This window comes from Corvus hawaiiensis, chromosome 3 (genome assembly GCF_020740725.1).
Source record: "Corvus hawaiiensis isolate bCorHaw1 chromosome 3, bCorHaw1.pri.cur, whole genome shotgun sequence".
Lineage (NCBI taxonomy): Eukaryota > Metazoa > Chordata > Aves > Passeriformes > Corvidae > Corvus > Corvus hawaiiensis.
Window position 1 is genome coordinate 42,665,394 of NC_063215.1, and position 144,179 is coordinate 42,809,572.

General features: G+C 38.6%; 3 long non-coding RNA genes across 6 annotated transcripts; 2 read left to right on the forward strand and 1 right to left on the reverse strand.

The window, feature by feature from the left end:
* Positions 1 to 18,428: 18,428 nt before the first annotated feature.
* LOC125323920 lies at positions 18,429 to 121,394 on the reverse strand. 4 transcript variants are annotated; one of them, XR_007202702.1, is made up of 6 exons: positions 121,292 to 121,394; positions 65,323 to 65,486; positions 33,421 to 33,500; positions 27,552 to 27,627; positions 27,344 to 27,400; positions 18,429 to 20,756 (listed from the first exon to the last, which is right to left on the reverse strand). It is a non-coding gene; the product is annotated as an uncharacterized LOC125323920 (long non-coding RNA). The 4 variants fall into 4 exon arrangements; XR_007202701.1 differs by having other exon boundaries at positions 27,552 to 27,630; XR_007202703.1 differs by lacking the exon at positions 65,323 to 65,486 and having other exon boundaries at positions 27,552 to 27,630.
* On the forward strand, positions 44,349 to 47,186 carry LOC125323922. Its single transcript, XR_007202706.1, has 3 exons — positions 44,349 to 45,012; positions 45,233 to 45,324; positions 46,922 to 47,186. It is a non-coding gene; the product is annotated as an uncharacterized LOC125323922 (long non-coding RNA).
* On the forward strand, positions 85,883 to 100,869 carry LOC125323921. The gene is made up of 5 exons (XR_007202705.1): positions 85,883 to 85,983; positions 90,625 to 90,628; positions 96,032 to 96,036; positions 96,963 to 96,971; positions 100,859 to 100,869. It is a non-coding gene; the product is annotated as an uncharacterized LOC125323921 (long non-coding RNA).
* Positions 121,395 to 144,179: the final 22,785 nt, after the last annotated feature.

Sequence of the window (144,179 nt, forward strand, 5' to 3'; positions counted from 1 at the left end):
TCACATTTTTTAGATAGAGTGTTCACATAAACAATAAGAGCAGATAGAAACTGTATACACAAATCTGTGTAATACCTATGTAACACTTGTGTAAGACCTACAACTGTTAGAATTAGACCAGGATAGGTTAAGAAAAGGAAAACTGGAATCGTGTGTTAACCTTACTGGTCAGTTAACAAATATAATCCACACTTCTGCAAGAAAAAAAATGGAGCATCTAGAAGAAACTAGAATTAGAAGAAGCAGCTGTTTTTGCCTGCTGTTTGCTGTTGCTGCTTGGCTTTATCATGTAATCCCCTTCGAACTCTGCCTTCAAGAAAGCTATGAGGCTATGAAATAAAGAACTTAGCAGAACAGCAGCCTTCTCTGCTCTCTTACCCTGGTCCGAGAAGGAAGGGTATCCCATCCAAGCTCAACACTGATGCTCTTTTCAGGCAGCAAAAAGACCAAGAGCAGAGCATCTACTCCAGAAATATCAGTGCTCTGTCCTAAACTGGAAAGAAAAGGGAAACTTCTAAAATTCATCATGAAGATGCTTGATACAAGTCCTTTCAGACTGATTGGAGAATTGGATTATTTTGAAGCCTGACATGTTAAAATCTGGGATGTAAAAATGTCTGAGTTTGCACATAGGTGGCTTAAAAGTATGCACTGACATTTAGGATATCTTGGTTCTATCCCTCTACTTGTCTAAGATAAGTAATTGGCTTCTGACATAAGTTCTTTCTGCATGAGGTTGGTAGAATTGGTATGAAGTAGTGGACTAAATTCCTTACAAAGATGCATTATTACTCTATAATGAAATCCTCAAGCAGTGAATGAAAAGCAAACTTTTAAAAGCCCACGATCTTTATTTCTTACTCATGTTTTGCTTGAAGACACTGAAAATAAGTGGGATGTGGAGAATCAAGCCCATTATCGCTGAATTTAGTACAGGACTTCTAGACATAGAAAGGCAAGGTTCCCACTAAACAGAGCCATGCTGTCCTAGATTTTCTTTCTAAAAATCCATCAGTTTTCAATGATTTTTATGCTGTTAATCCACACTATTCTTGCTTTTTCAGTTGTTTTCAGTGGAACAGACTCCTTGTGGGCTAGACTGAGATGACTGGAAATTCATACTCTCCTTTCAGCCTCTGGCTGGGGGCTGACTGTCATTCCAAGCATTCCCTGTCTGTCGTCCCTGCCTGGGGGAATCAGCCCTGGGGACAAGAGGGGAAAAAGCCTCGGCAAGGCTAGCCCTGGCTTTCCTCCTGAGTCTGCTAGCTAGCTTGTCACTAATGTAAATGGCGCTGATGTTTGCTGTGAAACAGACACCTGCCTGTGAGGAACTGGGCTGAGACCACCAAATTGTTTTAGGTAGGTCAGCAAACAGCTGCCTGCTTGTGCAATTTGGTTCTCCTAATTTGGAAAGGGTTCTCATTCAGAGATGGAGCTGTTTGCCTGCTGACAAGCTCACATGTATTATGCTGTTCATAATGTGCATGATTAATGCTTGTTTATGGGAGCAATTGTGCTGTGGCAGAGCAATGGCTGCTTTTTTTGTGTGGCAGGGGGCAAGTGGCAGCAAACTCATCTCCCTTTGGGAGAGGCACGATAGCATGCAGCGAAAAACTTTGTGCATCTTGAGCAGCAGAGGTCCTCTGGCCATGTGGCAAAGTAAACACTTTGTTGAAATCAACTCTTCTGGCTGCCTACAGGTGCCTGCTTTAGGTTGGCAGGCCGGTCTGCAGGTAGGGAACAATGGTGACATTTATTGCCTTGTTTTGCAGTCTTCTTCCTCATGGATGGTACAGACTAGCTGGCCACCTGTAAAACCTTTTGGGCTAAAAGTTCTGTACTACCTTCAAAATTTGCCTTTGAACCTCAGGGAGACTCTGCAATAGTGTTTTCACTACTTTTATGAGCATTCTTCTTTGCCTTACACTGATTTTTCCTGTGGGTGGCTGTGTACTAATCATGTGAGACTCTCACAGTTCTGCCCTTATTTGACAAAACTTTTGATACAAGGAAACTCTAATAGCAGTCCTGCTACTCATTATAAGTTTCAATTAAATATATCACATTTTCATGTGTTGTATTTGCTAAAAAGCTGGAGGGTTTTGTAGGTTGATTTATTTTCTGTTAATTCAGTGCTGGTTTTACTGTAGTGCAGAACGCAGTGCTCAGAATTTGCAATGCACTTAAAAAAGAAAAACAAATATTCTGTTACAAAATTACATTAGAATTTATCCTTATTTGATAAGGATTTGATTATCTGATTGTATTTTTTCCTGTGTGAGAAATATTCAGACTCAGTAATGTAAACATCCACTTTTATATGGGTGCATGCGTTTTCCTTTTTGTGCTTTTCTTAGTTTTATAGGACTTTAAAAAACACAGAGAGACTACTGGAAGAAGTTGTAAAAAAAGAACAGAACCCCCCCCTCCCCCCACCATTTTACCTCCTATTTACACATATCAGGCATCTAGCTGCTCAAAATCAAAAAACATATGAAATAAAAATTCCCTCCTCTTTTTCTGCCAGAAAATAATGTACCATATGAACCATTACTCCGCAAAAACATTCACCCTCTATTCACTTGCTGTTGCATTGTTTTCTTTAGCACTCCACTCTTCATTTAAATTGACCTACCCACTAATAGAATTTAACTTATTTCACTCAGCCTGTAAGATACACCTGCAATTCTCCCTTGCATTTCCTGGGCAGGGTTGGAGAGCTTTCCACCTTTATTCTGCCTCCCCCAGCTGTGAGTTCTCACCCTCCTCCACAGGAGGTTGCTGCCCCTCTTCAGCCCTGCTCCTCCTATTGTTTTTCCATCCCAGCTCTCAGCTGGATCTGCCAAATGAGCCATTTAAATCTCTCCAACACTTGTGAGGAGGAAGATTTTGTTTTGTTTTGCTTGGGGCTAGAACATTTACCAGACTCAGTTTAGAAGTATAGTTGAATAGTTTAGTCTGTGTGGCAGACAAGGTGACAGCTGGAAAGGTGGTGATGTGGGGAAGTGGAGAGGAGTGGTTTGGGTAGGAGGGACCTGGAGCACCTTGGTGTGCTGGTGAAGAAGCACAGCAGGAGGGGAGCCTGAGTCACAAGATTCCCTCCCCCTGGTGCAAGCAAACTGAGAGCAAGTTACAAAAGGTGTTTTTGGAGATCTGGGAAAGGTTACTACAGAGCTGTCCTGGCTGGGTGGAAGAATGAGTAAGGGAAAAGGAAGTTTGGATCCAAGAGAAAAAATAAAAAATGAGGCCTGGTAACATGACCATTAGCAGCGACATGATGATGATAATGATGGGGGAGCAGTTTAGGAAAGCTGTTTAGAAACTTGATTCAAAGCAAAAATACTTGCTTTGAATTTTTCTGCCTGCTGATTTTGATTACATGAAATTAAAAGCAAGTGGATTTTTTAGCAGAGTGGATTTTTTAGGTAGGAAGAGGGATTCCTGGTTGATATCAGGAAAACCATCTTCCAAATCTCTCTTCAAGTCTGGAAAAATGAAACTTAAACTGTGCCTGAGAGCATCCCCAAATGTGGTTTTGACTACTCTCCCATGGGATCATCTGTGGGACAATCAAACCTTGTTTTAGACCTTGTCACAGCCTTTTTTTTTTTTGGCCATGGAGAAGGAGGTTCAGTAAACATGTACAGCTGCTGAAGAAAAATACCCTGACAGCTCTGCTACGGCACCCTCTGAACAGGGCAGCTCTCTCAGTCTTTCCCAGCAGAGATGTTTCCTTTTGTAACTGATTAGCTGTTGGATGAAAGCCAGTAAGGTAGGGTGGTCTGTTCTTAATACCAGCAGTTAGAAGGGTTCATCTGACTTCTGGGAAGTTTAAGTTAATATGCTTCCCCCACTGCTATTCAATTTGTTATGTGGGTTGAGAAAGGCTTGTTTAATCTAAGTCCTGATCCAGACTCAGGCAGGTGTTGTGATAGTGGTATTTTCTAGTCTCTTAAGGTGGTCCAGCAGGCAGGACATGCTTCTCTGACAACCTTTCTGCATCCTGCCTTTGTCTTCCTTTTTTTATAGGGGGTGTGTGATCCAGGTCGGGGTCCCACTGCAGGCCCCGATACTTGGTGATCCCCATTTTGTGGCTCATGGGTTTATGGGCCTTGGTTGGCTGCAGCTGTGGGCAGTGACAGAAGAGAAGAGTTGCAGCAAGTGCTGGAAATCACACAGGAGTTGTTGCTCCTGGAGGACAGGGACGCCACCCAGTTTGCATGAATGCTGCATATTTTGTATATATTTTCTGAAAAAGGAACAAACTGATTAAAATCAATGAATGTAAGTTCAGGACGTACTGGTGGTCTGTCACGACACTCATATCACTTCATATTCTTCCAAGTGCAGCTGAATGGTCTGGCTTTTATGAAGAGTGAGAATGAAGCTCTGTCATTTCTCAGCTGCACGTTTTCATTGACTACAGGGGTTGGGAAGGGCACACAAATCTTTCCATGGCACCACAACCCGTCCTTGCTTACTGTGAGTTCCCTGTGCCAGCCGCACTCAGCCATTGCTGCAAGGCCTTTCAGCAGTGGCCCAATCACACCTGCATCAACTGGGCCTGGTGGGAAAAGAAACGTTTTTAAAAAGATGGACGTACACATCTCGATCTCTAAAAGCAGCTTAGCCTTTCCCCAAACCGTAAGAAGCGTTCCCTGCGTGAATTGAGGACAATTTTCTCATGCTTGTATTTCAAGGTGCAGCCTGCTGTATTGTCAGGCTTCCCAATCTTGCTGTGTGCACACAGCTGCTGCTGCACCGCTTGCTGAAGGTTTAAACCTGCAACTTTGCATCTGTGCTCATGAGTTTACAGCCCAACTGCTTTCATGTCATCTGCACCTTCTATGACCCCAGGTTTTTGTTTTTCTTTGCCAGCTGCCATGGGTTCTCTCTGTATTAGGCAATACTGCCTTAACTGTGTCTATTTATCATGTTATACAGAAAACTCATTGTTGCTGTTCTTTCATCCTCCCAATCATTTTTAATTCTAATGTCCAAGCTGTTAAAATTATGGTCAGTCCCTCAATAGTCCCCCTGTTGCTGAATTTTACTGAAAGTTTTTGAAAAGAAACTCCCCAATTTTCTTTTCCTGTATGATATTTTATTGATTCCTCAGAGGAATCTTTTTATGCTGATGAACAAGATCTTTATTTACACATCCTATCCTACCTTGTACTTTTTGTAGCATTCTTTTCTTAAGATTCAGTAGTTATTTACTGTTTCATTTAATTTACCTGGTTCTCATAAAATACCCTGTTCTCATCCCAGGGTGTTCTTTTAGCCCTAAAACTTACTGTAGCTTCTTCCTAAACTCCTGTTCTAAGAAACAATCCCTAATGTAAGACAGGAGAAATGGAGACAAGGGAGAGTTCTTTTCAACATGTGTCACCAACCCGGTTTTATATTTTCGTAACTCTGATCATTAAGCAGCATTTGGTAGAGACAAGAATATGAAAATTTAAGGGTCACCATCTGGGTCTAGTCATAGGCTGGGTGAATCCCATACCACCTTCTAGGCCAGTAGTGGATATTTAAGGAAAAGTGTACCTGAAACAGTAAAGTTTTTATAGCAGACTGATCCCACCTCTTGTACATCCTCCAAACTTCCAGAAGACACTAGGTTAAGGGTTACCTCCTTCAGAATCTGGATCATTCTATCTAATATCCCCAGTGGACTTCTGTCTTCAAATTTATATGAAGAATCTTGGGAGCAGTGTGGAAACATTTCTGTGTCCAATCCTTTGTTACAGCAAACAAGGTCTTTAAAACATAGCTTCAAATTGTGTAGTCTTTTTTCTTGAGCCTTTGTGACGTAAGGCTCCATTCCCTTCATTTAGAGAGAGAACCCTGGACCTTTTTCCATTGAGTGCCAAAATTATCATTATGGTGGTAGGAGAGACAGCCTGAGGCCTCTAGCATCAACTGCTCTGATTTAAAGGTTTCCTCTGTCACTGATTACCCAATGTTTGGCTATCTTATAGTGGCTTCAAATTGCCAGTTTATTGTCAGATTAGGGGATGTGGGGTTCCATCATTAGATCTAGGAAGGATAGAAGGTGTTAGAAAATAATACTGAAATTAGTGTTTGGTGACAGGGTGATTTAGATTGTGTAAAAAAATTACTGAAGAGCTGCATACTAACCTCTGTATGTGTGGGGAGAAAATAAGTTTGCAGCCAGATCAGCTATCTGGTTCAAGATGGATAGGTTGGAATAAGTAGCCAGAATTTGGACAGGGCTGAGATAGGGAAAGAAGGGCAATGCAACATCCTGCAGTTGGATTCATTGCATGACAGGGTGGAACTGGAATGCCGTACACTGTTCCCGTCTTAATTTCATTCTCCAAATTTGGACATTTGTGTCTACATTTTGCTTAAAAATACATGTGCTTACAACAAGCAATGTCTGTTTTGTTTCACTTTTGTGCTCATGCTTCAAGGCTAGTTCAGATAAATAGGTTTGTTTTTTGAATTTCTGGCTGCAATAATATTTTTCCCCAGCATTTGGCAACTGCAGATGGCATTTTAGGTAGCTTTTCTAACACAAGGGTCTTGTGCCTTCGCTGGTTCTTTGTACAGGACACTAGACATATAATTGCATGAATTCCTTTGTGTATTCATTATTTTCAGTCACAGAAACATATAATTTCATCCATAAGCTACTATGTGACTCAAAATAAGAATCAATTAATTGTTATTTTTACCATGGCCAAAGTTCAGTCTTTATTACTGAATGATCCGTAAACAAAATAATTTTGCAGTCAAAATGATTACAGGATGTTTCAAATTGTTCTTTTATACAATATTGGTTATACAAGTTAAAAAATAGAGTAGAAAAGGAGCTTAATGTTCTTAGTTCAAATTTAATTTAAAATTAAATTTAAATTGAAAATAACCCATTAAAACCTAGCCGCTATTGTATTACTCTGTGCTTCCTGCAGTTTGGAATGTGAAGTTTCACCCAATTTTACGTCAATGCATTCTAATTAGGATAAAACTGCATTGGATAGATGCTGTCTGATACTAGGAGAGTCCAAGAGATCTGAAAACTGTCTTTCCCCTCCTATTTTTGCTTCTCAGACTCACCAAGAACATCTCAGATTTGCTCAACAGGCTGTGGATGAGATTTATGCATGTAAAATGCCAAGTAGCCTTTGTAAAGTCTTTGCAGACCATGATTAAGGCAGAAATAAGAAAGATATAGATGCTAAAATTACATCCTGAACACAAAAAAAATTTATGGTGTACCTGAGTGCTTTAATTTAAAAAAACAGTGAACACCTACATCAGCTTCTAAAAGCTCTTCAGTAGAGCTGGTGTCTTGTGCTCCTGAATATGCATGTCTAATATGTCATACATGAAATCCCCAATTAGCTTGGTCTTTGCATGTTAAGTGCTTTAATTAGTTAATTCTGAGTTAAATATTTTTTTAATTGAATGTTAAAGTTAACCCATCAGCCCAGGTACAAAAATCAAGTTCTATTATTAGTGCTTTCACTTGTTCAAAGTAGTTTATCTGCACCAGTCCCAGTTAAAATCCTCCAGTTAAAAGTTTCCCAGTTAAAAATCCCTTTTCAAACTTTAAACCACTTGTACACTATAAGAGTTGTTTCTCCCATGTTCATTGTCTACTTTTACAAATGTTTTAAGATGTATTAGATGTATTTTAATTTTTTTTTAAGGGTTTCTACTTTGCACTTTAGTCCAAGGATCAACTCCAAAACCCAGTTTCTAACAGCCAACAGCTATTTTTAGCCCCATAGCCATTATTCTGCAGGCAAGCTCCGTGGCAACCTGAATCTTAATGAGGGCATGTTACCACCCTTGCTTCAGCTGTTACTACCCCCCTGACAACGACGAGCTATTGGTAGACAGAAATGTTCTGTCAAAGGGAAAGCACCAATCACGTTGGACCAAAGGGGTGTGCTGTGGGCGGGCTGTGGGCGGACTGGGGCGGAGCAAAGGCACTATAAAATAATGAGACACGCCTCAGAGCAGTGCAGGCCTTTGCAGATTAGCTGTGGTGGGTGTCAGTGCTGGGTATTAAAGCCTTACTCTTATAAAGGAGCCTTTAGTAATAATTGTTCTTGACTTTTGGATTAGCTAAAATCAGCCCAGCACTGCAAGTTCTTCCACCAGAGGTCCAGTGCTGTCTAAGCCTGAAGATCTCAAATTCCTGCGCTCCTGGGGCATAGCAACTCACGAGCCGTAGGATCCCCAATTTTTATATTTTTCTAATTTTTGTAATTTTTCAATTTTTCTGTTTAAATAAATTATTTTAATTTTTACCAAGAGTTGTCTCATATCTAACATAATACTAGGAGTCCTTAAAGTGTTTTGGAACTTACTAAGTTGATTTTGTTTGTTTGTTGTGGTTATTCTTCCCTGTACTGAACATCAGTATGTAGAAGCTTATACTTTGGATCTCACTTTATTCCTAAGCCCTCTTGGGGTCTGCAAACCCATAGCCCAGTACACAGACCGAGTACTAGAGCTCATGGAGATTTCCCAGGGCAAGGGCACCACCACCCACATACTGAGTTCCACATTAAACCAGCAGCAGCTGGCTTTGAAGCACAGCAAAAGAAAAGTTGTGCTTCCTTCTTCAGGCAGAGGTGCTCAGTTTGCAGAATGCTCAGGCAGGCTGAAGAGCACCTAGGTTCAATGTCTTTTTTTATCTGTTGATAGAAGGACTTCTATTCCTAATCAGTCCTGTCTGCTTCTGCTCTGCCTAATCCTGCTTAGCTCACTGACTGGATAAAAAAGTTGAGGTGCTTCTCTACAAGTCTTCATTTCAATGAAGCCCCCATGCTCTGTGGAGGCTCCTGGCTGTGAAATGAATGAGAAACATCAACCTGTTTGTGAATATAATGCTTCATCTCCATAAATTAAGCAGAAGCTGATGTTTTCAGCTTGTCCTGGCAGTTCATTGCTCATAGAGCAATCTGTTTGAATGGCATGAATTGAGGCAGCAAAAACTATGTGCTGTTTATTTTCTTTTTGATCAGGAGTGTGTTCTTGAGTGGAATCTCCTCTTCATCCCATCGACAACAGGTGCTTTGCATTGCAGAATGTTCTCACAGTCCTCAGTCTGGTTTCTTTTGCAAGAAGTGAAAAGAGGAACTTAGTCCAGGAGGACACAGGGTATGCTCCTCAGACCAGGCTGGGCTGCTGTGTTGTAAACCCACAAAACGCATGTTCTGCCGTGACTGGGTTCCCAGCATCAACTCTTCGAGACTACAGACAGGCTCCTGTTGGGCTGAAATACTTCCTAATAACAGACATAGCCTAATGAGACCTTGTTTTCATGTAGAATACTATAGACCTTGCACAGAGATGGGAGAAATTCAGGTGCCTTGAAACTGCACCTTGTAGGATTTAGAGTTAAAACACCTCAATCCTTTTTAGCTGCAGACCTAAGTACATGTTCATTGGCACCTACACATATAATTCTGCTATCCAGTTTAACAAATTGAGACATTTATGATAAGCATGTGAAAGAGATTTATAGTCTACATTAAAATCTTTCATCAGGAAGAACATACTCATTAGTGCAATATTCACTTTAATCTCATCTTTTTCTTCTGCTGCTGCACACTGCTCTTGTATCAACACTGATTAGCAGCTAGAAACCTGGCCTGCTTTTTTCTTACTTGAGCATCCTGCATATGGGGGATGGACCTTAATGGTTGGTAGACAGGCAGTGAGGCTCTCTCTGTATTATGTTAATGTTGTCACTCAAAATGTTTTCATTACGAGCTTCATTGTTCAGTGTTAATTTTCTGGCTGTTAAAAATGCTATCAGGATGAATCGTAGCAGAAAGGCTTGTAGATTTGATTTGATTTCCTTTCCAGAGAGGATGCAAAATTGTTCCCAGATCTTTTTTTTTAATGTAGGTTTTCAGATACTACTTTCCAGATCATTTGTATCTAAATAGAACTCTGATCAAAACAAAAGGAAAAGAAAATACATGTCTTTCATTGTCTGTTTCTTCTTAATCTTCCAAGTGCTTTGTTCCTAGAGTTCTCAGTGAAAATACATGGGAGATCTTGGCAAGCCACTTGCCAACCCTTTCTTAACGGACCTGCTGATTTTCTCTGTGTGTGTGCTTGTGTGTATGTCAAGAAGGAGATAATTTTTTTTAAGCGGAAAACACTCAGTTCTTACGGCTAAACTTGAGGTCATCAGCTCTCAAGCATTCTGCAATCCTTAGGAGCAAAATAAATGATTTGGTGCTGTAAATCTTAAGATGCAAGTTTAAGTCTGCAGATAGTCAGTGCAGATTCTCATCTTTTAGAGCTGGTCTTCAATGGGGACTTGAGAAAACTCTCTGTTAAACCACAAGTTAGTCACAGTTTCAGAGTGCTTACTCGTCCATGAACATGAACACAGTAACAGACAATGAAATGGGATCTGAGAATGACTGCCGCACGTTTTTACAAAATGGTGGGGAATGTGAAGTCAAAAGCCCCAAGTTTCAAAGCTGTCATGGAGGGGTATGACTCTTTTATGACTAATTTCCGGTACAATCTAAGACTCACCCCCTAACTAAATTCTACTCCACTTATCTAGCCACTTAGAAACTATTTTAAAAAAGGCATTAGGTTTTTTCAATTATTTCAGTCACTAAGTTCTTTTGTCCTTCTTGGCCTCTTCATTTTTTAAGGAAATATTTCTATTCTTAATTTGAACTCCTATAGAGCAAAATGTAGATATAAATAGTTGTGATTAATTTTCCTCATTAGCTGAATACTATCTTTTGCAGCTGTTGATTTGGGACACAATAACACATTAAATGAATTCCATCTGCACTGGGACAAGCTACAGCACTCACACAGAGATATCTCAGGTTTTAATGTTTCTTCTAAGTGAAAGCGCTTGGGTGCATGCCAAGCAAGATCTCCCAATGTACCACTCTGGCTGTGCCCCCCAAAGCTTTCTGTAAGTCACCAAGCTGCAGCATATTTCTTTGCATGCAAAACCTTTTTCTTACATGGCTTTCAAAAACTTAATGTAAAAATATATATAGAATCAAGTGGCAGCTGACTGGCTACTACATATGCCACAGTTGTGATTGTAATCGAATGCAGCGCTCCAGGAAAGAAAACCCACTCATAATTTTGGCTACTGCCGGGCATGGCTCAGGCCATCACTCAGACTTAGCTGTGCAGCTCTGTCAGGCACATCAGTCCTGGTTTGCAGCACTTCTGGTCTCCCATCCCTGAGGCAGCGTGGAGCCAATGCTACGGTTTGCAAATGGATTGAGATAGGTACATAGAAAGGAGGGCAATATCACCAAGTTTCTGCTACCACTTTGCTGCCTGAAACCTTGATTTTTTTCCCCCTTCCTTTCTTTTTTTTTCTCCTTTTCCCCTACAAGGCAGAGGAAAAACTCTTTATATTAACAATTATATTTTAATCAATTGCAATCTGACCTGTAGTAAATTTGCTTTGCAGAGTGTTCTGTCTTTAAGAAATTATTCCAGTCTACTAGGGCTGTTGGAATAAATGCTTCACATAAAAATGAACTCTCTACAATTACAATGTTTCTACAACTAATAACACCAAATTCACCAACAGGAAATCTCATCTGAATAAATATCGAAGTGTTTGCCATATACTACTGAAATTAAGAGCAATAAATTTTCAGAGAGATTATTGTTTAATGATTAGAGATCAAAAATCTCACAAAAGGAGAAACAGATGTTACACAGCCTTTCTGACTTCAAGTAATTAAGGGCAAGTGCAGAGCTGGGTTTTGCTTAGTCATTAAAGTTTTCAGTTTGTTGCTCATCTGGCTGTTAACAAAACTGTTTTCTATCTCTGCATATGTGTGTGGTGACTAAGTAAAGCCAGTTGAGTTAAAATGTCAATGCAACACTTCTAAAAGCTATGCACCTATATTAAGGCACGTGTGCGTGAGAGAATGATGGGGAGTAATGTGTTTTGGTGTAAGCACAGTAAATTGCCTTGGATCAGTGTCATATTGATACTTGAAAGTGAACTCCTTGGTTGGATAAGTATATAATGTAATTGTAGAAAAGTAAGGTAATTATGATTGCTGCTTTTTCCCTCTAAACCTACAGAAAATCTTACTGAAGTTTAGTGTCATATATGGCAAGAGCTGTCATCAAAACAGAGAGAATGGTCATTCTGCTCTTAAATACCAACTATTTCTTGTCAGGGTTGTAATGATTATAAGCTTATCTTTGATACAAAATTTCCTTCTTTTCCCATATATAAATATTTATTGATTCCTCTAGAAAACCTCTCTGTTTCAGTTCCATGGAGAACTTAGTGAGCAGATGAGAGTCTTTTTCTAGGATTCTTTATACACCCAATGTTTTTCATATGTGGTTTGTTATTTTCATAAGCCATCATCACCCAAGTTTGTAAGTGATCAGCCAAATCAGCATGGATAGCCTAATCTGAGTGCGTTCCCCTACTACAGCTCTAGCTGTGCTATTGGCACTTTTCCTTCGGTATTTTTCCTTGTGAATACTTTGCTCTATCTCCAGGTGCTTGGTGTGTTTAATTTCATTTATACATGGTGGAGGGAGTTACGGGAAGGCAGCAGGCAAGTGACATAAACAATGATCCAGCGAGCTTACCTGGAGGCTTTTTTCAGTTTGGATAAGCCTGTACCCAAGGTTTAAAGGTGTTGGTCATGTTATAAATGACATGTTTGAGAGTTTTGGTTGCAGAGACAAAGGACTTGGGATGAGCTGCTGCAGGAATATGATGTAAAGCTGGAGTGTAGAAAGTGTGTTAGTGAGTGATTGCAAAGTGGGGCTTTTTCTAAATCTTCTTTTTGTTTGTATATGTCTTTGTAACCCCATGTAGAGCTCAGGACACCAAAAGTCAGTGAAAAACTGCTAATACCTGTCATTGACAACATGTTCAGTCTTCATTCTTTAATACACAGGTAAGTGTTTAGACCTTACTTTGTGCCTTTCTGGTTTAAAAAGATGCGGCCTTGTGTGTTAGAAATGAATCTATCCTCAGTCTGTGTGAGCTGATAGCAGATTTATTGGGGTTATCAGATTTGGTGACTAATTTTTTTATTGGCTAGAAGTCTTGTATATAGCTTGCTGGTGCAAAACCTTGTTTTACAATTCATTATGCAAATTTCTCCTTATACATTCTAGAAAGTGAAGCTCAAATACACGTGTTCAGGCAAGAACTTTGGATTTACTGGTTCCTTCTAACATACCACACTTTGTGGAAACACTGGAGCTACAAAGGAGAAAATAGAAGTGTTGCGCACAAACTTTGCTTTCTAATGAAGAACAGGGAGAAGGATTGCATTTATGGATGCAAACTGAGAGGCATGGGAAAGTATTTCAGTTAATGTTTTCATAATGAGCCTTCCTCCCCTTCTTCAGTGACTTCTGTGAAAGTGGAAGTGCAGCATGAGATGACAGTCCAAAAGCAGTAGTGCCATACCATGCCAAAAAATTGCTTTTTTTTTTAAGAAGGTAGGACGTTGCAATTCTGTGCGTGCTGTCCATCCAAGTGCCTCCTTGCTGGCACCTGTGTCCTAGTGAAACAGTCTGCCTGACTTGTGAGCAGGCACACAGCCAGTCTAGCAGATGGAGGTCAGTGAAGTCAGCCAAGAGACCATGTACTAACTGCACATAGAGAGTGCTAGCTAACGGCAGGATTCCCAGACACAAACATCCAAATGTCTCCTGGTGATCTTATAGTTATGTACTGGGACAAGACAAAGATCAAGGAAATGGCTTTAGCAAGACAAGTAGAAACAGGAAGATATGATAAGTGGTTTCTGTGTGGATTACACAACCAGTGTAGCTGTGGTGTATGAATTTACATTTTAAAAAGTGAGTTGTCACTCCATCTTCTACACCACTGCCAGAATTGGGCAGGCAGGGGAAGGGCTAGTTCTCTTCAGAGGAGATTCATTCAAGGTCATAGGGTACATTTGTAATATACTAATGAAAAGAGCCTGATTTCCTGACTGTCTTTTGCCTAGGATAAAGACTAGCAAAAGAAGAGCAATCTCTTAGCACTTCTACTCTTAATAAGCTGATATTTATTTAATGCTGTTGGTAATGAGGACAGACTCATGTTTGCAACAATGATTTTAAACCCATGATAACCAAACAGAGCTAGAAACCAGCTGAACTATCATGCAAGGAGCTGAAAATGAGGATCGAGATAAACTGCCACCATAAAGGGAGAATAAAAATGCAATTTGTATAAAGGTCGGCTAGTTACTTGTCAGACTCACTTGGTGCATCGTGCAATAGTAGGGTCTTGTCATTTGCAGAGCAATGTAATAAAGGCATGAAGAGCAGTGTTATGTGGCATTTGGAATGCTATACAAATACAATAAAGTATAGTCAGCATTTCTTCTTTGACTGGCTTTTGAAGTGCTTAGAACTGAGCCAGTCTCCCTGATGCAAAAAGGCTTTCAGTGGAGCAGGGTCTGGCCGCTGTGTTTTTAGAAATTCTTGTATTGTTGTGAATTGCAAGAGTCAGAAGAAAAGAGCAGACTGAGTTGTGTTTGACAGACAGCACAGTCAGGACTATGAAGCTTCAGAGTCACCGTAGCTTCCCCTGCATCATGCACTGGAGAGTGGGCGGAAAACTGACTAAATAGTACCAGTGCTTCACCAGGCAGATGGTCAGGCAAAGGCCAAAGCCCTCTGTCCCTCACTCCCCTGCCTCTTCCAGTTCCCAGATACAAGTTGAACTGGCACAGGGGTTGCTATAATTTGCTGCTGGTATAGACCAGCAACAAATTACTCCCCTGAGGAGCAAGCAGGAATAGGGAAGAGCATCTCTGAGGCATAAGACCTCCAGCACGATTCCTTACGCACCACCATCTCTCAGGGCTATGCCCAGAGGCCCAAGCTACCCTGTGGAGGATACTTCTGAAGCCACCAGAGAGAACAGAACCTTTCTCCCACCTCCCGAATTTCCCTCTCCCCTTCTGAAGTGTAATCAGTGTAGATAGATGTCAACTTGATAACACTCATAAAAACAAACTATATTGGTATGTGTCTTGGACCTCAGTGTAGGAGGGACACACTCGCCTGCTGGCAGGCTCGGAACAATACCTTTAGCTAAGGAAACTTGCTTCTACTTGCTTGTCTCTTTTTGCATTTTTACATTTTCCAGAACTTTGGATGCAACGGGCCACTTTCCAACAATGCTTTCTCTGCAATAACTGGTAATGCAAGACATTACTTGGTGTGACTACCAGGGTCATGATTGAATCCCAGAGGGAATATATTCAAATAGGCAGCAAAATAAAACCGTGATGGTGAGGTCTTTACTGTGAACTTCTACTTGCATCACAAATTGTACAGCTTTAACTGTCTGGAAGAAACTTTCATTTGTATTTGAGCATAGCCGTACTTAAGGATAGACCAGTGCTTTTTTCCTCACATTGAAAGAGGTTTATATGACACATCACCAAGGTTAGGGATTCCCATATCTCAGAATCATTGATGCATTTATGATCACTGTTTTGCTATTAGGATGGGATACGCAGTAATTTCCCACTGATAAAAGGACAACTGGAGGTGGGGCTCATCTGAGCAAATGTACATGCTTGCAATGTAGGTCTCCAAATCCCAGTTAAGCATCCTCTGATGTTAAGGGTCAGTGGAGAAAGATAAGCATTTCTAGGCATGACTTATTTTGTCTTATTTGTAAAAGATCAGACTTTTGTATAAGATAAGTCTCTTTCTTAAAGTGCTATTGATTGCACAAAGAGTTAAGGGTGAGCATCTTAGATGTCTGCATTTCAATTAAATAGCCATCCTACTCAGGGAGATTAAAGATTGCAGAAGGATTTAAGTGTTTACATCTGAAATGTGGATACTCAGAATGCTTTTTTAGTTTTCACTTCATGGAGATAGCAAGAGTTCCCGAGGACAAAATCCATAGATTTGCTGAAGGCAAGCATGCCTGTCTGTGAGGCACCTTGACTCCCAGTGACATCCACTGCCCTAGGCTTCCCCTGTTCAAATGAGAAAAAAAAGCAAAAAACAACAGTCAGGACAGAGTGTAGCTCTGAAGTATTACACAGTGTAAGCAAAGAGACAGACAAAAAATTGTCTGAAAATCCAGAGATAGAGTTTTTGTTAAATTTTTAAATAATTAAATTTTTGGATTGACTGGAAATTCCTCAAAAGTAGATTTTTTGGGGTGGTATTTTGGTTATGGCTCATTCTGTTGAAGTACATGCTTTCCCCACATAAGGGAAAAAGAATAAATATTTATACAGGACACTGAATATACTATATTGTAGCTACAGCGGCATTTGATGCACACCCACACATATCTGTGTCTGTACATATATGTATAAAAACTGCATATACTTCCAAATGCTAAGCACATTATAAATGATAAGAAGATAATTCAGTCCAAAAACTCCAATTAATCCCTGGCAAATACGGAAGCCTGGGAAGGTAGGTTTAACAGGTCTTACCACTGTTGTCAGTAACTTGTGGAATGTAGCAAGCATGGAAAACAAGTGACAATATGATGACCATGTGGCTCTCCCTGTTTCCAGACTCCATGTCCATTTTTAAAGATCTATAACTTCCTAATGTGTTATTGTTAAAAATGGTATCAAGTAGAAGGTAGGACTCGGACTCTAAGAAGGAATTTGATGCCTAATTCCTGATAGAATCTATTATCTCTCTTTGACACACAGCAGAGTTGTCTGAGCTGTAAGATTTCTTATTTGTGCTGCAGCAGCAATACAGCTTCTCCCCTCCATCAGCCTGCTTGAGAGAAGTAGAGAGTTCTTACTGATGGCTGTATTTTTACGTTTTTGGTCCAGAGTGGTTTAGTGGGAAACTGACTGTAAATCTCCTTCTTTTATCCAGTGGTCCACTTTTCCTTTGGGGTGTCCAAAGTATCCTGGATTTGCGTGCAATTAGCCAGAACTTTTTGTCTTTTCCAAGAAATCAAACTCTGATCAAGACACACTGCTGCTGTGGGTGATAGCTGGTCTCCTCTGATCAGGGTAAACAAAAGAGTGAAATAACCACTTGGTACATGGAAATGTTTGCAGGGAAAAGACATTATCAAAATTTCTTTTTGTACAGTATAATATTTGAGACCCTGCTATTTTTCCATGATAAATATATGCAGAGTAGCTTAAAAGGCAAAAAAAAAGTAGTTTCCACTTCTGCAATAGTGGAACCAAAACTGTCACCAAGAACATTAGCACATATAAGGAATTCTTTGATTTCTTTTATTAGATAAAATTTTTTGGGCACTGTAAAGTATAAAAATATCCCAGAATTTGTTCTGAAAGTTAGATCTTTTTCTGGGATTTCTAGCAGTAGAAGGAGAAGTAGAAATAGCAAGGAAACAGAGGGTACTTGGAAGATAGCTAAATGCTGATCTTCTCTAAAGGAGCTTTGTGCTGGAAACAGATCTGTCATCTGCCCAGCAGAGACCTTCTAGAATAGCTCAGATGGATTATGAGTGCTCCAGCCATGTCCAGTAATCCAAAAAAATATTGTTCTGAGAAATTGGAGGTCTTTGAGAGGAAGGGGAACCCCTGCATGGTGCTGAAAATTCAAGTCAGACACTTTGACTGTTTACCCATCTTTTTCCCTGGATACCAGTGTTGCAGGTTTTGTAAGAACATGGGCCAGTGGCTCCTTGGGACCAATTTTCTACAGGAACTGGCAGGGGGAGGGTCAGTTCACCAGTCCGAAAAGAGTTTCTGCCCCCCCTTGCCATTCCCAGCATATTCCAGCACACTCTGGTTGACATGGCTGATCAGCACAGAAGAACAAAGGTCACAATGAGTTAAGAACATGTGACAGAAGATATCACTATTGATGTCCTAGAACCTGCAATATCACAATGTTTTTATAATCATATATTATCAATACAGACTAGGGGATGAAGGGATTGAGAGCAGCCCTGCTGAGAAGGTCTTGGATGTGCTGGGGGATGAGAGCCTGGATGTGAGCTGGCAGTGTGCACTGGCAGCCCAGAAAGCCAAATGTATCCTGGGCTGCATCCAAAGCAGCGTGGCCAGCAAGGAGGAGGGACAGGATTCTGCCCCTCTGTGCTGCTCTGGTGGCACCCCACATGCATCTAGCTGCATCCAGCTCTGGGGTCCTCAGCACAAGAAGGACATTGACCTGTTGGAGCAAGTCTAGAGGAGGGCCTCCAAGAGGGTTGGAGGGATGAAACGCCTCTCCTCTGTGGAAAAGCTGAGAGAACTGGGTTTGTTCAGCCGGGAAAAGAAAAGGCTTAATTGCAGCCTTCCAGTACCTGAAGGGAGCCTGCAAAAAAGGCAGAGAGGGACTTTTTATAAGGACATGAAGTGACAGAACAAGGGGGAATGGCTTCACACTGAAAGACAGTAGGTTAGATTAGATATTAGGAGGAAGTTATTTGCTGTGAGGGTGGCGAGGCACTGGAACAGGTTTTCCAGAGAAGTTGTGGATGCTCCACATATGGAGGTGTTCAAGGCCAGGCTGGATGGAGCTCTGAGCAAACTGGTTTAGTGAAATGTGTCCCTGTCCATGTCAGGGAGCTTGGAACTACATGATCTTAAAGGTTCCTTCCAACCAATTCTATGATTCTATGATTCTATGATTATTTTCCAATTGCATTGTGGCTTTGATAGAATTTTTTTTCCTAAAGCAAGTAGAAAGATGTGCTTCTGGCTTTTGATAAGAGAGTACAAAACACAGGGTCTGAATTCTGCCACTCTCAGTCATCACAAGCACCACCCACCTGCAAATAATTCTATGTATTTTTGTAAAAGTATTTTTTATTGGCATTTAAAACTACTTTTTGATTAGAGTGAAATGCAAATGGAAGAAGATAAACATCACTTTCATTAATACACTTAATTACAGGTTAAATAAATAAGATTCTCCTCCTGCCACCTTTCCTTCACTGCCAATTTTATTTTTCATTTCACGTAATTTCTGCTTTTGAAGTCATCCTCTTCTTGTGCATGAGCACTGTTCACTCGTGGGCTGTGGATAGAGGTTGTAGAAGTGGTTCCTCAGGCATATCAAGCTGGAATAGCAGTACTGGTTTCCTGAAATAGGGAACAGTCTGAAAAATAGCAAAGAGATGGCTGAGGGAGAGGTGAACAAGGAAGACATGTATGACAATGTATAGAGAGTCTTCAAGGCTGATGAGAGAGGACCGGGAGCTTTGCTGAAGAATGGAAAGAGAGGGATGTTATTGTGCTGTGTCTGAAAAGGATTTTCTCTTTGTCATAGGAAGCACTCGTCTACATGGGCTGGCACAACCACCTTTCTAAATCACATCCCTCAGGACTGCAATACAGCCCTGCGAGGCAGGCTTAGTCCTCAGATATCATCATCTTAAGGAGGTTGTGATAATTTCCTGACTGAAAGGGTCTTCTCTTACACAGAGACCATGATGAAGCTGAGCCTTTTTGCCTTTTCCTTCTCCAACTCACAGGAGAAAAGATGAAACAGAATCAAACCCACTGAGTTCCAAAACTGGTCGTTTGCCTATGTGGCAGTCCTTTTCCTTTTTTTCTTTCTCCCTGTGAATCTGCTTTTCTGGACCAAGTGCATTTTTATTGAGACAGTTCATGGACAACACTTGTGAGGGCTGGTGCTTCCTATATGTCATGGAATGAGAGCTTCTTGCCTGTTCTTGGATGGACTGTCTGGGGGAAATACTTCTGAAGCCAGAGGGGATGGTATTGTCAACCTCTTAACCACAGACAAGAAGCAGTCAGAGAAGTCAGACACATTTCGTGCCTGGCCACAGCCTGAAAGTGGGAATGGTGTCATGGGACAAGAAGGATGAGTGGGAGGAGTTCAAGTGTTTTCTGCCAACTGAGTTTCATTTCACCTACTGGCACCTGGCAGACATCATCAGACAGCCAAGGAGCTCTCAAAAAGAAGTCCTTTTAGTTTTTCTTACGAAATATTTTCACTTTAAAGGCATGATGAAGTGTGAGAGATTGTGTGTGAAACCAGCTGCAAAGTTTTTATGTTTTGTTAATTTATATGATGGGTCTTGTTTTCTCTTTAAGAGTGACATTTGTTACAGTTCTTATTGAACACACAGCTGGGATAGAAGCAAGGAGTTACTTATTCATATATGTGTTTACAATTCCAAATTAAAAATGAAATCCACATGAGAAAGCTGAAAATTTTTTCATGATTTCCATAAAAAAAATTGGTGGAAATATCATTATCTAAAGTTTTGTATATGAAATCTGTAAAGCAGCTGCAGCAAAAGACTAAATAAAAGTCACTTTAATAGTTGCAGGTCTAGGCATTTAAATTACATAGTGTTATCCCTGTGTGAAACCTGTGTTTGTACATGCTTATATTACTGAAACCTTCCTTTGTTAGGATCCAAGTGCTGCTGCTGTGCATGAAGTACTCTGTGAGGTACACCAATATGTTGCCAAAGTAGCATGAACGTGTGCACTGATGTTGATCCAGAGGAAGCCTAGGGGTTCTTCCTTTCCCTCTTGTACGCTGATTATTTCTGCCAGGCCCAGAGAAATCTGTGCAAGCACGCAGGGGCCGTGGCTTGGTGACAGGATGTACATGCAAACAGATAGCTTCCATGATGCTCAGAAGTCTTTTTTTCCTGAAGGTGCTGTGCAGCAACATCTTTGAGTTGTAGGAGAAGACAAGCATGGGGCAGATGGGAAGGACCCAGCCCCATTGCTCTAGGGCTGGGGTTAGTTGGTGCACAGCACCCCACTAAAACGAGGCCCAGAAACACTCCTTCTCAAGCCCTGTATGTAGAGATGTCAAAAATAAACTGTGTAAATATGCCAGAAAGATGATACTTTCATGTTTTTATGCTAAAAATGGGTAAGGGAATTGTCAGGACTCTTGTGAGCAAAAATGATAATGTATGACATTAAATATTGACTTAAAATATCTGTTTTGCCACCCCTTTCTATTATTTCAGTATGCAGTTGCTTGGAGGTAAAGTATGATTTTTCTGTCCCCTCTGTAATAATATATAATACATCAGAACAGAATTTTCCAAGTCTTGTAAAAATCAATCCACTTTCTCTATTCAAATGCAGATTAAATGTATCAGATCTCATAGCAATTATATTTCTGATCTTTTCCTTGTTCATTGCCTATGTCATGGATAATTCAAATATAAGTTTTTTGGGAATGTTTTTCAGGTTGAAAACCTGATTGGAAAATTTTGAGATGTGTGGTTTTTATTTTGGATGTTTAGTAGCATGCTTAAGTAATGACACTTGCGTAGTCAAGTCTTTAAATTAGTAAAAAGTGATGATGTAGTAGGGATAATATTTACTGGTAGGATCAGTAAGATGCTGTATGTGTTGATAATTGACAGGAAGAGACATCTTCTCTCTTGCACTGCAAATTGCACAGTTAAGTCAACAGTGAATGAGTTTTCATGGTAGATATCCTGTATAAGGTGTTCAGCTGGGAAATGTGTGTCACAGTCCAGCCAGATATGAGAAGAACTTAGTTAGTGTATGGTAGACACAGTTCTTTACCTGACATTTTGTTTACTGAAGTGGATGGCCGTGTAAGTGACTAGGACTCATTCAAAATAAGATATTTGGCATGCACATGCTCATTATTCTGTTTAAAAACCAACACTGAATGCATTTCTGTGCTTCTCATTCAAATGTTTTCTGCTATTCATTTGATTTTAAAGTAATAGTTACTGTTACACAGAGCTGCTTCTGTTGAGAAAAATGCTCTTTCTTGACTGTGATAATGTGTGCCAAGCAACCTTTAGATGCTACCTGAAATAAGATATAAGGACTTTGAGCTGTGTTTATGTTGTCTATGAGCACATGTGTACACATGCACACATGGGTACTGGCATTGTGACACAATGCAAACACCACAGGCTCAGGCACAGACATAGAAAGAAAATTATTTTTCTCCTGCTTATTTTCTTGGCACTTGCAGCTTGGTTAGATGTGAGATAGATGAAACATTTGCATCTTCTATCTGCATAATGAGTTCTACACAAAATGATCGCAGCTAATGCAAAAGACAGGGTGGCATGTTTTCAGTTTTAATGGGGACACTCAGAAAACTTCCAATCTTTCTTGACATTTCTTATAGCAAAATAAATGTGGTCTAGGTTGGAGTGTCTATTATGAAAATAAGAGAAGAGCAAGTCAATTATATTTCAATGACTGAATAGCCAGGGGTCCTCATTAAAATGATCAGAAAGGCTGCAGTGTTGCTTTCTTGTATGTAGCCACTGATTAAGTTGTGTAAGAATGACATGGCCTTTTTGGGAGAAAAGCAGAGTATGCCGTGGTCTCTGGCCAGCCAGCCAGAAACCGTTGACACTTACAAAAGTGAGATGCGCACTCCATCAAGAAAGGGAAGTTACTACTTATGGGGTCATGGACTCCTGATGTATTTAAAAATAGTTGTGGCTGTTTTATTGGACACAGTCAGAGAAAGCTTTGAATTTGCACTAGGCTGTATGAAAATGCCTGCGGTATGGTGGTGATATGGTATGTTTTCCTTTCCGCTGGCTTCGATGAAGTATACATAGCTTAACAGAATAGTACTATTATTGCAATCTCTGTATTTGAACCTTTAAGCAATATTTTAGTTATCAGTTCATTACTATTCATTTCTTAGAATTTAAATTCTTCTTATTTGCCAATTATTTTTTTGGTATAAAATATTAGGAGAAAAAGGCTCGGTAATTTTTTCCTGGGAGAGGCTGTATCCTGAAACGGTAAAAAGAATATTTGTTTAAACCTCCTGAGGGTTTGCAGTCTAAGGAAATACAGTATTGCCTAAGATCTGCTAATCCCAGATCAAGTGGCTGTAGAATTTAAAAAATGAATATTTTTCCTTTCATGTTACTTAACAGACCTTATGTATTTATTTTTAAATAATACTTCTGCAATTATATTTTATACAGTTTCACATCTTTTAAAAAGGTGATTGCTTTAAAGAGAAATCTAATTCTAATAAGGATTTCTATAAATAAATATACCTTAGGTTTTTTTTATTTGGAGAGTGTTGTAGAATGTTAACATTTTACATTTAAGAGAGATACAAAGAAAAACAAATCCCATGTGTTAATTAAGCTGTTGTGGTTTAAGTTTCTTCCCCCTTTAAATTGCATCACTGACAGTTTCTAAAGATGAATTGATAAATAAAAGACAGTATTTAATAGTGGTCTTATATCTATTAGTACAGTGAAGTTTGAACCAATATTCATCTTCTACTGAGGTGGAAATACATCTCAGCATTTTCCACTTTTACTATCTGATTCAAGTAAATACTATTGCAACAAATAAAACCAAATAAAATCTCTACTATTTCTAACTGCAAGTACTAGCTAATCTAAGCTTGTATTCTAAGTCAAATCACATTATAGAGTGCTCCGTCATTAACAATGATGTTTCATTATAAATGAAGACAAATAGAGTTTTATATAAATCTGCTCACATTTTGATGAAATAATTTTTAGTCTCAAGAAATCTAGTAGCAGGAGACACTGTAAGCTAAATACATTAACATATCAGGTACTTAAAACTAATTTGATTTACTAAAATCAGCTAATAATGCAGCTAAATAATGATGCTCTTCATTTACAATTCAGGAGCTCAGTAATGGACAAGGGAAACTGCAAGTGCTTGCAGTCAACAATAAAAGAATTAGTAATTTTGCCAATTATTGTGTACCACAAGATGGCTATTTAAAAAGTTTTCATTTTTTATTTACATACATGGCATCTAAACGGGAGAAAAAGTGTCCCTGCCTTACTTACTTACAAATGCATGAGCGGCTTTAATTATTTTCCATATAATTTCTGTGATATTTTGAGTCTTTAAATTGTTTGTGGAATTCACTCAGTCATTATTTCTTGTTTAGTGGATGAAGAATCTCACTGTAGTAAAAAGAATTCTGTTCATTTCTCTTTCTACCAGTTTGGCAATAGGTAAAAAGACTATATAATTTATATGTCCTAATTTTTTTGCGGCAGGAATAAAATTCATAAATAGCAACCAGTTGATAAGTCTATTTTTGTGTAAGGAGAGACACAATTATTGATGTAGTACCCTGAGTATGAACACAGTGTTATGGTGCTTAATACTTGAATTTGGTCCAAAACACGTAGATGTCTTTTCTCCCAACATTTTAGCACTTGGTTTAGTATCTTTTTTCAGCAATATGTGGTACTAAAATTCCTTAGTGACTGAAGAAGATAAGTAGACTTCTTTCTTGAATAAAACTATGAAAAGTTTTGAGCAGTGGAGAGTAAAGGTTGAGATTTCTTAAGGTGCTCTGGTTTTGTGCTTAGCATGCATGAGCACAAGAACAAATTAAAAATATTCTTCAGAGTGATTGGGAGATATTTTTAAGAACTTTGCCATCCTTCTCTAATTTACTTCCCTAAATTTATGATTTATGTGTCAAAATATTTTTTTAAATGAAAGCAAAGAAGGTACTACAGGTCTTTGAAAGTAATTAATGCTATAGTCGCTGTTCTCTGAAAGTGAATCAACAGCAGCAGACTATAGATGTCAGATATGCAGGCAGCTCATCTGACTGATTAGTCCTTCCAGACTGCTTATAGTCCTCTAAAAAATCACCTCGGAGTTGATGTTTCTGAAGGGAAACATATTCCAAGAGGTGGATATGATTGTACTCTTTATGTAGAATTTTCAAGAGCCATTTACCATGTTTTGGAAGCAGAATTTCTTACATGACCTACTCAGCTCTCTGTAGACGTGCTTGAAAGAAAAAGAGGTTTGCAGAAAACATTTTGTGTTGTTATTTATGTCTTTATTTAAACCTTAGTTTTTCTAGCAAGAAATGTAATTCAGGACTTGCATTATGTGAAGTGTGGTTTGTGTGTTTTACGGGTTTAAACAAGATTAAGAGATTAAAGTTGAGAACAAGTTACTGTATGCGAATTCAAATGCAAAATATCCTCATTATAATAATTCACAGGAAATTCACCCCCACTGCTGTAGAATCAGAACTCACCGAACATGGCCTAATGTCAGCAATGAACTCTACTTTAACCAGCCTTTCAACCTGTGTATCGTCAGAGTAATTGGTCTTTTAGTTGATTTGACTAACTGACAGCCAAGCCACTAATAATTACCTGTGGCAGCATTTATATTTTTTTCTTTTACACTATAGCACAACATCAATGAATATATTTTAAATATTAACAGTAGTTGAATGTTTAGATTATAATTTAAATAATTATTTATGGAAATAAAATTGCGCGTCTGTGCCTACAATGGAGAGGCTTTGTAATTTGATTAAAGAGAGAACAACACTGTATCTGCCCATCTAATTTTGTGGTTAAAACTATTCATGACTTATAATAATATATTAATTTTGTCAATTTGTTAGGGTATCATTTCAACTTTTTGACAAGCTTTCATCTTTATTTAGCTGAATTCAGGCTCAAGACAGTGCTCCCTTAATAACTTATGCTTTGTGAAGCTTTTCAAGAGCATGATATTCTCACAACCATCCACAATTTTCTTACATTGTGGTGCTGAGGCTCTTTAACATAGCATATTTCCACAGGAATGTTATACATAAATATAAAGCATATGTATGTAGGTATGGTCTCAGCAGAGTAGAAATGTGCTGCAGAGACTTCCAAGACTCATGTGTGCTGGAGAACTTATTTCTGAGGTAAGCTAGAGACAAGGACTCACTAAAATCTAAATTAATGCTGTTTGCTCCTTTGCAGAATATTGATTTGGGTACTGTGTTTTGTTCTTTATGAAGAAGATATATTTGCTTATAGACATTATTGTGGAGTATATTTGAGTGATGAATGAATAGAAAATAATAGACTGGGTAAAAAAAAGCAATGTTTTAAAATTTAAACTCTTTAAAATTACTTAAATTTCCAAATATCATGTTTCAGTTATGGAACTAGAGATACTTAATTTTTAGTATAATATTTTAGTTTCTAAAATATTTTTGGTATGTCTATTTATCTGTCAGGCTACCTATAATTTGCATTCTACTGAATAAAGAGCATAGATTTTTCCTGTACACCACTGTTGTACTCTTCTATTCTTATAATTGCATCATTTTTAGAACTAGTGAAATGTAGCAATATTGGATCATTACTTGTTTTCCCGATCTGGATAAAATGTCAAAGTATTTATTTCCTAAGACTGGTTAACAAGTGGTAGAAATGCTTATAATTCCATGCTGTAGCTATATAAATTCTCAATATTTTAAATATTTTTAAAGTGTTTAAAAATATTCTCTGATGTTTATTTGCATAGTATTTCATTACTCCTGAGAGTATGTTGTTGTATTTTAATTACAAATATTGATTAGTTGATGATATTAAAAAGTGAAATTTAGTTGAAAAGCAGAATCAGATATTAGCATAAATGGGGAAAATTAGTTACCATATATTTTAGAGTTACATGGAAGTATTTTTTAAAATATGTTGACTGAAAAACTGTAGGTATTTTATTTTGAAGGTATTTAAAAATCTAAGATGAAGACTATCAAAACTGTTCCAGTTACTGAAAACAGCAGCTGAAAATATCTTTCATGCACACAAGAGTGCCTACGTTGCTTTAGTGTTTACTTTGATGTATGATCATTCTTTTTCATGTACTAATATTTATTTACTCAGAGAAATGTTGCTATTGAATAAGAATATTTCAGGCATTAAAGCTTTGTTTTCCTATCAATGCATTTAAAAAAAGTTTTATTACACTGCCCTTACAATAAATATTTCCAAAACTTTCCTGAATTACAAAAATTTAAATAAAAATAATTAATTTCAACTATATGATAGCTTTAAAATAGGAGAGGTTGTGTGTTTTTTATTTGGTTAATCTATTTGGTTGGTGCAGCCTGTCATTACAAAGTTTCTGAGGGTAAGCTATAAAGTATCTTCTAGCATGTATGAGTACAGGAGGTCTGTGATTTTTCCATTAATTTAAGAGTATTCTTTAAAAATATTAATAAATTAGGCATATTTTACAGATTTCAATAAAAGAGGAAGTTATTTAATCTTTTTCAACGAACAACTCATTAGAAACTTGCATCTTGTCCCTAAAACATGCATTGCCACTTATAAAAGTATTAATTATACCTTAGATACTCAGAATAATGAAAATTAGAATTAGTCATGAAATTTGTAGGTGTTTCCAAATAATTACTGAAAATGTGATCTTTAATTAAGAAACAACAAAAAGTAGACAATGCTACTTGACTTTTTATAATCCACTCAATAAAAAAAAAGATTGCTGTGGCTAAAGACAGACAATTACAGTAAAATAAAAGTCAAGTGTATGATGTAAAAATGAGAGCGAATATTTTAAATAACATTCAGATAGCTCACCTGAGTTTGTTAAAAGTAAGCGTATGTTTGCAGGTCTGTCATTGACATTGAATAATCCTAAGAGTTTTCAATTAAAAAGAAGAAATTTAGAACTTGCGCAAGTAGTATGTTCAAAGCCACTTATAGAGGGGGGTATTTGGGGGTATTTTGTACACTGAATGGTCTAAGAAATGCTTAGTGAAATACTGAATAGGTAAATTCATCTTACCTTTTCATGTTACTGTCTGACTTTTTATGTGTAAGTAGCTACTTCAATGCAGAGCATTGTTGTTTTCCTGAGAGACCTGCTAGCAAGAGCAGAATATGGATTATGATACTTCATATGTAGATGAATTACTTCAGTTTTCAAACCAAAAAGATTTATCATTTTCTTGCTTCATTTCAGTTCCTGTAATTCTGCGTGGGTCAATCAGCCAGCCACATATACATTTCAATTTATCTGCCATCCTTCAGCTGCTTACCGAAACACCTGGTGCTCATGCAAAATCAAAACAACATTCCAGTTTCCACATTTGTCACATATCAAGATTCACAGAAAAGTACTTCACATGTAAACAATATTCTTCTCTTCTACTTTGTCAGTACAGGGGGCTTTAAAAGGTAAGGGTCTATTTATGGATACTAAAATCTCCACCGCTGCCATGGTTCTATTTTCTGTAATCCCTTGAAAAGCTTCCTCATATCACCTAAAAAACAAAATCCAGACTTTGAGTAATAGACCTTGAATATGAATAAAGTTTGAGCTGTTGGATGAATGGACAAAACAAGAGTGAAGTGTCTAAAGGGGTCCCTGACGAACAAGAACAACTGTGAAACTTATCTCAAGATGGTATGCAGCTCATAATTTTTGATGTCCTAATTTAAAAAAGTGCAGCAGCAAAATGTAATGCCCATATCGTACATCACCTACTTCAGTCTTACAAACCTCAGTAGGAAAGTGTGTGTCTAAAGAACCCTAAAGTGCTTGGCTATAATTTGGTCTAAGAAGGAGATAGGGATCGCTGCTTTAAAAAAACAAAGCAACGCCCCAACCAATCTTTTGGCACTTATTTCAATTTAAAAATGTTTTCTGATGGGAATATGAGGGTGGGAGCAAGAAAATGAACTCCAGAATGATATTTTTTGTTGGAGTTTTTCCTGTTATGTGAAATTCTGTGGCTTTAATTAGTTAACTATTGAGTTGTCTGATTTTTTTCTTTTTTCAAGAACATACGTTGTACATCTGAAAACCAGCATATATTTAAGAAAACTGTCTTGGCAGATCAGCTACTTTCATGTCATATGGCAGTTTCTAAGCAGCTTGGATTGTAAAGGCCTTTATAAGCAACTGAAGCTTTCAGAAATGAAGAATGGAAGAGGTGTAGGGTGATAGTTTCCAATTAATGTTATTTAAAAGTAAAGAAATCTATATGAAATGGTAATAAACCAGAGGAAAACATATTTTTTTTGTTTCACAGAGAAGCTGTAATGTCTCAGGCCACTGAATGAAGACTTAGCATATTATGACAGTGAATTTGGATGTGGTAGGGATGTCATTTCTGGTCCTCTGAACAATGTCCCTGGTTGCTCCTATTCAAAGTTAGCTGCAAAACTCCTTGCCCATGTCTCAGCTTCCAGAGCTCTTGGTAGCTGTGGCTGACAGGCAATTTCTACCCTGCTAAGGACTTGGTGAGACCAGGTGGTCACAGACCAGTTGTAGGCCGCTATCTCCTCTCTCTGAACATCTCTACCCACAATTTTCTGTAGGGATCTGTATTGCCCTGTCTCCACCACCTCAGGAAAAAGCAGGAACCATGATCTAATTACCAACTGCAGCAGGTAACCCATAAAATTCTTTCCTTACCAGTGCAACTGCTGTCACTGGCATGAGGACCCTGTGTCTGTAAGAAAGCAAAAGTCTTGAACAGAAAACACCTGGGTAAACTGGGGTCAAGAGCAGTGAAGATATACTTCTCTTTATGGTTGAAAAAGAGAAACATTCTGAAGAGTAAACTATGCAGCTATGCCTCAGTCATCACCTTTTTTCTTTTCCTTCCTTTTAAAATACACTGATTATCAGGCTTTTTAAAGACTGTTTGATATTTTGCTAAATACAGCCAGATAAAAATGGGCATATTCTTACAAGAACATGGGAGCAGCTGCATTTCTCTAGTTAGTGTCCTGTTTATGACAGTAACAACAGAGGGCACTGTGGGAAGAGTGTAAGTACAGGGTAATGTTTCTCCCAAAATACTCTCTCTGCTTCAGGAAGCAATTGAAAACCCTCCTCTTTTTTTTTTTTTTTTTTTTTTTTTCCCCCTGACTGCAAGCTAGGAAACATCATGTCTTCTTCTCCAATTTAGGTACGACAATGCCTGTCATCACAAGACCGGATTATTTTGATTGACTGCATCTGCACTTGAATGTGAAGACAAGCCACATGTTTCAGAGAGGTCAGAAGTGTCTGCCTGCCTTCCCCCTGGCTTAGACTAGGGGGAAACCTCTGCATGAGAGTATCCACTTGCTTCCATATCTGAGGTAGATGCTGGTTGAGTACTTTGATCCCAGATTTCCATGCAGCCAGTGAATTGAGCACTGAACACCCAATAGTGTTGGATGGATCCAGGATGGCCAAGCAGGTGCTGTGAAAACTACTGAACTCTTGCAGCTTCAAAACTTCTGTGCAAAGGATTGTGGCCCCAAAACAACTCACTGTTTGAGCTGTCAATCTGCAGTGTATATCTTAACCTGTCAGCCTCTCAGAGCATAAAAATTCTCCACTGGGTCAGAGTAAAGATCCATTTACCATTGTTCTTTTCAGTTGTAATATGTCTGGTTAAGAGGGTGAGGAAGTAGGGTACAGCGTTATTGTTCCATGGAATTCTTCATTCTTCAGTGGTTTGTAGTTCAGAGAATGCCAGAAACCCAGAAATAACATTTAAGAATAAACAATAAATAGCTCTAAATGGATTTGATCAATGGATTTATTTTTCTAAATTGCTAAATTGCATCTTGCAGCAGGGATTTCCATATCTTAAGAGTTCATCTTGTAAAGACCTTTTTGTTTTGAATTTGCTAGCTGTGATTTCATGTGATTTTTTTTTATTGGAAAAGGCAAACCCTCACTGTTCCAAATTCACTTAGATTGCTTATAATTTTTTATCCTTCAGTCATTTCTCTTTCTATTTTCTCTTTTTGAATCTGGGGAGCCTTAGTTCAGTTGTTCCTCATAGAGAAGCTGTTATATTTGCTTGCTTGCCCTTTTGTGATCCATCTGTTTGATTCTCTGTACCTTCAGCAGTCCTTCTACACTCTCTTTCTACCTCGGACACCGGCACAGAATCCATTAATGATGTGAAACATTAATTTATAGAGTGGTATAATAATCTCTCTATTTTCTAATCCTTTCTTATTATTCCAAATATTCAGATTAATTTTTGTATTTCTACTTAGAATTAAGCACTTTTTTTGACAGAACTATTTGTTATAATCAATTTTTATGAGGTACTAGCCAGCTCAAAGCTGGAAAAAGCACAAAACATTTCCTAATGTAATTGTTCAAGTTTATGGAAGCAGAGCACACAGGACATTTCACTGTATTATTGTTTAAAACAATAATACGGGATAATTCCTTGGTAAGAATTACACTGTGGTGAGTTATGACTTGATGAGCTGGTAATGATAAACACTGGTAAAGATAAAACACTTGTGAATGCTAGTTCACAGGATGAAACAACTCATGCATGGCAAGGCCAGCAGAATCTGATGTGCAGATTTGGTAATAAGTTTTGCAGCTCTTTGTCACTGTGTTTAAGAACCCTTAATACACCTGGAGAAGTTGACCATAAACTGGAAGATTAAGACAGTTTCTTCAAAAGTTTAAAAGTTTTTTTTTAACATAGAAAGTTCTTATAAGAGCAATGGAAAAAGTAATTTTCTAGGATGGGTACTTTAACTGAACTCAGTACTTATAAAAATACACTATTGTTTGAGTAATCTGAGCTCTAAATTTCTAAAACCAGCTGATTTTCTTGCTCCTATCTGGACAGTAATTTTTATTAGTTTTGATAATTAAAAATATTTTGGAAGCTATTTATTTTCAGAAATATTTCCACTTTCTCTTATTATTTTAAACTGCTTGCATACTGTCTGATTACTCCTTATGATCAGAAAGACCAAAGAGGAAAAAAAAGCCTCTCTGGACCAGTAAACTTATTTCAGGGAAATTCAGGCTACAAAACCAAGTTATTTTCAATGCTTCCCTCTTCTCTTCTTAGACATCCAGGTAATACTGACTTTGTATCAACTATTTAATTGATTTCTCTTATAGACCAATATTATTTCCTTAATCCTTAGTTTAAGTACTTGCTCTTGCTTTAAGACGACAGTGTGAAAGACATTGTTCCAGACCTTGCCTTCTCTTAAGAGATTAGGAAGCACAGTGTTTGAATGAGGAGGATATTAAGAAAAGAGAAAAGTGTACAAAATTTGAGGGCTGTTGGTAAGCTTTAGGAAAAACTGAATTTCTATGTCTACAGCAATATTTTTCTTGTCTTGGAAAATTTAATCTCTCGAGGAATAAACAAGATGTTTCTGATGACTATACAGTAATTACGGAGAAATTATCTTCTGTGTATCTTTAGTGATTAACAAATTCGTGACTTTTTTTTAACTGCAAAGTGCTCAGTCTTTTATACCAGGCTGCAGACATGTCACTTTAATGATATCTGTAGACTTTGAAAACAAATTTACACAGCAGAAGGATGACACATACGGAGATGATCACAGAACAGTGGTTCAGTAAAGTCAGGACCACATGATCTGCCAGAAGCTGACCTCATTTCTGAATGCTTTTAAATTATATGAATGGTTTTGCAATGAGTTTGGAAAAATAATTATATGCATATTCAATTTCCGTTGCCTTTTTTGTTCTCCATGCTTTATATTTTTACTGATTCTATTTTTTTTCTTAAATGAACTGCCATGCATTGCACTTTAGAGCAATCAGTTACAATTTTTTGTTTTTAGAGGATGTGAGCTACAGTTAAATCACACATTTGCTGTACCCATAATGCAAATAACTCTTAGATCTATTAATATAGTGAGCAAGACATCTCCATTTAAAAATAAAAGTAATTTACTCTGTGTATATTTCTGTTTTCTGAGGAAAGGGGAGCAATTATCTTCCCACTAGTTTATGACTTTCCTCTTTTCTACTGTGAAAACCAAACAGCCATAACACACAGCCATAATTAAAGAATATTCAGGACCCAAGTGGAAACTGTGTCCTGGAGCCCCTTCTAAATTTAGATTTCAAAAACACAGCTGTAGAAAGGGGCTTTTCTGCCTTTGGGCTATTCAACAAACCTCTGTTATTTCAGTAACACTCTAGATGCAAGTTAAAGGGAATGCAACACACGATAAAGAAAAGATTCAAAATCCTAAGTGAAGGAAATACTTGGCTAGAACAGTGCTCAGCTGACTTTGGTATGTCAGATTGTTCGGTCCTGTTTTAGTGTTGTTTTAAAGAACATTTCTGGATGAAGTGGAGCCACAAGTCACTGACATTGAATCAAAGCACAAGGGAAAGGAACTACACCCCTTCCCACTGCCCTGCCTTTCTCACTGGGCCTGCAGTCCCAGCCCAGCACCCACTGTGCTTCCAGCAAAATCCAAAATGGATTCATTTACACCAGTCTCTCCTTCACTCTTTTAGACATTTTGCTTGCCACTAGAAAAGGAAAGAAATAGAGCAGGGCACACTGCCATGTGGATGCTGCCTCTACCTGCTGACCTCAGGGAGAGTTTCCTAATGCTGCCATAAGCCACTTTCCTATTGATCCAGCTGCAGTGCCAGTTGATCATAAAAAGATGGTTAAATCTCTGTGTCATACCTAGATTAGAAAAATGGTCAAATTCCAATTCACGTATCCATGTAAGGCTGAGACCTTTGGTAGGACTCCATCCCATTCAATATTTTGGAGGGGGAAGATAGGAAATAAAATTCATGGGAGAACTTCAGGATTGTTTGAATGCATCGGAAGCAGAGGTAAAATTAAAAGTTGGTGTAATTTGTGCTTCTCATTTCACTCACCTACCTTTGAAAGTCCAGACGGTCATGTCCATGCATCCTGCTCGAGGCAGAGGCTAGTGTTCACTTGAAACACAAACAGCCCAACTTTTTTCATGGTTTTTTAACAAATAAGGAGAAAAAAACATGGGAAAAATTAAAAGCAGTCATGAAAATTCACATTTCTCTAGTCAACATAAACAGGCTTTTTTCTTTTATCTTTTATGATTGTGTCTTTGCAAGTATTTACACAGTTTTTTTGGTAGTATATGGTGGGGACAGCTGGGATTAGCAAAAGCCTAGGTTGAATGATTAAATAATTAAATCCTTTAAAAGGATAAGGAATGGACTGGGATTGATGACATGTCTGGAAAAGGAGTCTTTCCATGTTGTGCACTGCCATTCCCAGCTGCTGGTTTTCACTTCTTGCAGCTTCAGTTCAGACAAACTTACTTCTCTGCCACCAGAACTCTTTAGTGAGTTATTCCTGATCTTCCCTTGTACTGGTTTTGGCTGGGATAAAGTTAATTTCCTTTATAGAGCTTCCTACAGTGCTGTGCTTGCACAGAGTTGAGGTCTTTGTTTCTCAGGCTGTCCTGAAAATGAGTAGGCTGGGGCTGGGGAAGAGGTTGGGAGGGAACATAATCAGGACAGCTGACCCCAACTGACCAAAGGGACATTCCATACTGTATGGTGTCATGCTCAGCATATAGAGCTGGGGGAAGAGGGAGGAAGAGAGGGACCTTCATAGTGGTGGTGTTTGTCTTTCCAAGTCTGGAAGGAAGCTAGGTGATCTTGAAGATCCTTTCCAACTCGAACCATTCTATGATTCTATGATTACATGTGATGGACCCCTGACTTCCTAGGGATGGCTGAACACCTACCTGCCCCTGGGAACTGGTGAATGAATTCCTCATTTTTCTTTGCTTGCATGTGTGGCTTTTGCTTTACCTGTTATACTGTCTTTATCTCTAACCATGGGTTTTCTCACCTTTAGCCTTCTGATACTCTCCCACATCCCACTGCAGGGAGTGAGCAAGCAACTGTCTGAGGCAGATTTCCCAGGTGGGATTAGACCACAATACCTCTTTAATACATCATAAAAACCTAATGGAGGACAGGCAAAGCAAACAACAAAAAATATGCAAATATCCTTCCCAAACTGGGCCAGAAATGGTGTGCTTAAATGTGCTGAGCCAAAGGATGCTCAGGGAAAGCAGCTCTTTGCAGGCATATCTGATTGATATTGTTCTTCCAAACACATAACCATGCAAGAGACTCATTAGCTGTCACAGAGGAAACTTTTCTTCCTGCTCATACAGGGCAAATGCCTGGGGTAGAAAATACATCTTGCAAAGATGACAGGTGGAATCACTCTTGGGCTGTGTGGTTGGGGCTGTGTGTTTTTCTCTCACGGACCCCTATGAATCTGTTTATCATTGCTTAATTCTAATCTGTCAGGAGCATTAGAAAGCCATAAAAAGGAAAGTCCAACTGGTGGGGGCAGTTCAAAGTGTGTGGGTCTGCTGTGGGAATTCCTGTTCATCCCAACCAAGTGGGAATGGTAACGAATTGCCTCCTGCCCGCCATGGCTCTCAACAGCAAAAGAAAATGACTCTTCTGAGAAGAGATGGTTGCTGTGCATCAACCATGCTGTAAAAATATTGGATGTAGACCTTTCCCTGGAGGTCTCACTTATCTGTAATCTTCTTCTGTATGTTTGTGTGATTCAAGAGGCTGTATTTATATCTTATTAACACCATCTAAAAGGTACTTATTTCTATCAGAAGAAATAATATCTGTATGGAAGCCTATTCAGCCTCATGCTTTGTGCAACTTTGCAGAGGTACTGAAGGGTGTTTTGTGTATTGTGATAACTTCAGAGCTTCCTTCTCATCCCTGAGGGGATACATTGCACTTCTAATGCTAAGATCAGTGAGTTTCTTCATCTGCAGTTCCTGATTAAAAAAAACAAATAAATAAATAGCATTCAAATGATTCCTTGTAAATTTAGACATCTTTAAACTTTGATTGCAGCTTCCATTTAAGGGTTTTAAATAATCTTAAAAAACTTTAGTAAAATATATTGCACAACATTTTTTTCACTTAAGTGTTACTAGTGTTGATTTTCCCTGGATGGAGGAGCTGGAATGCTCTCCTGGAAATCTCAAAAGACCTCTATCTCTAAAATTGGTTGCAAAACTGGTTGCAAAAATGACTCATGCATGTCAGTGTTAGAGGCTGAGCATATCTGGAACAGAACAAACTTCTCCGATTCCATCCCCAAACGCAGCAGCAGTGGCAGAGAGAGCAATTTTGCTTCTCTAAAATCCAGTTTCAGAGTTTCCATCTTAACACACAGAAAACTCTCTAAAGTTGCCACGGAAGACAGATCTGGTCATGCTTACATCATTTTACTGTATCCAGGTGATCATCTAGGAGTTAATAAATAATGTGCTCCAAAGGAATCCCATGCTTCTTCCCTTAAACCATTCTGATACCCTCTCATCTTTATTAATAAGCCAGTCTTATTAAAGGTGGCATTATATATATGGTTCAAAGGTGGATATTCAAAAATTACATTTGTCAATTGTTTCTGTGGCAAAAATTTGATACAGAAAGAAAAAATATTTTGCTGACCTTCCATAGTACATTTGAACGAATGACAGCTCACAAGCTGTGAACAGTTTGGGTATTTTAAAGCAGTCACATTCTCTTTATTATTTTCCAAACAGCAAACTAGCAGCTAGGTTTTGAGTCATTAGACTTTGTACGGTTTTGCATAGACAGGTTTTCATAGTATGGGGGCTACAGGGGTGGCTTCTGTGAGAAGCTGCCAGAAAGATTGTGTATGGACATAAGTCAGTGAGGTGTTTTTGGCAACTCAGACAAGCCTCCTTCCTCCTGAGGGAGTCTGTACTCCATTGGTCCATTTTTGGGTTCCTCGCTTAATTAAAAAGTGAGATTTACACCCCACATAGATATGAGAATTTTTGTCTCACTTTTGACATGTAGTCCATTGTGGAGGGTACATTTATTGCCAGTGGTCAAATAACCCTTTGTATTAGTTATCTTCTTGCTTTATAATTATTGAGCTCACCATGCAGTTTCTTTAGTGAATAAATGGATATCATACTGTTGTCACCATTGCTTTGTCAGAAATGGTGACACAGATCACAGGCAGAAGGATTCCCTACTCTGGTTACTCTGATATAATCAGAATGGACAAGAGGAAATACCTGACCGAAGGAAACAGATTGTCAGAAGTGTTCAAGAGCCAAGATTATTCATTGCTTTGTGTTGCAAACTAAATGTGGGATTCTGCAGGTGGACCTCTTCTGAAAATTGGGCATTTGCATGCATATTTCTCTTGCTTACAATGGAATTTGAGCTGTGTTCTTTTGCTTTTTCTCCCATCTTTCTTTCCACCTGTTTATTTTCAAAGTGACTTTAAATTTGCTTTTAAATAATCATGCTTCCACTCTGGTGTAAGACTACATCAGCTAGAACACTGTTTCTTTTTGAACTTCTTAAGCACTCTAGTAATGCAAACATTACTGATAAAAACTTAAAGACCTAAATTTTTAGGCACAACAGCATTCTCTACCCAATCCGATGGTTTAGATAAAGAAAGGTGAAAATAATTCCCACAGAGCACTGAAAATGTTAACTTTTGCTCAGACATCACATTATCACATTCTGTCTTACACTCTGAAAAATGCAAGGGGAGTTATACAGGACACACAGCTCTTTTTACTCTAATTTCCAATTAAATTTGATTTGGCCTCCCTGGCAGTTGTGAAAATAGTGACTGAGGCCCCATAGTTCAATCAGGAAACAGTGCTGTAACGAATTGCTAATTCTTTTAATGAATTTAACTACTTTAGGTCGAAATGAATATGGCAATATGATGTCCACATGCAAGCACATGCGTGGAAAGCTAATGAAGTCTATTCTCTGATTTGCCAGCTTTATCCTCAATTTGCATTTGGCTACAGGAATACAGTTCCAACTATATCAATGTCTGTCAAGCCATCTTGCTTTACAGTTGATATAGCACTAGCACCATGTTAAGCACAAAGTTAATATATCCTGGATAATAAGGAATTTTTGTGTCTGATTTACTATCCTGTCCCATCAATGTTTTTCATGGCTGTTTAGCTTGACTAATGACTTCCAAATGACCACAGAAGACTGAAGTCTCCCTGGGTGTTACAAAGTGTGTGGGGGGTTAATTTCAAAAAGCCTGTCTGAATTGCATTAATGCAACTATTTGACCTGTGTGTATCCTCATGACAAAATGTATTCAAGCAAAAGGTAGTAACAATAAAGAGGATTTAAAATTGAATTTTTATTGTTTTTCAGAAGTGAAGTTCAGTAAATGGACTTTTCATTTTCTTCCAGGTCCAAAATTGGAAAACTGCTGCCAGTCTCATCCAGCTTTGGTTTGGTACAACCTGCTCTCCAGGGCTTCTTGAGAAGGAATCCTTTATAATATTTTTAGTTCTTTCATACATATATCACAAACAGAAATGACTACTCTGTGTTTTAATTTATTTTTCTATGGTCATATTTATTCTGATATTTTAATTATGATTTAATTAATTTTGCAGTGAATTTGCTCTGCATTTAATTTTGATGTTTTTTTACTATGACTATAAGGTATATGCAGCCTGAGGGGAGGATTACTATCAGTAATAGTAATTGTTTGCCCAGAAGAATCAACAAAATCTATAGTTCTGGTGCATGGACCCAGTGGTATTAGATTAATGTCGATTATTGTCAGTAAATTCCCAAGGTGTCCTGCAGTTTGCCTATAAAAATTTATAGCCAGTCTAGGAATGAGAAAAGACATGTCGCTGAGATGCTGAGATTTTTTTTTTCTTTCTTTAGATAAAGTTTTAGATGAAATAGGCATGCAGTTTAAACACTGAATCCCCAATACTGGAATTTTTTATACTTTTGTTAAAACCTAGAAAATGGTGTGGTCATTAATTAGAAGATAATTTTTTTTCCCACTGCTGCATGTGAGCTTCAGGGTCTTTTTTTATTTAGTTGTTTATTGGTAGGACATTAGATCTAAAAGATGTCAATATTTTAGCCCATATCTTTTGAGAATGAATAATTTTGATGCAGTATTGCTCATTTGTCACCTAAATCTGATTACTTGCCAAGACTGCATTCTTAATGTCAAGGTTTCAATATTAAATATAGATTAATTTTGTCAATTGTGATGTTGACAAATTTAATTGACCGTAATTGTCAAAATTGCTGGTCATTAATTTATTCTCAGATTTTCTGTGTGAAAATATAAACCTGCAAAAGTGTCATTGTCAATTATGGTCCAGTTGAAGTGACCTAATTAGCATCGTGTGATGAACCAACACATGGAAAAGCAAATGGGGGGACATGGTAAGGAGATAATTGAATGTGACGTGAATACTAATACTGACTTTATACTATTTGAATCATTAAAACACTGTCCAATGAATAGTGCTTAATTTAATTTCATGTTTTTATTTGCTAGAACAGCACAGAAAGATAATGAGGAACACCTGAATTCTTTCCACTGGAACAAACATTTGGCAGGACAAATGGAATAACTGAAATAAAAGTGGTACCCCAATTTTATTTAGTAATGGGCAAACTGGCCAATATTCTCTAGGATTCTGACTTACTTCCTTATTTTGCAGCATTTTCCAGACACAAGCTATTCCTGGAAAGGAAATAGTTGGTTGCAAACTCATTTTGCACAGGTGAGTGGGCATCAAGAGAGAAAGAAATCTAGAAGTCGCGCCATGCCACCATGTAATCTTACCACTAATGCTGTGAATTATTATACCAACAGACAACTGTAAGAGCTCAACATTTCTTTAAGCCTTATTAAGTACCAAATCAGTGCCACTGAACCCACTGAATTCACTGGGCACTCTTCTGTTTCTTCTCTTTGTGTGAGCTGCATTCAAGACTGGGTCTGTCTGGGATCAGTGTTTAAGAGCCAGTACTCCAAGCTCTCTTTCTGTCTGATGCATTGTCTTGGGGTGACTTTATGATGTGTATCCCATATTGCTGCCCCATGCCCAGAAATTAATTTTGTGCCTTTCTATGCCTTTAAACTGAGCCTGAGAGGGGAGAGAGACAAAACAGAGGGAACTTTCTAAGCAGTTTGCAGTTTGTTTTCATGTTTTCAAGCACACAGAGATGGAGACAGCACTCTGTGTTCAGCTGCAGCAGCAGAGCGAGAGTGGGGAAAGGACCCTGTTTGCTTTCGGCCAGTTTTTCAGCTCCTTTTTTTCTCTGGAGAGAGACAGAGAGTTGAACTTTTGTTTTCCTGGGACTTCGTTTTTTTTCTTTTTTTTCTCTGCTGGACTGTTTCAACATCAGAATACATCAGGAGGAATTTCCACTGAGGCCTTGGCCCTGGAGGTGGGCCCACTGCCCTGTCCCAGCTCCAAGGAGGGGGAGAGAGAGATCTACGGAAGGACTCAGAATTTTCCCAGGTTTCTCTCAGCAGAGCGAGAGGTTTTATCATTTAGCATTATTATCCTTTTCCTGTGTGTTTGTTAAATAAATAGTTTTTATCTCTTTCCTTTGAGGAAAATTTATTTTTTCCCGAACCTGGTGTGGGGAGGCATGGTTGTAACCTGCCTTCTCTCAGAGGATATATTTCTAAATTTGCCCAAACCAGCACATGCATATAATCCTCCCTGGAACTGAATTTGTAAAGAGAGGAGGGACAACAATTTTTGGAGGCTTTTATCTCTTGTTGGACTCGTGGAACTCCAGTAAATGTAATAATTGCTGCATAGGCAATGTCTCCTACTGGATGAACACTATCTGGATGCTGCCCTTGGTGTGTGGAGGCTTGTAAGAAACCTTTCAGACTCTGACTTAAAACTGCAATTTCACTCTGTGCTGCAGGAAGGGGAAGCACCCTCTGGGATGAATAGTATGCAAAGTCAGGAGCACAGGGAATGCAGAAGTTAAAAGACTGAAGAAGGCTTGGAGGAGAAGCCAGAGAAGATAAAACAAGACATGAAGGGTCTTTACTGTGTGGAACTTTTAAGCCCTTCTGCCAAAAATTCTTAAAAATGCTTATAGAGGAACAGAGGGAAATTCCTTAAACTTCTTTTGAATAGACATATTCAGACCAAACATCACCGTTTTCCTTCTACTTCAGATGGTGAACTTGCCCCAATATGTTTTATGCTGGTTTCACACATTTGATGGAAAAAAAATGTAAGAATTTCCATTTGCATGTCTTTGAAAAATTCAGTGTAATGAGCCACACGCTAACATACTAGAAATTCTATGCATCCACTTAAGGCCTCTGCTTATAAGGAGGAAAATATAAAATACACTCTTTATATGCATGGCTTTCTTACTAGTATTCAAATTAAACTTGGGTTTAACTGCAAGTTTTGATGACTAAATCGTTTCTTCTGCCTAACACACATAGTTGTCATATCTCTGATATTCCAAAGCCAGAACCATTTATTCTGCAAAAGGTTTTTCAGAGAACTAATTATAACATCAAGTGGGGTGGTGCTCAAAACAGAATGAATGAGAAATAATGAGAAAAATGAATCTAATAATTATTTAAAGTAGTGGGTGTTAGCTTCTCCTCTGATCCTGTGGTGGTGGTAGCTGGGAGTAGCTTCAAAGTAACAATACACATGCAGACATTGAGCACATTTTCATTCTCCTATTCACAATTTACTGCATTACAAAAATCTGGTAGATTTAGCCCGTTTTTCAATTAGACTAGCCACTTACACATGTAGTGCAAAGCTCTCTGTACTGTTGTACTGGTCAACAAAAGACAATGATTAAATTCTGAAAAAGCACTAGATGAAACTGCTACTACAATAGGCATCAGTAATCAGAGGCATAATCACTTTCTGCTAGAAATCTGTAGCTGTAAAATGAACAGAAATACACATTCAGCTTTGAAGTCCATTTTCATGCAAAGATCAAATAGCTCTGTCATATTTATTCCTCAGTTTTGAAGTGTAAATGTAAACCAATTCAGAGACAAGGAATTATTTACTGTACCTCTGTGGAACAGGCATTGTTCAGAAAAAGTGACAAAACTATTTCTCTGGAATTGTTAAAATTTTGGGGACAGCCACATTTGATGTGAGACAAAGACACAAAGGCGATTGATTTACAGCTGTTTTATGGGATGGCATATTCCTGGAGCACTGAGGTGATGGTTTCAGGGTTTCCAGTGCTTGAGTAACTCAGTGCTGCAGCAGCACATATTTGATTGAACAGATTTATGACTGTGACTCCTTGACCTGAAGATCAAGTATATAATTGTGAGCATGCATTTAGTAAGTCCAGATCCAAACAGCCTGCAAACTGCTGCACCAAGCACCCCTACCCCTCTCTTAGCTCCCAGCCTTCACCGGAAAGAGGGCATTTTCAGCAGCATTTCCAGCACAGTTGCGTACATCTTGCTCAGCTTCTGCAGTACACAGAAGCATTTCTCAGCTACAAATATGGCATAAGGGCAGATGGGTGGCTACACCTCATGAGTGGCAAGTGGGGCTAAGTGAGAGGGAAGGAAGTGCTAGCACATCTCTGTGCAAAGAAAAGATGCATTTTGATTTATTTTTTTTAATTTAAGGTGCTCCTACTGAAGCCTGGCCTTTCAACTCTCACAGAAAAACATACATGATAGTAACAGACCAGACTGTGTTTAACACTTTGAAAGCAACTTCTGACAAAGTGTCTACACAAAAACCTATTTATGAATGAGGTGTCTCTACATACCCAAATGATCTATTTCAGTAGTGGAACACTTTTAGGAAAGAGCATTGACTGAGAGGTTTCTCTGACTGCTTTGAGTGAGACTTATCTGAACATAGCAGGTTTTTAATCCATAAAGATAAGATTTTTCCCAAGCAAAATAGGGCATCCCTACTCAGAATTGCTATCAGAATTGTTCCCAAACCTGCACTTGATCATTAGATACCTGTGTTTTTAAGCTGTGTATCTGTTCATGCTATAACACCAGCAGGGAGAGTGCTGGTTGGCATAGACCAAAACCATACTGGGGAAGATGCTAATGATTTAAGCAGCATGCATGACTGCAAGGCAGTGCTCAGGACCGTGTCCTGTTCAGTTTCCTAGCCTAGAAAAGGCCTTGGAGGTGTTGGATCAAACCATCAGAGGAAAGCCAGCAGGACTGATGAAACAAGGGTAAGAAATTGCATCAGCCATTCTGCTAACAGGCACCTTAATTACAGAGGTGTTAGTAGATTTTACATGGGAAATATGGGACACAAAGCTGTGGAGCAGGAGAACAGTTGGAAGTTTTCCTTAGAAACGTAGTCCTTTGAAATCAACATAAAAAAAGTTCTGTTTTGACAATTTATACAGTTTTTCTGAAATTATAAATGTTCATATTTGGCATTTTCAAAGTATGTTTTCCTGTACTAATTTCTCCTTTTAAGAAGAAAAATATATTAAAAAAAAGTTAAACCATAAAATGGTTGATAAGAAATGTGGAAATAAATCTGCTTCAATTGACCTTAGCCAATATTTCACTGATAATCTCTCTGTGGAAAAAAAAATGGAGTTTTCAAAGAGAGATTGAGAGAGATTTTCAAAGAATACTCTCTTTGGTATCATAAAATCCTGCCAGAATGAGAAAGAATTTCCTACTCAGCCCTGCTGAAGAAAAATCCCAGCATCCTCCATGTGCTGATATATACATCAGACTTTCTTGCAGATGTCTTCCTCAGTAATCTGGTTGCTGTTGCATTATGTGTCCTGGACTGTTCGGACCTGGAAATGTCTCTAATTTCTTAGCAAACAAAAAACACAGTAAACAATTCGAAAGCAGGCACAGGTTCACAGATTTTTTTTTCCAGTTGTCATTTTGTACATCCTTGTCCTGAATGGCAAGATATAGAATGGTCAAACTGTAAGTATCACCTACTAAAATGATGACTAAAATTCCACAAAGCTTGTGCAACAGACTTTTAGATAGAACTGCGTTTTCAATAAATGATATCTCTACCAGTGGTAAAGCAAACTAAGGACTTGTGCCTCCTTGAATTTATGACTAAGCTGCAGTGTTGTGAGATCAAGGCAGTTTTAGGCAATTGAAGACTAGCTTCAACCAGGCAAAGATGTAGTCCTGAATTTATTCAAACCATTCTTGCCTAACAAAAATCGAAATGAAAACTTTAAAAATAATGAGACTCAAAAGAATTCCGATTACTTACATTCCACAATTTCAGATGATAAAAACAAACCGCGATAGGAATTCTAGAACTTAATATAATATAGATAGAAAGATGGACTAGATAAAACCAGCTGAACACTAGTCTGTCCTCAAGACCTAACAGGGGAGTAATAACATGCTTTTGAATATGTAGCAATGACTTTTGGCAGATATGCCGTATACAATTCCATACCATGGAAAACCATTGAACTTGATTGACTATTTAATCCATTTCTGAAAGAGCATCACTAAGGGGATGCTTATATTGTTAGTATATATAGTGTATTATATAGTTAGCCAGAATGACACAGGACTGTCAAAATGCTGGTTGCTGCAGCGCTGATATCTAGTTAGCTTCCTATGTCCAGCTGCAGTAAGTATTTTAAAAGTTATGTAAAAATTTTGCTGATACTTGCTGCAGATTTTCTTTTGCCAAGTAGATATTTTGATTATATTAATATAATAATATAATCATTATCCTAATTTGTCCTAAGCAAGAATACCTTAAAATACAATGGAACATCATACTTGCAAAAAGAGATTGGTTTTGCAACTATAACAAAAGTAAAAATGTACTTAACAAAAATAAAACACATATGGAAACATATTTTTTATTGTATATATAATCTCATTTTATATATATATATATAAGTTCTTTCAACAGCTAACAGTATTTAGTGATTTTATGTAAGTTTGTTCCAGAAACACAATATCAAAGGTGTAGCACTGGATGGTTCGATATAATTCTGACCTACAAGTTGTTTGGTAGAATCACACATACTTTATGTGACATCCAAAATAAGGTAAATCTCAGTTATGTCAATGCATTGAGCAGAAAATGGCAGATTTATGGAAGTTCTGTAGACATGGTAGAGAGTAGATAATACAAAAGCAACTGTATGAATCATTATAAAGAATGGTGCTTATATAAAGAGTAGTGGGCTTTGTGCGCCATGCATTGGAAACAAAACTTCAACTGCTTCTCTATGCCTTGTTCTATGCACTTTTTCATGAAAAGAAAGACTATAAGGTCTTATAAAAAGTATTCTCACTTTTTTTCCCCCTTCAGAGTACCCCAAAGCATATGGTACTATCAGCCTGAGGTTTCCCCTCTAGCACTTCTGAATTCCCTGCTGCCTTAGTTAGACCACATAAACTAAATAATGTAAAGATGGTTTAATACCTTCTGGGTCCTCTTCCTGACATTAATTTTACTACTTAAAAGGCAGTCTTTCATAAACACAAAGTTAAAAATGTAAGTAATACCATGCACACATGCAAATGTTTTCATGTGGTCTGTGTGTCACCAAGGTCTCTGTTTGCCTGAGAAACCGTCCTTTTGGAAATCCTGTGTAGCACAGAAGGACTTAAGAAGAGGTACAGGTAAGACATAATGGCCACTGCCATTTTAGGTGCTTAAATTTAGTGCTCATATCCCCATCCCACCAACTGAGTTTATACCTTGTCCTGGAAATGCCTAAATGCATATACAATTCTTTTCATCATTTTGTGACTTATGTATCTTCATTTTGTCACTAGACATATACAGTCATATAATGATGTCCTCTTTCTAAGACTATTTTCTGTCCCCTTTTTCTTCCAGGCCTGTGGAGAATCATAAAATATGGCTGTGTGATGCTGATCTCATTTTGGAGGCTCAATCCAATAGACTTCTCAGAGAAGGATTTTTTTAAAGTAAGTAGCAGTTAAAAACACTCAGGCAGAAATCTATAGAGACTAGGGTTGAAGATCCTTCTGTAAAGTGACCTGAATTAATGTCTCACAAAGTTGCATGAAATGTGAAAAAAGTGCTCTCATGGCTTTGAATTCCTCTACTTTGCATCTTTCCCCAGCAAATCCTCAGTCATGGTCCTGGGGGTGAAGGGCTTTCAGGCACTTTATCCAAATGCTTTTCTGTAATAAACAGCATAGTTCCCTGCTTAGGCATTGGAGTGTGGGAGATGCCTTTGAAGGACTCCAAATGGAAGTCCCACCCATCTTTCCATCTTACCAAACTGAGTGCAGACAGTTTGAGGATCTTCTAACTTCTAAGAGCTCTCTCTCTCTTAAAGTTCATTTAGGACCTTGTACACATTCTTGACATTTTTTACTGGATACCCTTATGCTGATTTTGTGGCTCCCACTTGCTGATGCCTAGCTCTAACAAAAAGTAATTTGAAGAGTACTTGGATCCAAACTAGAGGTTGTAAGTCCTACTGATTAGGTACCAAGAAGAGATCATGCAATGCTAAATTCTGGTGGAAATTGACCACTCATATAGTAAAGAGCAAGCGCTAGAGAAAATCCCAGTTGGAAACTAATAATGCCAAACCGAACAGGCTGTGAACACCATATTCAAGCTGTGTCTGGGACCTCTGCCTGAAGAACCAAGCTAAAGAATCCAATAAACTGCTTTTCTTTCAGTCACCAACCAAGTTGTGTGGAAAAGATAACTTTAAAAATTTACCTAACGATTGTTGTGTCATTCATAAACAGACAAAATTAAGGGTATATGGAAAACTTTAATTCTGGGTTGCATAATTGTGGAAGTGCTGGTTTTGTGAGCTTTTCAAGCCTTTTCAAGGTACTCTTCTATGTGTGTGTACTTCCATATATACAATATTAACAATCCTTTGTGGTCTGTCATGTAAATTTTTTTCAGAACAGGGGCTTTAGTATTATAGAAAAAATTTGTTATTAATTTTGTATGATTTAAAAGTCATCTCTGATTTATTTATTCCATTACTCTGCCTTGTTGTTAGGCCTTTTATGGGCTTCAGTGTTACGTCCAGTGACATTGTCAATTTTGTCATGACCTAAGACAAATTGTTCTTATTTCATCTGCTAGTACCCCTTCTTATGAGTTAAGCAGTGTTATGTACCAGAAGGAACAAGCACTGACCAGAAAAGTTGCAAGACGTATTTACATGGTGTCTGGGATAAGTGAAGTTCCTTCCTCCTCATACAACATCCATGTGTTCATTCAAATATGTCCTTAATTCATCATCTGAAAGGTGACAGGGCTGAGAGGAGTAACAGAGATGTGAGTCCTTCCACGAACCTGTCTGATGGGTAGCAATGGGATTCCTCCTATCAAGTGAGGCACTGAGTTGCCTCTCACCTGAAGCTTACTCTTCAGTTTCCAACAGACTTCTTTGCTGATGCTAAGCACTCTTGTAGCCTCAACAAAGCTTTGTATTAACTCAAATTATCTACCAGAGTCTATCTCTCTGGTTGGGCAATGAGAGGGCCATTTGAAAAGTAACAGTGCAATACAATTCTTCTTTCCTAGGCCTGATGCTCTGGCTGGCACAGAGCCCTGAAGCATCATTCTGGATGGCTACTACAAGGATACCATACCTCTGTGAGGTTGCACTACGTCTTTGTAGAATATCAAACCTACTTCCAAGGCTGGTCTTACATTCTAACTGGCTTTCAGTGGCCTGAAATACAGAGAGGTTTGGGATGAGGATCCAACCAAAGAGTTGTAATGCTCTCTTAGTGGATCATCTACACCGAGACAAAACCTGTCTGCACAGAGGACAGGGCTCTCAGGGCCCAGATTTAAGTGAGTCATGACATTCATCACAAACATCACCATCTTCTGCTCCTGATGAAGAAGCAATAAAGGGCTTTGGATTTGTCTTCTCGAGTATATGAATTTGTCTGTCTGTGTATACATGTATGATTGAAAATGCTAGAGAAAGCAACTGTTGCACTGCACATACTTCTGATCTCAAAAGAGGACAAGAAAGGGTTGGGAGGAGCAGTACAGTGTACAAAAATGGCAGATGGAGAAAAAAAGGAACAGGAGAAAGAAAACTGGGAATATAGAACAGAGACCGTGAGAAAAAAAATGGTACAAATCTGCAACAGTGAATCAACATACAAAAGTGGGAAAATAATCCAAGCCTGGAACAGTTATGTTAGTAGATCTGGCAGTGATACCTTTCCCTTCTAGTCCTCTGTTTGTCTTGAAAGCAATCTAATGCTTACTTTCCTTTTTACATCCACCAGGACCAGGGGAAGATACCTCCTGATGTGCAATAGTCCTGGAAGAGACCAGAAGCCTGAGACTTTGGGAGGGAAAAAACTGACCACCGATGGATCCCAGTTCCAATTTCCCTGTTCAAAAACCTTCCAAACCTTCCAAGCAGGTTTTTGTGCTTTTGCTGGGATCCAGGTCTCTGGCCATTAGGCAAGTTTTTTAGTGCATTCAGTAGAAAGACTGCCAGCCAAAATGTGTGATAAACAGAAACTCTCTGTTTAATGTTCAGAGTGTTTATTTATGTGTATAGGCTCTCACTGCAGTTGATATCAACTGTAAGCAGGAGCACCAAGCATTTTTACTTTTTTTGGTATTCTTTTCCTCATGATTCATTGCTTTGAGGGTCTCTGCTTCTCTTAGGCTCCATGATTTAGCAGACAACACAGGAATCCCATGTTTTGCCCTTCCCATGTTTATACAGTATCAGTATAGCTATCTAATCTTTCTCCAAAGTCTTCAAAATATCCTGCTTTGACTTCCCTTTAACTGCTGTACTTGGCCTTTGACTCGGAAATGCAAAGAAATGTCTCTTTGACATGCAACAGATAACATAGGTGAAGGTCAGGAGGACCAAATTAATCAGTGGAATATGGAGCAGGTATCCCTGATGGGTGGCTGTGGTAACAGCGGTCTGTTGGACAACCTTCATCCCAGAAAATGTCCCCAGTGTCCAGAGGCTACCCACTGATCCACTACTCTCCACTGGAAGATATGCATCTTTCCATGCTCCTTCCCTTTCTCCTTTTACAATATGTACACTGAAGCTCCACTCCAGAGTTGGTTTGCCTGGTTTAGAACTGGATAATGAGACAGAAAGATGTTAAATGAGACTGCATCCCTGGTTTTTGGGAATTTAAATGGAAATTATAAGGTAGGAAGAAATACAGAAATGAGAACCACTGCTTCTGCATTATCCTCAAATGCACACACCCATCCTGGTGGATGAGAGGCTGGGCATGAGCCAGCAGTGTGCTCTTCCAGCCCAGAGAGCCAATTGTGTCCTGAGCTGTACCAAAAGCAGTGTGGCCAGCAGGGTGGGGGAGGGCATTCTGTACCTCTGTGCTTTGCTGGTGAGACCCCAGCTGGAGTGCTCCATCCAGATCTGGGGAACACACTACAGGAAGGACGTGAACTTGTCCAGAGCAGGGCCACCGAGGTGATTAGAGAGATGGAGGACCTCTAATATGAGGAAAGACTGAGAGAATTGGATCTGTTTAGCCTAGAAAAGGCTTCAGGGTGATTTAACTGTGACCTTCCAGTACCTGAAGGGGGCCTGCAAGAAAGGCAGAGAGGGACTTCCCACAAGAGTGTGTAGTGACAGGACAAGGGAGAATGGCTTCACACTGAAAGACAGTAGGTTAGATTAGGTATTAGGAGGAAGTTCTTTGCTATGAGGGTGGCGAGGCACTGGAACTGGTTTTCCAGAGAAGTTGTGGATGCTCCACATATGGAGGTGTTCAAGGCCAGGCTGGATGGAGCTCTGAGCAACCTGGTTCAGTGAAATGTGTCCCTGCATGTGGCAGGGAGCTTGGAACTACATGATCTTAAAGGTTCCTTCCAGTCCAAATCATTCTATGATTCTATGATAACAAATAGATATATTTTGAAGAGGAAATGTGGCTATAATTTCTAGACCCTTAGCTGGCTGAGTAAAGCAGGGCAAAATAAGATGATGAGGATTTTGAAGGAAGATACATCTTATACAGTTACACTTGAGTGAGACTCTCAGAAAAATTCCAAGAAACTGCTTTTATATTAACAAAGTGGCTGTTGTTGATAAGTGGAGCATGTGGTGGAAGGAGATTGTTGTCAGTGTAAATGGTGGTTACTGGAGATGGGCTGTCAGTGAGATAAAAATGAGGTGAAAAGGCTTCAGTTAGTGAAAAATGACATTGGCAAAATTGGTTTGTTCCAAGTTGAGGGAGTGCAGTGGTAGTCCCTAGCTGTCAGGACATGCTGTCCAGTAGAGTGGGTTATCAGACACATTTTTCATTTGATGAATATTCTGTTAAGGACACAGATAATACCACTAAGCCTATCCATGAAAAGCCAATAGAAACATTTATAAGTCATCATTGGGAGCAGCGTTATGTACTGTCCTTGTTCCACACACACAGCTCTCAGTGATGTCAGCTCTTCACAAATCTAGTGTGGCTTGTGACCCTGAAGTTTCATCCTTTCCACATTACTAGTGCATTACTTATTGGACAGTGAAAACAGGCAAAACTGTAGCTTTTTTGGAATTAGAAATCAGAGCATTATTGGGAGACAAGTAAGTATGAGAAAGTAGGGGCAAGGCACCTTAGAAAATGCTCAGATTTAGCCTGAATCAAAAGATGGTTGTCTTTGCCATTCTGTTCCACATAAATTTGTATCTAACTATGACACTGGGCATAAGCAGAAATGCATACCTGCACCCCAGCTTCTTGGCATTCAGAGCCAACTGCAGAGGAAGAAGTTGCTTGGAGCTGAGCTGCTCCTCATTCATCCCTTTGGGGGTTGCATTACTGTTACATCATCTGCAGAAAACTTAGACTTCTGTGCTGACAAAAATTTTTCAAGCATTTTTTTTCAAAAGTTTAAGTTCATTTTGAGAAGGAATGCAAAAATTAAGAGGGAAGTGGCTAGGTGCGTGTTGTTCAGTACAGCACAGTTCTCTGCACAGCCAGAGTGGGTGCAGTGATGGAGCTTGCCAGAGGACTAGATCACCCTGCCAGGAGCCAGAAGCTGTCTGTGATGTGGATAACTAATATTGCATGAGGAAAGTCTTCAAAATCTGTATGGACATGGGTGCCAGCCATTAGCCCATCTAACACTAAACAGAGGTAGAGAACAAACCCACTTCTCTCTGAGGCTCTGTGAGATTAACCACATTTAATACCTCATCTCTTATTGATGTTTCAGTCTAGACTACTTGACAGCTTATGTTAATTTAAAGCATTGGGAGGAGAACCCTCCCCTAACTTTCTGGCAGCAGAAGAGTCTTTTTGTTGCTTGCCGTATCTGTGTCTGATGTCTCCAGTAGCATCGCACTGTAAAAGAAGTGAAGAAATCCAGGGGGTGGGAGGTGATGCCCACCCCAATTTACCATCTACCCTGCCCAGCTGATATAGGACTGCCATGCTGAGAGTTTGCTCTTGCAGTGGATCATCCCTATTCAGCCTCTCTACGCCTTTGTCCAGACTCCAGGCAGCGGCAGGTGCCTGAAAATTTATGGATATGTGAATATGATGGAGATTGAAGACAGGCTAAAACTCCTATTCCTTAAAGGCTGTATTTATTTCCTGATTTATGCTCATGGTAGCCCCTAAATAGACTAAAAACTATAATCATCAAACTAGTGGGACACTGACAGACATGGCTTCATGTATTTTCATTCAAGAATCCAAAATGTGAGGCCGTTCCTATGCTGAGATAGTCCCTGAATATTTTTCATTGTTCAGGTGCCTTTAGAGCCTTGTGTCAAGGTGCTCACTTTCAGCCTTGGGAAATGAGCTGAAGCAGGCTTTTGTCGCAGCATTCCCTGGATGCATTATGTTCTGCTGCCCTTCCACACAAATGTGACGTTTTCAGGGATAAAGGGCAAGTAGAAAATTGGTAGGAGATAATTACTATCTTGCTGGGCTCCAGTTTCAGACCTAAGGAATTTCAAGGTCTTCAATTTTCAGAAGCAGTGATTTTTATGAAGAATAGAAGGTGGGGGACAAAAATTTTCTCATAGTAGCTTGTAAATAATTTCTGATGGTGAGCTTTTTATTGCTGGTTTTGATTAGAAATACAATTGTAGGTGGTTTTCAGCAAGCTGTTAGGGTTGATGTGACCAATATATGTAAAAAATGATGATGAATGTTACACTGTTTTCATATCCAGTTGTCATTCACAAAAATTGTTAGTGGGCACCAACAGGCTGCAGAAGCTCTTACAACTGCAGTGATGATAGGAAGCTGTGGAGGGATACAGCTTCTCCTCCACTATGTTACAAGATAATGAGATGGGCTCTGAACGGGGATCTTCATCTCACAGACAAACACCATTGACATCAATAGAGCTCATCAAAGAGCAGGAGGAAGATTCTCAGGGTGCACTGTTTTTTACTGGCAGGGATTCCATGCAAGCTTATTTCCTTTGGCATAAAACAGAAGAAAAGCCAGAACAGCAGAGTTTGAAAGGAGCAGTATTCCTCAGGGCCAAGGAGAAAAGGATAGACTTAGAATCTGGTCTGTATAGTATCAACTGGTCTCTTAAAGAGAGGGGGAAAAGTTACAGTCGTGTCCAAGTCATTCCCCTACTTGCACTATTTCAGTAAAGGCAACTAGTCGCTTGGAGAAGGCATTTGTGCTCAGGTAGGAATCACACTTGATGTTTCAGGTATATTCACAGCTTGCAGGAATCCCCAGGACTTGAAAGAGGCCATACATTAGAACACAAGGTTTCTTTGTGATGTATGTTTTTGTGACTTTAGTTAATCACTTTCTAAGCCTGTGTCTTCTCACTCTGAAAAAGGCCATATTCTTCCTCCCTTCACGAGTGTTTTCTAGGCCAGTCCAAGGTTCTTATAATTATGGACTGCATGTGTTAAATGGCTTAAAGGTGAATGTCATCTCTTGGATGAAAGCATTTTAGCTCTAGACCTAAAGACTAGTGCTCATAACAGCCACTATCCTTGAGATGTAAGGAGGGGACATAGGTATAGGATGACAGAACCCTGCTCCGCGGTTGAGCACTGGGGAAACTGTCCTTGGTGATGGCAGAACGTGGGGAAACCTTGGGGATGTATTCAGAAACCATCCTTCCAAGCACAGGGATCAGTTTCTCATTGTCTTACTGCTTGGGTGAGCCCTTAGTACAGGCAGACTCACCAGAGCTTTTCCTGTAATTGAAACAAGTTGAATGAACACAGAGGTAAATGTTGACAGTGTCTTTGTACTTCCATGGGTTTGCTCTTTCCCCCTCTTCTGTTTTGTCAAAAAGAACAGTGATGCTGACTGATTATGTAATAGAGTTCCTATTACTTCTTATAAGAAGAGCTACCCACAAGCTTACTGGCCAGTTTTCTAAAGTGCTGGTAAATCATTTTGCACATGGAAGCTACCACTCTCATGCAGGTAAGGCAATAAAAATTCAGGCAACATTTTTCTGCCACAAGCAAGGCAGAGAAAAAAGCCACCATGCATCAAGCAGGAAGATGAAAGCCATGCCAGCTATGAGTGGGGACTAAAGTGTACTACAGCATACATTTCCACAAGAAGATAAAAAGGTCCAGTGTGAAGAAGCATGGAAATATTTTTTAAAAATTGTACTTCCCTGTGAATGTCTCTCTCAGTTTTCAAACACTCATACTCATGAGATGTAGTATTATTTATGGATGTTAATTTAAATGTTTTTTTTTGTTTTTACTGATGCTTTGATATTTCTGAAGACCTGCGGATGTGCTGCACATTAAAGTCACAAACTCAGGACAGCACAGAATTAATTGAGAAGGCTGTCTCAAAAGCAATTATACTGTTTAACTATATTACTCACCTTCATGTTAACATAAGGATTTTGATGATGTCAAAAGACTTCAGCTATGGTTGTGGGAAGTCAGAGGCAGCTGTACAAACTGCTGAATGTCCTAGGATTAGCTGAGAACCTGCTCGGCCCCTGGAATAAGTTAAGTCAGCCCAAATGCTCCTAAGGTGGCAATGCATAGGAGCAAGACTCCTGGGGTTAGACGTGCTGCTGCTCTGTTTTGAACAGCATCCTTTTGCTGCCCCTTACTTAAGGACTCAAGTTCTTCCTTGATATATCTAATCTGTGTCTATATCAGAGGTTTTAAAAATAGATGCATCATCCTACTGCAGGTACATAAAAAAATTGGTTGGATCACCAGGTAACAAATGTAATCTTGGTAACGCATAATCTATATATATTTACAGAAATGTTTTAGGTTTGCTTTTAAAGGATCTTCTGTGTAAATGGAGACGTGTTCATGAAACTCTATGGAATATTGTGTGAAAACTGCTGGTAGTTTTTAACCATAGGAAAAAAAATTGCAGAATATGTGAGTTCAAATAATTTTTCAGTGGTTCTTACATTGAGTCATCCCTGTCTACACCGACTTTTCCTCTGAAAACAGTTCTAATGTTGTTATACCTGTTCACTGTTGGAATGTATTTCATATATCCTGAACAATTTAGGATTGTAGGATTTAATATTGTATGTTTCTGCTCAAAGGTTTCAGATGTGAATCTTAAATCACAAATACAGCTATAACTCAAAGCTTCTCAATGCTTCTGAAACCGGAAAAAATGTAAAACTTTATGTTGAATTATTTTAATGTGATGTTCAGCTATTGGTTGTTGTGTATGCTTCTTTTCATGCAGGCAAACTGTTGTGCAGAAATAAATATTCTACAAACAGACTGAGCTGGAGAGCACAAACATGGTGGTGGTGAAGAGAAAACACAGAATCCTGTTTCATGCCCATTTGCTGCTTGAATTTCCCTGTGCTGGCTCAAAACCCCACACAGCAGGTACTTTCAAAATCGACTCTCCTTTCAGGGGTTCCAGTGTAATAGTACTTAAGTAGGCTTTTCTGAGCTGAATTATCTGTTTCAATTTTATGTTTGGCTTCAGCATTCATATAACTGTCTCTCTAGGCTGAAAAGCTCAATTTCTCTACCAGTCATGCTCTCTTTGTACCCTTTATCCACTACAGAGCTTGGCAACCTTTGGCAGCCTGCTCCTGGCAGCTGGATTTTCCTTCTCTGCCAGGTTCTACTCTTTGGAAATTCTTTAAGCCAGAAAATTGCCCGAGAGGTCAAAAGACAGAGTCTGGAGTTTCTTTACAAATTTAAATCAAAATGGTTAAGCTAAGGAACCTCTCTAGTATATTTTGTGAAATATATATGACCAGGCTGGTTATATGACTTCTGTCTGCTAGCTGATCCCAGAAGCAGTGGATACTGCTCCCAGCAGTTTTGCTCCTGAGAGATTAAAACAGATTGACCAGTTTGTTTGCTGCTGAAGGAAAAAGAAGATTCCAGAAACACTAATTTTGCTCTCCTGGCACGGAGTGACTACATTTTACACTCTGCTACCAGATCCAAGATGTAAAAATGTAAATGTTGCAAGAATGCTACATGGTATATCTATGACTTTCACTATTGTGCTTTGGAATTATTAATTTAATGAAAAGGAAGCAGTTTTGTTTTCCTCAGAGATAACAATCTGTCTTTAGGCAATAGAACATATTTAGATGATAGAGCTAGTGTGCTTTGCAAGGGTGTTTTAACATGAGGTCTGCTAAAATACTTCCAAAAATTTGGTAAAGCCACATGACTCTCAGAGAAAGAGGAATCAATACACTCTTTTTATTGCAAAAACCAGTCTGGTGATATGAGACTGTAGCTTGCAAAAAGCTCCCTGCACATGAGGAGCAAACCCCTTACTTCCTCTCGTAAATATGGAAATCTTGGGCTCTAATCCTTGTCATGCATATGGGTTATGTATTTCCAATTAAAATTAAAGAGGGAAACTAAATACCATTTTAAGCAGAAACCTGATGCCATTCCTCTCAGTCACTTCTGGAAAGCACCCTTGGTAAGGGCATCACAGTCAAGCTGCTTTCTACTTACTCCTTACCTTATCCCATAACTCTTGGGTTTCTTTTCTGCACCCCTCCTACCTGCAAACACCACCTTCCTCATTCCAAACGCCCTGTGCCAGACTATATCCCTGGAGCTGGGAAACATGGCATTTTACTAGGAATTAAATCAGTTGATGCAAACAATCAAGTGATAAGACTTTGGTGGACCTGAAGTTCAGGATTCCTGCCTGCTAAGACGGCATATAAAAGGATGCTGCCACCTGTTCTATCAGCTGTCTTGAACCAAACATGTTGTTCCGGTTTGGCCAAATTTAGAAATATATCCTCTGAGGGAAGGCACAACCACGCCCCCCCACCAGGTTCAGGAAAAAAAAAAAAATTCCTCAAAGGAAAGTGAAGGAGATAAAACTATTTATTTAACAAACACAGGGGAAAAGGAAAATAATGCTAAATAATAAAATCTCTCACTGTGGAGAAAAACCTGGGAAAGTGTTGGAGTCCTCCCTTTGGTCTCCTCGGAGCTGGGGCTTGGCCAAGGGCCAGGCCCTCTGTGCCCAGTGGAAAGTCCTCCTGATGTGTTCTAATATTGTAGCAGTCCAGTAGGAAAGGGAGAAAATCCAAAATTCCAGGCAAGGGAAAAAAAAATTCAACTCTCAGTCTCTCTCCAGAGAAGAAGAAGCTGAACCACTGGCCAAAAGCTGACTGGAAAAACCAGCAAGCCGGGTGCTTCCTCACTCCCCTGCTGCAGCTGGAAAAAAAGCGCTATCTCTGTGTGACCTTGAACAAACTGCAAACTGCTTTGAAAAAGTTTTACTCAGTTTTTTTCCTTCCCCCTGTCAGAGACAGTTTAGAGGCATAGAAAGGCACAAAAATTAATTTCTGGGCATAGGCAGCGATATGGGATACACATCATAAGGTCACCCTAAGACACGTGTCTGATTTCTTCAACTTTAAAGTAACATGGAAACTATTTTGTCCAAATAAGAATGGCAATTCAAATTCTCTGCACTAAAAAAAGCATCTAAATCAGTATTTTTAGATACATATCAACCCAGGTTAAACCTTAGATGAAATCTGCTATGAAACCAATTACATAATATAGTTGATATAATATCATACCAATAATATAGTTCCTTTTTACTAATTAATGACTAATTAACTTCTAATAAGTGAGTTTTATAAGAAGTGAATTTACTAAAGTTTTTACAGGTGTGGTCTCATTTGGGGCCTGATTCAGCTACAGAAAAAACGATTTTTACAGTTGTTGGACAAGAGCAGCAGTGGCTTTGTAAAAGACATATATGGTGTGAAAGCACAAAAAGAAATATAGTTTTTTAGTGTGAAAAAAAAATCAAATTTATTTTTCCTGTTTCATCTTGTTTCTAAATTTCAACTGCAATATATGTATTTAATTGGCAAACGGAAATGTACCAAAAAAAGTACAAAGAGATGAAACCAAGCCTGGAAAAGGCAGCTCAAACGCAAGCCGAGAGCTCCATCTGCTGCTGGGCTTCGGCGCGGCAGAGGCTCAGCCTCTGCAGACCCACAACGAGCTGGGATTGTACAAATGTCGTTGTTAATTAGGAAATGGAATACTTTTAAGGAATACTTATAGATAGAATAAATATTTTCTCACCTTCCAGTCCATTTATTTTAATTTTACTCTTTTATTTTTTTGTTTTGTTTTTGGCCCTGCACCTTGAGATCACTACCAGCACTTGCATGATATTCTTCTATCTTGAAATGTATGAGAAAAAATTTCCTACATAATCCTGTGACATAACCCCAAACCTCTCTTGGGCTTCACCCTCTCTTCAGTTTATTTCTGCATTTTCATGAGTGAAGGTCTTTTGTAAAAGCTGCAGTAGACAGATATTCAGCCTACCATTCTCATGCTCTGTGTTCACCAGCATTTCTCTCTCCTCTGCCTTTTGGTTTCCCAGTACTTTGCTTAATAAGGACATGTTGACGACAATGATGTTTTGCTGTCTGCCAGGCTCAGTGCAAAACTGAGAATCCTCTCTACCAGTGACAAGCTCCTTGCATTCTAAAAAGTGAGCAGAAGGATGACATGCTCTGACAGTCATCTTAGAAATTAATAAAATTCACATCAAAATAAATTGTAGTTCATGCTCTACTATAACCCCAGCTGAGTAAACAGAGAGGGATAATCTGAAGTTTAGAAATATGCATTAATCAGAAAGTGTTGATTTTGTCAAAAGGAGCAGAAAGGACAAGTGGAATATTTTCATGAAGTGTTCGCTCTTACAGCTCACTTGAGGTGGACCTTGTGGGTAGGTACAGATTTATTTACTAACCATGTTACTTGTTGTCATTCTTACTGCAGAGCATCTTAATGTATAGGTCTACATTGTGTCTCAGTGAGGCCCAACTCAGCAGAGAAAAAACATCTATAGCTCTACAAGTAAGGTGATGGCAATAGGAATTGGGGGTTCAGTTTATCTCACTACTGGACATCACACAAGAAAGAAAAATTATGTAGAACACAGAAAAGAGGAGAAAAAAATAATTCAAGACTTGAAGATTATTTCTTACAGCCAAGAAGGTAATCTATTTGCTTCCTCAATAAGAAGACCAAGTTTTTCCTCAGAAAGAAGGACTAATGAAGATTTTAGTAAAGATCTTTTCAATCCAGAAGAGAAAAAGGGTCATAAGAATTAATGACTGGAAGCTGAAACCAGGCAAATGTAATTGGGGAACATAGCAGAATGCAAGCAGTGAGAGTGAATAACACTGAAACAAACTACTAAGAAAGAAGTGGATTTTCCATCGTTTTAGTTTTTATGAAGTGATGCCTTATGTATTGTTCTTCAGAAATGTAATTGTTTCTATATATAGTAATTTTGCCTCAGATGGAATGCTTTGATTTAGTTTTCCGTTGGATCATATCCTTTATTATTTCTTTCTTTTTTTTTTTTTTTTTTTTGTTACTCATTTGTAATGAAAGTTGAGAAGAATTGTACTTTATAAAGGTAGAAAATGAGAACATCAGGCTAAAGTAGTTATTTTGGTTATGGAAGGAAGAAAATTTGTAAGAGATGCCGTATAAAAGGAGTTACATATGCCTTAAAGTTTTCCTCCGGGGAATGGGATGGCTGGAAGTTAAATTGGAACCAGCAGCCATTGAAATCTGCTTTGAGTCCATGTGTTGAAGTGAAATCACATCACAATTTTTCTCCCTGCTAACAATTTCCCTTAACCTCTGTGAGAGAACAGTCACCTAAATTGAGAAACCAAGAGTGAATGGAATAGAGAAAATGTTCTTGAAATTTATTCAAGAGGATTCTTCAAATGTAGGAATTGATATGACAAAGTAGTGGGCTTAGCCTATGATAGAAAACCCCACCTGAGTTTGAAAGGGTTTTTGTTAAAGAATTTTTGCTTTAAAGATGATCATCAAGTAGCAGCAAACTACAAGAGCAGAAAATTGATCAAATTGGTTCTACCTATATTTCTCTCTTTTTGAATGACACATTGTATGCATATATTGTGATACCTGAGATCTATATTTTGTGATATTTTCAGTCTTTATCACAGCAACAAGTCTATGCCAGAATATCATAGACCATCCCTAGCTGTTCTCAGCTCTGCCTTCAAACAGAAAAAGTGAGACCTTGTTAGCTGACGCCAGAAACACTCACAGATCTTCACCAAACTGTCTCTGTACCTCCTCAGAGCGGATCAGTGTGTTTTCATCAAGATATGTGCTAGTCCAAGACACTACTTACACACAGTCTTCAGTTTAAGAGAATGGAGATAATTCCCCATGTAGAAACAAGCTACAGCGTATGTATTTTTCATTCTTTTCTGCAGATATTTCTCCTGCAGGGTGTGCAGAACAGCAAAGCAGGAACAAACAGAGCCATTATGCCTATTCACTGAAATCTTTGCTCTTTGGTGTACTATGTGGTTTTGGATTTTAATGTGCTGTGGCTGTGAAAACTGATACAGCTTTCTCAGATGTGAGAGAGCTCTTCACTCCATTTAGGGAACATTGGCCCCTGTAGCATCCTAGGTCATGTCTGCCATAGTAAGGAAACTCCTCTTAAAGTGCAGCTCTCAAGAGCTGAATTTTTGGAAATCCTGTACCACCCACTATAAAGTCTGAGGGCCCTCTCCAGTTGTTTAGCAGGACTAGGTGCCTCCTCAGAATGAGCTGGGTCTTTCACATGACCCAGGAATACAAGCCACCTGCCACTTTTGCTGAGTCCATCAGCACTTCCATAGAATTCCTTTGGAGACAGAGAAGTTGACTTGTGTGGAATAAGCTGAATATTTCACTCACACCATTGATCTGAATTCACTGGGCAACTGATGGGGCAGGTCTGCAGTTCTGGCTGGCTTAGGGACATCATGGTTGCTCAGTCTCAATCTGCTGGTATAACATCCCTCTGGTTTAAGTTGTATAAAGTATAAGAAAGGTATCCTGCTCAGGCATTTCTTGTCTGGATTTGGGAAACTCTTTGCTGATTTGACACTGACCTTGTTCAACAGTCATGCATAGTGTTCTCTCCTATATTTTTGAAATGTGTTTAAAATACTGTGTTTTTAGAAAGCAACAGATTTCAAATGCTTAGTGACGAAACAAGACCTGTACTGATAAAATACTGATGCAAGAACAGCTGTACTGAACTCAGAGTGATGGCCAGAAGTGGGAAGGACACATTGCATCTAGCAAGTACTGAGGCCTAGTATCCTGTCTCTAGCCAAGAGCAGGACCTTAGGGAAAAACCTGCAAGAACATTGTAAACAGAAAGAAACACTTCCCTTTATGCTCACTCCAAGATGCCAGGTTTTTGGATGAAATGCTGCAACCCAGGTAGGCTCTACTTCCATGGTTTAGTCTCTTTGCTCTTAACATCCATTTATACTTTTAGCATAAAAATAACATTTATTTGGTAATGAGCATCTGCCAAACTGCAGATTAAAATTGCTTATTTTAAAAAATGTGTTACTTGCTAATTCAATTTCGTAGTTCCTAGTTCCAAAAAGAATCAATGAATAAGTACTCAGCAAATTTTTGATATTATAAACAGTGAATAAACATTCATTAGCCATTTTCTTTGCTGCCTTTCTACCTTTCTACACTGTATAGTGTCTTTTATACCTATATTTATATCTCTATAATCTATTTCTAGATCTATATCTGTATTTATATCTATCCCTTTGTCCAGTCCAAAAGGTTTATCTGGCTTTCCCTTGTCTCCTGTCTTGGAATTGGGACAAAGTTATTGAACGCTGGCATTCTCATATTACCCCTAGAGCCGTTCTTTTTCTAACCCCTTGTTTAAAATCATCACGGAGGTAAGATGGCTGCACCATCATGAAAAAAAATAAACATGCAGTAAGCTCAGTAGAATGCTTGGTTTGCACAATGATGCAATTTAAATTATTTGACATTTTAAGACAGTGAAACATGCACATGAAATTCCTAGCCTCTCTTTACAAATATTTCATTCTATTTAATTTTTTTTTTTGGTTTAAAAAAAAAAAAAAAGATCCAAGGGAGGCATGTTCCATTGGAATTACAGCAAAATATGTGGGGTTTTTTCGGCATATTTTAGGAATTTTCGAGTTGCATGTTAAAGCACAATTGTGCATCAGCAGAATTAACGCTGGAAATGTTACAGGTCTTTGTGACAGCCACTATGTTATCATGTCATGATAAAAATAAGTTGGAAAGATGGGTTTGGTAATTGGTCACAAGGACCAACATCCAAAGATAAAAAGGTCTCTTTATGTACAGGGTACATTGCCCCAAGCTGGTATTACTGTGTAAATTTTTCAGATTTAAATTCTTGCGTTGACAGGTTTTTCTGAAGAACTGCATTTTTGATGCTAAGTGCTACAGAAGCTCCTGTAGAAGGCAGCTAAGGAAAGATAGGGGCAGGCATGATAGAGAAAACTGAGGACAGCAAAGCCTAATGGAGCACAAAATGAATTTTGTCTGCCAGGGGCAGCATTTGTTGACAAGGAAAATTTGCAAGTATTTTGAGGCTACAGAATTTGGGACCTTTAGGGCTCTGTCTTATTATCAATCTGGTTGCTTAGTCCAATTACACAAAACATTTCAGCTAACTAATTAATGCCAAATGACAATAGAAATGAAGACAAAGGGCAGAAAATTAATGAAGAAAAATAAAAATGAACCTGGTTGGAACAGCCATATTTTCAAGCACACTCACATATGAGGACTTAAAAAATTTCTGGTAACTGTAGATGTTTCCATCTTTTTTATGCTCTTCTTTCAGACCTGACTGAATAGGCACTCAGTCTGTGTGCAAGAACCTTTCCTTCTTCAGCTGCTGGGAAAGAAGTAAAGACAAAAATGTTATACTAAGGGCATTTAAAAAACTACTAATTAAAGTTTAGAAACTCTCAGGCTATAATGGACATTCAAAATAACTGAATAGCTAGTAGCCTGATAGGATTTAGAAAAAAAAATGAAAGAAGGATGAAGCATTAATTAGTGCTGGGAAGAGAGGTGTAACAAGATATACAAGGGGGAAGGACTGAAGAGAGGATAGAAGAAGGAGAGACAGAAACTGAGGTAAGACAGATTTACAGTATAGAGACTAAAGGGACAAACAGATTTGGAATCTGGTAGCAAAAAAAAAGGGGAGAAAAAAAGAAGGAAAGGATACTGAAGAGTAGCAAAGAACAGAAAAAAGGGTAAACCAAGAATGAATAAGACATATTTATTCTAGTTTTCTCTGAAAGCAGTGCATTTCCATGCAGAAGTGTTATTATCATAAAATCAAGACCACAGTGGTTTTGCACAGCCAAACTAATATACATCAGCATTCCTTTTCTTCTGGTTGCAGATATAACGATCCTCTTATTGACTTGGTGTTTTACTTTGGAGGGAAATTTGGACCTCAGAGCACCAGTTCAATCAGCTCCTGCATTTTATTTGAAAGTCATTTTAGAAGCTACCTCGTTTGCCCTGGTGATGTCATGCAGCAAATTATTTCCTCAAGAACTAAGTTCAAGTGTGGACTGACAGTCAGTTTTGAGTATCTGGATTTGTAATTGCTTTAACATGATTTTAATGTATGCAGGTCAGAAAGACTTAAAGAAAATATTTTTGAACAGTACTAATGTCAAATGGCTCTCCTCCTTTCCTAAAGTTTAAAGAAAACACTCTTAATATTGATTTTGCCTTGCATGAAAGTTGTCTAAATCAGTAAAAGCCATTCAGACACTATAAGCAAGCATATCTTTGTTACAATAACATGGCATTGTCTGGCTGTAGATACAAAAATGCTGCTAGCAAGGATTTTCTTGCTATTTTCTAAGCCCGTGAGAGACTTTTCTCTCTCACAGAAGAAGTAGCAGAGCTATGTAAACAACCAAACACCTGCAGCCTTGAAAAGTCTTGTTTATAGTACAGTAGAAAAATATTTTGACAATGGATGTTTTAGGATTTTAGGCAATCACCCCAAGGGGTGACTGATCCTTTGTCCTATTAGACTATGAAGAAAAAAGTCTATAAAAGAGTTTGTAAAATAATTAAATAAATCAATCTTGCTGCAATTCCTGCCTGGTGGATCTTCTCTCATCCTCCCTACGGCTGTGGGACACGGTAATATACCCTAGTGCATTTTTTTAAATACCTGGCATCATTATGAACGATTTATGGCTAGCTGAGTGTCTTACGATGCATTTATCATAATAGCATATTTGAGTTTCTTTTGAATATAACAGTATGTTTCAGAATCCTGACTACAAGGAAAATCAGAAATTTCCTGTTAGATACACACACACACACACACACACACACACACACACACACACACATACATATTTCAGCTAGCCTCTCATCTTTAATTCGATTTCACAGCTTTGATTGAGATAATCAGAAAAGAATCAATAAGAGAAAATGGTAGATCTTTCACAATAGCAAAGAAGTTTTATAACCAGACTTGGTCTTGCCATTCATTTAGGGATGTAAAAGAAGGAAAGGGCAGAGTTTATAGTGTAAAGCAGAGTTAACAGAATGTTAGCTCTCCTCATTGATGAAACCAAAAAACAGGATCTTCCCAATGTTATTTTTTTTCACATGGAATAAAAACAGGGCTTTGTAGAAGAATGAATGAGTGAGGGAAGAGTCTATTTTTCAGTGAACAATCCACTGGCTGTGTGAGCAGACCTCATGCAAAACCTCACCAGTCCTGCTCCCACCTCTCACTAGTCCCCTTTGGCTGTACTTGAAAGGCACTTTTGTCATCAACGACCCAACTCCTAATCTGGAGCACCCTTCATAAAGGAGTGATGGATGTATTGGATGAAAGAATCTTACCTACTCCAAGCTGCTTAGAAAAAATTGCCTCGCAAAGGTCATGGAAGGTCTCTGTCTCATTCTCAGTTTTTTTTTCTAGACAAGATGGTAAACTGGGCCCTAAGTTGAATTTGTAGAACTGATGTTTGCTAGTGCCATGTGTCAGGGCACTGATGGGCAGAGAAGAGCCCTAGGGAGCTGGAGACTGGCACTGCTGAGGTATTGCTGCGGCTGCTGCAAGACATTTGGTCCGATAATTCATGTGTGAAACACGCCTTCCACCTCGGTAATAAGATCAGAAACTTAATTAAAAGTCTGGAACTTCTTATTATAATTTCACAGGTTAAGTCTTATACTTTTATAGGAAGATATCAATTTTACATGTGGTGTGAAAAAGCAGGGCTTGGGAATTTCAGGGCATGAAAAGCAGCTTGCTGTTCCAGATGGTTTATAAAGTCTGACAACACAGTTTCACCCTGTAGTGCAGTTTTTGGAAACTGTCCCCAGCTTACCAGCTGTACAAGAATGCAGTGACAGAAGGGAATACTTGACATATTTATAAGCAAAATTTAAAATATTTCTTATCCTTAGGGGAACAGATAAGCCTCTCTAGCCTAATATGATGCTATTAAACACCAGAAGAAAAAAGATGGAAGATAGATTTTTCAGTGTATTCACGCTTTATATATCCGACCATGTGCTTGTTTCATTTGCTACTCAGTCCCCGTCATTGCTAATTAGGCGGCTGGCTGCCGGAAACCCTCCTGCTTTCTGCCCCGTCTCTCAAGGGCAGAAGCAGGCACTGGGGCTGGGGCTGTAAGGCGCAATGCCTTGGTCTGACTGACCACCGGGTGTCAGTGTTTGACAGAAATAAACTTAGGCTCAAAACCTCCGGGTGCCTTCTCGGCTCGTATGCTGGAAGATGCAGGTTTCATTTTAAAATTCTCCATCTGGCCTCTCAGTAGATGGAGTTTTAAAGGATATGTTGGAGTGGGATGCTTTTGTTTTAAATGGACTTAAATGCTTTCATTTTTAATATAAATACCAAAGGCAGTTGGAAAATGAGAAAAATAATGTAACTTCTCAGCATTTGAGGCATGCTGTGCTGCTAAAATTCTTCATTTACATTTATTTACTGGCATCATAATCCAAGATGCAGATAAAAATAGTGCTGAATTAATATAGAAAACCTTTTCCTCCAGATTTTCCACCTAAAATATTAGATTTCTAGTGTTTCTCAGGCCAACACTAAGCCTAGTGATGCTTGTAGCTAGATGTAAGAGAAAATGTCCGATGTGAAATTGGCCAAAAGTGTAAAAAAGCTCTTCAAGAGAAAAATTCTTTCAAAAAGCTGAAGGGCACCGCTTATCTAAAAGAGAAAATACTTTGTTACTCTTAAGAGAGGGAATACACAGGTACAACTTCAGAGTCTCTTGCCCAGATGATGAAAGGAAAGTAAAAAAAAAGTATTTTCTCTCTTAACAGATAATGTAACTGAATGCCATGCCCTTAGAGTGAACAGTTGAGAAGTACAACCAATTAATTAAAAATAGGCGTAGTAACCTAGAAGAAGAGGATAAATTAATACCAGGAAAATGGGAAAATGAAGACAGTACCTCAATGAAATGTACATTCTGAGTGGAGTAAAATCATTGAGTGTGGTAGAGATCAAAGGATTTATTGCCTCCTGTCTAATAGCAATGGAAGGATTTATTGCCCCCCAAACCTGCGGCTTCCAGAAGAATGTACTTACCCCAGTGTCTGCTAAATGTGGATAAATTCCTTCCCTCACAAGCCTTCTAAAATGTGGAAAGATTTACTTCCTTCTGAACAGTCTGCCTCAAATAAGCAGCTACAAATTATGCCACAGATGGTGCATTTTCCTTCCCTTTAAGGAGAAAACTTCACGGAGGAGACCTAAAAGCAAGTAAACATTTTTTATGGGTTTAAAAAAAGAAATACAACTTAGAAAATAACATCAATTGTTATGTATCTACAAAGGCTGGTTAGAAAGACTTTTGAGGTAAGGTACTACTCAAAAACAACACAACATAATATGACAATTCAAGGGCAAGATCATCAAGTATATGACTCTTTCCATCTACAATGAATCTGATAATATTCTAAAATAGTTGTGTAATGTATCCATGATGATCTAAGGGTATAACCAAATTAAGGTTTGCAGGGACTTAATGCTTTGTCTACTTGCACTGCTGGGAAACCAGTCAAGACTTCAGACACCCATGATCTGCTTCAGAACAAAAAGAAATGGCAACCATCAAGCCACAATTTTGTAGCTTCTGTTTCAAATTCAGAAAAAGGTTTGGGTGCCCAAAAGTAAGTCTGCATTTTTCCAGCTACATCATCGGGCCAATAAAAGATATTTACTCTGCCCATAAATCTTTCCTTGCTATCATTAAAATGTTAGAATATGTTTAAAGCTTTCAGATGTTACTGGTTGTCATATAATAAAGAAGTTGATTATACATAAAACACTACTTATGTGGAATAGCAGTCAGGTTCAAAGAATCAGTAACTTCAGAGACTATGAGGATAAATGAGAACTTGATCAAAAAATGGAAGCCAAAATTGACCATTCATCCAACTAAGCAATTTTATCTGCTGTTGGGTTTTCCAAATCAATTTCCAGCTACCAAGAGTTATTAAAGGCCAGAAAGGTGGAAGTGCACAGGAGAAACACTTGATCAGGATTTTATTCTTTTAAAAACTCAAATTGTACAGGAATCCTGCAGTTGTGGTGATATGCACTGTGAAGTGCTAGGATAGACATCTAATAGAACAGCACCAGGATGCCTGGGCTGTCTGACTCCCACATGACTCAGACTTGAGCCTGGTACACCTAAATGGAAGCCCTGAAGTTGTACCTACCTAATTCCTCCTCTGGGAGTTGTAACAAAAATAGCTTGTACCAAAATGTTAAATTTTCACTGGGCAGGTGAGAAACCAAGAAAAATCAATTGTTTGAATATCATGAGCAGGGACTGCTTGCAGGCAGTAAAATGTTTCAGTGAAGACAGGAAAGGACCGAGCATGTTTGAACCTCAGTGTAAACCAAGGGAAAGTGCTGACACAGCTGAGGAGCTGAAGATGGCAACAGAGGACAACTGTGTAATTGGGCTTTCCATGTCTCAGATGAGTATTCCTGAGGTGGCTGTCATTTCTTTCTATGCCTACTTCTTTCTCATTTAGAAAGGTGTTGTGGCTTGAGAATGGTGCTTCCCAATTCATTTCCCCCACTGAAACTCTCCAAACCACACGCTGCTCTCTTGCTCCTCCTGCCTTCCTCTCCCCCTCCCCTGCAGCGGGATGGAAAGCAGAATTGGAGACAAATAAGGCACCGATCATGAGTTGAGATAAGAACAGTTTGCTGGAAACAGCAATGAGATAAGAAAAGGAATAGTAACAGCAACAATACTGATGATAGAGTGCACAAGGAAAGGAACATTATTATTCACTGTGCGAACCCCTGGTAATAGGCAATACCCCACCTCTCCCTCTGCCATGCTACACCCACCCCTCTGGCTTGGAACCGGGGCCGTGCTACCCTGACTGGAAGGAACCCCTTTTTGGAAAAACTCCCTGCCCCTGTCCCTGGCAATGACATGATTCCTCGGATAAAGGGAGATTATGATCTATGGACTACTGTGCGTACCAGCATATGACAGCAGCAAAGATGTCAAAGCTGTCAAAGTATGAAAAATGCTGTGGAATGGTTAGTAGAGTCAATGGGGACTAGAAGAGACAAACAGGTCTCTTCTGCCATGGAGTTTTGAAATGGAAATATGTTTCCTCAGAAAAGTATTTCTGATATCACTTACTAGAAAGTGTCCTGGGGCCTAGATCTTCTTGTCTTTTCCTTCTCACTTGTGCTTTTGTGGGGCCTGACTTTCCTGTGAAAAGCACTGATAGCATGAAGCCTTTAAAAAATTATGCAATAAGGGCAGGGGCAAAGATGTTGTAATTTGCAAGTAAGCCTAGGCACACCAAAGAGCTCCATGGGGCTAATCTATCCTGCTAGCCTTGTAGTCACAGCTCAAGAACTCTGAACTAGTACCTGAACTAGTTTGTGAAGAGATAGCACAGACATGACAGAGCTACCTGGCAGTGTAAACATACCCCTGGAGCAATGGGAGGATGCTGTCCTATTCCACTGCTCTCACTGGTAGGGGCATCTATTATCTGAAGAAAAACGAATAGGCAAATTCCTGCCCCCTTTTCATTTGCTGCCAGTCTGAGCTCATACTCCTTATTCTGCACAGGTATTGTGGTAAGCAGCTGAAGAGCAGGGCTTGGGCAGATGTTGGTTCTCAGCCCTTCTCCACATCATGCTGTGTTTGCCTTGACACTTCATTATGGGTCTCCGCAGATGAATAGGAGAGAAGTGACACTGTGCTGAAGAGGCACTTAGAAAAGCAAAAGCTAATATTTGCTGGCTGACTTGCTTGTTTATACTTGGAGCAGGAGTGGTGACACCTGAAATCCTGTTGTTGTCTAGGGAGCAGTCAATCAAACTTCTGGACCCTCCACTCTGGTGTGTGGTGGATTGGCTCTGCATGGCAGCCAAACTCCCACACAGCGTCTCACACCCTGCCTTTCCCCAGGGGGGTCAGACATAGGGGATAGGAAGAAGGAGACTGAGAAAGCTCATGGGCTTTTTGGATCACTTGTAGCACAAATACTCAGGAAGAACTCATGTTGAGGTGAGAGGAATCATAAGAAAGCTGGACAGCAGTGTACTTGCCCAGCTATACAGAGGCAAAACAATGGCCTCACTCCCACATTCCACATGGACCACAGCTCCCAAGTTTGTTTCAGTATGATCACAGCCAATGGGGACAGCACAATGGGTGGCTTTGGCCTGTGGTCTGTTAGACAATAATGTCACAACCATCCCTGTTTGGCTTTAATTCTCTCCTTTGATCTAATGACAACCTTGGTTATTAATTTTCCACAAGGACAGCCCTCCTGAAATCCATTAGATACTCAGTAGTGATGAACCACCTCCATTTCATACAGCTTCTCTGTCCCTCCTGCAACTCCTCATCTGAAGCAGACCTCAGCTGCAGCTCCTGGAAGTGGAGCTCTTCCTGACGTGCCGGCCTTGGTGGGCCACCATTCTCAACAGTCTGGGCAGATTGATATAAACATGCCCTGGTGTAGGGCTGGGAAAGGCACAGGGGTGTTCAGAGGGGAGGTGGGACCTTTCAGTGTTGAAATGCAAGTCTTTCTCCAGAACCTTGCACCTGAATTGCCACCTTTTGTTGCACTGAGCATACAGCTTGATAAAAGCAAGCCTTGATTTCAAAATATAAATAAGAATCAGATTTGAGAAAATAATGCGTCAAAACAAACACTTGGGGTTGTCTTCAAGCTGCTATGCAATATTAAAATTGAGGAGAAATTGCGTTTTGGAAAACTACATTACACGGGTTTATTTACTATCTGTACATATCCCTGCTACTGTGTGGCTGTGCTTATGTTTATATATATATACTCAGACACATAGACATTTCCAATCAGAGCAAGGCAGAAACTGAATTTCAATACAGACTATTTTTCAACTCAGTAAGAAATACTGATTTTTTAAACTAATTTTTGAGTGATAGAATATTTTTAAAAATATATTTCTCTCAGCCTGTGTGAGCACGCTAGAATATTTTGATGACAACTGTAGTCCAAATGGCAAGGTCCTGTTACAAGGAATTCACAACAGATGTAGTCCTTAGGCCAAATTGTGACCAAAAGAAGACTGAAAATAAAATTTTAAGAAACAGCTGATACATTCTGATTTATGAAATGCAAACTGGGCACGATCAGTAGGTTCTGATATTTACAAACATATATTTACTTGCTAGTAGCACTGTGGGGCAATGCCAGAGTCATTGGTGAAAACTTTCAGCTCCAATCCCCCTCCCCTCTGGCAGCTGTTGAACATCATTTCTCAATCAGGTCCACTTCTCCAGCATGTCAGTGAGCTTCAAAACTTTTCTCCAGATGGCTATTGAAGCTGGGAGAAATGACTGCAAGCTGCATATTAAATATCTAAGTTCCTCACACAAAACTTGAGCCTGCAAATTCATGCAACCTTGTTTTTCCTGGGAGGCATCAGTGGGTGGATGCAGCTGAGGCAGGGAGAAGGCAGGATGAAGTGTGTAGGAACAGGGCAGTGACAGCAATGGCGTATCAAACCCATGAAATTGAAAGGATTATCATTGATTTCTGTGGGATGTGTAGCAGGCTCAATGCCTTATGTTACTTCAGATAGGGGCTGGCCTTCAAGGCTATGCAGAGCCTCTTGCCTCAAGAGCATCCCTTGGGACCCTCTGCTCCGTGGCACAAATGGTCATGCAATGCTGTCTCTGCCCAGAGTACCCCTGTTTTCTGGGAATATTGCCAACTTTTCAGATGCCTGTAGCAAAGATTGTGTATCTTTTCTGTTCCTGTCACGGCACTTTTATGAGGAAGGAAGACACAAAGAGCACACTTTGTATTTTCTCGGGAGTATTGATAGCTATTGGATTTGTACTGCTGTGAGGTCCTGGTTCCTGGAGGTATTACGTAAGCAGGGAGCAGTTTTTTATCACTATCAGCAAACCCCATATTTTCCTGAACTCATTGTGTAGGATCTCATCTCAAGATAAGATTCTTAGTAGCTGGTCAACTAAATTTCTCCCCAATAACTGTTAAATACTGTTGATCTTTTTTATCTGCAGATCATTATATGAATTTAGGCACTTGAATAGCACATGGATCTCTAAATGTGGAAACATAACCTTAGGTGTTTTAACCTTAAATTGAATTAGGGTCACTGTTCTTCAGAAGCTTTCTTCTGACAGTTAAGCAGTTTTTTCATATCATACTTGTACTCTCTCTACATTTCACCCCTTCCAAAGTAGACAAATAGCACCAACAATACAAACTTCCATCGAGTTGTGTGCTGTCTCAGTTACAGTATACACATTCCCAGTCACTCTGATTATGCAAGACTTCTGAATTTCTTCAGCATAAAGTGAATCAATATTAAAAATGCAGTTTGTCAGATGTGTGGTGGAACACCTTCCCTCCAGTGTGGATCCATGGCTTTCAGTGTCCAGAATTCCCTCTCTCTGAAGCATGTGGCGTTGTGTGAGCCTTAGCCAGCTGAAAATTTCATCTGAAGCTTTAAGATCCAGAAAGGACTGAAATCTCTACTGTAAAGTGAAGGATACAGCTGTACCACCATCTTACAAGGTGAGAATGAGTTCCATTCATGCATTATGTGGTGGTTTGACTTTAATAGTGTTATGATCAAACCCAATTAACTTCAGGCAATGCAGTGTGGGGATTGTCTAGATTTTTGCCCCAGGCTCTCCCTAGGGATGCTTACTGGATATGACAAAATTCTACTGAAACAGAGAAAAGATGTTCGAATCTGAAAGAAAGCTTGCATATCCAAGCACTTCTTTGCCTTATTTTGTTCCACACCCCTGCCCCTCCTTCCCCCCAGCTGAATTAGTGGACAATTATTTTTCCTACAAATCTTTGTTTCATGAAAAATTTATGTCTTCATAACAATCAGCTCACAACTGTGCTCCCTGCAAGACAGGCATAACAGTATACAGTATACAGACACTTTGGTGCCTGATGGCTTGCATTTTATTTATTTAATTCCTCTTAATTACCACTATCTTATTTGTAGTGTTTGTTTTTTAAAAAATATTTTCCTCCAAGTAGGAATTTGATTCAAGCCAAAAATTTATGGGGAGACAAGAAGAATGCCTGCTGGGTCATGCTAACTTAGGAGAAGTACCTTCAAGAAAACCATGTAGTTTATAAAAATATGAGATTAATAACACCTGTGGTCTGAGATCTAGACTTCAATTCTTGCTCTCTAAATAATTTAGGAGTTCAAAAAACAGCAAACTCATCATGTCTGGTAGTCCTGGGCTGTTACAGATTTACTGAGTAGATCACAGTGATCCAGGAGTCTTTTAGTCAAATTATTAAAATCTGTGTTTCTGGGCTAAGATGTAGCCCTTGTTTCCTTCAGGTTTGAACTACTGCTTTCCAAGAAAAGCTCTGAGTAATTTCCAACAAGTTGTTTCACTGTGACATCACACTATATTGTGATATCTACTGGGTCTTATTTAGCCCCAGAACAATTTATTTGCCAGTATCAAGAATCAATAGAGCCATTTTGATCTTGCTACCGAATCAAAAAGGACGTATCACTTTTAGAATGGACAAATAATGTACAAATATTTCCTGTGTTGCTAAGCATTTCTGAAATTCCCACCCTTTTCTGAAGCCTAACTAGGAAGACAGACCAGCTGGCTACCCACACGAACTCTCTGGTGGTGATGAAGAAGCCTGCTGGTTATCCTGCTAAACCATTTGGAAGTGACAGCTTGCAGGCTCTTGGGATGTACAGATGTACAAGAGAGGAGTTCAAGCCTGTTGGAAGCTGGTAACGTCTGGATGAGGGGGAGAAGGGATGAAGTGCAATCTGTGGTGTGGGAGAAGAGTGAGAGTCCTAGATTTCCAGCCAGGCCATTCTGTATTTCCTTCTCCCTATATCTGATTTACTGTGTATCAAACATGAGTAGAACACTTGATACCACGGACACCTAAGGGGTCTCTAAGGGGAGTACCCATCATTGCTCTTTGCAACCATGTTCCTTGTCAAAGACACGTCCAAAACTTGGCTAGCTCCTCTATCCTCAGCCCTCAGATTGCATTGTTTATGTTACACAGGTAGCCTTGAACCTCTCATGTCAATACTGTGACAGCCCAGCAAGAACCCTTGGGGCACTAGGTCAGTTCTACTTAATCCACTTTTTTCAAGTCACTGGAGAGCTGTACCAAACTCTGACTTGTAAGCAGGCCTTCTTTCTTGGATATTATCTGACATCCAGTGCATTTCTGATCCCTCTAAGTTCCCAAAAGACAGATGACTTATTAGAGATTTTTTTTGTGTGGAAAGGAAAATCAAAGGGAAAACAAAAAACCCAAAGGGAAATCCCAGAACCGTGGAATCCTGGAATGGCTTGAGTTAGAAGGGACCTTAAAGTTCATCTATTCCAACCATTCCTCCCTGTTACAACCCCGTGCCCCTCACCCTACTTCGACCCCCTGCCCTTTCCCCGCACCCATCGAGGACAGGGATGCCACCCCCACTAGACTGAGTTACGCACAGTTCCATCCAACCTGTCCTTGAATATTTCCAAGGATGGGGCATCCACAGCCTCTTTGGGCAACTTATTCCAGTTCCAGCTTCACCACCCTCTGAGTAAATAATTTCTTGCTAACATCTAATCTAAGTCTCTCCCTCTTTAGTTTAAAACTAGGCAAGAAACGTAGGCATAACCACAGCAAGGACTTTCCAAACATAAACTCTATTTTATCTAGGCTCATGAAAAAAATACAATTATTTTCAAAGACACAATTCTTTCTCATAAGCTAGAAAAGTGAGCTTTCAGCAGTGTCAACTACTTGCTCAGCACGTTTTAGGAACCACCTAGTATTTAACAAAAAACCCCCTTAGAAATCTGGAATAACCAGCTGGTGTTTGCCTGTTCTAGCCTTACTAAGTAGGTCATATTTCCCAAGCCTCAATATGACCACAAAACACAAAATGCATCTTTTATTTCCAGTATGAAATACTGTCATTTTAACAGTTTTAACTTCAATGGAAGCAACAATTTGCTTAAGTGTTTGGTACTGCAGTTATATATTTATTTGGAAGGATAGTAGTTTGGGGTTTCTTCAAATGGGAAAAACAGTTTGTACTGCAAAGATGAAAGCATCTCTTTCTATCTAGACCAAATTAGTGTGTTTGCATGTTTACCAAGGCTAGCCCAAAGGGGAATATATAGCAGAACCTGCTGTGACAAAGGAAGTTTTAGTTCAGAAATTGCTAATGTAGAAAAGATTCTCAGGATAAACCAAGACAAGTAATTTACCTTGAAATATATGTTAGATCTAAATGAAAATAACTATAAAAGTAAATAAATAAAGAAATTTTGGGGATACAGCCTCCTGATTTTCTGTGGAGCTCAAGTACTAATTGAAGTTTGGGTTGTTGCACACCTAGTGTACTGGATGATGCAATGGAATCTAGTGGGAAAATAATTAAGCACATTCAAATCACAGCACATTGACATCATGTTTCAATTGTTAATGCTCAAATATCTCTGTCACACAGGTAGGTGATGCTCTCAAGTGTCCTGTTTGCTAACTGCAAAGCATTGTAGGAACTGCCTACACAAGACAAGTAACCTATCATCTGTGCCTCCTTTTTTTGTTGTTGTTTTTGTTTTGTTTTGGTTTTTGGTTTTTGTTTTGGCTGAACACCAGGTGACTCTGAGCTCTCACAGGTTTTGTGCTTGCAAATGCAGCTAATAAAGAGTGCTGGAGCCCTGAGTGGCATGTGAACACGTCCCAAAGTGCCTGCCTTGCCTACCTGGGCACACAGCAGATGGAGCACTTCACTCACATAACACATGCCAATGGGCCAGTATGAATGCTGGGTCACAGGCTAACATTGATGATGTAATTTATACTCAGTGCTAGACTTTTGGTGCAGTAAGACTCCTGATGGGCTTTGTTTTCATTTTTGTCACTAGACGCTGTATGCTCACAGTCTAATTGGATGATACTATTTTAATAATGTTGGCAAGACCAAATGTGCTTGTAAAAGCTTGTGGTGCTTTTGCACTTTACAGCAATATATTACTGTAATTCGTTCAAGGAACAGTCTAAATCTGTTCATTTTCCTCCTAAAAGAATGAAATGTTGAACACAGAGCTTTAAAAGTCTGCAAATTTTGTGGACCTAAACCATAACCCAGTCTTTGGAAGTGGATCTCTTGTCAGTGTTCCAGAGCTGCTAAGACATTTTGCTGGTGAGTCATAGTTAGTGCTGTTAGAAATATTGCAGGCTTTAAAAATGGAAATTTAGAGGCCTGTTATACAGCTTTCTAAGAAAGAAAAAACCCCATATGCCACTAGTTATTATATTGCTAGACAAATTAATGCAAACTAGAAAAAAGAAAAAAGGAGCATGAAAGATTGAATATGACTGATAAAATCTGAAATAAAAACATACAAGAAAAAATGAGTCAGAAAAACCATAAGAGAAACATTCATACTAATTTAGTGAAGGGAAAGAACAAAATTCAAAGTGACAGGACTGTGATTCCAAAATGCCTTTCCTCTCACATCTTTCAGCCTGTCTTGTGGCCCACTGCTGTGAGTCACACTTGCTGCCTTCTTGCAATTCTCTGAAGTGCTATCAGCTATGATTACTGCATGCAGTCAAGTATTCTCTAATCTTGAGCCTTGTCCTATTAACATTCACTGGTATATGAGACATGAAACTTGCTGAGCTGTTCTCCTGGATTTAGGCACATAAATTCAACCTATTCCCCCAAAAAAGCAGTTCAAATCCTGTGCCCTATTTCTTGAAGTGAGAATTTGGTCAACCAGAATCCAAAAATGAGGAAATGAAAAAAAAAATGCACATAGCCTTTTCAGCTGCTGATTATCCTTAGAGCACTGAAACACACAAATCCTTCACTTTGTTGCTGAAATTGCAGTTGCACCTCTGTTTGCCCCAGTCCAAATATCCCAGTGACTTGTTCAAATCCATGGCTAATCATAATTCAGAAATTATTAATCAAGTTATGAATTAAATCCAGACTCCCCTTCACTTTGATCCTCCGTTGGTCTTGTTTGCAGAACAAACTGCACACTTGCCAGCCACTAGGACAAGATGCCCCTGCACAGTGTGATTGCAGCCCATTTCTTCTAAAAGGCATTTGGAAAAAGAAATAGTGCCTCATATTCATACAGGAGCCAGACCACTCTGGACCCATGAATCATGATTTTTTTTGTGTAGTGACACTGCTTCAATAAGGATGGAGAACCTTCAATGCAAAGAGCACAGCCTGGCTGTTAGGGCACCGTCTTAGCAGATGTCTTCTGTCTCCACAGGTTATAGGAAGAATTGATTTCAGGTCTAGGTTCCTTGACAAGTGTTTGAGTTCCAGACTGGGAAACTGAAACAATTGTGGAAAAACTTTTAGAATGGAGAAGTACTGCTGATCCTTCCTTTACCTTTCATACCCGTGATGGCTGTAAAAGGCATCTCTAGCAAAGCTGATATACTTAGACCCTAAATGTTGGTTCACCCAGAAACTGAAGGGAAAAGAGGTGAAATAATAGCAATCAGCCAACCAACCTATATGTGCATCCAAACCAGCCTGCTGTTTTTACTTAATAGTGTTTAAATATCCCACGTGAAACCCAAAATAAAATGGGACAGACATAGAAATGGGAACATCCAAAATACCTATCTCGTTCTGACTGAGACTTGTCTTGTTTAAGTTGCAAATTCAGGCCCTTCATAAAGCATCACAAGGCTGACCACTGTCAGGTCTGCTTTTAACAATGGAATTTGCAGAAAAAGGTTCTGCAGGTGTGTTGAAAATGGTATGTTTGCAAGCTCTTGTGTCAGAAGTAAATAAGTCTATTGAGAGTCATTGTGAGAGCTCTTAAAATGTTTTGCTGAGGAGAAATTAGAACACAAAACAATTCCCTTTCAAGAGGGTGGATCTTAGATGAGGAAAGGATTATGTGTTTGGTATAAATGTAACACTCCAGGAAGGCATGAACTTCCCCACCCCTAAGTGAAGTGTAGGATGTCTAAAAAGCTCTGAGAAGATTCAGATTTACATAGTCCCTCCCATTCACAGTTCATTTAACTGATTAATGTTTGCATAGGAAAATTTGCAGATTGATACCACTGAAAACTTTGAACCACGTGAAATGGGAAACATTTGTAGAAAGCAACAAACTTACTGCATTGTCTTGTAGCTCCTGTAGGAAAGAGGACACCTATGACAATAATACTGTTAATAAAATGAGTTGGACAGAAATTTGAGTATAAATCCACATACCACAACCAGAAGTAGGGGAAATCAAAAGAAGACATTGTAATTTAGTAGGTTTGTTATGCACAAAATTGTTAAGAATTCAACAGGCAATAAAAATGGTTGTTTTGATTCAGATGAGGACTCACATAATCCAGTGCTCTTCCACTGATTAACAGAGGTGGTTAAAGACATATTGTAAAAATAGAACAACTATACAAATTTTTTTCACAGCATACAGTTATGGCTTTGACTACAGGAATCAGGATTTCAGAAAAAAAAAAAAACAAAACCAAAAAACCTACCAATGGCTTATAGGACCAAAAAGAAGGAAGAGAAGAATCTGAAGGATGAAAAAAACCCCTAAAATAATAAAGGGAATTATAGGGAATGGTGAGACTCAAAGGGCAGAAGTGGCAACTGTCATTCTTTTTTAGAGAGAAGAGTTTAATAAACTCATAAAAAAGAAGATGATAAAGATCTTTCTAGCACTGTCCTCCTTAAGAACTCTCAAGAACATCATAGCAAAGTTGATGACTGAACAATCTACCAAGAGAAGCAATGTGGAGACCTTAGAATTATAGGGTTACTTAGGTTGGAAAAGACATCTAAGATCATCAATGTTCATAAGTTCAATGTTACCTTGCAATGCCAAGTCCACCACTAAAAGTGTCCATTTCTAAATGTTCAAATAATTTTTTTTGTGTACATGTAATTTTTGGGCTCATACTTTTGAGCAGAACACTCTGTTGTTTTCCTTCCAGTATTTATTAGAATAAGCACAGTCTGATATCCCTGGTATTAGAATAAGCACAGTCTGGTATAATGACTGTCATTTCCAGCTGCTCTGTCCCAAAGCCATTGCTTCCTGGAAGTAGATATTGCACTTTATCACACAGTATTTAGATCCTTATCTTTCTGTGTCCTGGGTTGCAGTGTATTCTATTACCATCCTCAGGAGCTGTTGAAACCAGGTGGGGCAATGTTTCCTTGCCTCCTCCCCCCAGACCATCTTGCTGTTAATGGCCCATCATTCTCCTGCCGCATGACTCAGAGATAACTCCCTCCGGACTATCTTCTGTTAATGAGCCTAATCAACACTTGGCCTCATGACTCATTACCCCATTGTGAGATGCTCCACCCAGAGTGAGGAACCAAGCAGCCCATCGTGGATATAATCTGAGACTCTGAACACCAGAGACAACCCTTTCCACTGGAGTTCCAGAGGACAGGAGCTACACAGCGACCACTGGACCTGAGGAAGAGCAGACCCTTTTTCTACAGGATCACCGCTTCAGGAGGACTGCAGCCACCATTCCACCAGACTGCTACCACCACCCTGACTAACAGGGTGCCAGGTTGTATCCTGACTCTGTCAGTTTAACCCAGTGCTATCCGCCTTTACTTTTTTTTTTCCCCCCTCCTTTTATTTCCCTATTTAATTTTTATTCTGACTTGGTGTCTCCTACTAGTTTGTTTTCAAACTAGTACATTCTGCCAAGCTGAGATGTTCCCACTGTGTTGAAGTAGGGAACAGGAAGCGTGTAAAGGCTTTTGGTGATCCAGTCAAAAGGTTGGCAATAGTAGCAGAAATAAGTTACTGCCATGATAAGCCATCCATAGGCAACTTTCCTGGCAGATAGTTCTGGGGGTGTGCTAAACAGTTTACAGAGTCTGGCTGTAACACAGAGGATGCTGGTGATGAGCATGCCCTGCTAGCCAGAGGTCTCTAAGTTGGTTACCAGCAAGGTACTGAGCATTGAGATTGCATTAAAAAAAAAGGGTTTTCTAATGGGAGCTTTTTACAGAGGGTTTCAGGGAGTATTGTGTGTCAAAATATGACTGCAATGACTGTGCCTCCAGCCACGGTGAACTCATAACAAAATTCCATCAGATATTTGTAACACTTCAAGGGATATTTTCCCCTGAACTCACCTGACACGTCGATCTATTAAATGACATATAAGTAAAAAATGGGTCGTACTCTTATAGTTAGCTGATATCATGTATCTAAAACCTATAAAAAAATCAGCTTACAAATAATACAGGAGTTTGAAAAACTCATATCTGTAAAAGAAAAGTATATCTGAGGTAATGTGCAATCCATATGCATGTCAAATCAGTAAGATATTTGAGCCTCTGTGAATGTAAACACATATGCCATTCCTTTTCCTCTTGACCCTGGGACCCTGTACTGAAGAGGGAAGTAGTCTCTAGTTGAGCATGTTGGGTAAAGAAACCTGAACGTCCAGGTTCATTTCAGATGACAATGCCTCAGAAATGCATAGAGAGAAAGTCCCTTGGTTTGGAGACATTGTGTTAGAAGGAGGAGGACAGTGGTTTTTTGTTTGAATATAGTGATGTGGAGAGAGGTCTCTCTTGCCTTCAGCTTTTCCAGGCTGATTTTCTATTGTCACATCACGTATGTGAATTTTGTGGACTGTCCCATGTTATTTATGTTTGGTTTCAGAAACCATGGCAAAAAAGAGGAGTTCCCCAAAATAAAGATGATCGCATCTTCCCATCCCTACCAACGTAACTCTAAGGAAAGAGGGTTTTGGTTTGTTTAAGAGTAGAAATTACAATGTCATAAATCTGCCCTGCTCTTTACTGACTGTACCAAGCTGCTTGTTCTTGGCCACTTTAAGCAATAACTAAAGGCTGCCTACAAAAAACAGACCACATGAAGACTATAAGCACACTTTATTCAGCCAGAAAAATTCACTTCTTGGATATAATTTTGGGGACTTGGTAACAAGTTAGGTTGTTTGTTCCTGTAGTGTCACTTACTCAATTATATTTAGCTTCCTTGCTACCCATTATACCTCTCCCACCATATTACTGATGTACATATGTAGAAGACATTTTACAAAGGCAGAGTACATTTTCAAGCACCAGATTGACCATATGCACACAGACTGCCTGTGATGCACAAACATTAATACTGCTTTTCTGTGAGAGTATAATTAATCCATTATGAGCGGGAAATGCAACATGTGCTGTATATGTACAGAATTGTTGTGTCATACTTCTGCACTGATCTATTGTTTTTGGAAACCACTGGGTCCACTGAGTAGTCATAATGCATTTTTTCTTCAGAATGCATAATAAATATGGTAGCCCCAGGAAAATGTGGCCCTACCACTAACAATCTCCTTTCTGAAAGACAGTCACTGTTTGAGGTATATTTTTTCTCAAAACCTGTAAGGAAACAATTTTCATAATGGCACCAACAGCCTGCATCTTGCCAGCTGACTGGTCAACTCTATGCAATTGTTAGAGACAGAAACACACAGTTCACCAGGTAGGTCTTGCCAGAGAACAAGAGCAAACATCTCTATTTTTGGTCTTGGACCTTAGTTCTGTTGTGGGACCATGGACTTAGGATAGACACTCTATATAGCTCTGTAAATCTCCAGTCCTTCATATGGTAGTTCTGACATCACTGGAAGCCATCCCTTCTCCTCAAGATGGTATGGTTGCATCATTCTGCAGAAGGCCTCCTAGAGCCTCCAAAAATCTTGTGTACCCACAAGAGTAGGGAAGCATTTGATATCTGCCACATGTCCTTGGTGTCCCTGTTGAGTGTTCTCAGTAACATTTGTAAGACATTTAGATCACTTTCTGACCAAGCCACTGCATGTGTTTGACTTGCATAAGGGGACAAGAAAAGGAGAGGGGAGAAAGAAAACCTGTGTGCAGTATAGAATATTAATTTAGGATGAGTTGCCACATAGCACACTGCAGCAGAAGTCCTCTGATGCAAGATATTCAGACAATATATTCTCTGCATAGGTTAGAAAGGTTGAGCAGTTCACTACAAATCTTTGCATCTCATAGCAATACCAACAAAGCCAGTGTTTGACATATTTTGGCAAATTATCACTGACAGAGGATGCTGGTTTACTTGGTGAATTACATGTCTGAAAGTTTGAACAGCTCATGTGGACAGAGAGAATCAGTCAATCCAAGCTGTGGGTTTCTATTCCATGGCATCTGGCTAAATTTTTATAGTTTGCGATATAAAAGAATTTAGACTAGAGCACCCAATTGCTAGTTCTGGACTTGAATTTAGCTGTATGCCAATAACCTGTGGGAATGGCCTGAAGCTGTGTCAGGGGAGGTTTAGGTTGAATATTAAAAGAAGGTTCTTCACCCAGAGGTTTGGGGACTGGAACAGGCTCCCCAGGGCAGTGGTCACAGCACCAAGCCTGGCAGAGTCCAAGAAGCATCTGGACAATGCTCTCGGGCACATGGTACGATTCTTGGGGATGGTGCTGTGCAGGGCCAGGAATTGGACTGGATGATCCTTGTGGGTCCCTTCCAACTCAGCATATTCTGTGATTGTGTAAATTGATGTACATAAAGCACAATCCTGAGGGATTTCTCTGGTGGCTATGTATTTGGACTTTTTCTCTAGTTGAGCATTGGCCTCATTGCTGGTAGGATCAGCTAAGGAATTGCTCTGGGACAAATGATAAAATTACTGTGAGCACCTGAGCAATAAGAGAAGTCGGACAAAAATTGTTGAATATTTTAAACTTTTCAATAGACTTCAATTTAGCTTTTCTCTGTTGTCATCTAGTCTCTTCTTTCACAGCAAAACCACACAATTTTTTTTCTTCTATGACAAACATTTTAAACCCCCTGAAGTTCTCAGCAACACAGAGATTAACTTGACTCCTGGATTCAGTTTTATCTAGGAACTACAATATTTTGGTCTCACATGCTGTGCAATCTTTTCTCCATTCCTGGAAGAATCCACTGCATAAAGATTCAACACAGTATCTTTTTCTTACAAAATCATAAGTAAATGTCCTTTGTAATGGCAGAGCATATATGCATGACTACCAGTCCAATGGTAGTTATGATTGTTTTGATTCCCCATGTAGCTGCCTGCAGAAGAAAATAGATATCTTCGCTGCTGTTCACATAATGATAAAATGATTATATGAAGCTGTGGTCGAGATGATTCCCATGGAGCTGCTGGGCAAAATTGCCACCTTCAGCTGAACTCTAACACCTCTGCATGGACATCTTCTAGTAAAACTGCCTCTGATTTATTTGGTTTGTCATTTCAGGCAGTAAACTCCAGAAGTTCAGAATTTGCTTCAAAAGAGGATCAGTATTTTAGGCAGTGGAGAGAGATGCACAACAGAACGGGTTAAGCTTTCCAGTCACCCCTCACTTAGAATTGCATGGAAGACAAAAACAATTTGTTCCCTTCCACAGTGTCTGAATTTTACAGAAGTTTCAGATACTTCCTTTGTGCAATTAGGCTTTAAATGGTGATAATTTAGTTAAAATGAAAAATTTATGTTGAAGCATAGTAACCTGTCTTTCACGGAGTAAGACATTTGGTAAGGTTTCAGCAATCAATAGGCACATGATGAGACTGAGACTCTTCTTAAACAATAGAGTTAAGGGCATAGTGAGAGTGGTCTAGCCGAAATTAGTGGAATTAATTGTGTTTTTTAAGTGAAGAACTGGTGAGGAGTCTGACAGACAGCTTGTTAAAATTCAGGGAAAGCATTTAATTTGTCTTTGAGTAAGTCTGTAAATGCTTTGCTAAACAGGAGGACTCAGTACCTTAAACCTGGTTCACAACTCAGGAATAACTACTTGCTACTATTAAATTCTTATCTTTCATAAAGCTCCATCATTCATAACACATTGGGAGAGCATTATTGACATTCCATAGCAATTTTTGCTGCATCTTGTTCATGCTATGCAAAATGTTCAGCTAACTTCGGGTTTTCATGTTGCATCTGCAGTCCAACTCACTTTATTGAGAAGCAAGCCTTGCCAAAAGCTTGTCTGTACATGAAAAATTGCTTCCATAAAGTCTGAAATAATTACCAGCTGTGTCTTCTGAAATTCGTACTGGCATCATTATTGAAGGTGGACTTTGGATTTTTGTACCTAGAGGGGTTTTTTTTACTAAACTTATCTATTTTTCCAAGTCTTTAAAACTTTTGCAAGTCATTGGATTCTGTGAATATGATGAAAATCAAATGGCCTTTTTGAATTGAATTTAATTTATTTGAGTTTCCTGATCAAAAACTACTGGTCTGGATACATACTTGTGGCATACAAATTAGTTTACACTTTTCATATCCTCAAGTTACAGAACACAGTAGGGAACATTCTCTGATTTTCAACAGAAAACTTCTAATATAACATTCTTATTTTTGCATAGGTATTTAAAGCTATGCAGATTGTCTGTGACACAAAGCAACTAGCTTGCCTCATTTATGCATCTCAATGTGCATTCAATGTTAATACATACAATTTTTGTAAACCATATTAGATTACGAGGTAATCTTAAATGAATTGGACAAAGATTTCTCAGCCATTCACGTTACAGTAGATCCTTGCAGTGTTTGAATCATCAGGTACTCCCTTCCCGGATAACAAGCACTTCCAGTCTTTTAAGAGCACATTTGCTCTGAGTCATTGCACAGTGATTTATAGCCTTAAATACATACATACATATGTATATATATAGATATATTTATTTATTTTTAAAACCTCCCCCAGATAATAAGAAGAAAAGAAATGTGGAAGTAATCAAGAGCTTTAAGTTAGGAAATATGGAAAATTGATAAGGGAAGCCATAGAGCTCAGGTTGGCAGGGTTTCCAGGAGTGAGAGGCTAGGGATGAGAGTTGAAAGGCTCATAAAAGTTGGAACAATGTGAAGAAGTTTATTAGATAAGGGACATTGACTACAGGAAGAAAAAGCACTCTGCTGCTGATACCACTTAAGAGCAGAGATTTCACTTGCTGCAGATTCATCCTTAATTTTTTAGAAAACAGAAGGCTGTCTAGATTTACCATTGTCATTACAATACAGTTTCTCATATTTGATACAAATTTTAAGCATAAGTCGTTAATTTGATCTAGCCCTCTGTCCATTGCTCCATAGGGGACTCACGGGACTCTGACACAACTCAGATGTGCAGGTATGAAAGGCAGCATTGATCCAAAAGTTTTATACAGGCTTGAAAGATGTTCCCAGGGGAACAGATAATATTTGAGAGCATACTACATGAAGAAAACATCTCATGTCAAAAAGCTTAAACTATCCTGGGAAGTGTAATTTTATGCCTTCCATGAATTTACAGGCACAATAATAGATGGATCAAAATCATCATAATGTAATAAAAATGACAAGTATAGTAAAAGAGACTCATAGGTAACTCATTGTTTTAAGGGGATGACACAAATTACATTGAATTTACTTTACTCATCTTCAGATATTTTTGTAGAGACAATAGGAAAGGAACTGCATGTATTGGCCTCCAATGTTTTTTTGGAGCCAAGCAATTATGAGTATATAAAGAGCATGTCAGCTACTAACAGTAACAGTTTAAAAACCAGAGAGATTATCTTACCTCATAACTAACTTTGGAGAATTGTAAGACAAGAGTATTTTCATTTTTGCATCCTTTCACTTATGCCATACTCCTTTACCTTATTTATCTTAACATCTGCCTTTTTCTTCAAAATCTTGACTAGAAACCAGTTGCTGAATGACATGGGCAAATTTTCCTACCCCAAAGCATCATTGTAACTGTAGGTACATTAAAAGTGGGGAAGACATTGAAGTGTGCTTGAAGTATGAATATGAGCAAAGATCTAAGATGAAAAGTTTTTAGCATGGATCTGAATGTCTGAGATAAGTTTGTCTAGTTAAAAATAACCAAAGACATAATTAAAGAGGGATGTTTGCAACATATGTTTGCATTTTGAATACCATTGGGGATGATAAGAAAATAGATGGTCCAAACTTTTTTTGGTTTCAAGTGAAACACTTCTACCTTTTCAGTCAACCTTTTCCATTTTTCCCCTGGCCCTTTTTTTTGTGTTTTTCTGTATATGAAATCAGCAGAATATTTCCCCTATTCTTTTGAAAATTCTTCATCCGAAAGTGATAGTAATAGAGGTTTGCTTTGCCTAAAAATTTACAAAGATCTCCCACAGACATTTAGAATAAAATAATTTTACAATGGAAGCTGCCATAACAGAAATGTTTCAACCACTTCTGTGTTATAAGAATAAAAATAGAAATAATTTTCAGGTATAAGACTAAACCAAGGCAAAACCTAAAAGCATAGGTGTGTAAGGGACACAGATGGCTCTAAAATCTTATACTTGTTTCCTGCTGGAAGAGAAATTCCTTACGTCTTTGATTTTAGTCAGCAGCAGAACTGTAGGAAGGAACCACTACCATAAAATTGGCAAGCTTTTTCTCAGCTGTATAACAAAGAGTACAAGGGATGTTCCACACCTGTAATTTTCAGTCATAGAGATTTTACTCATATAGTATTTAATTGTTTTGTCTTCCAGAAAAAAAGAGTTTTCAAATGTACTTAGTTAAGGCTGCTATCCAGGCTTGTATAATAAATCCTTCAAATTTTCTGCACTGACCCAGGTCAGTGGTTTGCTCTTTGAAGCTGAAGTTGTCTTCAGTGCAAGCGTTCAAAAGAATTGTTCATATAGAAATGTCTGTTTTAGAGAAGGCAGGATGCACTGTTACTAGATTTATGCTTTATTGCAATACAGATCTATCCAAAGGTATGCCACTAATTTTTAAGCACAATGGAGGAGAAGGTCTAGCAGATCCTGAAATTTCATCAAGGGAACTTTTTTCCCTTAACACTAACTTCGATTTGGCATTGATTTAATCTAGACCACAGTTTAAATGCATTTGAATAATAAAAGAATGCTGCTGTATCTCTGTATGATGCACTTTTTTAACTGGGTGAATAAGAAACCATTCAGAAAAAAAGCCACAATTTGTGGCAGGATACTTTAAGGAATTATGATCCTCAGTTTTCCTCCCTTTTCTCTGGCAAGTAGAAGCAGGCATGTGCACGTCTGATGCTCCATGGGTCTCAGCCTGACAATGAGGTGAAGTTAATGAACACTGGGAAGTGTGGCAACAGACAAGTGAACACAGGTCAGTTTTTGCTGATTCTGAGGGGGCTGAGTGAAAAAAGCCTCTGGCAGAGGAGTAGTAGATACCACCCTGGAGTATCTTATTTAATTACCCTGTCTCATCACGTGGCACTTGACAGGTTTGAGCAACTTTAGCTGCAAAAGAAAATATCTAAAAATCACAATAAATAAACTGTCAGTTATGAGGAGCAGCTGAGGTCACTTGGTCTGTTCAGCTGAAAGAAGAGGAGACTGATGGGAGACATCACAGCAGCCTCAGCTTGCTCAGGAGGGGAAGCGGAGGGGCAGGCTCTCATCTCTCCTCAGATGACAGTGATAGAACCTGTGGGAATGGTCTGAAGCTGTGTCAGGGGAGGTTTAGGTTGGACATTAGGAAAAGGCTCTCCATCCAGAGGGTGGTTGGGCACTGGAACAGGCTCCCCAGGGCAGTGATCACAGCACCAAGCCTGGCAGAGTTCAAGAAGCATTTGGACAATGCTCTCAGGCGCATGCTGTGACCCTTGGGGATGGTTCTCTGCAGGGTCAGGAACTGACTCTGTTGGCCCTGGGGGCAGGACTCAGGCTCTGAAAATACTCCTCTGTAACTTTGCAAATATAAGCTGGAAGAAAACAATTTAAACATATGCCACATCATAAGTAAAGATTTGCTTCCTTTTTTAAAAATTTTTTTTGTTTGTTTTTTATTAAAGTTACAATTACAAGGATTTGAAAAAAAATTGGCAGATGCTATTCAGTCAGGTCCTCAGTGCAAAACTCAACACTAGTTGAGGTCTTGACATCAAACCTCTTCCTTTTAATATATTTACAATAATTCAAACTTTATTTTCTTTCATTTTTCCTTTAGAAATGCTGGTGTGTTCTGCAGAATAATTTTTCAAAAAATTAGTTATTCCAGGAGAACTGATCATGATTAAGTAGTGTTGAGATCTACCACTTGTCACTAATTACTTGCAGCACTACTTCGTTGAAGCTAAGGGGCATTATGAATGTCATAAAACTGAGCCAGGCAACACAGCGTCAAGATTTCTGCATCTTAATTAAAATTTATTTGATCACCATGGAAACTCCCCATCACACAGCAATACCAGACAAGGTGAGATTTCATTATGAGCATTCTTAAAAAAAGTGAAAGTGCCAACTAATGCCATTTCTACTCTAGAAGACATTCTTAGAGAAACTATTTCTTTGCCAAAAATATTTACTCCTGTGCCTCCCTACTCACACTGAACAGGGAAGACAGGAATTGGAATTTATTTATTTGAGATTAATCAAAACTCCCTCAAAGGGAATGTCCTATCATCAAGTTACAGACTTTGGGTGCGACTGGGCGTGAGGAGCTAAAATGAAGCTTCAGAAATATGTAAAGTCAAAGGCAAAGAGAAAAGGACCACAAACACCAAATCTGATGGATTCAGAACAGCTTAGGCCTGATGTATTTCTGAATCCGTTTAATACAAAATACACCAACAGTCCCAGAAACAGATGCTAGGATCTAAAGATAAAGACCAATTGCCAAAATCTGGAATCGGATACATCCAAATGATTGACTTGGTATACATTTTTTGTACTGAAGGTGACTATTGATTGGATAGTCTAGAGAGGCAGTATATTTTCTGTCTCTTGATATCTGCATATTAATGCCTTTTACCTTTCGGAAAAATGCTTTAGCTGAGTATAGCTTACATTTTGTAAATCAGAAGCTACAGGTGTAAAGAGAAGTAATTTAACCTCACTTCCCCCAGTCTAGCAGCCCATTCTTGTTCTAAAGTTTAGGAATCCAACATCTTCTCTGTGTTCTCCTCACAGGAATATAGTTCCAGTACAGTTTCTGTACTGAAAAACCACTAAACTCATGTAATACAGATGATTAATAATAGTATAAACTCATTGCAAAAGTCATACATAGTAGCTTTGTACACTCATAAAATTGTTCTGAAGCAAGTCTCTCCTCTCTGACAACATAATATTTAGTGATATGGTATGCTGTGCCCGGTATAACACTGACATCTCATTGAGCGTGACTCCAGAGACTGGGAGTTTAGATTTACCCTTGACATGGCTCAGAGCACTGGGAAAATAAAAACATTTTCCTCAGATTCACAGTAGTATTTTGTATACCACTTTATATATACAGATTGTACACTTGTGAAGATGCCACTGCAGTGCAGATGTCAAATTCAGGTTTTGAGTGCTGAACAATGATAAATTTAAATTGAGCCAGTTCAGTAGACCAAACTTAGCTAAAGAAGTGGCAGTAGCAATAAACCTTTGGAAGCAGGATACCTTTTCTCAATAGTCAGTCTGGTCTTGGATATCTAAATCCTGCAACCCTTACTCAGGTCATTGATGAAGGTGGTGTGGGCTATTAATAGAGCAGTTGATTACCAAGATATTGGCTGAGAAAACAACCTCTGGAAAACTGCTCCACATGTTCTATGGTCTTGGCAGTCCACACATGGCAGGTGCCTCCTTTCCCTTCTCCTCATCTGTTGGAAGTCCAGCTCTAAACTCTGAGAGCCAATGTTTGGCCAGCCTCCATCCCTGGTCACACTTCTGCATCCCCTGCTCTCAGAGCCTATTTTGCTTGCTTGAACAACCCAAGTCTTCCAAAAAGAAGACTGTCAGATATCTTGAAAACTCTTTTATAAACCCACCCTCTCTTTCTCACCTTAACTGTCACATCCTGACATTTTTGGCTGTTTTGGACTACAGTAGAATTGCTTGAACAAATTAAGACCTGTCTTTCCTACATGAGCTTTGGGGTCAGTCTGCACACCATTGGTGTGTCTGTCAAGAGTGTGGTCTTGATAGCAAAGCTCCTTAATAGACCTGTGGCTTATACAGAAAAACTGACTCATTTTCCAGTACAGCTAAAAGTCACTCCAAACAGCATAACCCAGGAAGGTTAGGGTTAGGGTTAGTGCTGCGAATCATGTCCAGTTGGGGTTTTGTCCTCTTAGTGGTATCAGTAGGCCAGCTAGTCAAGCTGTGCAGTGGTGTCCTGGGCAGTCGTGCAATCCCTGGTTGAGGGTGTCATAATTCTTTACTCTTAAAAGGATGAGGTTAATCTGCCCTTGCAAACCTGGCCATGCTTTGAATGTTTTTACCTCATTCTTTATAGCCCCTCATGGAATTTTTCTGAAATAAACCAAAAAATTTGTCGGGGTTGAATAGCCAGGATGCAGGACCAATTTTCCTGGGTTCAAATTGGACAAATTTTCTTTGTTTCAGATCTGCAGTTTTACAGAGAGAGGATGCCCTGGCCATTTATCATCAAATGTCAAGTTGAAATACTCATGTCTAACTGACTTATGACAATCCTGTGTTTGGCTATAAATTTCAGGAAACTCACAAAGCTTGACAGCAAATGGACAACACAAAAAATGGATATGGCAGAAAATGGACATGGCAGAATGGGACAGTTAAAAAGAACAAGTGCTTAACAACCTACACTTCCAGCTGGTGGCCTTTGCCAGGGCATGCAGACAGCCGAAGGGAGCCCCAAACCTGGCCAGTTGTTTAGGGACTGGTCATTAAATGGGATGAAATGTAGCAATGTAAGATCCAGGTTCAGCTGCAAGACAGGTGTCCCTTGAATCTTAAGATGCACAGGGCAGTCTGATTGAGATTATTGTATATACTGCATATCCCACTGTCAAAAAATACTTTTTTACTTTTAAATATCTTACAGGTTTGCCCCAACAATCAGCTCAAATCTTAATGTTCATTTCAAACAGTCATTGAAGTAATTTTACAAGTCTTTTCCAATATTTATTTTCCCATATTTTTTTTTGGAACACTGAGGTAAGTCTTATGATCATCCACAGGGCATATTAGCTCGTATTTGTTCCATCTGTCACTGAACACAGTTTGCTTTTCATAAGGTCTGAATTAGCAGTAGGATTTCTTTTCACTTCACCATCTCACACTTTTCAACTGGTTGCATATATTAGCACAAATTATATTTCTGGAGCGTCTTTCTCTGGGTAACTTGCCTTATCTCATAAATCTGTAATGCTGCACCTCATTTGCCCTGTGGTACAAATAGCTTAGCTCCCTTCGCAGAAGTCTGGGTGTGGTTCCTGACCAGCACCTCCTGCAGAGGGAGAGAACCCTGCAGTACCTGTGGGCCCTGAAGCAAGTAGAGCAGTGCCACTGAAACCATAGGTGTAGCAATAAGCATATGCATTGCTGTGATCATGCAATGGGGAGGAGGCAAAAACAAGAAGTGTCTTTCACAGGCTCAGTGTGCTTAATATCAGACCCCGAGAAAATGTGGACTGATTTTCAGGTGAGCTGTGGCATTGAAACTACTGCTTAGCATGTGATTTAGTATTTTCTCATTAATCATGTATCCTTAGTCTATGCACAACTAGCTCTTATTCTGGGGGTAGGTCCTGAACCACAGCAGAGTGTCTTAGAGATCATAATAAATAACAATACATACTAGTGTAAAATATCAGCTCTTAAAACCAAGTTATTTCTGAATTAAAGAACCAATTAAAATGTACCTGTGTATTTCTAGGTGTCCAGGTGAAAAAGACTGACATATGCCCTCTCTTCTGTCACCCTTACATGCACCTAACTTCATCCAAACTTGTAATAACATACAAAAGATTTTAAATGTTCTTCCTTAATTTACATTAAAATTATATTAAAAAGAATTATTTTATGCTATTCAGTACAGAAGCCTTGTATCGTGTAAATTCTTCAAAACTTTTTGGTCTTTTTTATATGCATGGAAAAATAAATTTCACTAAGTGACATGAGATGCTATGAGATCTGCTTTCTCAGGCTATATTCCAACCCCAGCCTTCAAGGATCAAATAATTCAAAAGATAGGAAGTCAAATTTTTTTGTTAACTGTGTTTTTTCAGGAGCCACAATTTGCTTCAGTTGGATCACCATAATGACTGTGATCACAACTGTGTAACTGGTATAAATCATCAACTGTATTCTATTCTGTTTTGATTTTAATGTCATCAAGAGAGCATCTGAATGCTAATAGTGCAATAAATGGCATAGTATTTAGTACACATGGGTAGTCTATATATGTTCTACTCATAGATTGACTTATTAGGTGTGATTCAACTAATGAAATGCTGCATTTGTGATGGACGTGTCTAATCTGAATGGACCCCTTAGACTAAACTCAATGAAAGAACAGTAAATGGGTAGGATCCATCTCATTCTAATACAGATTTCTACAGTAAGTCTTGGCACGAATTGTGCCAGACATTGATTTACCCCTCCTTAGCCTTCAAAAGTTAGCAGAAGGATGACAAAACCTTCTTGTCCATTTCACCACAAATCTAATATAGGATGTTAAATGACATGTTGGTGAGGTGTGAAATAACAAATGATGGTATGATTCAAAATACAGTGCAGCTTCCCTAGGATCAAACAATTATTTCCTAGGGTTACTGACTTTGAGTAATAGTTTGAATAGGCCTTTTAATGTAAATAGGATCATTTGCACCATATAGCATGAATTGACTTATGGCCAGGTATATCAGCTTACTCACAAAATATTGTTGTGCTGCAGTTGAGAATAGGCTACATAATTGCATTCATTTGTTTACTCACCCTTTTTATTGGGGATGGCATCCTGGTTTAAGTCTTCTGTGTAGTGGTGGTCACAAGCTAAGGATGGCTCTCCCATAAATCCAGGCAAATCTTAGCTATTGAAACACAAATTCAGGTCCCCTTGGAGGAAATTAAGTGTTTAAATAGTATTTAAACATGAAATAGAAAAGTCAGACTCCCTTTCTCAATCACTTGAGCCCATTCCAAGAGATCTTGAAGACTGTAATTGTACAGGGGTTTTTCAGTGACTTACTGGGTGCTCATCACCGGACTGCTCATTTTTGTTGCTTGCAGCTTGCATTCACAGTGAATTTCATTAAAATTTGTTTCTTTTCCAAGAAACAGATGGTATTTTTCAACACAAAATAATTACTAAAATTTTGGAACCTGTTCTGGTAAAATGGAGCAGTTCTATGAGCTACAGGAACTTTTCCCTTTATTGTAGTTTTGAGCTGACTCATTGAAAATGCTCAACTTTTTGAAATGTTTTCATTCATGTTAATCTTTTGGGAGAAAAGGGGTGATAACTTGGAGGAGGGGTATGTGCATATGCACTGTGAATTTTGCCCACAGGAAGGATCCTCCACTGCAAAAGATGAATGCTCAGAAACTTGTAACAGCGATCTCCCTTATGATGCACTAACTGGGGGCTAAACTCATGACATCTGAACCTGTAAAGGATTTCCAAAAATATATTTTGCTGCTTTTCTCTTTATGTAAATGAGGCTCTGAAAAGTGGCTAGTTGTCTTACTAAAGGTGAATTAAATGTGCTTCCACAGTAATTTATTTTAAAAACTTGTATTTCAGAATTCACTAATGAAATAGTGGAATTTAGAGAAAGGATTACTAGGACATTTTTGTTTGTGCTTTGTGCTGAAGGTCGTTGGGCAAATACACAAAGCTATTCTGTGCTGTAAAAATACAGTGAAAAGGAGGAGCTCCTGCTAGAATAGAAAAGTCATATGAATTTCCTCCAATATGTTCCATCAGAGACCTTTTTAAAGTGATCCAGAGGGCCAAAAGCCATAGTAAATATGTCTGAAGAGTCAGTGCTGCTACAGCTTGGCACCCACATTAGTCCAGTTGTCTCTGTTTGTAGTAAAAGTCAAAGTAAAGGCAAACTCTGGTGAATATGGTGGTTGCAAGGAAATGCAGCAAATGCCAAGCAGTGTGTATGTAAAAAAAATCTGATTACAACTCAGTAATTTTTTTTCTGCCCAAAAATGAATGGAAAAACTGCAAGATTAAATGTTTCACTGATGTAGCTGTCAAATTATTAATGTTAGGCCTTGAAGTCAAAAACCTTTCAGGTTTCTTGTACAAGATATTATTGGAAAAAAGTAAATTAATTTCTCTTTCTGCTTGCACAGCTCTACTGTATCTCTTTTTCTATGGTTAAATTGCTATTTTACATCCACACAAATTAGGTGTAGAGCACAGTGCTGACAAAAGCCAGACCTTGCTCTCCTCTCAATTTTCTTTATGCCACTAATACTTACTAAATTTTTAGACTCTATATATAAGCTTTAGAGAAAATGGCTTATATCCCAAGAATGCAACTGTTAGTTCTCTCTCCAGCTAAAAGCAAGGATTTAATGAGATTTATTTTTTCTTTTTAAATTTTTTTTTGGTGAGATTTTACCCCAATTAATTTGAATAGAGCAGATTATGAGACTATCCAAGCTACTTTTGTTCTCTTTTGCTTCTGGCTTAATGATGTCAGCAGTTAAAAACACCACTAATGAAAAAAAAATGGAAAAAAAACCTATCCTCAAGTTTAAATGAACACATTTGTTATTAATTATTTTATTTCTGTATTTTCTCTTTTCCTTAGTGAAAATGCTTTCAAGAACACCATGCTCTGATTCTTCTAATACTGAAGAAATGCATTTTCCCACTTTGTCTTACCTGCTCCCTCCTGTCCTTTGCTGTGATTTCTGAATCACAGACATGGAGAGGAAAATAAATGTTGGGAGCTGAAGCTAGAAAGGAGATGGATAAACAGAATGGGAAGGTATTTCTTGCTTCTCTCTTCTCAGAGCCCAGGGAAAGATGCCAGTCCCCAGGTCCTTCCTTGCCAAGAGCTGGCACTGCTGCCCACTGCCATATTCCCAGCCCAAAACCACTTCACCACCCCTCCGTGTCTGGAGGAAGCCCTGGGAAGGATTGCCTGCCTGGAACATCCAATATTGCTGATCATGTTCTCCTTTCTCTACACCACATGTGCATTGCTTTTAATTTCTTGCCAATGGGCTCTATTTCAAAATTATCTTTTTCTGAGGTGTTTGTACATGAAGGAATTGGGAAATCCAGGCTCACAGGCATGGCTTCTATTTTGAGCCTACATCTTAAGTCACACAAATAACTTAAAATCTTGTGAGGATGCATCTTTGATCAAATTTCATCTGTATCGAACTCATTTGCTGAACTGATGGGTGCGGGTTTGTGTCCTGGCTGTTCTCTCTTAGCACGAGGCTGCAAAGCTGGCCAAAGCCCACATCTCAAACCATGCAAGAGACAAAGAAGGGCATCATATCACAAAGCCAAGACAAAGTTTCATTGTCTTCAAGGAGTGATTTCCCAAATAGTGAGAGAGAGAACTCTGGTATTCTCTTTTCTCTACAAGAGACCAGAAGATAGTCCTGCCAAAATATTCAAACATATTCCTAAATCCAGACGAACTGGATAGGCAGAAGCAGGTGCATAAGTATCTAACAGAATAAGAGCTGCAAGTACAGTGTATTTAGAGTAGATAAAACAGAAGAAATTTTAACTTTTGTCTTAAAGAACATATCAAAAATTCTTTTACTAAGGCTTTTACTATATTTTGCTTTTCAGTCCAAATGACCTAAACAAGCATGTTAGCTTTTATATCCTCCCGTTATATAGAAGATTGTACAAAAAAGGCATATTGATGAAGTTTGAAGTCTAAGCTGGGACAGAACCTATTGGCCCTAAGAGTTTGTGTGGTTCTCTTGTCACCTTCAGAGGTGTTTCTTTTCAATTTTTATGGTAAGATGCCCAATTAAGAAATATGTTTTATTATCTCACATAGAACCAGTCAGAGAGAAAAAGTTATTATTTTTTATTGAGCACCAGGAACAGGCCTAGGTCATCGTTAGCAGCATGGTAGAGGTTTAGCAGTAAGAAGTCACTCTGCATAAGGACAAAACTGGAGGTTTTTTCAGTATCAGGGATCTTCTCTACTGATACCTACAGGTCTTGGTGATTAATTGCAATAACTTAATGGTGAAATGATTTCTCATTACTATTAGATCAACACTACATTGCACATAGTTTAGCTGAATTACTGGACAGTAAACACACTTCTCGCTCTACATAATACACTTAGCTGTGTGGAAAGTTCCCCCACAAATATCCACGTGCAAATGTGTTGTATGCACAAACAGGAAACCACCACATTAGTGAGATTCAAGTTGATTTGGATGGTGCTATTCTCCTTTAAAGAGCCACTCAGGCGACAAATTTCTTTCAAGGCAAGAGGAAGCTGACAGAGAGCACAAGGAACAGGAGGCACCACAGCTCTACAGAATCATGGCCATGACAGGGTATCCTGGTCAAATACAAATGTGGGTATAAACTCAACCCTTTGCAATCCAGCCCCAGGAAATATTTCTGAAGGCAAGAATAGCCTTCCTATTGTATTTCTCAGCAAGATCACCTCTGAAATGCTAATTATGTCTGCAACTATTTCCAAACACTTACCTGCTACAAACTGTGCAGAGATATCTCCTCTCTCTTTTCTACCTTTGTACATACATTTAAATTGACTATACCCTGTGAATTCACCTCCAGATGGTACTGGCATTTGGACAGAAGGTTTGGGCCCCAGTATGGCAAGTCACATAGTTGCATGCTACACTGATTTCTGTGAGACTATCTACATGCTTAAAATTCAAGAAGTCTGTTAAATGCTTTTTCTGGATAGGGAATGCTGCATATATCATACCATTACCAACTCTTAAGCTATCCAGTTTCACTCTGGCATCCAGTTTGCTCATGCATGCAGTGTTTTAGACTGGATGGTGGGATTAAATAGTCATCACAATGTATGTAGCAGGTGATACAATATTAAACTCCAAAGTTTTGACATTAAATTTTCTGGAAGACGTTTCTGGTCCACAGTGCCCTGTAGTACAGTCAGGGCTGGCTTTCTGATGGTTTGGAAACTTTCAGCTAGAATATTCTGATTTAATGGCTGAATATTTGCACCCTCAACATATTGTCGCAGGTTCAAACACAATAAAAGCTTGAAATGCTTAACTAGGTGGTAGTTACAGCACAATGTTACAATCCTGATCAGAAACACCGCATTTTAAACAAGGGAAAAAAAGAAAAGAAAGAGAAATCTGTAAAGTCACAGTTCTAATTCAGAAACAAATGTGACACATTCCACAAACTGGAACAGTGAGCTGACAAACGTACTTAGCACAGCCATGTCTTGGTAATACTTGATAAGCCACCTTGTGTGCAAACTGTTAATTAAATAATTTATTTTAAATGACAAGGCCTGTAGGTCAAGATCAGACTTCTAATTGACAAATTTGTACAGCTGGGAAAAGCAGAAAAACTTTTCAGATCTGAACAAACCCTTACAGATTGAAATCTTACCATTTTGCAGCTATCCTACAGAGTTTAATTAAGATTTTTCTTTCACTCATAAAGTTTATCTTGAGTATTCCCCATGGCTCCTATGGTTACAATAACACCAACACAAATGCTTTGTGATGTATTTTCTGTGTAAAACTTTGGCTTTGCACTATGAATAGTGATTTCAGACTCCTTGATCGCCTTTTTCTGTGTTTGCCAGGCCCTCTAGGACTAGCACATTTTATGTGATGGCAGGATAAGACAGCAATGCCTCAGTTCTCAGTTTGGGAATGTGTGGCACAGACTTCTTCCACTGAAAGACATTTTCCTCTTCCCTGTGTCATGAATCCTGCAGTAGGCTGGCAGATCAGGGAGTGTTATCACTAAGTGTGACCTCCACAGTGCTGCAAATAAGTAAATAAAAGGCCCATTTGGGTGGATGAACAAGAGGGAAGCTCACTGCAAGTGTGAGGAGGTGTAATCTAAACTTTTCAGATTAATCAGGTCTCTGAATAACAAGAAAACTGTAGTCATAAAATCTCTGGTCCTAGTGAAATAGTATCTTCACCCCAAAAAAATGAAAAGTGAAGTCCCGAGATAAGAGAAAGTGGTCTGAGAACATGATGTCGATAAACGCACAGTGTGATGAAGACCAAAAATGCAAACAACTCTCAAGAACATTAGTTTTTTCAATAGAACTTTCTTTCACCAATTTTCTGTATTAGCTGACAAGATCCTAGTAGTGTTGTTTGATTACATCCTACTATTAGAAACCTTGCAGATTAAGTGTTGACAAGTAGACATTCTTCTACCCCTCTAGAAATGAGGGAGAGTACATCATGGGCAAGCACCAAGTTCCTCTCGGCGTTTGTAGTGAGACCAGTGCTGAGCTCTTTCAGGATGGAGCACCCTTCTTGGGGCTGTCCCAGAAACAGGGATTTTGAGAAAAGAGGAGCAAAGACATATCCCTGACACATACAGGTCTTTTCAAAACTTAGATTTAATAATTTCCAATGACACACACTGTGAATTCTCTTCTTTGTTTACAAGATTATGTTCAAATGTTTATTCAAAAGTAATTTTCTTCCACAAGGGCTTTTCATGTCTCTCCCTTGACTTTAATTGCTCAGAAGTGAGTGCCAGATGAGACAGCTGTAGTTAGGATGAAAATCAATAGTACCCTTTTCTGAGTTATCAGTAACTAAGCCTCTTTTGCTGTCATTAACATACAGTTTCCATGACTTCACACACAGTGTCAGATCCCAAATGCCCTCCACAGTCATTTTATCTTCTTACTATCAGAGGACTACAGTCTTTCAAAATTGACTTTTGTCTCCATCCTTTTGGAGACAACCTATGTACAAATCATCACAAAAAAGACAATGCCACAGTAGCAAGGAATTCTTTTGCAGATTCCCTATTCTAGGAGCTCTAACCTTGGAAACAGTGGTGCAGATCCTTCTCTTTCATCAGCTTGACACTGCCGTGATTCCAGCAAAAAAGCCAGCAATAAACTTCTGAGTTTCACGAAGGAAGTGAAATCAATTGTAATAATTGGTTGCAATTATTGCAACCAATAAAATCTACACATAGATAGTGCATTTTTTTTGTTGGAAGAAGAATCTCCTTTCAAAAACTTGACTTGAGGGTGTATTTAGTGATGTTGAAATTCTGTCCTACCATCTCGTCTTCCACATTTGTGCTCTGCCAGAGATCGTTCTGGAAGCAGGATGTACAGAAAGGGATTAACGCTGCTGCTGGTGTAGCTGAGGCAGATGTAATAGCTCATGTAGAAGGTCAGGGTTGGCTGAGAAGCTAGAAGATTCATGAGCTGGATCACATGGAAGGGGGCAGTGCTTATCACAAACACACAGATAGAGCAAGCACCATCCTAGTAAGCCTCATAACTCTTTGCCTGGGGATACTGGTGGTGTAACTGCAAAACAAGGAAGAATCCTTAGTGTGGAAAATCAACGTGAGAAGATGATGGCATGGACTGAATACAGTCATGAACAGCAGTTATTTGAGACCAAGCAGTGCAAGCAAAGGACAGCCCTCATGAGCTTCACTTTTCTGTTGTTTGCACATTATTGTTTTTTCTGCTATGATCCTATGCCACACACTAAGGAGCTGCTGGGTGTTGTTTACATGTATTTGATGAAATACTGACAATTATTTTCATAAAAAATGCTTGCTCTTTTTCAACATGAGAGCTATATTGCTTTGCATCCCTTTTCACCTATGACTTTTTTTTTGCTATCAACTGGTACAGAGATATCCAATTAAGACATGATTCTTATGAGCTTAAAGGAGGCTTAGAGCAAAGAAGTATATGATCCTTCTGCCTGAGGAACTGAAAACCACACTCAAGTGGAAATCAAATTCCTTTCCATAGAAAATTACTATGAAACAAAATCCAAAGCATGTTGTCCTGGAAATAAAACAGACTGGCCAGGAGCTGTTCTCACTGAAACTGGGAAATTGTGTTTTGCCTGTTTCAAGTGCCAATTTTCTTTTATTTCCTAGACTTTCTGAGACTGTGAACAGTGGCTAGGGATTCATGTGAGGCTTGGAGTCTCCTTCTCACAAGAGGGGAAATCCAAACTGGAGGCACCTGATCTGCAGCTCTCTGGAGCACCACAGCTGATACTAGTCTTGGCAGCCACATTCTCCCAGGGCTTTCTAAATCCTGAACTGAGAACTTGGAGTCATAAGATGAGCATCTGTCCTCCTGCAGCCAGAAGGGCAGGGTTGAGTTGTACCTTTTTGTTGTCCTGAATGGTGTACTCCAGGCATAACTGTCTTCAGAGTGTTTCCTTCTGAATGGTTTCTCTTGGCTCCCTCCCTTGAATCCTATCAGTAGCCTGTTTCCTTGGAGCCTAATGCAGTGTCTGGAGGACTGAAAGCTACATGATGCAGTGCCTAAATATTGTTTTAGGACTGTCACTTTTGCCCTATTACATATAAAACCTTTACAGTCCGTGCAGAGTATGAGAGAAGCACGAATAATACTTTACCTTCCTGCTTTCTTGTTTTGCTGATACATCTCCCACATGGAACATAAAATTAAAATATAGCAAACAAGTGTCAGTGGTAAAGGAAAAAAGAAAGTTGTTATGATAAGATAAAGTGTCTACCTGTAAAACAAAAGAACAAACAAGTTCATTATACAAAGACCATCTCATAAAGGTAAAAATATATGAATGACATTTTTCCTAAAGTGGTCTCTGATTGGTGATCCTTGTTTAGAGATACGTGGTAATAGCAGGTACCTAGAACTGCAAGTACTTCTAAGAATTGCAGTCTACATTCAGCACTTCTAGGAATACGGTTGACTACAAGATAGCTACAAATTATACCTCTCAGTTCTCCAAATTCTCTATGTATGTGCTTTTTCCAGCACTTGTACAATTAGTGAAGATTCTTGCAAGCATTTATGCAGGACATAGTCTGCTTTGTCCCCTGATATTTCCCTAGTCTGATAGTAGATCAGTGATAATCACCTTCTCAGAACAGATTTTCAACCATTATTTCATTGTGAGTGTAGTCTAATTGACACCATCTTTCCTAGTTGGTTTGCTGGCATTTTGTATAATTCAAGTTATTTTGTTTCTATTTATTCTTTGTCAAGTGACTTCCATCAAAGAAGGAAATTAAATTGATTTGTTATAGTTTGTTCCTGAAAAATAGACACAGGGTTTCTCTTACCACCCTCAGATCTTTGAGCTGAAAGCAGAATATTAAATGCAACAATTCACAAGTAAGAGATGTTAAAAGAGGATATTCTTTCTCTCTATTTTTTCAGGAGTGATAGGGTACATAGAAAGTCCCCTGCATTTGGTGAACCTTCATTTCCAGATGAGATCAGACTACCTATTAACATGATCACTAATTAACACTTTAATTTTTTGGGAAGAATAGTGTTGAATCATCTTAGAATAAATTAACAAAACAAAGAGATAAGTTCCTTCCTTTTTCTGTCCATCTTTTGCACATACAGAATCTGGCATGCTGGGACCAGCCATGGCCCTGGTGTAGTGCTTGCTAACCCATGATGCCTGGCCAAAAGGTACTGGCTGTGACAGAAGCTGAAAATGTTTATTGTCCTGGCCTTGGTACTGCTCTGTGGCTGTCATACTCACTGAGCTCTGTAATGTGGTTGAAAGGAGCTGCAGCACTGCCCTGTGATGGCTTTGAGGTGATATAACCACATGAGGCAAACAGAAACCATCAGCAGCTGACCTCACGCTAGTGCTGCACAGGCAGCTGCTGCAGATACTGCTCTTGTCAGCAGAAAACCCTTGGCAGAAGGGTGATTCTCATCACTCTGCTGCCAGCTTATGGATGTGATCAGTTACTGTTTCTCTCCCAAAATGTGATGTGAGGTCTATTGCTAAAGTTCTAGCCCTGCTAATGGCATCTGTATCAATTGCCACCAGCTTATGGTTCTGCCTTGGCTCCACTCCCACCAACTCGCTCCCTATGAAAAGGAGAGGTGGAAGAGCCCAGCCTGTGGCAGTAGGAGCTGGTAGGTGTGTGAGGAATGGTATCACTGAAGAGAAATGGGGCAGATGAAACTCAAGGAGATAACTCAGTTTTGAATGCCAACACTTCACACAAAAGAAGGAGGGAGGAGGATCTGGGGCATTTTTAAGGGTAGAAAACTAAGGCTGGTTTCTAAAAAACATATCAAAAATTTCATTCTGTTCTCTTCAATTGTATTACACAGGTCTTTTTATGTGCAAAATTCTGGAAGATGTTTACGCAGTGAAACAGCTCTCTTGTGGGAGTTAGATTGACTCAGTTCCTTTCAAAGGACTGAAAACATTGAGTCTTAGGCACAGAAATATTTTGAAACTGTAATTTTCTGAAATTAACTGAAAATGAGTGACTTACTAGCTGCTATGAGAAATACAAATTACTAGGAATTTAAACAATATTTAGAAATAATGTTCTTGATGATTGACTATTAGCAACTTCTCTACCGAATTCTATTATGTAGGCTTCATTGTGTTTAAATATTAAGAGTACTTAAGACCCAAAAAAGTTGAAAGGATAAAACTAAGAAATATTAAATAGTGGTGAAATTATCACTGAACTTTCAAAATCTGTCACTCCTTTCCTGTGTTGCTGTATCTGTACAAACACATAACCATACTTGCACATTTTCTACAATGTTAATATCTGATACCAATGAGATGATCCTTGTCTGTAGGTGCCAGCAACGTGTTGCTTGCAAGACCTTGGGATGTTGCTCAATGTCCTGTCCTTGCTTTTCACAGATCAGGCTCAGCAGCCTGTCAGAACAGGATGCCTGCAGAATCTCAGCTGCTTATTGTCGTTGCCCTTGGGCCAATGATGATCAGGAGTCATTGCATAAGATGAAGAAAGATTGATATTTCATGTGATGATAAATTATTTTCAGTCTTGCCTGAATATGAGTATGAAACAGAATTTTTTTCATTATTCAAGCTTTGCAACAATCAAGTTCTTTCACTAAATGAGGTCAAAGTAATGACCATCAATTCTAGAATCAGCAAAAGGCTCCTCTGGCATATGATATCTTAAAAAGCTGTCTGATTTCACGCAGTTATTCTCACTCCTCATGATGGTGACAGAAGGAATAGAAATCCTCTACATTTGTCATGGTAGAGCTACTTCGTACCACTCTTGGTACAGCGAGCTCTCTTGTTTCACTGGCTGCTTCTTGGAAATAGCTTCTGACACCGATACTGCTTACAGGATCTGTGTAATTGAGAGTAATTTACAAGCTTCTCAGGTTCTTAAATTGTGATTGTTCCTCCTTTACACAAAATTTCACCTCTTAGTCTCCATGTAAGAACAGTGTAAGCAAGCTTTGAGCTAATTTTCATATGTTTAAGTGGTGCAAGCAACAACATCTCTCTGCAAAGAAAGGGGATGATACTACAACTATTTTTAGAATTGTTAACAGAACTGCTTCCAAAGAATGAATGCAGGAAAAAGTAACAATGGAGGTTACAAAAAAACCAAAACCAACAAACCAGCAAATAAACTGTGAATTAAAGTGTGTGAGATGGAAGAAGAGCAATGAGGGTGTTCCTGGTATTCCAGGCAAGCATCATTCTCTGTGACTCTGCTCAAGTGCCTGGTTCATGGTTCTGCCTGTAATGGTTTTTCTACAGTATCAACCCAGTTTTCATCAGGACTCTCTTCTTACCAGTTGCTCCTGCCTATGAGGCTGTTGGTGTTGCTGAATGCATATTTTGCTGAGGCTGCAGACTGACTGGCTATTAAGTTTGGGTCACGCGTGTTTTTTGGGTCAACTAATGTCGACCAGAAGCTTTGACCACAGGGTAGGAAGAGGGAGGGGAAGCAGGGGTGATTCTCACGCTGGTGGCAGTCACTTCCCATGAGAACCCCCTGTAACAGTGCTGTCGTGTTTGCAGGTGCAGGACAGGGAGGATAACAGTGCGAGGTCTGTAGCGTGGGAATATTGAGAAAGTGCTGCCCCAGAAGCTCTGGGAAAGGCTGCCACGGCTTGGGTGACCGGGCACAGAGCTAAAAGCCAGCTATGCAGCTTCAGAGAGAAGCCTGTTAGCAGTGCAAAAGGCTGAGGCTCTTAAGGCACCATGTGACGTGTGGCTTAGTGGATGGTGTTGCCTTTGCTCCAAGGACCAGGGACCAGCACAGCTCGAAACCTAACATCAGCAAATGTGACTCATTTCAGTAGCAGCTGCAGAGGTTATCGGAATAATGCAATTTGTAATGAAATGAAGTGTGTAAATGGGCACTGGAGATCATAAAGGGAAGGCATGGCATGTGCATAGGAACCCTCTAGCCTGGGATGCTACTGAATCCATATCTTCCAGCTCCAGAGATGCCCATCTCTACCTGTCTGTAGGGTGATCCCAGCTTTTGCTGTGTGGACACTATTTTCTTGGATACATAGCTGAATTTTCAAAGGGTTCCTACAAAAGTGAAGGGTGGGTCACCATGACACCTGCAAATCTGGTCTCCATATACGTGTATTTCTCTAGGTATTGTAAGATGACTTTTCATGCCTCCTGGATGAATTAGTTTGCAGGACGTTCATATGTGTCTATAAAGGATAATTTATCTGGGTTTCTAATTCTCACTTTTAATATTCATCTAACCAAAGGAAAAAAAGTGATTTAATGTATTTAGAGATGAAAAGGATGAAAACCCATTAGGCTGGGTGGAATGAGAACACCACTACAAATTCAATTCAATGTGAAAGTAAATTATTCTTTTTCTTGATAGAACTCAAACTTATTCCAGCTTGTTGTTCCAATTTAGCCTTCTTTAGACAATAAGAAATTAATCTCACCCTAAACGCTTAACAAGCAGCTTTTGTCTCCATTCCTTTGTAGCAGTGGGTTTCTATTGGTTCCTTCAGTTTGGATGTAATTTTCCATCTTGTCTGTTGTCTGATGATAAATCTGTGAAATGAAGCATGAGTGGTGCTTTTGGGAAAACATGCTGTTTTGCAGGTAAGGGCTAATTTCCTCTTCAAACAGAGAGTAGAACTTAAGGCAGACCTGTGTCCTTATCTCAGAAAGTAATTATCAGTAATAAAAGTCTTTTGGTGGGAAAAATCTGAATAACACTTACCTGAGACAAACAACAAGGAGAGTGTCTGAGATGGGTCTCTGACACAGAGAATGGGAGAAGGAGGCAGTGATGGAACTTGCTGAGCTCTCAAAAAGTACAAGGCACAAGGTGTGTGGTGCTTGTTAGCCATGCCTATTGCTTCATTCCGTCTGGCCTTCCTGCCAAACCCGCTGTTAAGATGCTGCCTGGAGGAACACCTCTGAGACCACCAAAGTACATGATATGATCGTGAAAGCCAAGGTGACACTTGGATAGAGAAAATATTTCATGAAAAGCATGTGCTCCTAGTTAATGTAGCTAACTAGAAATCATCTTGTCTTATTTCTACTGAAGGCATAAACATGTGGCCGTGTTTCTGTTATGAATATAGGAAGAGGAGAGGGAAGTGTGTCTTAGAGCTTGATTGTTCCTCATTTTTTTCTTCCTGCTGCTGGACATATCTTAACCTATCCTATGGTCTATCCTATCCTAACATTATTCCTATGTATTGTATATTGTCACAATATAGTACACTGACACTATTATTATCATCATCAAAAATTGCTATAAATATTCTTTTTAATGTTAATTATTAATATATTTTCTGGATTGGCTTAAAATGTACTGCTGTTAGGCTTGCCCAAGAGGCATTTGTGTGTATTACACCCAAAGGCAAATGGGCTGCTCGAGAGATTGAATTTTTAAAAGGCTTTTACCTTTTCCTGTGACAGGGGAATTTGTAACTGCCTGTGAAGTGAAGTAAGGAGCAAGTGAAAAAGGAGTGTGAGGAATGAGTAAATGGATTAGTCCATGCCAAATCAAGAGGTTCTGGTTCTAAATGACTAAAAGCCCATGATTTTTATAGAGTTTTGGCTCCACCCTACCAGTGATACTGCCTTGGTAAATATTTCTTAGAGCAACATTACAACAATGGGCAAACCAGGAACACATTTCTCATGCTTGTCAGTCTCGGCTGCTCCAAATGCTTGGAACACCTGTCTGTTTCTTCTCAGCTGTCAGAACTGTTTTCTCCAGATTTATCTTCTCAACCTTACTTCCCTGTTCATGTGCTTGCAGCTGTAAGGGTATAGGCTAAATAAATGTTTATGAAGCCCTCAAAATTGACTGGTACCTACATAACTCCTAGACTTCAAGAACTTGCTCAGAAAACTTTTCCACTGCACAGAGACATTTTGCAAACAGGATATTCACGAAAAACCAATTATTTATCATCTAATAGATGATAGAGGCATCTCTAATAGAGGCAACACACAGCTAGGACTAGAAAGCTCCTAGACCAAGTGTTAGTGCTCTTACCACCCTTGTACGACACCCCTGGGTTTTTGCTGGACAGGTATCAATTGGAATGAAGGGGCACCTTCAGATCCCTTGATTTTCATTAGTATTTTAAATTTCCTCATGCCAATGTTTCTCTTCTTGAACCCCTGAAGGCCTGTCTCCACCTCAGCAATCTTGTCTTGGGTTTCAATCCATCATACTTTTCTCAGCACACATGGTTCTACTCTAGGTACTTTCACACAGCTTAGAGCTTAGCAACTTTCTCAGGATCCTGAGACAAGGTTATATAGCTGTGCCATACCAAAAGTACACCTTAAATCACAGGCAAATGAACACCTATCAAGGGGTTAACAAGTTTTCTTATAACCCAAGTTCATAGAAAAATTAGTCAGAAGCAGGTGAACTCTGCAAGAAGGACCCAAATGGTGGTATTTTCCCTTAACACGCTCCAGTGGATTCATGCTACAGGGAATGAGATGTGCCTCATAGCCTTCAGTCACAGAAAGTCTGGTATAAGCTTTATCTGCTGCATCTTCTGTGCCATGACAGAACAAGCATCAGTTACTTTGAATGTGTAAGTCTTGGCTCTTTTTTAAAATGTCATTGGCCAAATCAGTCCTTTGCCATTTTAGTTACTAACAATTCTAATTGCAATATTCATCTTCAATTAAAGTCAAGTGGCACATTGGAATGTTCCAAGTGAGGAGTAGGACATCGTAATGGACCCCGTTTTCACTCAGCTCATCATTTCTCCTGTTTCACCAGAGACAAAAGCATAAAAGTCTGTCAATATATGAGCTCAAGGAGATGCTGTCTGCAGCACACAGTTCTGAGTTCACTCAGGCCAGATTTGCATAGTGATCCTTTTGTTGGACAGTCAGATTTACTCTTCATGTACATGGGGGTTAACTTACATTAGGATTGTTGTCTATGTGTAACTAGGTTCATCCTTGTCCAGAGAACAGATGTTGTGAGTTGCTTCTTACAAAATTTTCTTTTAACCCATAGGCAAAAGTTGTGCTGCCAAAGTTGCATCCAGGTTTAATTTATGTTATATCTGCCTGTGGCATAAATATAAATCTGTATTAAAAAAATGTGTCTGATATCAATTTAGAAAACTGTCTCATAAATTTTAACATGCATACTTGACTTGCATAGTTTTACAGATTTTCTTAATGCTTTTTATTTCATATTAAAGTGAGTCATGAAAACCAAAATTTTTTACATTGTACCCCTCATAAAATGACCCCTAAGGCTCCATACAAGAACAACTGTTTTTGCCACTTCTTAAGACCTTATAAAGACATTTTTTTTGCAAAAAGAAATGCTGAAATACTAACATTTCTGTTGGACCATTGCTTGACATAGTTCACTCCTATTATGAAGCAGAGGATTTATGGGAATAAAAGCATTATCCAGCTATATGACAGACATTAATTTGCCTGTAGTACTCATTTTATTCAGCTCAGGCTTCTTCTGGAAGTGCCTTCTTGAGTCTGACCTACTCCTGTCTTCAATTCTAAGGGCTTTTATTTTTGAGAAATGTGAAAGAGAACATGGAGATGTCCAATGCTGCATCAGTCATAAAATTTACTAAGATAAATCATGTAAATTATGTTTCTTACTTTTATTGTGAATGTGGGGTGATTTTAAAGTCAGCCTGACAAACTGTTGGTTTTTTAGCAAAACTGCTGGCTAATAAAAGCTCCTAGGTGGATTCAGAGGTGCTTTACTGCAACTATCAAGCATTAAACAGTTTGGAAGATTGTTATCAGAAAAACCTTTATTTCTTGGCTATAGTGTCATAATTGCTGTCAGCAGTGATAAAACTGGGAGAGAAGTAGCTTGAACAGCTTTCCCTAGGCAAGTGTACTTGAGGTGGAAAAACTTACCTCAAAATAAAAAAGAAAGCACAAGCTTTCTTTCTGGAAAAAAAACAATATCTATTTTAAGACATGGCTTTACTTGGGACATGAATTATTTCTCATATAAAGTTTTTGATATTCTGTCTTTCCTCATTTAGGATGTCATGTCTTATTCCTGCCTTAACACTTACTGTCTTTTGCATATGTTTTTTCTCTAAAGAACGAGAATAAAGATACTGCTCTACGTAAATTCTTTAGACATATGGGAGAAGACTGTAATTCATCACATTACTCAAATATAAGAATGAGCTTTCAAAACTGAATTTTAAGGGAACTGATCATTTCTTGACTCTTTTTAAACTGCATGTCAATCAAATTAGATTTCTCTTATCATGCATTAGTGTAGCCTCTTTATAATAGCCATACTTTACCCATTTGAAAATTATTTATAACTTTCAATTTTCTAACTAAATTATTTATAACTTTCTTCTTTCTGTTTTCTGATTATTTTTCTCTTCCTCTCTTTAGCAACCATGTTCCACTACCATGGAAGCATGCTGTCCTTTTTGTTGCAAGTTCAATATCAGCTGTCCTTCCCACTGAGTCTTTTTGTTTAATTCCACATCTTCTTAAAGACTGACCAGTGCCTTGTGCTATGCAGGAATGTCTGTATTTTTGTTTTCCTTCATGCTCACTCTGACATATAATAGGAGATGACTTTGGTCCAAAGAAGTCTTTTCAAAAAAAATCAGTAACCATGACTGATGGCATTCTCTTTAAATATTTGATTTTATGTAATTTTTTTTTTCCTCCAGAAGATCATTCTTCTTTTAGCAGTTCCGATTTTCACATTGAGAGTCAAGAATGTCCTGTCTGCATTTTTAAGCAGAATTCAGCCCTGGGTCTACTGAATTGAAGGAAAGCTCCAATGTCTTCTATTTATGCTAGGCTGATATTTCTAGATGTCCACCAGACTTATGTTCATTTTGAACAACATAGTTTTCAAGAAGAATATGAATAATTTTGCTGAAGTTAATAAATTAATAGCCCATGCAACCTCACTAGAAAGCAAAATTGTGAACAACGTATTTTTGTTGAGAATAAAAGGTTTAGTTTGAAATATCTTTTGGCTGACAAACTTTCCTGACTCTAAAATAGGGTTTCTGACAGTACTTATTTATGTGAAATATCTTTTAAAACACATCGATATTTATAACATATCTTGTAGTTACAGAACTTTATTTAAAAGGTCCTTATCCACAGTCACCATATAGAAACCACCATACTTAAATTCACTTACAAATTAGGTGTCTGGTCTAAGCTTTTTTCTCCACTGCCTCTCAGTATCTCTAATCAATTTATTTTCCCCCAGTTTACTGCAAAGTACCAGTTTATTTTTCAATCTCATTGGAAGATGCAGAAGAACCTGCAGCTAGGAGAACTCCACCTGGCCACCCACAAAGCACATTCAGAACTCCAACTCTGTGACCATAATTTCCCAAAAGAACCAGTGTGAGAAGAGTTCCTAATTTTACACTTTTCATGTTGCCTTCACTGCATGCTACAAGTTATGAAATAGCTATGTTTTCACAGAAAAAAATTAAGCTAGAGGGAATGAGCCAGACAAAATGGTTATTTTTCAAACATTTTAACCAAATTACAAAGTATGATTCACTGTCATCTGGTTATGATACTAAAACCAAAGCCAGACTGCTATAAAGTGTATCTGCTGGCACTAATGACTCGAGCTCATGGGGAGAATGACGCATATGTGATATTTTTCCTCCAGTGCCTTTAGCTTTGTGAATGTTGAAGGATTCAAAATCTATAGGAAAAGAAAAGCCTCAAACTGTGCTTCCTGCAAGATGTCAAATGACCATTATGCTCAAACACACAGGTTTCAAGCATCTGAAGACTGCTTGTCCATGTCTTTTTAGGAGAAAGTTAGAACCTTTTTTCTGCTTTATTTCTTTCATACTGGCAGGATAAATCATGCTAAATTGGAAATTACTTTTGGACTCAGAATGAGAATCTCAAATTGAAAACTTGCACACCTTATGCTTGTCATGGTTTAAACCAGCCAGCAACTAAGCAGCACACAGCCACTCACTCACTCCTCACCACAGTAAGGAGAGGAAGAGGACTGGAAGGATAAAAGTGAGAAAACTCACGGGTCAAGAGAAACACAAATAGTCATTGAAATAAAATAAGATAATAATGTTTTAATGAAAATAACAGATAAATAAGTCCAAGAAAGACAAATGATGAATATGAAAATATTTGGTGACTACAAATGTAGCCAACAAATGTCCTGCCAATTCCCAAGCAGTGGCTTCCCAGATAACATTCCTTCAGCCATGAGGTATGGACTATCCATTTGGTCAGCTGGGGTCATCTGTCCTGGCTGTGTCCCCTCTCACCTGCATGTGCACTCTCAGCCTTCTCACTGGTGGGGTGGGGTGAGAGGCGGAAAAGGCCTTTACCTGTGCAAGTGCTTCATAGCAGTAATGACAATATCCCTGTGTTCTTGCAAGGAATTAAAGAGCACAGTTGCCTGTCTCAAACACTATTAAGGCCACAGAAGGATTTTGCCATGAGATAAGCACAGAAGGGAGCGATGGGATGGCGCTAACTCTAGGCCTGGTGGAGACAAGATCTGACCACTACATCCTGGGTAATGCATCCAGACAAAAATTCCCTATGTGGAAAACTGTGTAAAGAAGCAACTTCTCGTACACATACCTCCAGTCAAACAAAGATCACCCCAAGTTATGGGGCACATGGCATCTGTGACCACCACCAAAGCCCCCCAAACATGCATCCATGGATATGGATACCTGGAACTTGGACTCTAAGTTAAGCTGCCGCAGCAGGAACTTGAGATAAGATGAAGGTGTTACTTTTGTCCTGGTATTAACTCAGACCTAGAGGGAGGTTAACACAGCTGGGGGAGAAGAATATATTACTAATAATCAACACAAAGTATGCAGAATTTACAGGCCATAAGGAAAGCCAACTCAACAACTGTGCTGAAATCAGCTCCAACTAGGAAAAAGGTAATTCCAGGAGGGGGAGAAACTCTCATTGCCCACTGACCCAAGAAAACCAAAAGAAAAGGGAGACTGAGCATGCAGACTAATTAGCATTAGAGAACTGTGTAGCCAATTAGCATTAATTCCTTTGTTTTCTAAGATGTATGAATAGTGAAAAGTTTTGAATTACCTTGGGACCCCCACCACTGAGAAGCCTAGGGTGAAGAAGGACCAATGGGACACCACCAGATCCACAGGTGGTGACCATCTTCTACTTGATCTCTCTCTCTACCTTATTGTTAAAAAAATCTATATTATTGATTTCAGCATATGGTCTTATTTACATCTTAATTCTGGCAGAGGCATCTCTCATTAACTGGATCAGAACCGTTACCCTCAGTGTTTACAGCACAAATCCAAAATGGCCCCAAAATGTAGCATTAGAAGAACACTCTTGTTGGCTCTGAACCTCATCAGACTCTTCCATGGTTTATTTAATGCATTAAAAGGCCCAGTTATTTGTAAAGTTTTTTGGTTTTTGTTTTTGTCATGGTTTAGCATGAACCACTACAGGTTTTTTGGTGTTTTTTATTTTTGTGGGTTTTGTTTGTTTGTTTGTTTTTGTTTTGTCATGTTGGTGAATTAATGCAGCTCGGAGACAAACACTGGGGCTTGCAAGTTAAATCATTGAGGAAGATGGAGAGGAGAAGTTCAGCTCACCCTTATTTCAAGAAACTGCAGTGTGAGTGACTGGCCAACCTCACAGCTCATTTTTGTTTGTGCCTCTGTCTTCAAACTCACCTGGGTTCCCCATACTCTTTTTTCTTCAGACTAGCTACTATGAAGAAAAGTAACTCTACCCCAGCCAAAACCAGCACAATGTTAAATTCAATCAGCAAAAATTACGCATTGAATAATTGTGCTCCCACAACTGATGTAAAGGGGAATGTTGTAATATCCTCTGTCTCATGCTCTATGCTGAGGTTCAGAAAGCAATGCCATTTTAGATCAATGTCCAGAGGCTGGGGCATGTATTTTGTCACAGGTTCTTGTATTGTTGCCTGTGATGTCAGAGCCACAATATTTAAATGGTAACTTATGCAGTAAATTTTATAATCTCAAAAAAGATTTGCCACATTTTATAATTTATAACTTTTTAATCTTTTAAGACAGAGGTGCTTGTCTTCTGCTAAAACTAACACTTTAGAAAAACAAAAAACTAAACAAAAATAACCCCCAGACACCCACTCCTCCACACCTTTCCTCCCCAACCCCTAAAAAGAATAGTGATAGCCCTAATTTTAAATTTTTTCTTTTTGTCCTTTCAGTGCTTTCTACCGTCTTGCTGCAAATTTCAAAGCTTCTCAGTAGTTTCTCATCCTTCTACCCTTGCCAGGTTAATTTCATCTCTGAACCACCCTATGAAACATGTACAGAAACACAATTGCTGTTCTGTAAAATATGGGAATATGTCAAATCTGTCCTACCTTCTCTTCAACTCTTATTTCAACGGATTAAACTCATTAAGAATGGATCTGAATGTTCCCAATCCTTTATAAAGATAAGTGTTTAGCAGACATGATAATATAATAATCCATATACTGTCTCTCCAGTGACAACTTCAAGGAACATGACAAGTGGATAATGTGTTGTCATCAGTTTTTATTTAGCCTCCCTGACTGCATTACATGCTGCCATCAGAATTTATATAGGCCCTCCTGGACAGAAAGTCTTCATTAACTTGAAGTATTAATTTGGAAGTGATTTTTCAGGTCAAAGACAAGATGATTTATAGGTATCACACATATAAAAGCCCAGGCATATACCCTTCCTTCACATAAGAAAGGTGAAAATGGCATCTCTTATGGGCTATGTCTGCAATAGCAAGGAAAACCAGCCTTAAAGCCATCCTCCCACCTAAGCCCATCCTCCCCTACAAACTCTTACTGTTCTCAGCAAACCAGCTTGAGTTGGAGGAAACAATTTTAAATTTCCAGCTCTGATATTAATCACAGTCCTTTTCCTTTCTGCACTCACTTGGAATCTACCTAGATCCTCAGTCCCTGAGAAGAGCAGTTCCAAAAGCAGCAGTCCTATACTCACATTATCTTTCAGCCCTTTAGTGTTGGTCCAGATGCATTGTGTGTCCTCTTGGATCATGTCTGTATGTGTTACTTTCTGCTAGTGGATGAAAAAACATATCAATATTTATCAGGAAAGACTTTTCTCCTTTCAGTTGAGGCTGCAATTCTTCTAAGCTAATTTTCTCTGTTGGAAATTTAGACATCTAATTCCTTTGAATCATCTTGGCTCCTATAAGCACTGCAGGGAAACAGAAGTCCAGGGGCAATTCATGTTCTCTTAGATAGGTATATGACAAAGATGAATCATATTACTTCCACTAGTGTCTCTGCAAGGAGAGACTAAGATGATTTGCCTTGGGCTGAAAAAATTTGCTTGAATTCTTTTCAAATTGGGTAATTGTCCCAGTTTGAGACAAATTTGGAGGAACTTCCAAAATGAATGTCCTCTGATAGAAGGCAGGTTACAGCCACCCTCCCCCACCAGGTTCGGAAAGAATTTCCCAAGGAGGAAAGTGAAAGGAAAAAAACCTATTTATTTAACAGACACAATGCACAATGGGAAAAGAATAATGGTAAATAATAAAACCTCTTGCTGTGGAGAGAACCAGGTAAATTTTCACAGTCCTTTCTGTGGGTGTGGTCTCTCCCTTCCCCTCTTCAGGGCTGGGTCAGTGTGGGCGTCCCTCCGGATCAGTGGTATACGGTCTCCCGGTGTGTTCTGAACAGTTCCAGAAGAGAAGAAGAGGAAGCCAAAGTCCCAGGGAAAAAAAAAGTTTAACTCCCCATCTCTCTCCAGAGAAACAGGGCTGAAAGCTGGCAGAAAAGCAGCAAAAAGGGTGTTTCCTCCATGCTTGCTGCCGCAGAAGCAGACAGAGTAGAGTGACCTTGGAGCACAAACTGCTGGGAAAAGTTCGCCTGGCTTTTTTTTCTTTCTCTCGCACCCAGTTTTAAAGGCACAGAAAGGCACAGGATTTGTGTCTGGGCATAGAGCGGCGATAGGGGATACACATCGAAAAGTCACCCCAAGACAATAAGCCCTATAAAATCTTGTGAGATTGAATTTTGCTTAGTATGTGTTATGAGAAACTGCACAAAGAAATGGCTATATCTTTGCCTCTGTGCTTTCCTTCATTTAACAGTATCTAGCAATAAATACTTACAAATAGCTCAATTATCTCGCTGGTTATTAGATAACAATATCATTTGATGTTTACCATTAGATTAGCAATAGCTAGAGAAATCTGTCCAAGATATTTGGGTCCAAAAATATATTACTCTTTACCTAAGTCTCAGAGTCAAGCCAGATAGCATCACTTAGAGGCATGTATCAGCTGCTGTGCCAAATATCATCATGGGAAGTCCCACATTTCTAACACAAAATTTTGGATTTCTGAAACAGATCTAAAACAGAATCTTAGAAATCAGAGAAAAGTGACAGCACGCTGTCTCGCTGTAAAGACACTTAGCTTTCCATCCCTGCAAGGAATGAAGAACAGAATAGCTGAGATATGTTGTAGGGCACTGGGTGCATTGTTTAACGTGTTGTGGTTTCACAGATATATGTGGTTGTTAAATACAGGAAAGCCAGGAACTTCAGATTGAAAGAGATAACCCTTGTCACAGTGTCGACTTACCAGCTGTCACAGGCAACAAGATCAGCAAAGACATCCTCATAACAAAGTAATTTCATCTCAGAAATAATGTTTTTACTTCCATCACTCTTACCAAAGGCTATCACTGAACATCACTGTTCTGGAAGGTAAAAGTCGCCTTCCAGTTATCAACATTTAGTACCTCCTGTGTTCTACCCAATTGCTCTTGTACCAGTTTTGGCCTTTAGTTCAAAAAATCCGTTAGCTGGTCTGCTGTTTCTGATCCCGAAGTATAGAAAGCAAGCATACACCTTTGAGCCTTTTTTGAAAAAAAACCCCAAATTTAGGTGAATTTGAATAGTTCTCCCTTCTTCTGATTCTAGAAACTTATTTTCTGTTCGTTTTTTTTTTTTTTTTTCCTGTTCTGATTTCAGTCTGAGTATCTTATCTTTCCTGGAAACAGCTGGTGAGAGTTGTATTGCAGGCCTTGTTATGGTCCTGGAGAAATACACTAGCATGTCCCTCTTTCCCCTGGAAAGGCAAAGCCTTACATGTATTACAGCTGTGTGTGCTTCTCACGCAGCTTTAGCCTAATAACAGCCCGCAGTAATCCCAGGAGCTTTTCCTCTGTTTTCTCAGAGCAGTGCTTCCTATTTATAAAAGAATACTGGTAAGAAAAAAATTCTATGGGTTTGTGCAATTCAGAGTTAACACATTTCTGTGGCTCTCGTCCCTCCTCTATTCTTCATCTGGTTCTTTCTCTTTGACAGCCTTGTGCTGCTTCACATCAGCCACATCTCCCCAGTGGGTGTCACTGGGAATACTATTGACACAATCCTACACTTTGCCCCAGGTCTCTGAGGGAAAATATGATATCTGCTTATCCCCACAATCAGTCCCTGAAAATTCCACATTAACTGATTTTCACCTGAAAATCTTTTCAGGAAACTTGTTTTTTATCACCATTTCCTAGTACCCTCCACACTTTAGCTATTTTTTCATCATGTTGTAATTCTACTACTCATTAAATTGTTCTTTAGCAGATCTAATAACTTCCATCATGATAACTTATATTCTAAGATAAAATCTAGCCCTCTTTAGAGGTTTCAAAAATTTTCTTCCAGTTTCTACATTTAGTTGCAAGTATACCTTCTCTAGCTGAAGAGTGCTGTGACACTTGGCATCTACTCTAAGAAATGTTTTTTTACCACTGGCTACTATATTAAGGTACGAAGTTACCTTACTAAAATCAAGTTAATTTGAAAAGAAGTACCTAAATATAATTGAAATTTTATGTGATTCTCTTTATTTTTCAGTAACCTGACTGTTTTCAAAATTATGAAGTCGGACTAATGGGGTTGCCTGGATCATATTTTCCTCCTTCATACAAAGCCATAGGCATTATCCCAACAGGTACTCCGCCCAAATCAGTGGGTTTGCATAAAATACTTGTCTCCAGAGCTGTGGGTCTAAGGACCAGTTTTCTAGGTTGTTGGGATGAAGATTATTTGGTACTTCAGGTTGACACTGAACCCTCGCAGGGTTTTCTTCACCATTTTTCTTTCCAATTCAATAGTAACATATCTGAATTCCCTCTATTATTCCCTAGGGATGAAAGTCATTTGCACAAGGAGGGCCAGGAAAAGTCGTCGATTTAGAAATTTTTAAATGAAATCTCACTGCACAGGCATATATTATATGCAAGGTTCACTAGAACTTTCTCATATTTTCTCCCAATAAATTGCAGATAATATAATAATTTTAATTTACACTTAAAAATGTCTGTCCCTAGCTGGCATACATGCAAATGAAATTGGGGAGCTAAAATTCCAAGGTACTTTCTTTATAATTTTTTACTACCAGTAAAGCATTTGCTACTGCAAATAACTTTCTACTTTATTAGAGAGCTAATCTAGCTTCTTTCTCCCTTAAATGAATTATCTCTGTAAAGTTAAATAAGTAAAAAAAGCATGAGAAAATGTGTTCAATAAAGAGAGAAGAGACTGCTCAGAAGCAGAGCCATTGAGTACAGTCAGATCTGTTAGTAGAAGGTGAGAATTTAACGATTGTTTTTCAAGATGTTGCTAAAATTTAAATCTGAGGTTTGTGTCTGTCTTTTGTAGTGTTGGTAAATACCACATTAACTTTTTAACACACTATTTCCAAATTCTTTTCCTGAGTATAAATGTTCATGCCCATAAATTTGAATGCTTGTAATTTTCTCAAGCAAATATGGTTTAAATTATATTCTTTTTATTTCAAGTCATTGTCTGTGTCCTTTCCCTCTGCCTCTCATACTTTTATTTAAGTTAGACAAAGACTATTCACCAGGGGAAAATAATAATCTTTGTTTCTTTGTTCCTTGTTAGTTTCCTTCTATTATTTTAGAGACACTATAACCAATTTTTTCTCCCTCTCTATTCATACATTAAAAAAGTCATATTGCTGTAATGTTCACTTTAGATGTACTGTTTACATATTTGTCCCCTTCTACATTCCAATTATGAGCTACAGAGTTCTTGAGTGTAGCTGGCACCAAATTTCTGTTAGTTTCAAGGGAAGTTTACTAAAACTCAGGGACTGACAGACACTTAGTCCTCAGCTGGCCTTTGGAAATCTTTCCTCTGAAAGCACAGCACATAGGGGTGGAGTCTCTCTATTAGTCCATGCAGAGTGTGATGATTATTCGCTTTATGCATCACATTTTTTAATGTAAAATTTGCACCACAGTTAAAAGCCACTTCTCAAGATACATGCTTATGGATTTAGAGTTTGTTGGACTTAGGCATCAGCAGTTTGGGTGTTTTTCCCAACATAGGAAAAAACCCATATGCTAAAATTAAGATATTAGAAGGTATTTTCTTGCGTAAAGGATGGTTGAGTCAGATTTTATGACCCCCGCAGAAATTAGCAACTTCAGCAATTTCACTTTCTCAGCATACAACAAAAATATCTTGAGGTATTAATCCTGCCACGTGAGAATCCTCAGCTGGCACTAAGGCCCTGTTTCCAAAAGTAAGATGATGCTGGAAAACAGCAATGAGTTCTAGGAAGCTGCTGTAAATTGGCAAAAGTTAGATAAAATTCTGTTATTAAAATGGTCAGGGGCAGAAATGCAGTTTTCAAAGCAGGAAAAACTGTGTTTCAACTAATCTTAAAAGAATTCTGTAAAACATTGTAATCCCTTGCTATTACCACAACTAAAGTTTAAAGATTAGTCTAGCTTTTCTGTGTGCTAGAGGGAATATTGCTCCCAATTCTAATGGAAACACAGGAAGAAGGCATGAATTTTGATTTCCTTGAATATGTTTGAAGTCAGTCATGCACTTCAATGCTTTCTTATAGCAGAAAAGTGTAAGCAGACATAAATTACTGCTATGTATAGTCATGATTTAGCTATTTTTTTAAATGAGAATTAAGCATCAGTGACTAAAGGGAACATGAAAAACTTTCTATCCTTGTCTTTGCTAGGCAATTCACTTCCTTAATGCAGTCATCCTTCAGTTTTTCAGCAATAAATCTTATAAAAAAATATATTTCACTTCATAACTTATTATTGTGAACACAATGAGGATATTTCCAGCTAAGCCTGTTGAACAGATAATCCCAGAGAAGGAAATCAGACCTAGTAATGGTGCCATCCCCTTCAAGATCTGTTAATCAAGCCTGGTGTACAATTCTGACAGAAAGGATGAAATTCACTCATTCTTCAGTGATTTTAGGACTTGGTTCTGTAGTAGAAAGAGAAATTAATTATTTGTGGCTAATAATTTGGATATCAATATCTAAATCTCATATCTAAGTGTATACTATTGTTTAATAATTATCTAAACTTTGTAAAAAAAAATTTCACCTAAAGACTTTTTACATCCAGGATTGTACTTGAAAGAACAGGATGATGTTATTTTCAAAATTAAATCTCTGACATAATAACTCCATTACAGTTTAAATAAATTTGTAATCAGACAAGATACACCTTTCAGTAACACAGTGTTTATTCTAATAAAGTGCACTGTTGACTTCTTCTCTTGGCTGGGGTGATCCAAATCAATCCTCCAATCAAACTCTCTAATCAAACCCTCCTTCAGCTTAAGATCACTCCTCCTTGTCCTGTCACCACACGTTCTTGTGAAAAGTCCCTTTCCAGCCTCCTTGTAAGTCCCTCTGAGGTAGTAGAAGGGTGCTATAAGGTCTCCCCAGAGTCTTCTCTTCTCCAGATTGAACAGCCCCAGCTCTCTCAGCCTGTCTCCATAGGAGAGATGCTCCAGCTGTTTTCAACTTAGTGGCTCTCCTCTGGTCTGTTTCCAACAGGTGAATGTCTTTCGTGTGTTTGAAGCCCCAGAGCTGGACACAATACTTCAGGTGGGGTCTCACAAGAGCAGAGTAGAGCAGCAGAATTACCTAACTCAACCTGCTGGCCATGCTCCTTTGGATGGAGCCCAAGGTGCAGTTGGCTTTCTGGGCTGTAAGTGTACAAATTTCTGGGTCATGTTGAGCTTTTTGTCCACAAACACCCCAAAGTCCTTCCCAGGGCATCTCTCTATCACCTCTGCCCAGCCTGTATTCATGCTTGGGATTGCCTAGACTCAGGTGCAGGACTTTGCACTTGGCCTTGTTGAACTTCATGAGGTTCATCACTAAACTAACTTTACAAAGGCTAAGAATTTCCCTTTTGGTTGGTGGGCAATAAAGGTGAAAAAACATTAACCGGTTATTTGTCTAAGGTTATTGAAACAATGCAAAGATTTCACTGTTAAAGCTCTTTAAAAAACCTGCCTACAAATTTATTAAAATAAGTGTGCTCTGAAGACTGTCTAACCTAGTCATCCTCCACACAAACAAAACTCTTCTCCTGTATCATAAATCGGTTTGAATGGGTATGCTAGGACTCTGGGGATGCTGAGGTGCTTCTAGCAAGAGAGTCCTGACTGTGTTTCTATGCTTCCCTTGGAGAATTTGCAACGTTTGTTTGCTGTGAGCAGCCTGCCCTGCATAACCCCTTGGGTTATTGTTTAAGCAGTCAAAAAAATAGCAGCTGTGGAACAGGTCAATTTAATTTGCTGACACAAGTGTGAGAGAAATAGCAATTTACCTGTGTATTAACTGTACCCTTCTTGCAAGGGATAATGCTTTGTTTCTTATTTCTAGGAAGAAATTAAATGAAATTAATAAAACAAAATAAAAAAATGTATAAGATTGTTCATAAACAGGGCTGGAGTGTATTAACAGTTGGGTGAGGGTAGCTGTGTCAAGAGGAGAAGGAAAGTAATTAAGCAGAGGTCTACCTACTTGGCCGAAGAACTGAAGAACAAGTTTTGACTGCAGAATACCTGGCTCAGCTCTGTAAATCATCACTAATGCAAACCCTTCCACCATCAAGGAACAAGGCCATCCACACTATGATGAAAAGATCAGTGCTGGAAATGTAAGGTAATGGCTTAGGTCATCCTCTTACACCCACAGAGGCTGAAGACCCTGAAGCGGCACATAAATGTAAACAGCTGACGTGAATTTTATAAGGGTGGATACAGGACACTTCCCATTACTTGGACATAGAACTAAATTTTGGAATGACCATTGAACTGGACACCAAGATAAATGAGAACACAGAAACATTAATATTTGGCTTGCTTAGGGTCTGTCCTGGTATTTGAACCCACTGGGATTTTATCACAGAACCTGGAGAATTGCTATTTATGCTTCTTGTAATGAGTTTACTGGGGCAAGGCTTTGGTAGCTGGGTGACTACAGGGGTGAGAAGCTGCCAGAAGCTTTCCCCATTTCCAACAGAGCCAATACCAGCTTGCTTCAAGATGGAACCACCGATGGTCAAGTCCAAGCCAGTCAGCAACAGTGGTAGCACTTCTGGGCTAGCAGTTTTAAGATGAGGCGGAAAAGTTACTGTGGAACCGTGTTTGCAGCCAGAAGGAAGTGGGAATATGTGTGAGAAACAGCTCTGCAGACACCAAGGTCAGTGGAGAAAGAGGAGGAGGTGCAGAGGAAAGATTCCCCTGCAGAACATGGTGCAGACCAAGGTGACGCAGGTCCCTCTGCAGCCCAATTTGGCCTGTGGGAGGAGCAGATTTCCACCACAGAAGAGTGTGAGGAGTCTTCCCTTGAGGAGGAAGGAGCAGCAAAGACAACGTGATGAAGTGACTGCAACCCCTACTCCCTCTCCCCCTGAGATGCTGCAGGGAGGGTGTTGAGGCTCTGGAATAAAGTCAAGTCCGGGAATGAGGAGGGGTGGGGAGAAGGTGTTTTAAAGATTTGTTTTACTTCTCATTATCTCACTGATTTGATTAGCAATGAATTCAATTAATGTTCCCCAAGCTGAGTCTGGCTTGCCCATTATGGTAATTGATGGGTGTCCCTTCTGTCCTATCTCTACCCACAAGCCTTTTCTTGCTATATTCCCTCCCTTCTGTCCAGCTGTGGAGGGAAGTGGTAGAGTGGCTTTGGTGGCTATTTGGAGTTCAGCCACCATCAACCCTCCACACTTCTACATTTTCCTTTTTCACTGCAGTTGCTGTACCACTGTGTCTGTGCCCCCACACAACCAACCTCATGGACAAAACATCAAGACCAGGCAATAGCCAAGTGATATCACATTTCCTTGTAAAGCATAATCTTTGTTGCTCTTTCTGTGATGCACTGCCTGCCACCAGGAGAGGTATGAAAGCTTCTGGCTGTTCCTGCTTTACTCAAAACAGATTCTTTTCTCTTTCCCTGACTTCCCATATAGTCTACTGCCTACTGGGTTGTATTAGAGACAACTGCAGGTAATCTGGGTTTACACTTTTCACTAGTACTCATCCAAGAGAACAACTGTAACTTTCCAAACTATTTAAATTTTTCTGTTCTTAATAAGACTTCCTATCCAAAATAATAACCTTGAATTAACAAACTATGGTGGTATAGACAAACATCTATCCTTTTGATAGATACCTTTCTTTGGGAAGGTGGCCTGGGGGGTGGGGTGGGGCTGGGATGGACTATAATGACAGAAACCTAGAAAACACTGACAATTTTGTTCAATATATGACATTTTCATTAGGTCACTGAATTTTAATGATATTGTAGCAGAAGATTTGCTTGGAAATTTCTATGTAAGACAAATGCAAATTCAATAGAAGAAACACTTTCACAGACTTTTTCTTCTGTAAAAACTCTGTCTACTCCCTAGCTGGTACTATAAAGCAGATATTTATTGAATCTGAGTTAAACTATTAATTGAAGATGTTTTTCTTCATGTGGTATGACTTGACTTCACATGAGTCTAATATTAAAGTGCACAAAAATAAGGTAAAGTGTCAGAAGAAACAGCATTCAAATACAATAGCCCTGCCTCATTTTTACCCCTTATGTTAATATTTGATGGTTATGCTGCACAACAGCCTTAAAAAAAATCCCTCTACTTTTAATTTTTTTGCTCAGTTTCTGACACAAATTAAAGACATTTTTGTCTTCAATAAATGTGAGGCAATGAATTACCAGCAAAAAAAGCATCCCGTCTCTTTCCAATGAGCAAAGAACATAGGAAAACTATAATTTTTAAAAAAATTTGAATTACTGAATTGAAACATAGCTTTCCTATCACACAAATATTTCCTTACTCTTTTTATTTGCTTCTTTCTATAGTCACTATCCGAAGCACTTTGCCTTAAATAGTGCCACAGCATCTTGTTCTCCAAGACAGGATTGGAGGGAGAGATTCTCACCATTCCCCCAGTCAACTAAGCTTCTTCAGCATTCACTGAAGTCACGGGCATACCTTTTCACTAAAGGCAAGCATCAATCCAAAGGTAGTCCGTTTTCTTTTAAAGCAAAACAAACCAAACAAAACAACAGTCAAAACCAAACGAACAAAAACCAAAGGGAAAAAAACCCCTCATGGCTGATGGCACACAGAGCGCAAAAATTCAGAAAACCGCAGCATCCTCGGCCAGGGTTCTGCCTTGGGATCCACCTGCCGATGCTGCTCTCCGCTTGTCCCCGGCTGCTCCCTGCGTCCCGCCGCCCCGCCCGGGGCTCCCGGCTGCCATCGCCGCCCGAGAGCTGCCCCGGCTGACGGGAGGTGCTGCCCCGGGGCCCGCCCTGAGAGCTCACCTGCAGCCCCGAGAGCTCACCTGCAGCCCTGAGAGCTCACCTGCAGCCCTGAGAGCTCACCCGCAGCCGTGCTTCGCTCCCAGCCTCTTCTCATCCCGGTCCTGCCGCCTCGGCCGGCGACCTCCGGCGGAACAGGAGCACCAGCGGGGCACATCCAGCGCGCAACCTGCTGCTGTGCCCATCCCCAAACACACGAATGTCGGTGTAAGCCCCCAGTACCGTACTTACGCTGGAGAAAAACAAACAAACAGACAAACAAACAAAATCCCACTCCATGTAAAAGGATTAAAAATCACAGAAAATTGTGATACCTGTTTTACTGCCTACTCCGAGTTCCACAACATTTACATCTTCACCATTTGACACCCCCCCTCCCCCTCCCCCCCCGACATTTCAGGGAACCCTTCTTACAAAATAGGAAAGAACAGCGGGAAATGGCAATTCTCTGCATAACATCACAGTAATTGTCAAAGAACCCTGGCAGTTGCTGAACTGTATTGAAGCAGACATGACTGGACACCTCCAATTCAGGCTTCTCAAATTATGACATCTGTTTCTGGTTCTGATATGCAAAGGTTGTTGCTTAAACAGTATTTTCAATTCCTCCTGTCATGTAACTACAGGAATGCATGCTTTGTTTTAATTGTAGGGTTAGTCCACTTTTTTGGCTGCAAATGTTCATAAATAAATACCTGAATGGAAGTCTTTTAAAGCCAAGAAAAAACAGAACTGTAGCTCTAACAGAGCATTATTGTTAGAACTACCTTTCACACTGAATTTTTTTAAATAGAAATTTATTTTTGATTTGAAACATTTTTGATTTCTCCCATTTCAAAGATGCTTCTCAGTTGAATAAATTTGGAGTCAACATTACCGTTTCAGCTCCTGTAGGAAAAAGATATTATCCCAAAATTCTGAAATATCTCTAAAAACCAGACACTCCCCCTATACCCTGTCACAGAATTGCAGCACACATAGGAATATGAGAAACCTGAACAGTTTCAGTAGAGTGGACACATGAGAAAGGCTGCTAGGAAAAACATAATCAATTTGTGAAAGGCATTCTGCATCCAAAGGAAAGAGAAGGCCTCAGTGGCATATTTCTCAGTGATATACCCCTTCCCCGCCATGTGCTCTGGAATAGAATGTTTCTCAGCCTGCTGCCAGCAGCCTTCCCTTGCCTGTGGTTGAACCAGCCCTGTTACCTTTACTGTCCCTGATATTCCTGCTAGAGATTCCTGCCCCCTCAGATGGGCCAACATATAACTGCAGGTTTCATTCCTCCCTTACATGTTTCTTGCAAAAGATCTGGGTTAGAAAAATTTGGCAATAGAAGAATTTAAATGAATGCCTGTCACTCCAACAGAACAAGCTGACAGAAGTAATTAAAAACATAACAGTTGCAGATCTGACAGAAAAGTAACCTCTGGTAGGAGGGAGGTGATGGGCAGCCAGAAGGGTAACTGCTCCAGAGGAAAGGATCAGGGTATTTTCTCCTCCATGGGCACTGGATGGAAAAAAGTTAAAGTCCTCTGTGAAGAGAGGTCCAAATAAACGGAGGAAATGCAATCAGTCAGCCAAAGTCAAGGACTTTAGTTCATATTTAGGGAGTGGAGGTATCTTTCTTTCCCATTTTATTATTATTATTATTATTATTATTATTATTATTATTATTATTATTATTTTAGTTTTTCTCCCCAATTATTAAACTCAATCTACAAATTTTAGAATTTGTAAAATTTTTTTTGATTCTCCTCCCCATTTCAGTGGAGTGGGGTGGGAAAGGATGACATGACAATATAATTAAAGTGAAAATCTGAACAATGGATTAGAGAAAAACCACAGTGGAAATAACACATCAATTTGTAGCTAAGAGCATGGTGGTTAGTAGTCACTGAAACAACTTACCAGAACTTAGGTTCTGCAACATTGAAATGATTCTTAGAGCAGGTCAGGTATTTTTTCTGTAATATATATTCTTGCTCAAATGGGTATTAATTACAAATTGCATATTTTGCAATATTTTTCAGGATGGCAGACAACTGCTCACAGTTTCTGCACTAGATTTCTAATCCATGAGAAAGCTAATGCAGTAGTTAGGAAGTGTGGTACTCATCCCTTTGGATGAAGCTTTGGATATGGATTCACAGGTTTTGACTTTGCTGATAGTATCAGAATGGAAATCCTTTCCATTATTTGATAATTTGTGATGCCAAGTACCTTAAAGCAAGTGAGGCAGCAAAATATTAAAGTACCTACTGAGAGGTGAATTGAGGCCAGGCTACCAGAAAATTTCTATGTGAAAGCTGTCACTGCTTTACTCTTCTCCAGGCATGGTATAAGTAGAGCAATTCTAAACGAGTTTTTTCTTTGGAAAGGAAAAACTTAAATCTCTACCAAATTGCTCCAAGGTAAAATTAATATCTGCCACTCTGTAAAGGTAGTAATCACACTGTTCATCATTTGCCATGATAAATCTCAAAATCTGGCAGTTATTTTTGGCTGTGAAAGGTTTTATTTTCTTTTCTTAATCGCGATGTGCTTGTACGTTACTTAATTTCTTTCTATTTTTAATATTTAATAGAGAAAATTGCCAGATGTTTTTGATCTGTAACAGTTTTGACTCATAGTTGTTGGCATTGTGTAAGTTACCAAACCCTTCACTGATCGGAGCTGCACACAAGATGTTGTATCTGATGGTTTGTTTGGGACAGGCAGTGAAAGACAAAGAATGACTTTCAGATGACTTGAGGGATGCTTACCTGGAGCACCACAGCAACAGGAGGTGCAAGTGTTGTGAATTAAGATTTAATTGGAACAGAGACTGGTGCTCTGGACTCTCTGTGTACTCATTCTTTCTTTTTCTCTCCTTTTGGCACAGTGAATTTCAATTATTTCATGAGAAATGGAAGAGCACAAGGAGGAGATGGTAGAGTTCCTACCTCAGAGTGCCCGCATGGTTAGAGCACATTTATCACAAACACCTTTGGGCAGCACAAATTAATTTATTCCAAATCTACTAAATCCAGAAGGGTTATCCAGGATCTCTATGATCACAGGAGTAATTTTGTGATCATCATCTTTGCCTTCTAAGAAAGGCAATTAAGACAGAAATTATTGCAGAGCTGGGGTGGAGGGAGAGGAACAAGTGGCACTAGAGATGTGTTTCTTGGTTGAAGAGTGTTGCCTCCCTCTCATGGGTACTGGGATCCCTTGGAGAAGTAGATGATAAACCCTTCTCTTTAGCATTTCTGGCTTTTGCATTTTCTGGAGTTTGGCACAGAGATTTCCTCATGTGCTGCATGTAAATCTTATACAATAGGGTTTGAGGGAGGTTGTGACTTTTTGTGAATAATTCATTTTTCTGAATATATTAACCGGAGAAATGACTAAGAAGAAATGCAATTAAAAAAAAAAAAAAAAGAGAGAAAACCCCCCAGTTTCAGTGAGAATTCTCCCAATGGCTGAAGTTCAGCTTCATGTTTCTTCTTTTTCTAAGGTTGTTTATCAATATAGTGATTTAACATCCCCAGAGTAACTTGTGCCTCTCGTTATAATAATTTTTTTCCCTCATGGTAGTTTCTCTTAAAACAAAATTTCTTTAAAGAAGAGTGGATAAATTAGGGTTTTTGTCCTAGCCTCTAATTCTTACTCACTGGCATTTTAGAAACGAATAGCAAACATCAAGTGTAACTCAAAGCTGATAAGCTTGGGTTTTTTTCTCCTAAGGTGCTGAAAGAACCAAATTTTACGTCTCTGAAAATAATGTCCCCTTCTTGACCAGGATTTCTTTACCAGGTTGGAAAAGAGGGCTGAAACATCTGCTTTTTCCTATGGAACGACGTGTTTGACACCCTGTTCCCTTGCAGCCACATTTCTATGCAGAAGGAAGCTCTGTTATTTCATGGGACGTTCAGTACAACGATTTAAGTGCCTACTTTCCCATTTCCCCAGGAAAATGGACTGCTAAGAGTAGTAATACGTCACTACACTGTTTCTATCTGCTGTCCTGACACAATTTTCTTCCCTCTGCCCCGCAGGCAAGATGCCTCACCAAAATAGCTGCAAGGCTACAAATAACTACAAGAAGTCATTACCACCAGGTGGTGCTGCTAAACACCATTTTCCACGTCCTTTTAACCCCTGTGTGAGTGAAGTAGTCTAAAGGAGATCTACACAACCACTGTTCTAATCTTGCACAGCTTTATAAAGAAGCCATTCTCTTTGGGGGGGAGGCATTACCTGCTCTTGGTCAGAGAGCAAGAGGTAACAACGAGTTTGAATCCTGAGTTTGGGAAAAAAGGTCATAAAATAAAACACTTGTTGGTAGTTTGTCCTACCCAGATAGCAGTGTTCCAGGTAGATATGATTTAAAGGGAATAAAGAAATGAATTGCCAACTCTACAGAAAGGACACATTGCACTTTTTTGAATCTGAATTCTTATGTGATTCCTTTCTACTGCTCCAATGTGCCTGAGAGTTAAAAAGCAATATAATCTCACTGTTAGATAATAAATCTCAGGTTTACTCTCCATGCTCTTTATATCTTCCAGATATCTAATCTAAGATGCTATCAGGTTTCCTCCCCAAGCTCTTTGTATCTTTCAAATATCTAATTGGAAGGAGCTATCATTTGTTCTGAAGTGTGTGCCAGAATCACATGCAATGAGAAATATTTTCTGAAAACAGTACCAAAAGTTAATAAATGCCTCTGTGTCCTTACTTGGGTCATCTTTTGTTATTATTAATTAATTGGTACTTTAAAATGTATTGGCTCATTTGTACATTTCTTGAGCTAATGTTTTCACACCAAGGCAACTCTTTATTGCTTGAATATGTATTTCCCATATTACCATTGGCTAGGAGCAATGGCACATTGTGTAAAAAATCCCTGTTTCTAGTGATCTTTTCTCACAGAAAAGGCTTCAGAGACATTAAGAGGAATGCTTTTATGCCATGCTTAATATTTTGAGAGAAATATAAAAGGTCATTCAGATATTCATTATCCGGTTTGTTTGGTTTTTCCCCTTCAAATTGACTTTTCTTATACGATTTATGATATTATAGCTAAAAAACTTGCAAGAATGTGCATGGAAAGTCATGATTTGAGACTTGATGAGGTATTTTCCTTGCTGACTTGAAGTCAAAGAAATACCATCGGCATTTATTTGCATATTTTCCTGCACAGCAGTGGTCATATATAATCTAACTTCAGAGCCAAGCACTCTAGGGTTCTGCCCAAGAAACATCTCTCCTTTGCCACTTTTCAGAGTTTTTTTGAGCTGTAAGTTTTTTTCATTATGTCTCTGTCTGGCAGCTTCATGAAAGTTCCTTCTCAAAAGTTCTTTATTTATTTATAACTTTTTTCCACTTTAATGTTGATTTTTATTTAAATTTGCAGCAAGCTACTGCTTCATGTTAGGCAAATCAGAACATACGTGGAAAATAAAAAAAGTTTCGTGTAAAATAGGCCTATAGAGTTTTAGAGAATGCCCTAGAGTCAGAACCCACTTGATTTAACCATCTGTCTGCATGTTCACCCTGTCTGGGCTTCAAGGCACAACCTCTGTCTGGCCAGCTGGCTGTAGGCTGTGGCAGCAAGGTACCATCTTCAGGTGAGCACACCCAAAATAATATTGTACAAGCATATTCTACCTGCTCACAAGCCTAATGAGGCCCCTTCTGCAGCCATGACAGTGTTGTCCTACTGGTGAGAAGGTTCAAGGAAGACTGTCAGTGTCTGAGCACATTCTTTATGACTAAATTTACAATCTGTCCTTGTAATTTTAACATTTTGCAGCATCAGGATACCTGTGAAGCAGGTTTCAGACCCTCAGCTCAATCAACACTTGCCAGTGGCAACCATTTGACAGCTGTTCTGTGCCTGTGAGCAAAGTAAAACACAGAGTTTTATAGTGACAGTTCTTTTTAAATAAAACAACAAAAAAAAATATTTTCCTTCAAAGCCCTTGGTTTGAAGGAAAGGTTGTTGGAAGGAAAGGTTGTTTGAATCTTTGGCCACATTATAATGGAAGTATATTTTGTTCTTTGCAGTCACACCAAGGTCCTGACTATGCTGCAGGTAAGTTCTTTCTCCTGTGACTGATACAACAAACACTGACAGAGCAGAACTAGGAACAGGCTACAAATTAAAAAAAAAGGGAAGCTTTCGATTTGAACCAGTAGAGACGCTAGAGAGCTATGCCAATTCAATCTTTTTTGGCTGCATTTGTGCGGCTGAAACAATAAATTCCAGTTTACATCTAGGTCCTCCTACTGTGTTCACTTGGTATCATCAGAGCTATGTTATTAAGCTTTAGTTCCTATTGTGCAAATGTATCCTTCTAATTGTCCTGTACTCTAGTTTTAGAAATCTCTTTCTTCTTCATATTTTTCTGCCTTAATTATTTTTTTGATGTTGCGAGATGTAAGGTGTGTGAAATTTTCCACCTTGAAGAGGGGTCTACACATTTCTACTTCTGTTGGCAGAGGTGCCTGCATGACTGAGACCTATTACCACTCTCCAACTTTGGTTTGTGACAAGCAGCTCTGCTCGAGAAAAGGAATAGAAATGGAATTGTTCAGGAATGCCAGTAGAAAAAGGATAAAAGGCTAACTCAAAATTAGGTGATAATGTGTCACTCAGAAGGTTTGAGTCCTCAAGAAAGTGTGCTTTACTGCCTTCTACTGCAGCTGCAAAAGTAAAAGTTGTATACATAAAATTATATATACACAGATATGTATAGAGTTTAAACTAGCTAGGCACTTTGTGATATAATTTTTTCTGCACTGAAAATGTAGGGATATTGCTTCTTCCAAAGTTTTTTTTACTTCTAGAACATTGTTCTTCTTTGAAACACCAAGCTAACAGTCCTACATAAAATCAGTCTCTAACAAAAGAGAATTGTGTTTGTCTATAATGAATGGTAGCATGAAAGCACTCATATGACCATACTTGTTAGATTTAGAAAAAAATAATCAAAAACATTAGGCACCAGCAGTTATTATTAAGCACTTAACAATGGGCTCTTCAATCCTAAGGAAAAATATTGAAAGCATCTCCTGAATAATGAGAACAAGAAAAGTACTTCTTTATTAGAAAAGTTCAGTATTTGTAGTTGCTGGGAACTGCCATCAAAGATAAAATGCAATCACAATCATAATTGCATTTTAAACTTCATCTAAATGTGTGATTTGTAAGTCTTAGCAGTTAATAAGTTTTTAGATTTTTGTCTGCAGCAAACCAGAAGGCATTTCTTTTGAGTACAGTGGATTTCTTCAAACCCAGGGTAAAAAATTATTTTAAGAACAGTAAAACAATTTCTAACAAGCAGTACATGCTTGGGTAGTTCTGCAGCCCTTTAACTTTGCTGATGGATATAACTTCCTTGATAAGAAATTCAGATTATATATAAATCTGGTAATGATAATTCATAGCACTTTTAGGAGAAAGCAATTTATTTCAGTTCAGGAGCAATTTTTTTTTTTAGACTACTTAAAATAGAAATCTTTGGAAATCAGAAGTATTTTGAGGAAATTGCACTTTAACTCAAAAATTCAGAATAAATAGTTCTCACAGCTTTTCAGACTCTTTTTAGAAAGTTTAAAGAAATTTTAGCATTCATGATTCTTTATAACACCTCAGATAAAGTATAACATTTAAAATTATCTATTGTTAAAATATAAAGTAAAAATTACAGTAACTCAGGGTTTTTTTCAATTATATTTGTAGCTTAGATTTAAATGGCTACTTAGGTAAAATGTGGGTATTATTAATGATTAATTTTAGTTCTTCAGAAACCCTGAATATATTCTTGTAATTTCTACATTATACTGGAATAGAATAAAATAGGAGGAGCAAATATGGACGTAAAATAAGGTAATTCTACCATGGAACTGCTTTAGAAAAGTACAGCAAATACTGAAGGATATAAGTCTGATAAAGCTTAAAGGTACATAGAACATTTGTACATAGATTTGAAAACTTACTGAAAAGCAAACAAATTGTTTGTGTAACCTCTACCTTTTGCAGCTGTGTGTTTTACTTTACACAGTAATACCTGCCTCCCAGGGAAACGAAATCTGTTGAGAAACCTTTCATGTGCCTGAAGACCTGTGTCAAGAACACTCTCTTTTGCTGGTCAAACAAACAGACTTCTTTCACTGAACCTTGCTGGCCAAACTTCTGTCTCTTGCTATTCAGTGAATTGCCCGATATGTGCTGTGCCCTTACTGGCACAGAGTGCAGCAGGGCCACCACCTGGTTCTCACTGAGAACTAGGAGAAAGAACCTGCTGTGCAAAATCCACTATTTACAACAAGCTTAGGGAGACTGTATTTCTCCTCTAAAACAACCCATGATTCTACCAATTATACACATTTTATTTGCAAAATAATTAGAACTAAACTAGAGGGCTTTATTCTAAAATTAAATACTCCAGTTACGGCGATTAACTGAGGTGTAACTGTTCTGCTTTAACACAAAGACATTTTTTAATTTCCAAAGTGAATTATTATTGTAATTGTTCTCATTAGGACAAATTAAAGTACTTTTTTGATTGTGAAGCATGAAGTCTAATAATGGACTGACCTCTTATTGTCAAGAATGAATATAACAAACTAAGGACTTCTAGGTTACAAACAACCCCTGCTCATTTTCCTTTAGAGATAGACACAAGCTCCTTTGGGAACTGGTGTGTCACTGAACAGGACCCAACACTACAGTGAAGGTTGCTTCCTATTGGAGGAATTGTCCTATGACTAGTCTAGCTTTGTCCAGTGGAAAAAGAGCTACTGACCTAATTACTCCATCAGCCCAAAGACATCCTACCCTCAGGAGAATCTAGCATGTGTTCTAGAGATTTTTTTGGTTTTTTTTTCTATTGGGAAGTACAAACTCTAATATAAGTAGCCCTTCAAACATAGGCAATTTACAGAATTGAACTTTGCTCTTGTGCTCTCCTTCAAGTCCAGGGGAGTTCTTCTTCTCATCCCACAATTTAGCCAATGGTGAAACTTTCCTCTGTTTCTCTCTCTCCTATCCCTCTTATGCCAAAGCAGTCAGTAGCAAAATGGTTTGAATGCTCTCACACACACAGCAGCAATGAACTCCAGTCCCTGCAGAAATATCTTCTGCATTGTGTGATTTCCAAAGTATGTGGTTTCAGTTCTGCTTCTGATTTAGAAGAAAATAAAAATGTTATTGACACATTTTCTGGGGATCTTGAGTCTGTCAGCGCAATAAAAATCCATCTTCAATAAATAATTTCAATATAAGATGTCTCTAGAATCTTAGTCAGAGGATTATCTATATTTTTGGAACTTGAGCCATGGTTGAGCTTAACCATGAGTTTTTTGACATGTCTAAACTGTGTAGTTCCTAAGTATATTCAGAGTCACAAAGCAAGAGTTTTAGAAGTTCAAGTGGCCAATTTCAAAAGCATTGATGAAGAAGTGTTTTCAAGACTGGTTTTATCTTCAGTAGTCTACATTTTAGTAGTATTCTGAATTTTGTTCATTGAACATGACCCTTACATGTATGTTTCAGTTTAAGTATTAGCTAATTTAATCTAGTGTCCTAATTTCATCAATGTCTCAGAACATGATGATATTTTAAAAGCTGTAGTACTTATCCTCTGTAAAAATGTAATCATTTCTTCAGTGCTATGAATAAACAAGGTGGTCATTGAATGAGCTGAAGTATGACCCGATGTCTTTTATTATCTAGCGATAATGGAGCACACCTTTTTTGTCCCTTAATTTTATATCATCAAAGCTCCAACTTTTACTACCTTTTTTAGTTCAAACTGCATGTAGTGGCCACTGCTGTGTTTTGTTTGAATGAAGTCATAGTCAAGATTTTTATAAAGCAATATATTCTCTGTCAGGGAAGACCAAATCGATAAAGAAAAATGATGACACGAATTGTTACACAACAGACACCAGCCTTAGAAAGCATTTCTCAGACCAGCCAAGTTTTCTTAGTGAATTCTAAAATGTGTTTATATGGAGAGTAATGCAGCCTGGCTGTAATTTACTGCAGTAAATTAATATATCCAGTGACACTACCTAATTAAACTGAACCTTGTGATCTTCTCATGATTAAGAGTTGCAATAGTCCAGTGACTTTGGAACCACCAAACATAGTTACAAAAATAAGTAAGGAGATTCTATTACAGACCTACCATCTGAAAAATTACAGCTTGATGAAGATTTTAATTGACATATTCCAATTTCTGTTGCAAATCTTAGCATAATTCTGGTAGTAGAAACTGCAATCAATTACTTGTAGCCAGGGCATTGTACATGCTTCTGAAGATGCACTTAATATTTTAGAGCAAATAAAGCTAGACATGCAGAATAATAAAATAATTATTGAAAAAGTAATTTCTGATTTAAAAAAAAATCTTTAAAAAGTTTCTAAATACAAAGGCCTGATTTTTGAACAACACCACATGTATGATACTATTTATTCAGAAAATGTGTGACAGTGTGATGTTTTGCCCCACATTAATTTGATTTGTAGTGTAACTTAAAGCTTTGTGTCTTTATATGGTCCAAGAAATATTTGAATATAAGAACAGATGTCTTTGACAGAAATGACAAAAGTAAAACATATTCACATAAGCATTTCTCATGTGGATGATGCAAAGGATCAATGTGATCCTTTTGTTTAGTCTTCTGCAAAATGGAGAAGGAGGGGAACAGGTTTAGGGGAAGAGATTGTGCAGACTGCTTTACAGGTGGGCAGGCTCTCTAGTCAGTGCAGAGCTGATTCTCTCTTTAACAGGCTGGATGCAGACAGGATACTTTTCATATATTTTCCTGTGATGCTATAGTATGTAAGAACCTCAGGTCACAGCAATGGGATGTTTCACCCTTTGTATAATAGCATTAAAAAACATTTGTCCATTTGTCCATTTTCCCTGGGTTCTGGGCACATCTCAAGCTTAGTAGGTATGTACCCACACTACCAGGAAATTGTGGAGGTGATCATTGTGCAGATATGCGGAATGCCTACTGTTGCTGTTCAAGTTCAGTCACTGTCACCATGTAGAGAAGGATCATGGTGCAGGAATGTGGGAAAGGGGCCACCTAATCCCTACCTTTTCTTCAGGGTTCTTAGACAAGGTAGGAGAGACCTACAATTTGCCATAGTCCTAGTCCTAATGAATTTTTCAGATTTTATCTTATGAGTATTTAGGTGAATGGACTTTCCAATAAAAGTTCTAAATGTCAAATAAATAAGGCTCTATAATCCTTTTACACCAAATGCAGTGATCAGCTTCAAGAGATGGTGGCCAAAACAGTTAAGGATCAAAATCAGAACCATCTAGAACACAGGGGTTGCTCCCAGCAGAATGCAACAGACACCAGGATTTAGGGGACATTGGTTTTACCTCATTACCCACAGGTGGAGATCCTGCAACTGAGGTCTGATTTCTGAGGTAAGTCTTCTAAGTGCAAAGCTGTTGAGAAAGTCATAAGGTGCGTCACCACCTTCTATTACTAAAAGAATTAATCATGTTATGAGTTAAACCACAGATACTATTTAGAATGTATCTGTACCACTAGATAGCCTGAGTCTCATGCAACTACAGCTACTTTAGTCCTTCCTGTAGAATTCATATACTGCCAATAATGTATCTGGATTCCTACATTAAGTGGCCTGGATCATATTTCACAGATTTTTGACTTTCCTAAATGCTTTGTCCAAGGAAATCCACCTTAGATTACATCTCCTCTGATGAATGAAAGGTATAATCAAAACCTCCCTCATCTCTCTGATGAATACATAAAAGCTAGTGAACTGTATCCCTTCCTTTTACCCAAGGGTTTTGCATCTGAAATGCAGATTCATTCCCACTGCAGAATAAGTGCTGTGTGTGGTAAGCACTTTGAATAGCCTGATTTTCTACTCTTGGGTCAAAACGAAAGAGACTGTAAAAAAGAATAGGATTTATAATGTGGTTATTTGACAGCTCAGTCCAAAGACTACTAAAGCTCTTGAGAGTTTTTCCATCAACATATTTGGAACTGGGCCACTAGTGACTAGGAAGAAGAGAATTTTGAACTTGAGCTTGTTTAGTCAAATTTTATTTGAATCTAAGTAATGGTAGATGCAGATTAGTGCTCACTAATATGTCTGGCTGCTGCAATAAGACTGTGTGCCAGGGGAATTTTTTCTATCAAGCAGCCAGTGTACTATAAGAATGGAGTACAAAGAACATAGCTACCAGTACCTGGTGGCTTACAGAGAGAGAGATGTAATAGGTGTGTTTGGGGAGAATATACATTCAGAAAACGTTATGGAATGTCTTTTTAGCTCTTCCATAATTTTGACCAAATTAAAAAAAAAAGAAATCCCACCTCCACATCTTATCTTCATTGAGAAAATGCTCTATGCCCTTTAAAAGAAGCTAAACAGAGCTGTTTGGACAAGGGAATGTGTGTTAAGGGACTCTCTGTATGCACTCCCATTTTACTAACCATGCAGTTCTTAAAAAACTTTAATGGTGACTATGTTTAAGAAATCAATTTTGACTGAACCTTTTCAAAAATTACTAATTAACATGATTAAATCTTTGTTTTTCCCCAGAAGTAAGAGGGTGACAATTTTTTAATGACTTAGAACATATCACATATCAAATATAATTATTATAAAAGACTAAGACAATATATGAACATTTTTTAAGGCTTGAATTTTCTACCCAACCAAAAGGCTCTGTACACCAGATATTCCAATGGCATAAGAAAGAGAATTCTGAAAAAAAAACCCCAAACCACGATGCTGTGATGCTCTTATATTTTTTTTATGCTTACTTTTTTTCCTATCAAATTAAGATGTTGATTTGTTTGTTTGATTGTTAGCTTGCTTTTCTGGTAGTCATGTCTGACTAAATGAACAGTTGCTATATTAGGTTTTACCAGAATGGGGAATAGTGCCTTGACAGAATCTGCACTAAATTCATTCTGTTCAGATGTAATGAAAAGCAATGAACAGAACAAATGAAGGCTTTTCTGTGGGAGAAGCATTAAATTGTGCAGACAAACTTTCTGAGGGCTAAAGGTAAGAAAAAAAAAATCCCATATCAAAAGTGGGCTCTAAGGCATATGGAAATTTCTCTGTCTTCACTGGGTTTTCAATTATCCTCCACAGAAAAAGAGAGTAGCTGCCTAGCTCAGGGACAAGCACATACTGTTGTTCCATCGGCTTTGTGCTCAAGATGAAGTATGTTTGGGCCTGAGGAAGAAGAAAGGTATTCAAACAGTCTGTGACAATCTGGTCACTGGAGTGCAGGGTATGACAGTACACCCAGATTTACTGCAACTAGCCCATAACTCATCATTATACCCATCAGCTGATGAGCATGCTGCCTACCTTGCTGTAAATTTGGATGGCTTATGGGAAACTCCAGATGATTTTAAAAGGTAATGTTCTCTCTAGTCACCTGAAAAAAATAGATTCCAGATTTTCTACTTAATAATTTTACTACTTGGCAGTAAATGCTATTTTTGCGTGCAGGCTATTGCAGAAACACATAATTGATTCACCACCATCGATGTGTTACATCATACTCAGCAATAAACAGCTTGATCCCAATCCAAACCAGCTTTTGTAGCCAATATACCAGAAAAACTTCTGTGAAACCATCTGTGACTGTCAAATCTAATGGGTTAGAGGCATGCACTGCTAAAGTGAACAAGAGTCATCAGGAGCGAAGGCTGGGAAACTGCAGTTAAATGACAGAGTGGATAAATTCTTGCAATTCTGTTAGCCCAGCAGGTGACTTTATTCAACTGGTTTCTCATCCTCTGTACCTTTGCAGTGAACTTTGCCTACAGGGACCACTATTAATATAGACCAATATTGATTAGTTAATATTGAATGAAAATGATACTCGAGTTTTTCCTTTGCCTCCATTATTGATCCCTGTGATGAGAGTTTTAAAGAAATGCACAACTAAACCAGAATTTAGAGCCCTAAAATTTGTGAATTATTGCTGATATTATCTGTGCTTAAATATATAGTCAAATTTTATGGTGTCCTTCTGGTCACACCAGTATGACTCCAGTTCAGAATAAGAATACTCCAATATCAAGAAATTGTTTCACTAAGTCAACTAATATTGCACATTTATTTTAGGGTTGTTTTCATGACCAAGTCTGAAACTGCCTTTGAAAATATTCCTTTAAAATGATGTGTGCTATTGCACAGTACCACATTAAACAACAACATTATTTTTGCATAGTCACATTTTCAAAGGTGGGAAGTGCCAGAACAGATTGTGCATATACACCATGATGAATGCTGCATGTGTAATGAGTAGTCCAATTATTGAATATACATTGTGAGCACTTATTTAATGAAACATGCATTATAAACATGCATGCTGTATTTTTTTCAGATGTGTACTGTCATAACATTTTCAGGAGTCACTGAAGTTTTCTACCTGACTCTAGGAGCAGAGGTGAGAATAGAGGTGTTCTTGTAGGTGAGAAAATGAATGGAGTGAGATGATGTCACCAATAAACTTTTTGTTTCTTGTACATGTAGTAATATTGTGTTGACCTAGAATATATTCTGCCTCATAGGAAAGGGGAAAAGCAACTTTGTGCCTGTCTACTGATCTAGTGACTAATGCTTTAAACTAGGAGAAGAAAGCAGCAGATTGAACATCTACAATGAGAGGAGATTGATCCATTGTCCTATATTTTCTGATTTCTCCCACCGTTCTATCATTATTAAATTCATCCATCAAATTTAAATGGCTCAATAGTAAGGCAAGAAGTGTGACATATAAGCAAGAGTCACTGGAATGCTTCATGCATAATCAAAACTATGACTGAAGTGGCATCACCAAAAGGTGGTGGGGTAACACTCGTGACTGACAGACTTTTCCACAGAAAAAGTATAACTGGTTCAGAATGATGGGGGAGAGAGAAGGAAACATTAAGGGTTCAAACACTTCATCTGAGGTACACAATATTGACAGCTGTTGAAGAGCAGAGTTGGAAAGAAGTGCCTCAGAATCCAAAAGAAAGAGCACTTTGGACAGCAGTGACAATGAATATGGTAAGAATTTGTGATTGACAGAATCCAGCAAAAGTAAGAACTGCATTTCAAGAATAAAGGATTAAGCAAACTCATAATATGAATAAAACAAGATCTGCTGAAATTACAGTCACTTTCAGCTTGATGTCTCCCAAGACTGTTCCCAGAAAAGCAGCAGTGCACCAATTGGAGCTTCTGTTCTGAGAGCAGGCATATGGACTAACACTTTTCTTTAAGGTTGCTCCTCAATAAACGAAGTTTTTTTGAGGTGCACTGTCTTTATGAGCCTTACTACTAATGCATTTTGCAAGCTACCCTCCTTTTTATACATCCCAGTGTGATCTTTGGATTCAATTTCTTTTTTTGCAGCATCAGCGGCATAACATTGCAAACATATGTCAGCTTGTGAGCCACTAAAATCTGCATATTCTTTCCTAAGTAATGTCTTGGCAGCTTCCTCTCTCTCCCCCATATATATTTAGATGATTATTGTTGCCCATATGTGATACTTGATGGAGCACAGGACAAAAAATATATACTGAAAAGGGAGGAAAAACACTTTCTTAGTAGGAAGTCCATGTAGAGATAGAGCTCTTCTGCAAGCCTTTCTTCACACTATTACTGAAAAATAGAGGTGAGCTCATCCAAGAACGTGTACTGGTAGGCTAAGATGGGTCGGCCAGCGAGGATGGCAACCATCCTTGTGGACCTATGTATGTACAACCAGCCCATATCTGTGAGGAACATGCATTTTCTGAATTTCTGAGGAAAAAATCTAGCTTTTTTATGTGTGAGAATAGGATATCCTTTAAGAAAATACATGGCAGCAGTTGTATGGAGCAGATTAGAATACCTTACAGTAAGAAGCTGACAAATGCTTTTGACAAGGACAGTGGCCCACTGGATCACCATGCAGCCATGGCCCTACCAAACCTGCTTAGACACAAGATAATGTGCCTGTCATTTAAAATACTTTGTGTTGGCCAGTAATGAAGAACAGAATTCCAGTGCATAACCTCCGACACTTCTTTTGGCTGCTTTCAGACAAACGATTATCCAAGAGTGTCCTCAGCTCTCCTTCCTACCTTAGGGATCCCATTTTAATGAATGGAAATGGTGGTGATTAGTAGTAGTAAAACTGCATCAAGAAAAAATCTAGGCAAGATAAAGTGGACTGAGAAAATGTAGATGCATGGCCTCAAAAACTTCTGGCCTGTCTTTGGCTTACTGATCCTCTGAAGATCCCCTGTGATCCATTCACTACCTATAGAATCCCATTATAAATGGCTGCAATGGTTGTAGATTAAAGCAGATGAGATGGATTGAGACGTGTATCTGAGACAAATGGTCACCTGAGGCAATGTGCTCCTGCATATCAGACTGTGCCTCCTTTGTGCAAAACCCAACAGATTATGGCCAGTCAGAACTATGGTCAGACAGCACTAAGGTAGTACCTACTTTCTTCCTGCATGGTTTTGCCCCAGATAAATGATGGTGTTGTGGAGGGATAAATTTCACCATATGATTTGTCTGTCTCTCTTGGGTGTTCTACCAGTAGAGGAAAATTGATCACGAATCTTTCCATATTTTAAATGGAATTAGTTTTCATGTGCAATTCAAAAGAGTGCTTGATGGAAAATGTGTCTATTTGCAATGTGTCAATTTTTGGCTAAATGAGAAGTTTCAGTTGGGGTCACTGGACAATCCTCAAATACTAAATCATGATTCTGGATTACAAGTAAGTAGGAATGGAGAATAAGTCTCCTTAGCTTACAGTAGAACAGGCCTGGAAATGATTTTCCAGCAGTCAGCAAAATGGTCAAGTTATCTTTGTTGTGAGGACAATTGTCCATGTTCTAATTGAAGTATATAATGTTTTCCTTTTGTGTAGTATCTATTTTAATTAAGATACACAATCATTTATCTACTAGAGAAGGGATTGAAACTCAAATCTTCCTTCTCTCTCTAAACACTGCCATGGTTTAACCCTAGCTGGCAACTCAGCCACACAGAGCTATGAAGAACCAAAATTATCCTGGGCCACATCTCATTGAAGGTGATCCTACAGGTGCAGTATATATAAAATAATAGAAAAAGATAAAGTTACAGTAATTTGACTACTTCTTATATTTACCAAAAAGATTTATATGAAGGATTTGTAGCTAATTATATTTTGCTCACATTTATGATTATCAGATAAATTGATATAAATTAACTAATTCCTCTATTTCACAGTCATAGGGGGAAAAAAAGATATTTTATCATGATGGACATCTTGGCAATTATTTAAATCTCTAAAGAATATTCACAGAGTGCACTCTTAAAAATGTGAGCATTATTAAATGAATTCCCAGCTCCACCATTACAGAGATTAGCTCAGTGTTGTACCTTTACTGACAATTCTATTGTATCCTTTCGCTCCAAGGATTTTATGAGTGGAGCTCCACTCTTGCCATGGTCTCACGCAGAGAGATCCTTCTGTAGGACCACAGCTGCAACTCTTAACTTCCACTTCTCTTGCTTAAGTCAGTTTAGCTGTTTAAAGAAATTTTGTTTATGTGGGAACTGCAGGAAATCAGATATATATCAGCTGCCTCAAAAAGGGTTTTATTTTCTATCATTCTACAGGACTTGATTGATGATCAAAAATCTTGGAATTCCAGCTACCTGGGGAAAACCAGGACTCAGTAGAGGATATATAATAAAGAACAGCTAAAAAGTAAAGTGACAGCAATCACTGTAAAGCCTGATAACTGCATCTCTAGTGTCCAACATAAATACTGGGTTTAGGTGCTTTTTATGCATTTTACAGCAAGAGCCAGATGCTCGATATCTCGTACGTGAGTTTATATAAATTAGTTCCTTACTTGGCCAACTTTATGACATCAGTTCATCTAGAATTTATACTTTGCTTTAAAAGGGCACAATTACAAAAAAACCCCTGCAAACAAAATATTGAGACCTAGCCTTCCTGTTCCTGGCAGTTTTAAATGTACGTTCTGTAAATATTTTGAACTACATACTTGCACATTCTATGAAATACTGCACTCTTACTACCGGGTATTAATGCAAACCTAGAGAATACCCCGATGTGGCAATGAGTAGGTAAATATGTCCATCTGTGTATATAGGTGCATCTGAGTATGTTCTTTTTGTCTCTCCAAATAATTCCTCATAAATGTGCACAAATATAGGTACCTGTTTATATCATTCTCATGATAATGCATTCTTCAAGCACTTACAATTTGTGACAAAACAAAACTCAAACCATGAACAACAGACAGGAGCTGAAAGAGCACTACAAGGATTTAGACTTGTGTTTTGCTGAAGGGGGAAGGATAGTGCCCTTTGGCCAACGTCACCACAATGTGCATTTGATTAGGGTATGATAGGTGGTAGGAATGCATAGATCAACCAGGTGTGCCATGGATTAGCTGTGCTCCACTGTCCTGCTGACAGCCTCTGTCTTTTCCTGCCTTTTATTTATATCTTCTGAGTATGGATATATGGGGGCTACCAGTAAAAAAAAAAGAAAAGTAAAAGAAACTAATGGGCAAGGTTTTTAAAGCCAGCAAAGGCAGTCTTTAATCCTAAAAATGGTGTGTGGTTTGGGACTGCATGAAGGATGATGCCTTACAGCATACAGAGTAATGAGAACTACTGCATTGACAAGGAAATGCATCAGTAAAATCCCTGTTGAAGTCAGTGGGAATTCCGTCACTGACTTTAGCGGGGCCGAGATGTCACCCCATAAACTGGATTCTTTCTGTCACTGAGTTCTAGGACACCTCTACAAGGAGAGCAGCATTTCAGTCATGTGAGAATTTACTGTTCTGCCCCTGCACTTGGGTCATAATGCCAAAAGAGTGGAGAGATCAGGATTTATTTCTCGTGGTAAAATATCAGTTTAGAATTGCTGCAACCAATAAGTACACTGGCTGAATAGACACCACACTTAAAATTAATGGCCTTCTGCAATATATTATAAATGCCTTATTATTGAAGATTGCTTGAAAAAGAAAGTGTTACTGAAATCTGGCATTGCTATGAAACTTTGGGAGTTGGTAATTGCCAGAGGCTATAAATTAGCTTGATGTGCTGTACTGACCCTGTCATGCACTTAATGTAATGGTATCAGTTTAAATTACAAAAAGAGGCTGAACATTAAAATACTCAAATTGCATTTAGGAAAGGGGAGAGAAACAACAGAACTGTCGTAGCTCATTAGTGTTCCATAAAGTTGAAGAAAAATACGGCCATCAATAACAACAAAAAGTTTTCTTCTTGCAGTTTATTCATCTATCCAACTTTGCCCAATACCACAATAAGTAGTGACTTATTTAAAAATAAGTCACAATTGGAACTATTTTATAGTTGCAAGTGCTTTTCATACAGAATATTTAATTACTATTAACATGACTTATTAACATTTATTAACAATTTCTTGCTGTTAACATGAACATGCACACCGTAGAATCCTATCACAGCACTTCACTGACCAGTGTTCAGAGAGGGCTACTGTATCTCTGTATCAATGGCATCAACGTTCATTTCCAGCTAGAAACTTTAATAAGACAGAATTTGAGGACTTCTGGACAACTACCGAGGATTCTGGCTTTGTGGTGGTTGTAGTGGTCTCTGCAAGTCTGTAATCACCAAGCCCAGGTGTGTTCCCTGTGTTGGTGAAGTTCATTAGCCAGCAACACAGGTACAGCATGGTAGATGTAGCACTTTCCAGCTGCACAACAGAAGAACTTCACTTATTGAACCATGGATGCTTAGACATTTGGATGCTGTGCAAAAGTCACTAACCTTTTTTATTTTTTCCCAAACTGTTTTGCCCTAACTTAGGTATGCCCCTTGCAAATCTAAAACTGATTATTAATATCAATTATAAATACCTCACAGAAAGAGCAAGGACTTATTTACTACCTTCCAAATTTCTGGTGTAAATGACATTTTAATGATTAATTATATCATTCTAACAGCTTAGAAGTCTGTTTTCAGCACTTCCAAGAATCTTGGGTTAGTGTTATTTGGGTTTGTAGGAACAGCTGAAATCTCAGCCTACTCAAATCACTTCAGACTCTGTTTATATAGGATAACCATTTCTGGAAATGTCTCACAAACACCAGGTGATATTCTCATTTCTAAAGTATTATTTTCCCTTTAAATAGAGCATCAGACCCAATCAGGTTATTGGAAAGCGGTTGAAATTTATTTCACCTGAGTCTGTATCAGAAGGAATGATGATGCAATTACATGTCTGACTTTAGCAAATAAAATTGATGTGATAGATTACAGACTTCAGCACATCATAGCTAAAGTAAATTACACTGAAAGCTTGTACAGGTGGACTGGCTGTCACCTTGTCTTATTCTCAACAGGTGAAAATTTGGGATCTAGTTGAAGCTTGTTATCCACATGAAATTATTCTGCAAGAGTGTATCTTAGATACTGTTGCTATTATTAGATGACTCACCTTACAAGGATGCTCTTCTCATCTCTCTGTATTTCTCTGACAATAGGAAAAGCTGGACCTACTTAGAAAAGATAACTGACTTAGCAATTGTTTGGGTCCTAATATTACCTTCTCTGCCATCTCCTTTTCACTGGCATAGTGGCACAATCTAGATAATGGCCAATTTAATAATGTCTGGCATGCTAAGGTCACAGCTCCTAACTGCAGACTGGAGTCAGCAATCTCATACCTACCTTCCTTTGACAAGAGGACATGTTTGTTGCTTTTTCTTTATGGACTTGCCATAAAATAAGCAGCAGTTTCATTAGTATTGACAAAGACGTACTATGTGATTCCTCCAACATCCAAGATTTCCAGAGGTATAATTCAGAATCTAGAAATCATGAACTTGTGTTAAAAAACTTTTTTTTTTTTTTTTTGCTTGGTTTTGATCTGCTACTGTTTCAGTTGGTATAAAACAATAACAACAACAGCAACAAGAAGCAAATTGGGAATTCTTTTGTATAACTGTAAGCTCATATTTCATAATATGACATATATCCCACATATCTTTCAGAAGAATTGGCAGAAATGTATATGTTACTACAACACTGCTCAGGGAAAATAATACTGTGCATATGGATTAAATTCCACAGACTTATTGCTTTGTTTTGTAACCATTTCTTCTTTAAACACACCAAAATAATTTCTTTCACTCTCTCTCCTCAGTTTGGATAAGCAATTCTCTCATACTTTCAGCCGCCTTCTTGTGTTGTGTGAACTCCTCCTCATATTTCTACTTCATCTATCACAATGCATTTGGCATTTTTTTGACAGATGACAGCACTTCATTTCACTGGGGGGAGGAATACAAAAGACTGAAGAACAAAAAACAGCTGAAAAACACTTTATCTTAGGGTAAATGAATAGACTTTTACCAACTATTCTCACAAGCACAAGCTCCAAATCTTTGGACTGACAATAGGCATTGGAAACTTTATCCAAATGGTATTTTTCATCTGATAGTACTAAGCTTCTGAAAATGGGGTTTTACAACACTGCCTCTCAGCCATACCTCTTTCTTCTGAAAGGTTTTGAATCTAAGTTGAAATTTTTTGATGGCTTTGCATTATGTGTTGTCTGAATAAAACATACTTGAGTCCTTGTGCACACTGGATGACCAGGTAAGCTTCACATTATCGATTTGGTCCCTTCAGAATTACTTTGCTTTTACAGATCAAAGTGAGTGACAGCAACACGTGAGCTAAGTGTTCCAGAAGAGTAGAGGCTGCATTTATAAATTGCCGACTACTGCATCACTAGGAAAAGCCTCCCAGTGAAGCAATAATTACTCTGAAAGAACAGTATTTCCAAGTCTTTGATATTGAAGACAAAAAATAGGCAATGTGGAAAATGTGTCAGTGGACTGAATGCCTCCGCACACATTTTCAGAACGACCCCTATGTGTTTACAGATGCATCATATAAGCAGTCCCTTTCCTAAGTTTGTTTTACTGTAATTTTAAAAAATAATTTCTTTCATGTTGTTCTGCATCAGGAAATCCACTCAGAAAACAACGAGTAGACAAAATTAGCACACCTAATTCTCGAGAAAGTGGTTAAATGACACCACTTGCAAAAACTGGGGTTCTTTGTCTTGCTATTTTCTTGAAGGATGCTAATCACTATTTCTACGCTTAAATTAAGAAACTACCTTTTTATATCATATCTTTAGAAATAGAGTAATATATTTACTCAGAAAGATAAATTTGCTTTAAATTATTGACTCGGGTCTGACATTCCATTATCTAGAATTCTTCCTTAGCAGTTCAGACTAGTGCCTTTAAGGTATTCTGTAACTGATCACGGTTTTGTGTATTTTACTACAGGTAAGGGTTCTCTGAAAATTCATGGTTTTAATACAAAAACACTGTTAAAGTAGAAAACTAAATTAGATTCCATTCAAACAAAAATATTTCCATCAGAATCAAAGATCAAGATGGAAAACATTTCATCTGAATCGTTATTCATCTCAAGCGAAATTAGCAGATAGTAAACTGAAAGGAGTAACATTCACATTTCCAGAGAGAGATGAATTTTTCTACATATCATCAAAGCAAATGGAAGAAAACTTTTAACTGTCTTTTTCTCCTAAAAAGCAGTTAAAGCTAAGACCATCCAAGTAGAAATAATGTGAGTTACACTTACAGCCAATGGTCTCCTGGAAGAAGAGATCTGTCCTGCCAAGATGAAATACTGCAACTCTAAAAACAGATAGAGTTTAGCTGGATTTAGGACTAGGCCCTAGAGTTTTCAAGATCAAATTAGGGCTAAGGAACTACTGTTTTCTTAGATCTTACTTTATTTTCCTAGAGGATTTTTTTGGAAATGGTCTTAACATTCGAATACTTTTACACATATGTGAGAAATAAG